A 144,179-nucleotide genomic window follows, 5' to 3' on the forward strand; every position below is an offset into this window, starting at 1 on the left:
TTTCCCCCTCTGGCGCAGAAAATTGCGCGGGAGCCCATGCTGTTTTTTTCCAGATCCTGCAAACATGCTCGCAGGATGCATTTTTTTACCCATAGACTTGTACTAGCAACAGATCGCGACGGATGGCCACACGTCATGTCCGTCGTGCAACGGATCCGTCGTGTTTTGGCGGACCATCGGCACGAAATAACGTTCTATTGAACGTTTTTTTGTCCATCGCGTCTGCCATTTTCTACCAGGCATGCGCGGACGAAACTCCGCCCCCTCCTCCCCGGACTTCAGAATGGGCAGCGGATGAGTTGAAAAACTGCATCCGCTGCCCACATCGTGCACAAATTTCACAACGTGCGTAGGTACGTCGGCCCGACGCATAGCGACGGACCCGTACCGACGCAAGTATGAAAGAGGCCTTAATGAGCATTGAATTAAAAAAAAAAAAAAAACGGCGTGGGTTCCCGCGCAATTTTCTGCACCAGAGGGGGAAAGCCGACGGCCGGGGCCAATATTTGTAGCCTGCTATGAATATCAGCCCGCAGCTGTCTGCGTAGCCTTTACTGGCTATTAAAATAGGGGGACCACCCCCAAAAAATGATGTGGGGTCCCCCTATATTTTATAGCCAGAAAGGCTACGCAGACAGCTGTGGGCTGATATTCATAGCCTAGGGAGGGGCCATGGATATTGGCCCCCCCAGCTACAAATACCAGTCCGCAGCTGCCCCAGAAATGGCGCATCTGTAAGATGCGCCAATTCCGGCACTTAGACCCTCTCTTCCCACTCCCGTGTAGCGGTGGGATATGGGGTAATAAGGGGTTAATGTCACCTTGCCATACTTACAATACTTCAGCGCCTGCAAAAAACGTAAAATAATAAACCATATACTACTTGTCCGCCGTAGTCAAATTAATAACGAGTGTCCCACAACGATCTCCCCTATAGAACAGTGACATCCGGTGATGTCACTGCTCTATAGGACCTTCAGTGACACACTGACAGGAGACAATGGCTCCTGCAGTGCATCACTGAACTATAGTAACCTCTGAGTCTCACTTTATGGCAATTGCTGCATGGGAAAATTTCTCACACAGCAATGCCAAAAGTGAGACTAGGGACTATTTTTTTTACAGCGGTGGAGGAATACAGTGTGGAAGGATACCTTCCTCCCGTCATTGTGTTCCTGGAGCCCCTGGAGAGCGGTTGCATCAGCTGATGCTGCCGCTCTCCACGGGAGATCGTCGTGGGACACTCGTGGATTTCTGCGGACAGGGAGTATATTGGTTGTTTGTTATTTTAATCTTTTTTACAGATGACACTGGCTTCGGGGAACAAAGTGACAAGTAATGGTGAGTATAAACTCTATGTTTAATGTACTATATGTCTATATGTATGTATTGTATGTAATGTATGAATGTATTGTATGTATGTATGTAGTATGTATGTAGTATGTAGTATGTATGTATGTATGTAGTATGTATGTATGTAGCATATATGTATGTAGTATGTATGTAGCATGTATGTATGTAGTATGTGTGTAGTATGTATGTAGTATGTATGTACTGTAGTATGTATGTATGTATGTATGTAGTATGTATGTAGCATGTAGTATGTATTTAGCATGTATTTAGCATGTATGTAGCATGTAGTATGTATGTAGTATGTAGCATGTATGTAGCATGTATGTAGCATGTAGTATGTATGTAGTATGTATGTAGTATGTAGCATGTATGTAACATGTATGTAGCATGTATGTAGCATGTAGTATGTATGTAGTATGTAGCATGTATGTAGCATGTATGTAGTATTTATGTAGCATGTATGTAGTATTTTTTTACATTCAACACATTAGCCGGATGATGGGACTACTACTGTCCCATCATTGGCTAATGTGTCAATCACTGTCATTGTAGCAGGCATCGTCCGATGGGACTTGTAGTCCCATCGGACGATGCCTGCACAGACACAAAGACCCCCCGGCAGCCCACACAGACCCCTGAGAGGCCCATACAGACCCCTGAGAGGCCTGCACAGACCCCCTGGCAGGCCGCATAGACCCCCGAGAGGCCGCATTAAACCCTGGCAGGCCGCACAGACCCCCTGGCAGGCCACAGAGACCCCCGAGAGGCTGCACAGACCACCGACAGGCCGCACAGACCCCCCCGGCAGACCGCACAGAGCCCCGGCAGGCAAGCACAGACCCCCCACGGTCCTGCACAGACCCCGCCCGCACAGACACGCAGTCTCCACCCACGCACCACCCACACTCCATTATAGTGCACTATGGGAACTTCCGATTCCGGTATCCGATATCGCAAAAATATCCGAACTCGGTATCGGAATTCCGATACAGCGAATATCGGTGATACCCGATATTTGCAGTATCGGAATGCTCAACACTATTCCTCAAGATTGCGGTGGTCATAAAGGGTGCAATTAGACATTTTGAGTTTAACGTTCTCCCCTTTGGTCTTGTCATTGCCCCTCGGGTCGTTACAAAGTTGGTGGCAGAGGTCATGGCACATCTACATGAAACCAACGCCTTGATTATTCCCTATCTGCAAGATTTTCTTATTGTGGGCAGGCGGCTGATCTTTGCTAAATGCAATTAAGAGAAATAATGGCCATCTTGGAATGCTTGGGGTGGCTATTGAACATAAACGTGCAGGAGTTCCTAGGGCTAATTCTATACTCAGAGATTCAGGAGTGTTGACTACCAGCTAGCAAATTAGATAACATCAAACATCAGGTGAGGAGAGCGTTAAACAGTCTATGTTCCTTAGAAAGGTGATGTCCCTTTTAGAGTCTCTACCCTCCTGCATTCCAGTAGTCCAGTGGGCATAATTTCCAGGGGTGGATTAAGGGTAGCCAGGGCCTCGGGCTGTTCAAACTCTGTGGGCCCCCCGGTCATGTGACGGGGTCATACGACGGGGTCATCATATGCATGAACCAGATTATTCCAGAAAAATGGTTGCTGAGTGAAACTCTACTTCTCACCTATCACACATTAACAGTTTCCATCACCAGATCACATTTATAGCCTGCAGCTTTTGTTTTGGCCAAAAGATTTTTTAAGCCGCCACCATAACACGGTAGACACTTTTGGCCGGGCCCTACTCTACTGTAACCTATTAAATATTTGTTAAAATATGCAATACAATTTTGTTATATTTTTATTCATTTTTCAATTTTTAAAATGACCAATAATATCACATACAAGGAACAAATACCACCACACCATGACCAGACCATATATTACCACCACAAAGTGACGAAATAGCACATACAAGGGACAAATACCGCAACACCATGTCCAGACCACATATTACCACCAGTGACCGAATAATATCACATACAAGGAAGAAATACCACCGCACCATGACCAGACCACATATTACCACCACAAAGTGACCAAATAGCACATGCAAGGGACAAATACTGCAACGCCATGTCCAGACCACATATTACCACCACATAGTGACTGAATACTACAATACTGATCAGTAATAAAAAACATACAATACTATCACGATACGTGCCATTATACACAGGAGATCTGTATTTAGTATGCAGTGTCTGTGTACAGGTAATACAGTGATCACTGGTGATATTATACACAGGAGCTCTATATATAATGTATAAGTAATACAGTGATCATCAGTGACATTATACACATGACCTCTGTATATAGTATGCAGTGTATAGTGTCAGTGTATAGGTAACACACTGACTCACCAGTGATGTCTCTAGGTGAAGTCCTTCATTTTTCATCTTTCATCCAACACAGATCGCCATCACTTCTTCCAGCCAGGGCTAATCTCTTCAGGAAATAACCCAGTTATCTCGAGCTCTGCTTGCAGAACGCATTACTTAATTTTTCCCAACTTCTACATTACACCACATGAAGAAAAAGAGGCGATGCATCACCATCATCATCATGTATCACTCTACACAGTAACAGGACTGCCCCCCCCATTTAAAACAGTATACTCAAAAAATAAAATAAATACATGACTGCAGTAATAATATATCGCTTAATTAGCCCCTATGGTAATAATATTCCCCATCCTAGCCCCGTGTGTCTCATTCCTGGCTTCAGCCATATGATCTCCTATCCTGCCCTCATGAGTATCCATTCTGCTCCATGTGATCTCTCCATACTGCCCCATCTGTCTCCATTGTATCCATCCTGCCCCAAGATCCTGCACGATCTCTCTCCAATCCTGTCCCCGTGTCTCCAATCATGCCCCGCATCTCCATTCTGCCCATGTCTCAAATCCTGCCCCATATGTCTTCAATCCTGCCCCATCTGTCTTTAATCCTGCCCCATCTGTCTTCAATCATGCCCCATCTGTCTCCATTCTGCCCCATCTGTCTTCAATCCTGCCCCATCTGTCTCCATTCCTGCCCCATCTGTCTCCAATCCTGCCCCATCTGTCTCCATTCTGCCCCATCTGTCTCTATTCTGCCCCATCTGTCTCCAATCCTGCCCTATCTCCATTCTGCCCCATCTGTCTCCATTCTGCCCCATCTGTCTCCAATCCTGCCCCATCTGTCTCCAATCCTGTCCCATCTGTCTCCAATCCTGCCCCATCTGTCTCTAATCCTGCCCCATTTGTCTCCAATCTGCCCCATCTGTCTCCAATCCTGCTCCATTTGTCTCCGATCTTGCCCCATCTGTCTCCATTTTGCCCCATCTGTATCCAGTCCTGCCCCACTTGTCTCCAGTACTGCCCCATCTGTCTCCATCATTTCTGCCCCCAGTGTGTCCATCATTTCTGCCCCCAGTGTGTCCAGCATTTCTGCCCCCAGTGTGTCCAGCATTTCTGCCCCCAGTGTGTCCAGCATTTCTTCCCCCAGAGTGTCCAGCATTTCTTCCCCCAGAGTGTCCAGCATTTCTGCCCCCGTGTCTGCTGCATTCTGCCCTGGGCACCCCCCCCCCCCCGGATCGCTGCTCTCAATAAATTTAAAAAAATGAAAACGAGTTCTTCTTACCTGGCCGCACTCCTGCGGCGAAGCTCCCTCCACTCAGCTGAAGGGCGCACTCGCTGGCGACTGACGTCAGACGCCTGCGATGTGCGCTCTGCAGCTGACGTCAGCTGCAAGCTTCCGATTGGCTGGCGGCTGTTAGCTATTGACGTGCGGGCCCGCACCCGCACGTCAGTAGCGTTAAACTGCCGCAGCGCCGGTAGGGGCCTGGTGAGCAGATGAGCTGGGGCCCGATGCGGGCCCCCTCTGTCCACTGGGCCCCATACGCCAGTCAAGGCAGTAATGCACTGATGGCGGCTGAGGTCAGTCTGAGCGGTAGCCCAGGGCTCCCCCACACCACTGGGCCCTGGGCTACCTCCCAGATTGACCTCATTATAATCTGCCACTGTGTATAGTGTGAATATACAGGTAATAGAGTGACTCACCAGTAACATTATACACAGGAGCTCTGTATATAGTGCTAGTGTACAGATAATACAGTGATCACAAGTGACATTACAGTATATACAGGGGTCCTCTGTATATAGCGAACAGGTAATACAGTGACCACCAGTGACATTATGCACAGAAGCTCCGTACATAGTATACAGTGTATAGTGTCATTATACAGGTAACACACTCATTCACCAGTGACCTCTGTAGTTGAATTAATTCATCTTTGCTTTTCTTCTTCATCCAGTTCAGACTGCTATAACTTCTTCCAGCCAGGACTCATCTCTGCAGAAAATAAGACACCATTATATACCTGATCGCTTCCAGAGCACATTCCCCGACTTCTACACTATGTCAGATGAAGAAAAAAAGCAACATAGTGCCACCGTGCACAGTAACAGGATCCCCTTTTGTCCCCCCATGGAAGACAGTATCCTCAAAAGTAAATTAAAGCAGTAATAATGTCCCCTGATTGGCCCCTACAGTAATTATGTCCCCACTTTTCACCATAAACCAATAATGTATGTTCCTCTTCCTGACCCCCAGATAGTAGTTATGTCACCCCATTATTTAACAAGGTCCCAGATCCTGGGTCCTTTTATTTAATGTTCCCATCCTATGCCCCTATGTTGACCCCATCCTGGACCCCTATCTCCACTTTAAAAAGGTCCCCATCCTGGACACCTTTATTTAATAATGTTTCCATCTTGGGCCCCTTCCAGTAATAATGTTCCCAGCCTGTGCCCCTTCTGGTAATAATGTTCCCATTCTGGGCTTCTTTATTTAATGCCCCCATCCTACGCCCCTATGTTGCCTCATATTGGGTCCCTATGTTAACCCCTGTCCAATCACAGCGGGGAAAAAAGGATTTTTTTCACTTTCATGCGCTCTCTGGGGTCCCGTTGTCGCTCCAAATTCAGCATAGACATTAAAATTGCCACTGACTACAGCTGTGTAAGGTCACCGATCTGTCAAAGGCTGGAGGTATCAACGTGCGAACTATGATATGCGGGCAGCCATTTAACTTCACAGCTATGTGACGTCGGCACACGGCCTTTCACAAAGCAGAGTTTCCTATCACAGCTGCAGCCGACGTTCATGTTGATGTGCATCATTGCCAGAGCCATCTCCAGGTTTTCATGGGCCCTGGGCGAAAGATTCTCAGTGGCCCCTTTAACAAATTCCACAATACATAATGCACAGATACGGCAGAGAAATCTAGGTATAGTACAATGCCAAAGATTTCACTTACTTCTTACATTACATGAGTGATATCTATTGTATATTCTACAATAAGAGTGACTGCAGACTTATCGTTTTAGACTGGACAGTATAGTCCTCCATACAGTATAATGGGCCCCTATATATTGCCCCATACATAATATAATGGGCCCCATATATTGCTCCATATAGTATATACAGTAATGGGCCCCCTATAATGCAGTACAATAGGCCCTATATAATGCTGCATACATAAAAAAAATCAAATACTGACCTCTCCCATTTCCTGCCTCCAGTCTGCTCAGCGTCTCTTGACTCTGCAATGCTCAGTGCAGATGAAGCGCTGTAGTGACATCATCACACCCTCTGCCCTGAGAGACACTGGAGTTGCGGGGAATGGGAGAGGTGAGTATTTGAGGAGTGGTAGGCACGGTTGCTGGCACCGCACTACCCCAACTCACGAGCGCTATAGCGTGTCGGTGTCCATGACTGTGAGTGGGCCACCAACCTGTTTGCCCAGGGCCCCAGCACTTGCCTGGGTGGTGACACCGGCCCTGGTTGTTGCAGCTCATCAGGTCAGCATGTGCACCTGCCCCTGTCTCTAGGGTTGAGCAAAACGGATCGGTCAAATTCAAAAATCGCCAACTTTTAGCAAAGTCGGGTTTCATGAAACCCGACCCGATCCCAGTGTGGGATCGGCCATGAGGTCGGCGATCTTCGCGCCAAAGTCGCGTTTCATATGACGCTTTCTGCACCATTTTTCAGCCACTTACATTGTATAGTGTAATACCCAGGGCCTGTTTTTTGCTGCAGTCTCCCCCCCAAAAAAGGGAGATTTAAATTGCCAACAAGTTTATATACGTCAGTTCTGTTTGCGTATATCTGCCAGCCACGTTCTGCCACTTACATTGTATAGTGTAATACCCAGGGCCTGTTTTTTTCTGCAGTCTCCCCCCCAAAAAAGGGAGATTTAAATTGCCAAGTTTATATACGTCAGTTCTGTTTGTCGTATATCTGCCAGCCATGTTCTGCCACTTACATTGTATAGTGTAATACCCAGGGCCTGTTTTTTGCTGCAGTCTCCCCCCTCAAAAAAGGGAGATTTAAATTCTCAACAAGTTTATACACACCTTCTACCTTGTTTTACAGTACCATATAATGGTTGTTAGTTTGGTTACATTTTCCCAAAAATGAGGAAGTCTTGGTGGAAGAGGCCGTGGGCGGTTGTTCCCAGCTGGTAATGATGGTGGTGGTGGTGGTGGAGCATCTGGTGGTAGTGGGAAAAGCAAAATAGCACCTAAGGCTCGAGTTATTAAGCCAGCGTCATCGTCTGGCTACACAAGGCTTCGAAGGCTCCCTTATCTGGGAGTAGGAAAACCGCTTTTAAAGCCGGAGCAGCAGGAAAAAGTTTTGGCTTTCATTGCTGACTCAGCCTCTAGCTCTTTCGCCTCCTCTTCAGAAAGTTCGAAATATAAAAGCAGCGAGTCGTCAGTGGATGCTTCCGGTCAGGAACAAGTCGCTTCCTTGTGTCCTTCACCCAAAGCAAAAGTGAAGGATGCGGCTGGGTACACTACAGTTTACTCCATGGAGCTCTTTACACATACCGTGCCAGGGTTAGAAAGGGAAATAGCTAACAGCCCATTACAAGATGAATCGGACATAGAGTGCACTGATGCACAGCCACAGCTAGATTATTATGCTGTTCCATTGACTCAGATCACTACATTGCCCTCGCAGTGTACTGAGCCTGAATCTGACCCTGATAAGACTATGGTGCCCCGTCCCGAACGCTATAGCACCTTACACGGTGACACAGAGGAAGGTGCACATGACATTGAAGAGGAGGTGATAGATGACCCAGTTGTTGACCCAGATTGGCAGCCATTGGGGGAAGAGGGTGCCACTGGCAGTAGCTCTGAAGCAGAAGAGGATGATCTGCAGCAGGCATCTACATCGCAACAGCTTTCATCTGGCAGGCCCGTATCTGGCCAAAAACATTTGACAAAACCAAAAACACTTTTAGAACAGCGTGGCCATCCAGTGAAAGTAACACAGCGTGCAATGCCTGAAAAGGTATTCGATAGTAGGAAGAGTGCAGTGTGGGAATTTTTTTAACCAAGATCTGAATGATCAGTGCAAAGTTATCTGTAAGAAATGCTCAAAGACCTTTAGCAGAGGGAAGAATGTCCAAAATTTAAATACGACGTGCATGCGTAGACATTTAACCAGCATGCACTTGCAAGCCTGGACTAACTACCAAACGTCCCATACCGTTGGTGCACCTGCTCAGAATGAAGGTAGTCAGCAACGCTACATTGCTTCCCTCACTGTAAGCCCACCGGTTAGGACACCACCAGCAGCAAATGTGGAGGTATCGTCGCAAGGCCAAAGCAGTCAGGGAATCACAAGGTTCTTGGTAGGAAACACTGTATGTAGGCCAACATCAAGAATACCATCACCAATCCTCTCTCAATCTGCCATGTCCACCACCACCCCCGCTAGTTCCACCATATGTAGAACCAGAACACATGAGCTGCGCGCACAGTGAACAAGCCAGTAAAGACATGTTCACACCACCAAGAGACTTGAAAACACAAAAAAGCACAGTAAAACCAAAACCACTCTGTTGCAAAAAAATCACAGTGGACAGCAAGTGCTAGTAAAAAGATGGAAAAAACAGGGTATTTGGTTGATACGTTTTTTGCAAAAAATGTATATTAAGCCGCTGTACCAATCGCCAAGGTATACCCATATCACAGCAGTCCTAACTAATGAATGTAATCCCTATCTGATGTATTTAAAACCTGGTCATATGTACAATACCTGTATGAGCAGGATTCAGAAAAGGAATGTCCATGTGGACACGTTGGACAGAACGGCTCCTGTGCGCACAGCTCAAAAAAAGAGGGGTGGAGGCCTCCCCAGTCTTGTAGAAACAAGAAAACAATTATGTAGAACCAGAACACATGAGCTGCGCGCACAGTGAACAAGCCAGTAAAGACATGTTCACACCACCAAGAGACTTGAAAACACAAAAAAGCACAGTAAAACCAAAACCACTCTGTTGCAAAAAAATCACAGTGGACAGCAAGTGCTAGTAAAAAGATGGAAAAAACAGGGTATTTGGTTGATACGTTTTTTGCAAAAAATGTATATTAAGCCGCTGTACCAATCGCCAAGGTATACCCATATCACAGCAGTCCTAACTAATGAATGTAATCCCTATCTGATGTATTTAAAACCTGGTCATATGTACAATACCTGTATGAGCAGGATTCAGAAAAGGAATGTCCATGTGGACACGTTGGACAGAACGGCTCCTGTGCGCACAGCTCAAAAAAAGAGGGGTGGAGGCCTCCCCAGTCTTGTAGAAACAAGAAAACAATTATGTAGAACCAGAACACATGAGCTGCGCGCACAGTGAACAAGCCAGTAAAGACATGTTCACACCACCAAGAGACTTGAAAACACAAAAAAGCACAGTAAAACCAAAACCACTCTGTTGCAAAAAAATCACAGTGGACAGCAAGTGCTAGTAAAAAGATGGAAAAAACAGGGTATTTGGTTGATACGTTTTTTGCAAAAAATGTATATTAAGCCGCTGTACCAATCGCCAAGGTAAACCCATATCACAGCAGTCCTAACTAATGAATGTAATCCCTATCTGATGTATTTAAAACCTGGTCATATGTACAATACCTGTATGAGCAGGATTCAGAAAAGGAATGTCCATGTGGACACGTTGGACAGAACGGCTCCTGTGCGCACAGCTCAAAAAAAGAGGGGTGGAGGCCTCCCCAGTCTTGTAGAAACAAGAAAACAATTATGTAGAACCAGAACACATGAGCTGCGCGCACAGTGAACAAGCCAGTAAAGACATGTTCACACCACCAAGAGACTTGAAAACACAAAAAAGCACAGTAAAACCAAAACCACTCTGTTGCAAAAAAATCACAGTGGACAGCAAGTGCTAGTAAAAAGATGGAAAAAACAGGGTATTTGGTTGATACGTTTTTTGCAAAAAATGTATATTAAGCCGCTGTACCAATCGCCAAGGTATACCCATATCACAGCAGTCCTAACTAATGAATGTAATCCCTATCTGATGTATTTAAAACCTGGTCATATGTACAATACCTGTATGAGCAGGATTCAGAAAAGGAATGTCCATGTGGACATGTTGGACAGAACGGCTCCTGTGCGCACAGCTCAAAAAAAGAGGGGTGGAGGCCTCCCCAGTCTTGTAGAAACAAGAAAACAATTATGTAGAACCAGAACACATGAGCTGCGCGCACAGTGAACAAGCCAGTAAAGACATGTTCACACCACCAAGAGACTTGAAAACACAAAAAAGCACAGTAAAACCAAAACCACTCTGTTGCAAAAAAATCACAGTGGACAGCAAGTGCTAGTAAAAAGATGGAAAAAACAGGGTATTTGGTTGATACGTTTTTTGCAAAAAATGTATATTAAGCCGCTGTACCAATCGCCAAGGTATACCCATATCACAGCAGTCCTAACTAATGAATGTAATCCCTATCTGATGTATTTAAAACCTGGTCATATGTACAATACCTGTATGAGCAGGATTCAGAAAAGGAATGTCCATGTGGACACGTTGGACAGAACGGCTCCTGTGCGCACAGCTCAAAAAAAGAGGGGTGGAGGCCTCCCCAGTCTTGTAGAAACAAGAAAACAATTATGTAGAACCAGAACACATGAGCTGCGCGCACAGTGAACAAGCCAGTAAAGACATGTTCACACCACCAAGAGACTTGAAAACACAAAAAAGCACAGTAAAACCAAAACCACTCTGTTGCAAAAAAATCACAGTGGACAGCAAGTGCTAGTAAAAAGATGGAAAAAACAGGGTATTTGGTTGATACGTTTTTTGCAAAAAATGTATATTAAGCCGCTGTACCAATCGCCAAGGTATACCCATATCACAGCAGTCCTAACTAATGAATGTAATCCCTATCTGATGTATTTAAAACCTGGTCATATGTACAATACCTGTATGAGCAGGATTCAGAAAAGGAATGTCCATGTGGACACGTTGGACAGAACGGCTCCTGTGCGCACAGCTCAAAAAAAGAGGGGTGGAGGCCTCCCCAGTCTTGTAGAAACAAGAAAACAATTAGGTAGAACCAGAACACATGAGCTGCGCGCACAGTGAACAAGCCAGTAAAGACATGTTCACACCACCAAGAGACTTGAAAACACAAAAAAGCACAGTAAAACCAAAACCACTCTGTTGCAAAAAAATCACAGTGGACAGCAAGTGCTAGTAAAAAGATGGAAAAAACAGGGTATTTGGTTGATACGTTTTTTGCAAAAAATGTATATTAAGCCGCTGTACCAATCGCCAAGGTATACCCATATCACAGCAGTCCTAACTAATGAATGTAATCCCTATCTGATGTATTTAAAACCTGGTCATATGTACAATACCTGTATGAGCAGGATTCAGAAAAGGAATGTCCATGTGGACACGTTGGACAGAACGGCTCCTGTGCGCACAGCTCAAAAAAAGAGGGGTGGAGGCCTCCCCAGTCTTGTAGAAACAAGAAAACAATTATGTAGAACCAGAACACATGAGCTGTGCGCACAGTGAACAAGCCAGTAAAGACATGTTCACACCACCAAGAGACTTGAAAACACAAAAAAGCACAGTAAAACCAAAACCACTCTGTTGCAAAAAAATCACAGTGGACAGCAAGTGCTAGTAAAAAGATGGAAAAAACAGGGTATTTGGTTGATACGTTTTTTGCAAAAAATGTATATTAAGCCGCTGTACCAATCGCCAAGGTATACCCATATCACAGCAGTCCTAACTAATGAATGTAATCCCTATCTGATGTATTTAAAACCTGGTCATATGTACAATACCTGTATGAGCAGGATTCAGAAAAGGAATGTCCATGTGGACACGTTGGACAGAACGGCTCCTGTGCGCACAGCTCAAAAAAAGAGGGGTGGAGGCCTCCCCAGTCTTGTAGAAACAAGAAAACAATTATGTAGAACCAGAACACATGAGCTGTGCGCACAGTGAACAAGCCAGTAAAGACATGTTCACACCACCAAGAGACTTGAAAACACAAAAAAGCACAGTAAAACCAAAACCACTCTGTTGCAAAAAAATCACAGTGGACAGCAAGTGCTAGTAAAAAGATGGAAAAAACAGGGTATTTGGTTGATACGTTTTTTGCAAAAAATGTATATTAAGCCGCTGTACCAATCGCCAAGGTATACTCATATCACAGCAGTCCTAACTAATGAATGTAATCCCTATCTGATGTATTTAAAACCTGGTCATATGTACAATACCTGTATGAGCAGGATTCAGAAAAGGAATGTCCATGTGGACACGTTGGACAGAACGGCTCCTGTGCGCACAGCTCAAAAAAAGAGGGGTGGAGGCCTCCCCAGTCTTGTAGAAACAAGAAAACAATTATGTAGAACCAGAACACATGAGCTGCGCGCACAGTGAACAAGCCAGTAAAGACATGTTCACACCACCAAGAGACTTGAAAACACAAAAAAGCACAGTAAAACCAAAACCACTCTGTTGCAAAAAAATCACAGTGGACAGCAAGTGCTAGTAAAAAGATGGAAAAAACAGGGTATTTGGTTGATACGTTTTTTGCAAAAAATGTATATTAAGCCGCTGTACCAATCGCCAAGGTATACCCATATCACAGCAGTCCTAACTAATGAATGTAATCCCTATCTGATGTATTTAAAACCTGGTCATATGTACAATACCTGTATGAGCAGGATTCAGAAAAGGAATGTCCATGTGGACACGTTGGACAGAACGGCTCCTGTGCGCACAGCTCAAAAAAAGAGGGGTGGAGGCCTCCCCAGTCTTGTAGAAACAAGAAAACAATTATGTAGAACCAGAACACATGAGCTGCGCGCACAGTGAACAAGCCAGTAAAGACATGTTCACACCACCAAGAGACTTGAAAACACAAAAAAGCACAGTAAAACCAAAACCACTCTGTTGCAAAAAAATCACAGTGGACAGCAAGTGCTAGTAAAAAGATGGAAAAAACAGGGTATTTGGTTGATACGTTTTTTGCAAAAAATGTATATTAAGCCGCTGTACCAATCGCCAAGGTATACCCATATCACAGCAGTCCTAACTAATGAATGTAATCCCTATCTGATGTATTTAAAACCTGGTCATATGTACAATACCTGTATGAGCAGGATTCAGAAAAGGAATGTCCATGTGGACACGTTGGACAGAACGGCTCCTGTGCGCACAGCTCAAAAAAAGAGGGGTGGAGGCCTCCCCAGTCTTGTAGAAACAAGAAAACAATTATGTAGAACCAGAACACATGAGCTGCGCGCACAGTGAACAAGCCAGTAAAGACATGTTCACACCACCAAGAGACTTGAAAACACAAAAAAGCACAGTAAAACCAAAACCACTCTGTTGCAAAAAAATCACAGTGGACAGCAAGTGCTAGTAAAAAGATGGAAAAAACAGGGTATTTGGTTGATACGTTTTTTGCAAAAAATGTATATTAAGCCGCTGTACCAATCGCCAAGGTATACCCATATCACAGCAGTCCTAACTAATGAATGTAATCCCTATCTGATGTATTTAAAACCTGGTCATATGTACAATACCTGTATGAGCAGGATTCAGAAAAGGAATGTCCATGTGGACACGTTGGACAGAACGGCTCCTGTGCGCACAGCTCAAAAAAAGAGGGGTGGAGGCCTCCCCAGTCTTGTAGAAACAAGAAAACAATTATGTAGAACCAGAACACATGAGCTGCGCGCACAGTGAACAAGCCAGTAAAGACATGTTCACACCACCAAGAGACTTGAAAACACAAAAAAGCACAGTAAAACCAAAACCACTCTGTTGCAAAAAAAATCACAGTGGACAGCAAGTGCTAGTAAAAAGATGGAAAAAACAGGGTATTTGGTTGATACGTTTTTTGCAAAAAATGTATATTAAGCCGCTGTACCAATCGCCAAGGTATACCCATATCACAGCAGTCCTAACTAATGAATGTAATCCCTATCTGATGTATTTAAAACCTGGTCATATGTACAATACCTGTATGAGCAGGATTCAGAAAAGGAATGTCCATGTGGACACGTTGGACAGAACGGCTCCTGTGCGCACAGCTCAAAAAAAGAGGGGTGGAGGCCTCCCCAGTCTTGTAGAAACAAGAAAACAATTATGTAGAACCAGAACACATGAGCTGCGCGCACAGTGAACAAGCCAGTAAAGACATGTTCACACCACCAAGAGACTTGAAAACACAAAAAAGCACAGTAAAACCAAAACTACTCTGTTGCAAAAAAATCACAGTGGACAGCAAGTGCTAGTAAAAAGATGGAAAAAACAGGGTATTTGGTTGATACGTTTTTTGCAAAAAATGTATATTAAGCCGCTGTACCAATCGCCAAGGTATACTCATATCACAGCAGTCCTAACTAATGAGCCATGTTCTGCCACTTACATTGTATAGTGTAATACCCAGGGCCTGTTTTTTGCTGCAGTCTCCCCCCTCAAAAAAGGGAGATTTAAATTCTCAACAAGTTCATATACACCTTCTACCTTGTTTTACAGTACCATATAATGGTTGTTAGTTTGGTTACATTTTCCCAAAAATGAGGAAGTCTTGGTGGAAGAGGCAGTGGGCGGTTGTTCCCAGCTGGTAATGATGGTGGTGGTGGTGGTGGTGGTGGTGGTGGAGCATCTGGTGGTAGTGGGAAAAGCAAAATAGCACCTAAGGCTCGAGTTATTAAGCCAGCGTCATCGTCTGGCTACACAAGGCTTCGAAGGCTCCCTTATCTGGGAGTAGGAAAACCGCTTTTAAAGCCGGAGCAGCAGGAAAAAGTTTTGGCTTTCATTGCTGACTCAGCCTCTAGCTCTTTCGCCTCCTCTTCAGAAAGTTCGAAATATAAAAGCAGCGAGTCGTCAGTGGATGCTTCCGGTCAGGAACAAGTCGCTTCCTTGTGTCCTTCACCCAAAGCAAAAGTGAAGGATGCGGCTGGGTACACTACAGTTTACTCCATGGAGCTCTTTACACATACCGTGCCAGGGTTAGAAAGGGAAATAGCTAACAGCCCATTACAAGATGAATCGGACATGGAGTGCACTGATGCACAGCCACAGCTAGATTATTATGCTGTTCCATTGACTCAGATCACTACATTGCCCTCGCAGTGTACTGAGCCAGAATCTGACCCTGATGAGACTATGGTGCCCCGTCCCGAACGCTATAGCACCTTACACGGTGACACAGAGGAAGGTGCACATGACATTGAAGAGGAGGTGATAGATGACCCAGTTGTTGACCCAGATTGGCAGCCATTGGGGGAAGAGGGTGCCACTGGCAGTAGCTCTGAAGCAGAGGAGGATGATCTGCAGCAGGCATCTACATCGCAACAGCTTTCATCTGGCAGGCCCGTATCTGGCCAAAAACGTTTGACAAAACCAAAAACGCTTTTAGAACAGCGTGGCCATCCAGTGAAAGTAACACAGCGTGCAATGCCTGAAAAGGTATTCGATAGTAGGAAGAGTGCAGTGTGGGAATTTTTTTAACCAAGATCTGAATGATCAGTGCAAAGTTATCTGTAAGAAATGCTCAAAGACCTTCAGCAGAGGGAAGAATGTCCAAAATTTAAATACGACGTGCATGCGTAGACATTTAACCAGCATGCACTTGCAAGCCTGGACTAACTACCAAACGTCCCATACCGTTGGTGCACCTGCTCAGAATGAAGGTAGTCAGCAACGCTACATTGCTTCCCTCACTGTAAGCCCACCGGTTAGGACACCACCAGCAGCAAATGTGGAGGTATCGTCGCAAGGCCAAAGCAGTCAGGGAATCACAAGGTTCTTGGTAGGAAACACTGTATGTAGGCCAACATCAAGAATACCATCACCAATCCTCTCTCAATCTGCCATGTCCACCACCACCCCCGCTAGTTCCACCATATGCAGCTCTCCAGTCCAGCTCACCCTACAAGAGACTCTCATTAGGAAAAGGAAGTACTCATCCTCTGATCCGCGTACACAGGGTTTGAACGCCCAAATTGCTATACTAATCTCGTTAGAGATGATGCCCTACCGGTTGGTTGAAAGCGAAGCTTTCAAAGCCCTGATGGCCTACGCAGTACCACGCTATGACCTACCCAGTCGACACTTCTTTGAGAGAAAAGCCATCTCAGCCCTCCACCAGCATGTCAAAGACCGCATTGTCCATGCACTCAGGCAATCAGTCAGTAGAAAGGTGCACCTCACAACAGTAGGCATGGCCAGGGACGTTACGTGTCCATCACGGCGCACTGGGTTAATGTGGTGGATGCAGGGTCCACAGGGGACAGCCATAGCGGGACAGTTCTGCCTAGCCCACGGTCTAGGAAACAGTTGGCAGTAGGTGTTTGACACCCCTCCTCCTCCCGAAGCGAAAGCTCGTCCACAGAGCGCAGTCGCCCTACCACTCCATCCGCAGCTGCCAGTGTTGCACACGAGGTGTCACATTATGGAACAGCTAGTGGTAAGCGTCAGCAGGTTGTGTTGGAAATGAAGTGTTTGGGCGACAACAGACACCGCGGAAGAACTGGCCGAGTACTTGCAGCAAGAAACTCAGTCATGGCTGGGCAGTGTACATCTTGAGGCAGGCAAGGTAGTCAGTGATAACGGAAGGAATTTTATGGCTGCCATAGCCATTTCAGAACTGAAACACATACCTTGCCTGGCTCACACCTTGAACCTGGTGGTGCAGTGCTTCCTGAAAAATTATCCGGGGTTACCAGCCCTGCTCCTGAAGGTGCGAAGACTTGGCTCGCACATCCGCCGGTCGCCCGTACACTCCAGCCATATGCTGAACCATCAGCGATCGCTGAAGCTTCCCCAGCACCGCCTAATAATCGACGTTGCAACAAGGTGGAACTCCACACTGCACATGCTTCAGAGGCTGTGCGAACAGAGGCGTGCTGTAATGTATTTGTGGGAGGATACACATACACGGGCAGGCAGTTGGATGGCAGACATGGGGTTGTCTGGTGTGCAGTGGTCGAAGCTACAAGACCTCTGTCAAGTCCTTCAGTGTTTTGAGGAATGCACACGGCTGGTAAGCGCAGACGACGCCATCATAAGCATGAGCATCCCACTTATGCGTCTGCTGATTCAAAGTTTGACGCACATTAAGGAGCAGGCGTCTGCGGCCGAGGAGGAGGGAAGCCTTGATGACAGTCAGCCATTGTCTGCTCAGGGATCTCTCCTGGACGAGGTGGCGGACGAACAGGAGGTGGAGGAGGATGATGGGGATGAATATTTATGGGAGGAGGATGCTTCTCAAGGGGCAATAGAAACTGGTGGCGTTGCAAGGTCAGGTACATGATTTTTGCGGGAGACAAGTGATGTTGATTTGCAAGAAAGTGCTCCTCAACCAAGCACAAGCAGTGAATTGACACCTGGAACATTGGCCCACATGGCTGATTATGCCTTGCGTATCCTAAAAAGGGACCCCCGCATTATAAAAATGATGACCGATGACAATTACTGGTTGGCCTGCATCCTGGATCCACAATATAAAGGAAAATTACTAAATATCATGCCACATGAGAACCTTGAGCAAATATTGGCTACCAAACAAGCAACTCTTGTAGACCGTTGGGTTCAGGCATTCCGAGCACGCAGCAGCGGTGATGGTTCTCACACGAGCTGTAGGGGGCAACATGGCAGAGGTGTTAGAGGTGCACAAATCAGAAGTGGCGTTGGACAGAGGGGTTTTATGACCAGGTTGTGGAGTGATTTCGCAATGACCGCAGACAGGACAGGTACTGCTGCATCGATTCAAAGTGACAGGAGACAGCATTTGTCCAGTATGGTTATGAACTATTTTTCCTCCCTTATCGATGTTCTGCCTCACACGTCATTCCCCTTTGATTACTGGGCATCTAAAATAGACACCTGGCCTGAATTGTCAGAATATGCATTACAGGAGCTCACTTGCCCTGCTGCTAGTGTGCTATCAGAAAGAGTCTTCAGTGCTGCTGGTTCAATACTGACCGAAAAAAGGACACATCTGGCTACCCAAAATGTTGATGATCTAACCTTCATTAAAATGAACCAATCATGGATTTCAAATTATTTTGCCCCACCTTCCCCTGCTGACACGTTGCTTGCCTAAAAAATGTCTTGCTTTTGGCCTCCTCTTACTGACTTCTCCAATTCCTCCATTTGCAGCTGCTGAATGCCCACCATAGGCCATTTTTATACCTCCCTAAATGGGCTGACTCCCCCCACAGGGCCGTGGTCACCACTTGGCGCAAGCACCCGTGCGAGTGCCGTTTGCCTGGACAGGTGGGTGTGCCCACTTTTGGGCGACAGCAGTGGCACAGGGTCCCTCATAGTACAATGAAGTGTCTCTGACGGTAGTGGTGCACAACCAACATCAGACACACCATCATAATATGAAGGGCCCTGTGCCAGTACCGCTGCCCATGAGAGAGTGTTCCCCCCAGCTCAAACAGTGCTCTACCACTTGCAAAACTTACCTCTCACTGCTCCACCACTGTTTAGTCTGTGCTGTTAAATCCTTCAATGGCACTGCCAATACAAATTTGTTGAAATGATAGATGATAGTAAAAATATACAGGAGCCCTGCCCTCCATTTAGACCAGTTGATACTGTGCGCGAGGAGCCCAGCCCTGTACCTAGCTATGCCACCTGTTTATTTAGGACCATTGTTTTGGCAGACATTTAGCCCACTTTACTATTTTGGCCTACTAACTGTGTCAGCCACTCCTTCCTGTTGTCCTCCACCGAACAAAGCAATGCCGCCTGTGTTCTCCAGTTACAAATTTTGAACTGCATTTAGCCTACTTTATCATTTGGGCCTACTACATGTGTCTGTCTGCGCCACTCCTTACAGTTGTCCTTCACTGCACAAAGCTATCCCACCTGTGTACTCCAGTTACCAATGTTGAACTGCATTTAGCCTCCTTTTTTTTTTTAGGCCTACTACATGTGCCTGTCTGCGCCACTCAATACAGCTGTCCTCCACTGCACAAGGCTATGCCGCCTGTGTACTCCAGTTACCAATTTTGAACTGCATTTAGCCTACTTTTTTATTTTAGGCCTACTACCTGTGTCTGTCTGTGCCACTCAATACAGTTGTCCTCCACTGAACAAAGCTGAGCCTCAATTTTCATCCTGTTTCGAATATTAAACTGCATTTGGCCTAGTTGTTTGGTTGGGCCTACTAACTGTGTCTGCCGCTCCTTGCTTTTCTCCTCCACTGAACAAAGCTGAGCTTCAATTTTCAGCCTATATCAAATATGAAACTGCATTTGGCCTACTTGTTTGGTTGGGCCTACTAACGGTGTCTGCCGCTGCTTGTTGTTCTCCTCCACTGAACAAAGCTGAGCTTCAATTTTCAACCTATATCAAATATTAAACTGCATTTGGCCTACTTGTTTGGTTGGGCCTACTAAAGGTGTCTGCCGCTAATTGCTTTTTTCCTCCACTGAACAAAGCTGAGCTTCAATTTTCAGCCTATATCAAATATTAAACTGTATTTGGCCTACTTGTTTGGTTGGGCCTACTAACGGTGTCTGCCACTGCTTGTTGTTCTCCTCCACTGAACAAAGCTGAGCTTCAATTTTCAGCCTATATCAAATATTAAACTGCATTTGGTCTACTTGTTTGGTTGGGCCTACTAAAGGTGTCTGCCGCTCCTTGCTTTTCTCCTCCACTGAACAAAGCTGAGCTTCAATTTTCAGCCTATATCAAATATTAAACTGCATTTGGCCTACTTGTTTGGTTGGGCCTACTAACGGTGTCTGCCGCTGCTTGTTGTTCTCCTCCATTGAACAAAGCTGAGCTTCAATTTTCAGCCTATATCAAATATTAAACTGCATTTGGCCTACTTGTTTGGTTGGGCCTACTAACGGTGTCTGCCGCTGCTTGTTGTTCTCCTCCACTGAGCAAAGCAGTGCCGCCTGTTTACTCCTGTTACCAATTTTGAACTTTATTTGGCCCACTTTATTATTTGGGCCTACTACCTGTGTCTGCCACTCATTACAGTTTTCCTCCACTGAACAAAGCCATGCCGCCTGTTTAGTCCTGTTACCAATTTTGAACTGCATTTAGCCTACTTTATTATTTGGGCCTATATCTGTGTTTCCTCCTCATCCTGCCCATTGCCCAGCCACTGCTAGATGTGTCTGCTGGTACATTGACCGAGACCACTACATTCCCCTTGCACTCTACACAGCCAGTATCTGACCCTGCTGAAAGTCTGGTTCTCCTTCCCGCATACTATACCACCTTACACGGGGACAAAGAGGAAGGTGCAGGTGAAAGTGCAGGTTCCTTCATCAGGTGGGGGGGCATACTCGTTGGCGACGTCACTGGCACAGGGCCCCTCATAGTACACAAAAGTGTCTCTGCCGGTGGGAGGCGCCCCCGCCGTCAAACACACCGCCGTACTTTGAGGGGCTCTGTGCCAGTGCCAATGCGAACGAGTGGGCCCCCCCTGCTTGCTCAGGATCACAGCACTTGCAAAGTTTAAATACTTACCTCTCCCTTCTCCACCGCCGTGACGTAGTCCGCTTTTCCTGGGCCCACGAAAAACTTGAGCCAGCCCTACCCCCCCCACAACTTTAGCCCAATGACCCCCAATTTTCAATGCCTAACTATTATTATAAGATAAATTAAGATTGACAAGCTTAAGTAACAGGAATTGATGTTTTTTGGCATTAAAATGGGCACTGTAGGTGTTTTCCTGTCCTCCACTCTCTGCCGACTTTGATTCCCCATTGACTTGCATTGGGTTTCGTGTTTCAGTCGGCCCCCGACTTTTCGCAATAATCGGCCAATTTCACCCGACCCGACTTTTGAGAATGTCGGGTTTCGCGAAACCCAACTCAAAATCCTAAAAAAGTAAAAGTCGCTCAACTCTACCTGTCTCCATTGCTTTTGAAGGGTCCCTAAAAGGTTTTCTTTTTTTTCCTTCCTCTCACTCGGGCGTCAGGCATAAGTGTATAGAGGCATAAGTGCAAATAGTAAATAGCCATGCTCACTCTAGCAGACTCTTTCCCTCTTGCAATTTACTTTGTTGGGACTTATCTGTTTATGAGCTGTTGACCTGCTGTGACCTCAGACCCTGTTCCCATAGCCCATCCTGATAGTAGTAACTGAACTGGAGACTCCAAAGACCAGGCCAATTTCTTCCATTGACCCATGGTGCAGATCTGATTGTCATGTGCCAATGGTGGGGACTTACAGGGGTCACATAATGACTGATTTGTGAATATACAGCAAGCTGCAATGTATTCTCACACTTTCTATCATATAGAACATGCAGAATATTTAGAAAAGTAAGAGCATTGTATTTAGAAAGCATGTCTTCTGTGAGACTGGATATATGCGACCAATTTACTGAGCAGGGCTCTGTGCCTCTCAAAACAGGATATTCTGGATTAAAATCTACTTCTCTCAGGCTAATGATATGTACAGCAGTGTTTTAGATGAAATGTCTCCATAGCGAAATAAAAACAGCAAGTTTTATTTCACTTCCTCTTGAATTGGAAACATGTGTTGTAGATCAAGTCGCGGTGGAGCAATAGTGCCCTCTACTGGCCCTAATGCTGGCAACATTATTTCACATTTACAATATACATAGAACAATTGGAGTCTAAAGCGCTTCAAGTATAATAAAATGTATTGATACAAATATAGAAAACATGACAAATGAACAATAGTAAAAGATGATCTTAGACAATGAGCAGAGCTGGCCTATACAGCTGGTGCACAAACAGTTAATTGTCTTAGCATAAAAGCTCAATAGCAATCACCTTGGACCATATATAGATAGATCAGACATAGATATAACAATAATGACAGTCCTACATAATAGCACTGTGTTGGGAGATGCAACAAATTAAAGTGCAATACTGTGCCTGAAATCAAATTAATATACAGCCGAACACACCAGAAAATAGCACCAGAAGTAGGCCAGCCCAGAAGCAGAGACTCCTTGGATCTCTTAAAGGCGTTTCACTTCTTTAAGTGTGCAGCGTCATCATGGGGGATTGCTATTGAGCTGATACATATATCCATGTGGGTCTCAAGCAATTAACTGTTTGTGCATCAGCTGTATCAGCCAGCTCTGTTAATCGTCTATGATCATCTTTTAGGGTACCGTCTCACAGTGGCACTTTTGTCGCTACGACAGTACGATCCGTGACGTTCCAGCGATATCCATACGATATCGCTGTGTCTGACACGCAGCAGCGATCAGGGACCCCGCTGAGAATCGTACGTCGTAGCAGATCGTTTGGAACTTTCTTTCGTCGCTGGATCTCCCGCTGTCATCGTTGAATCGGTGTGTGTGACACCGATCCAACGATGCATTCGCTTGTAACCAGGGTAAACATCGTGTTACTAAGCGTAGGGCCGCGCTTAGTAACCCGATGTTTACCCTGGTTACCATCGTAAAAGTAAAAAAAACCAAACAGTACATACTCCCATTCCGGTGTCCATCAGGTCTCTTGCCGTCTGCTTCCCGCTCTGACTGACTTTAGTTAATTTTGCTTTGTTAATTTTACCACGCGTGGATCGGTATAAACGCCCCCCCAAAAAAAAGACATTCATGAATTGCTGGTTTTTGTTCATTCTGCCTCACAAAAATCGTAATAAAAAGTGATAAAAAAAAATGTCATGTGACCGAAAATGGTGCCAATAAAAACGTCAACTTGTCCAGCAAAAAACAAGACCTCACATGACTCTGTGGGTCAAAATATGGAAAAATTATAGCTATCAAAATGTGGTGATGCAAAAACTATTTTTTGCGATAAAAAGCATCTTTTAGCATGTGACATCTGCCAAACATAAAACCCACTATAAATAGTAAATAAAAATAAATAAAATGTATCACTCCCTTAGTTAGGGAAAAAAAATAAAATAAAAAAATTATTTATTTCCATTTTCCCATTAGGGTTAGGGTTGGGGCTAAAGTTAGGGTTAGGGTTGGGGCTAAAGTTAGGGTTTGAATTAGGGTTAGGGTTGGAATTACATTTATGGTTGGGATTAGGGTTAGGGTTGGGATTACGGTTAGGTGTGTGTCAGGGTTAGTGGTGTGGTTAGGGTTATGGTTAGGGTTGGGATTAGGGTTAGGGTGTGTTGGGGATAGGGGTGTGTTGCTCTTAGGATTGTGGTTAGGGTTGGGTTTAGGGGTGTGTTCGGGTTGGAGTTAGAATTGGGGGGTTTCCACTGTTCAGGGTACATCAGGGGCTCTTCAAACGCGACATGGCATCCAATCTCAATTCCAGCCAATTCTGCGCTGAAAATAATCAAATCGCACTGGTTTAACTCCACATATGGGGTATCTGCTTACTCAGGACAAATTGGACAAGAACTTTTGCGGTCCAATTTCTCCTGCTACCCTTGTGAAAATAAAAATTTGGGGGCTAAAAAAAATCATTTTTGTGGGGAAAAATGATTTTACATTTTCACGGATCTGCATTCTAAATTTTAGTGAAACACTTGTGGGTTCAAAGTTCTCACAACACATCTAGATAAGTTCCTTGGGGGTCTAGTTTCCAATATGGGGTCACTTGTGGTGGGTTTCTACTGTTTAGGTACATCAGTGGCTTTGCAAATGCAACATGACTCCCGCAGACCATTCCATCAAAGTCCGCATTCCAAAACGTCACTACTTCCCTTCCGAGCCCCGACATGTGCCCAAACAGTGGTTCTCCCCCCACATATGAGTTATCAGCGTACTCAGGACAAATTGGACAACAACTTTTGGGGTCCAATTTCTCCTGTTACCCTTGTAAATCATTTTTGTGGAATAAAAAGTATTTTTTTATTTTCATGGCTCTGCGTTATAAACTGTAGTGAAACACTTGGGGGCTCGAAGTTCATACAACACATCTAGATAAGTTTCTTGGGGACTTGTTTCCAAAATGGGGTCACTTGTGGGGGTTTCTACTGTTTAAGTACATCAGGGGCTCTGCAAATGCAACATGACGCCTGCAGACCATTCCATCAAAGTCTGCATTCCAAAACTGTGCTTCTTCTCTTCCGACCTCTGCGCCCAAACGGTTGTTCCCCTGCACTATGGGGTACTGTATCAGCGTACTCAGGACAAATTGCACAACAACATTTGTGGTCCAATTTCTCCAGATAACTTTGGGAAAATAAAAAATTGCGAGCAAATAGATAATTTTTGAGGAAAAATGTATGATTTTTTCATTTTCACGGCTCTACATTATAAACGTTACAAACATCTTGATAAGTTCCTTTGATGGTCTAGTTTCCAAAGTGGGGTCACTTGTGGGGGGTATCCACTGTTTAGGCACATCAGGGGCTCTCCAAACGCGACATGGCATCTGATCTCAATTCCAGCCAATTCTGCGTTAAAAAAGTCAAACGGTGCTCCTTTCCTTCCTAGCTCTGCCATGCGCCCAAACAGTGGTTTACCCCCACATATGGGGTATCAGCTTACTCAGGACAAATTGTACAACAACGTTTGCACACCAATTTCTCCTGTAACCCTTGGGAAAATAAAAAATTGGGGCAAAAAAATAATTTTTGTGAAAAAAATATGATTTTTTAGTTTTACGGCTCTACATTATAAACTTCTGTGAAGCACTTGGGGGTTAAAAGTGCTCACCATACATCTAGATAAGTTTCTTAGTGGGTCTTTTTCTAAAATGGTGTCACTTGTAGGGGGTTTCCACAAACTAGGCACATCAGGGGTTCTCCAAACGCGACATGGCGTCTGATCTCAATTCCAGCCAATTTTGCATTAAAAAGTCAAACGGCACTTCTTCCCTTCCGAGCTCTGCCATGCGCCCAAACAGTGGTTTACCCCCACATATGGTATATCAGCTGTTATGATCCGGTGACCTTGGAGCCGCATGAGACTTTCTCTGGAGTAGGTGGTACCTGTACTGACCGCAAACCCTAAACTGACACCGCAACTAGAAGTAGCCGTGGGGTGTACCTAACACGTCCTAGACACCTTGACACAGCCGGAGGACTAAATACCCCTATAGATGGAAATGGCAATTCTATCTTGCCTCAGAGCAGAACCCCAAAGGATAGGTAGCGCCCCACAAATATTGACTGTGAGTATAAGAGGAAAGACACACGCAGGCAGAAAACAGGATTTAGCAAAAGAGGCACTTCTAGCTAAATAGAAAAGGATAGGACAGAATTCTAAGTGGTCAGTATTAAAACCCTAAAAATATCCAAAGCAGATAATACAAATATTCTTCATCTAACTAAAGACATAGAATGTATATCTGCATCTCCTGAGAATCCAGCATGACTGAAAAATCCAAACAAAGTCTAAGCTGGACAAAAACACAATGAATTGCACTGAATTGTAAAGCACACTGCAAGTGTGCTGCAGAGACAAAAAACCAGACACTTATCTTAGCTGAATTGACAGCAGGGCATGAGGAGCCAGACAGAGATGCAATCCCTCCAAGAACAATGGACAACTGGCAAGGACCTATGGATCCTACACACCTAAATACCTAGTAGAGCTGCAATCAGCAGAAACACCTGCCCTGGATTACAACCCAGAGGCAACTGCACTACCACCAACAACCACCGGAGGGAGCCCAAGAGCAGAATTCACAACAGTACCCCCCCTTGAAGAGGGGTCACCGAACCCTCACCAGAGCCCCCAGGCCGATCAGGATGAGCCAGATGAAAGGCATGGACCAAATCAGCAGCATGGACATCAGAGGCAAAAACCCAAGAATTATCCTCCTGACCACAACCCTTCCATTTGACAAAGTACTGAAGCCTCCGCCTCGAAAAGCGAGAATCCAAAATCTTCTCAACCACATACTCCAACTCCCCATCAACCAACACAGGGGCAAGAGGATCAACAGAGGGAACAATGGGCACCACATATTTCCGCAATAAAGATCTATGGAAAACATTATGGATGGCAAAAGAGGCCGGAAGGGCCAAACGAAAAGACACCGGATTGATAATCTCAGAAATCCTATAAGGACCAATAAACCGAGGCTTAAACTTAGGGGAAGAAACCTTCATAGGAACATGATGGGAAGACAACCAGACCAAATCCCCAACCCGAAGCCGGGAACCAACACACCGATGACGGTTAGCAAAACGCTGAGCCTCCTCCTGAGACAACACCAAATTGTCTACCACATGAGCCCAAATCTGCTGCAACCTGTCAACCACAGAATCCACACCAGGACAATCAGAAGGCTCAACCTGCCCCGAAGAAAAACGAGGATGAAAACCAAAATTACAAAAGAAGGGCGAAACCAAGGTAGCCGAACTAGCCCGATTATTAAGGGCAAACTCGGCCAATGGCAAGAAAGCCACCCAATCATCCTGATCAGCAGACACAAAGCATCTCAAATAAGTTTCCAAAGTCTGATTAGTTCGCTCGGTCTGGCCATTTGTCTGAGGATGAAATGCGGAAGAAAAAGACAAATCAATGCCCAGCCTAGCACAAAAGGCCCGCCAAAACCTAGAAACAAACTGGGAACCTCTGTCGGACACAATATTCTCCGGAATACCATGCAAACGAACCACATGCTGAAAAAACAACGGAACCAAATCAGAAGAGGAAGGCAATTTAGGCAAAGGCACCAAATGAACCATCTTAGAGAACCGGTCACAAACCACCCAGATAACTGACATCTTCTGGGAGACCGGAAGATCTGAAATAAAATCCATAGAAATATGCGTCCAGGGCCTCTCAGGGACCGGCAAAGGCAAAAGCAACCCACTAGCACGGGAACAACAAGGCTTGGCCCGTGCACAAGTCCCACAGGACTGCACAAAAGAACGCACATCACGCGACAAAGAAGGCCACCAAAAGGACCTACCAACCAAATCTCTGGTACCAAAAATACCAGGATGGCCAGCAAACACAGAACAATGAACCTCAGAAATCACTCTACTAGTCCATCTATCAGGAACAAACAGTTTCCCCACTGGACAGCGGTCAGGTTTGTCAGCCTGAAATTCCTGAAGAACCCGTCGTAAATCAGGGGAAATGGCAGAAAGGACCACCCCTTCCTTCAGAATGCCGACCGATTCAAGGACCTCAGGAGAATCAGGCAAAAAACTCCTAGAGAGGGCATCAGCCTTAATATTCTTAGAACTCGGACGATATGAGACCACGAATTCAAAACGGGAGAAAAACAGGGACCATCGAGCCTGTCTAGTATTCAGACGTTTGGCAGACTCGAGGTAAATCAGATTTTTATGATCAGTCAAGACCACAATACGGTGCTTGGCTCCCTCAAGCCAATGTCGCCACTCCTCAAACGCCCACTTCAAAGCCAACAACTCCCGATTGCCGACATCATAATTGCGTTCAGCAGGCGAAAACTTATGGGAAAAGAAGGCACACCGTTTCATCAAGGAACCAACAGGATCCCTCTGAGACAAAACGGCCCCTGCCCCAATCTCAGAAGCGTCAACCTCAACCTGAAACGGAAGAGAAACATCCGGCTGACGCAACACCGGGGCAGAAGTAAATCGGCGTTTAAGCTCCTGAAAGGCAGAGACAGCCGCAGAGGACCAATTCGTCACATCAGCGCCTTTCTTCGTCAAATCGGTCAGGGGTTTAACCACACTGTAGAAGTTAGCAATGAAACAGCGATAAAAATTATCAAAGCACAAAAATTTCTGAAGGCTCTTCACGGATGTGGGCTGAATCCAATCATGAATGGCCTGAACCTTAACCGGATCCATCTCTATAGATAAGGGAGAAAAAATGAAGCCCAAAAAAGAAACCTTCTGCACTCCAAAGAGACACTTAGACCCCTTCACAAACAAAGCATTATCACGAAGGATCTGAAATACCATCCTGACCTGTTTCACATGAGACTTCCAATCATCGGAAAAAATCAAAATGTCATCCAAATATACAATCATGAATTTACCAAGATAATTCCAGAAGATATCATGCATGAAGGACTGAAAAACAGATGGAGCATTAGAGAGCCCAAATGGCATCACAAGGTATTCAAAATGGCCTTCGGGCATATTAAACGCAGTTTTTCATTCATCACCCTGCTTAATACGAACAAGATTATATGCCCCCTGAAGGTCAATCTTAGTAAACCAACTAGCCCCCTTAATCCTAGCATACAAATCGGAAAGCAAAGGTAAAGTTTATTGAAACTTGACCGTGATCTTATTCAAGAGGCGATAATCAATACAGGGTCTCAAGGAGCCATCCTTCTTAGCAACAAAAAAAATCCCGCTTCCAACGGTGAAGAAGATGGCCGAATATGCCCTTTCTCCAAAGACTCCTTAACATAACTCCGCATGGCGGTATGTTCAGGCACAGACAGGTTGAAAAGTCGGCCCTTAGGAAACACAGCCTGGAATCAAGTCAATAGCACAATCACAGTCCCTATGCGGTGGAAGGGAACTGGACTTGGGCTCATCGAATACATCCTGAAAATCAGACAAAAACTCTGGAATTTCAGAAGAGGAGGAAGAAGAGATTGACATCAAAGGAACGTCATTATGAACCCCCTGACAACCCCAACTAGTCACAGACAAAGACTTCCAATCCAACACAGGATTATGTACCTGCAACCATGGAAAACCCAGCACAATAGCATCATGCAAATTATGCAACACCAGAAAACAACAATCTTCCTGATGGGCTGGCGCCATGCACATGGTCACCTGTGTCCAAAACTGGGGTTTATTTTTAGCCAAAGGTATAGCATCAATGCCCCTTAAAGGAATAGGGTTCTGCAAAGACTGCAAGGGGAAACCACAACGCCTGGCAAATTCAAAGTCCATTGAGTTCAAAGCGGCGCCTGAATCCACAAACGCCATGACAGAAAATGACGACAATGAGCAGATCAAGGTCACAGATAACAGAAATTTAGGTTGTACAGTACTGATGGTAACTGAACTAGTGATTCTCTTTGTACGCTTAGGGCAGACTGAAATGACATGAGAAGCATCGCCACAATAAAAACACAACCTATTCTGACGTCTGAATCCTTGTTGTTCCGTTCTAGACAGAATGCTATCACACTGCATAGGCTCAGGCATCTGCTCTGAGGACAACGCCACAGCGCGCACAGTTCTGCGCTCCCGCAAGCGCCGATCAATCTGAATGGCCAGAGACATAGAATCACTCAGACCAACAGGCGTGGGAAACCCCACCATAACATTTTTAACAGATTCAGAAAGACCCTTTCTGAAAATTGCCGCCAAAGCATCCTCATTCCATTTAGTCAGCACAGATCATTTTCTAAATTTCTGACAATACAATTCTGCCGCTTCTTGACCCTGAGACAGGGCCAACAAGGTCTTCTTCGCTTGATCCACAGAATTTGGTTCATCATATAATAATCCTAGAGCCTGAAAAAAGGTATCTACATTAAGCAAGGCCGGATTCCCAGATTCCAGGGAAAATGCCCAATCCTGAGGATCGCCACGCAGCAGGGAGATGACAATTTTAACCTGCTGAATGGGATCACCAGAGGAACGAGGTTTCAGAGCAAAAAACAGTTTACAGTTGTTTTTAAAACTCAAAAATTTGGACCTGTCCCCAAAAAACAAATCAGGAGTAGGAATCCTAGGCTCTAAAACCGGAGTCTGAACAATATAATCTGAAATACCCTGTACCCTAGAAGCAAGCTGGTCTACACGAGAAGCTAATCCCTGAACATCCATGCTAGCACAAGACTCCTCAGTCACCCAGAGGAAAAGAGGGAAGGAAAGACAAAACAGGCTACAGAAAAAAAAATGGCTCAACACCTTTCTTCCCTTCTTCTGAGATGTATTTAACTCATTGTTGGCCAGTTGTACTGTTATGATCCGGTGACCTTGGAGCCGCATGAGACTTTCTCTGGAGTAGGTGGTACCTGTACTGACTGCAAACCCTAAACTGACACCGCAACTAGAAGTAGCCGTGGGGTGTACCTAACACGTCCTAGACACCTCAACACAGCCGGAGGACTAAATACCCCTATAGATGGAAATGGGAATTCTATCTTGCCTCAGAGCAGAACCCCAAAGGATAGGCAGCCCCCCACAAATATTGACTGTGAGTATAAGAGGAAAGACACACGCAGGCAGAAAACAGGATTTAGCAAAAGAGGCACTTCTAGCTAAAAAGAAAAGGATAGGACAGAATTCTAAGTGGTCAGTATTAAAACTCTAAAAATATCCACAGCAGATAATACAAATATTCTACATCTAACTAAAGACAAGCAGGGGGAGGAAATGAATCCAAGAAGATAACCTTATGTCTTTTAATAAAATTGCTTTATTCAAAGTGCAAGGCAAGAAGGCAATGGTGACAACAAAGTCGCCCAACAAATATATAAAAACAACTAATACAAACAGAACACCAGGGAAACCACCTGCTGACCCATATCAGAAAATTATTAAAACAATCAGCGTATTGGGTCAAATTTACAAAACCACCAGGGGGACATAGCCTATATCACAGAGGCCCATCTAGAAAAACGCTAAGTCCCATAAAAGGTAGTTCCACAATTAACATACAATCTAGTATAGCATAGTACAGAAAGAGACTATAATGAGCGATAAAAATAATTAATACATCACCCCAAAAGTATGGTGCTTGGCAGATGCAGAGTCCCGGTGTCCGCCCCTATCTAACTAAAGACATAGAATGCATATCTGCATCTCCTGAGAATCCAGCATGACTGAAAAATCCAAACAAAGTCTAAGCTGGACAAAAACACAATGAATTGCACTGAATTGTAAAGCACACTGCAAGTGTGCTGCAGAGACAAAAAACCAGACACTTATCTTAGCTGAATTGACAGCAGGGCATGAGGAGCCAGACAGAGATGCAATCCCTCCAAGAACAATGGACAACTGGCAAGGACTAATGGATCCTACACACCTAAATACCTAGTAGAGCTGCAATCAGCAGAAACACCTGCCCTGGATTACAACCCAGAGGCAACTGCACTACCACCAACAACCACCGGAGGGAGCCCAAGAGCAGAATTCACAACAATCAGCGTACTAAGTACAAATTGCTCAACAATTTTTGGGGTCCAATTTCTCCTGTTACCCTTGGTAAAATAAAACAAATTGGATCTGAAAAAGTTAAATGTTCATTTTTGCTTTAAACATTCCAAAAATTCCTGTGAAGCACCTGAAGGGTTCATAAACTTCTTAAACGTGGTTTGGGGCATTTTGAGGGGTGAAGTTTTTTGAATGGTGTCACTTTTGGGTATTTTCTATCATGTAGACCCCTCGAAGTGACTTCAAATGTAATGTGGTCCCTAAAAAAAAATGGTGTTGTAAAAATGAGAAATCGCTGGTCAACTTTTAACCCTTATAACTCCCTAACAAAAAAACATTTTGGGTCCAAAATTGTGCTGATGTATAGTAGACATGTGGGAAATGTTACGTATTAAGTATTTTGTGTGACGTATCTGTGTGATTTAAGGGCATGAAAATTCAAATTGAAAAATTGCGACATTTTCAAAATTTTCAACAAATTTCCATTTTTTTTTTACAAATAAACGCAAGTCATATCAAAGAAATTTTAACATTATCATGAAGTAAAATATGTCTCAAGAAAACAATGTCAGAATCACCAGGATCTGTTGAAGCCTTCCAGAGTTATAACCTCATCAGGGCCGGACTGGCCATTGGGCACTTCTGGCAAATGCCAGAAGGGCCGTTGCCAGGAGTGAGCCGCTGCTGCTATCAGCGGCACCAGGGCCGACTCCTCCCATGAGTGCCAACTCACCCCCCCACTGTTCGCCTGCCCGCCCCGCATTCAACTATACCGGCGTCTATGACGCTGGTACAGTTGAATGCAATGATGGAGGAGAGAGCATCCGCTGTCGCTCCCTATCCCATCGTAGTGATGACATCATATCATCGTGCACATGCTGTGTTGTCGGGCAGACTGCAGCTGCTGAGACCGGAGCCTGGAGCAGCGCGGGGCACGAAGAGAGGTGAGGGGAGTGTTTTTTTGGGTTTTTTTAATATAGCAATGAGTGATAACTGGATTGTGGGGCTATTGGGGGGGGTGTTGCATTACATTTTATGGGGGCTGTGCTGCATTACATTTTATGGGGGTTGTGCTGCATTACATTCTATGGGGTCAGGCTGCATTACATTCTATGGGGGCTGTGCTGCATTACATTCTATGGGGTAAGGCTGCATTACATTCTATGGGGACTGTGCTGCATTACATTCTATGGGGTCAGGCTGCATTACATTCTATGGGGGCTGTGCTACATTACATTCTATGGGGTCATGCTGTATTACATTCTATGGGGGCTGGCTGCATTACATTCTATGGGGGCTGGCTGCATTACATTCTATGGGGTCAGGCTGCATTACATTATATGGGGCTGGCTGCATTATATTCTTCCAGAGTTATAACCACCTCATAAAGGGACAGTGGTCAGAATTGTAAAAATTGGCCTGGTCATTAACATGCAAACCACCGTCGGGTTAAAGGGGTTAATATCTTTCCTTATCTCCTCTGGCTATTATGTATTTGTTGAATCTTGTGATTTTTGTATGATGATTTCAAATTTCCAGCTTTTTAAATTTCTAGATTTTTTCGAACCGCTGAAAGAAAATGCCTGAAAAAAACCTTTAGCCCTATAGCATGCCATGCTTTGATAATGCCACCAGCCTAAAAAAAACATGTATATTTAGAAACATTTCCTTACTTTACTATACATATTTAACTACCAGCTGTTTACTTTGCACTGGAAAAAGTAAACTTTACAAATAATGAATAGGAAAATACTGCTAAACTGTGTGTGAAACCCGCGTTCAGGTTATTTAGTTAATTGGTGAAAAACCTTGCAAAGATCTGTGCCTGCGAACAAAATGTATATGCTGATGAGTGCACGTAAGGGATTTTCTGTCATTGTTACGTGCAAGATCGTATGACTGAGATCCCAGATACTGGGGCAAACACCAATCAATAGAAAATAGGGTCTGACTGGGCTTCCACCAAGCCTCTTCATTTAGCATTATTTACTACGTCATGCCATTAAAAGGGTTCTTCCCTCTTTGCAATTGTACCAATATAAAAAGAGTTTGTAAAAAAAAAAAAAAAAAAGCAAATTTGCAAATGACTTCTTATCTACCACAATCGGAACCTTCAGACAATACAGTGGGGGAAAAAAGTATTTGATTCCTTGCTGATTTTGTAAGTTTGCCCACTGACAAATACATGAACAGTCTATAATTTTAAAGGTAGGTTAATTTGAACATTGAGAGATAGAATATCAAAAATAAAATCCAGAAAATCACATTGTATAAATCATATAAATTTATTTGCATTTTGCAGTGAGAAATAAGTATTTTATCCCCTACCAACCAATAAGAGTTCTGGTTCCTACAGACGAGTTAGACGCTCCTAATCAACTCGTTATCTGCATTATAGACCGCTGTCTTACATAGTCACCTTTATAAAAGACTCCTGTCCACAGTCAGATTCTAACCTCTACAACATGGGCAAGACCAAAGACCTTTCTAAGGATTTCAGGGAAAAGATCATAGACCTGCACAAAGCTGGAATGGGCTTAAAAACCATACGTAAGATGCTGGGTGAGAAGGAGACAACTGTTGGTGCAATAGTAAGAAAATAGAAGAAATGCAAAATGACTGTCAATTGACATCGATCTGTGGCACCATGCAAAATCTCACCTCGTGGGTATCCTTAAACATAAGGAAGGAGAGAGATCAGCGTAAAACTACATGGGGGAACTTGTTAATGATCTCAAGGCAGCTGGGACAACAGTCACCAAGAAAACCATTGGTAATACATTACACCGTAAAGGTGTAAAATCATGCAGTGCCTGTAAGGTCCCCCTGCTCAAGGAGCCACATGTGCAGACTCATCTGAAGTTTGCCAGTGAACACCTGGATGATTCTGTGAGTGATTGGAAGAACGTTCTGTGGTCAGATGAGAAAAAATTTAGCTATTTGGCATTAACTCAGCTCGGCATGTTTGGAGGAAGAGAAATGCTGCCTATGTGGCGCCCCAGGGTCCTGGTTGTCACAGTATTATCGCTTTCCTCACGGGGAGAGTGATGTTACACTTGAAGGCAAGAAGGGATAACTGCAACTAGGTACCACAAACATGCAACACATTCACACTCCAGGCTGCCAGGGGGAGCTTTTGATCCTATTTGCTAGGTGACTACCCATATATACATATCTGGTAGTCTGTAGGGAGAGTGAGAACAGTCAGTACTTGGCACGGAACAGACTGGATCAGTCTGAGGCAAAGCAGAAGGTTTTACAGAGCTGCCTAGCCCCAGTGCAGCAGTTCCTGGAAAGAGACATTGAGAAAGCTGAATTGACTGCAGAGAGTGTGCAGGAGAGCAAAGCACAGGAGAGGAATATCAGAGGGAGACCAGCACCGAGCAGGCTGCCTCCTTCTGAGGCGCAGGAATCGGTAGCTGGAACACCAAGGATCATAAGGCACTCTATGACTTACATCAGAGACCGGCAGGACAGCTGACAGGGTGGCATCCCTCAGAGGCCGGGGCGTCCTAGAGTCCCTATAAACAGCCTCAAGCCACCAGTCATACGGGTTATGTCCTATCCTACCCGGGGGACAGAGAGAGAGACAACATCTGTGAGGACCTTATGTGAGCTTTAAGCAGTAAGGGACTACAATACCACGGTGCTAAAGGAAGGCTTCTTTTGATTTCCACCTGGGTAAGGGGACTCCTAACTTGCCTTCAAGCCAGCCGGAACCTTGCCTGCCCTGTGATCTGGTGCTCCGGACTGTGGATGCTGAAGCCTTCAGTAAACAAAGGTAAAGAGACTGCAAACTTGTGTCTTTGTTCTTTACTGTACTTCTCACCATCTTCCATCTACACCACCGGGAGTCCTGGGGATATACTTCACTTGTGGGAAGTTATACCATCTAGCTGCCATAACATCACCCCAGAGGACCCCCTAAAGCAGCGTTGGTCCCCACTGACCGAATACCAGGTGGCGTCACGAACATGAACTTTATCCCCTTTAAAGACCTTCCCCTTTAAACGTTGCCGCCTAGGGCCACGGACCGGGTCACCGCCGTGACATACCCCTGTGAAACTCAGGACCCAGTACCGAGTACCCCACGGCCCTGTGGGCACGTCACATATGACCCAAAGAACACTGTCCCCACTGTCAAGCATGGAGGTGGAAACATTATGTTTTAGGGTGTTTCTCTGCTAAGGGCACAGGACTACTTCACCACATCAATGGGAGAATGGATGGAGTCATATACCGTAAAATCCTGAGTGACAACCTCCTTCCCTCCGCCAGGACATTAAAAATGGGTCATGACTGGGTCTTCCAGCAAGACAATGACCCAAAACATGCAGCCAAGGCAACAAAGGAGTGGCTCAAAAAGAAGCACATTAAGGTCATGGAGTGGCCTAGCCAGTCTCCAGACCTTAATCCCATAGAAAACTTATGGAGGGAGTTGAAGCTCCGAGTTGCCAAGCAACAGTCTCAAAATCTTAATGATTTAGAGATGATCTGCAAAGAGGAGTTGACCAAAATTCCTCCTGACATGTGCGCAAACCTCATCATAAGCTACAAAAAACGTCTGACTGCTGTGCTTTCCAACAAGGGATTTGCCACCAAGTCCTGTTTCCCAGAGGGATCAAATACTTATTTCTCACTGCAAAAGGCAAATAAATTTATATAATTTATATAATGTGATTTTCTTGATTTTATTTTTGATATTCTATCACTCAATGTTAAAATTAACCTACCCTTAAAATTATAGACACTTCATGTCTTTGTCAGTGGGCAAACTTACAAAATCAGCAAGGGATCAAATATTTATTTCCCCCACTGTACTTATATAACCATCTATTCTAGAAAGTTTACAGTCTGCAATGACCCAGCTGTCACCTCACTACCAACAATCCCCTATCCTACTCTCTCCTTCCCTATTATCCTGTAGACTGTAGGCCGCAAGGACAGGGCTTTCTCCCCTCTACATCAGTCTGTCACTGTTATTTTGTACTCTGTAATTTATATTTGTATTTTGTATATACCCCTTCTCATGTACAGCACCATGGAATCCATTCTGCTCTAAAAATAAATACAAATAATAATATACTTGTGATTTAATATATTATACATGTTCGTTATTGGACTTTATTAGTTATGTTGACTATACCATATTTGAAGATTAATAGCACATTGCTTATCTTTTGCTTATATTTATATATAGACAAAATATATCTTTGTACCATGCTAGACAGTATATAGAAAACATATTACAATTTGATAGCCCTCAGTGGTCCTTAGTAGTCTAAAAAAGCTTGCTATTTGTTACCATCTTTTCAGTTAGCTAATACACATTATCAACCACTGAGGACTCTCAAATATTAATATGATTCTATATTTATATACACATTTGCACATTCTTAATCACTTCGTATATATTGAATCATGGGACAGGTCTTTAGGAAATATACGGTGGCACTTAAAAGTTTAGGCACCCCTGGTCAAAATTACTGTTATTTTTCAACAGTTAATCAAGTTGAAGATGTAATAATCTCTAAAACATCTAAAGTTAAAGATGAAACATTTCCTTTGTATTTTAGGCAAACAAATATATATAGTCATTTTGTACATTTTAGAAATTACAAAAAGGAAAATGCACAGATGCAAAACTTTGGGCACCCTGCATGGTTAGTAATTAGTAGCACCCCCTTTTTGCAAGTAACACAAATACATTTGTGGTATAGTGTGGTGGTGTGAAGCACTTGATTGGAGACTTCCAGTCAGGTACACACAGTTTCTGCGATGTGCACTGTGGAACTCATTTGTGGTCCAACAGGACCTTTTTAACACGTGATTGGCAGCATTCCTGGCTATTGTTTGTGTCTTTTGACATGCATATTGTCCCTACTTAAGAAATTTGTGTCTACTTACCTATATCTGAATCATTTTAACCCCTTTACCTCCGAAGGTGGTTTGCACGTTAACCCCTTTACCCCCGAGGGTGGTTTGCACGTTAATGACCAGGCCAATTTTTACAATTCTGACCACTATCCCTTTGTGAGGTTATAAGTCTGGAAGACTTCAATGGATCCTGGTGATTCTGAAATTGTTTTCTCGAGACATATTGTACTTCATGACAGTGGTAAAATTTATATGATATGACTTGCGTTTATTTGTAAAATAAAACTGAAATTTGTCGAAAATTTAGAAAATGTAGCAATTTTCCAACTTTGAATTTTCATGCCCTTAAATCACACAGATATGTCACACAAAATACATAATAAGTAACATTTTCCACATGTCTACTTTACATCAGCACAATTTTGGAACAAATTTTTTTTTTTTGTTAGGGAGTTATAAGGGTTAAAAGTTGACCAGCGATTTCTCATTTTTACAACACCATTTTTTTTAGGGACCACATTACATTTGAAGTCACTTTGAGGGGTCTACATGATGGAAAATACCCAAAAGTGACACCATTCTAAAAACTGCACCCCTCAGGGTGCTCAAAACCACAGTCAAGAAGTTTATTAACCCTTCAAGTGCTTCACAGGAATTTTTGAAATGTTTAAAAAAATGAACATTTAACTTTTTTCACAAAAAATGTACTTCAGATCCAATTTTTTTTATTTTACCAAGGGTAACAGGTGAAATTGAACCCCAAAAGTTTTTGTACAATTTGTTCTGAGTAATGCTGAGGCCCAATACATGGGGGTAAACCACTGTTTGGGCGCATGGCAGAGCTCGGAAGGGAAGGAGCGCCGTTTGACTTTTCAATGCAAAATTGGCTGGAATTGAGATCGAACGCCATGTCACGTTTGGAGAGCCCCTGATGTGCCTAAACAGTGGAAACCGCCACAAATGACATCATTTTGGAAAGCAGACCCCCTAAGGAACTTAGCTTTGTGGTGAGCACTTTGAGCAACCCCAAGTGCTTCACAGAAGTTATATAATGTAGAGCCGTAAAGATAAAAAAAAATCATATTTTTTTCACAAAAATTATCTTTTCACCCCAATTTTTTATTTTCCCAAGGGTAACAGGAGAAATTTGACCCGTAAATTTGTTGTGCAATTTGTCCTGAGTAGGCGGATACCCCATATTTGGGGGTAAACCACTGTTTGTGCACATGACAGAGCTCGGAAGGGAAGGAGCTCTGTTTGACTTTTCAATACAAAATTAGTTGGAATTGAGATCGGAAGCCATGTCATGTTTGGAGAGCCACTGATGTGCCTAAACAGTGGAAAGTGACACCATAAGTGACACCTTATGGCGCATCAGAGTCAATGTAAGGCGGTCATTTAGGAGCGCTGAGGAGGCAGCCCCAGGGATAAGGAAAGTGCGAGGAACCACACTCCAGCCGAAAACCTCCAAAGGAGGATGATAGACACAGGGTTACAGGTAGAAATCGGTCACAGGAGCGCTGAAAGGAGACACTGACACTGGATACAGTTTAGCCACAATGCGTTTCAAAGGACATGCCGTCTTCATCAGGTGGGAGTTTATTGATGGTAGTAAGGAGGCAGCATTTAAATGAAAGACAGACAATCATGTAAGAGTTGACATTGTCAGTTCAAATTTAAAGGAACAGTTACATATGATCGCGTATGATGTACTATCCCGTCGATGGTCATATGGGCCCAGGATACCTCGATGGGATAGTACGTCTGATGTCAGAAAGGGGTTAATGACCGGGCTAATTTTTACAATTTTCACCACTGTCACTTTATGAGGTTATAACTTTGTAACGCTTTAACGGATCCTGGTGATTCTGAGACTGTTTTTTGTGGCATATTGTACTTCATGATGGTTGCAACATTTCTTCAGTATGACTTGCGTTTATTTGTGAAAAAAACTGAAATTTAGTTTAATTATTTATTTACAACGCAGTAGCAGCTGATGAATACACCCATCAGCTGCTCCTGCTCTCGCTGTTATTAGCGGCAGCGGGTGTCAGATGATGGGAGCAGTTGTCCCATCAGCTGACATTAGTGACCGGAGGTAAACATTATAACTCCAATCAAAGCTGAGCGTTTGTGGTGTCTTTTGACAGCGTGGGAACCGCGGTTCTATAACCGGTGGTGATGATTTCACCACAAATCAGAGGCGGTATTTGCCGCGCTGTCATGCACAGGACAGCGCAACAAACACCCGGTGTTCAGGCAGCCATACCCAAACAGTAACACGGACTTCCTGGTGAATTCCATGTTCGGTGTTCGTGCCCGAACAGTAGGTGGTCGGTATGGATGCCAAACTTTACTGTTCGGGCTCACCCATCTCTAGTCATGTCCCATTTGGAAAGCCCCTGATGTGCCTAAACAGTGGAATCCCCCAAAAAGTGATCCAATTTTGGAAGCTAGACACCTCAAGGAATGTATTTACATGCGTGGTGAGCATCTTGAACCCCCAGGTGCTTCACAGAAGTTTATAACGTTGAGCCGTGAAAATAATAAAATCACATTTTCCTCTCAAAAATGTTATTTTAGTCCCAAATTTTTAATTTTTCTAAGGGCTAATAGGTCTTTTTTTTTTACAACAAACTGAGGTCCATTTTTTCCTGTGTGCACCAATACTCTACATATAATCGGGAAATATTTTCCAGGCACAGTGCAAAGCTCAGAAGGCAAGGAACGTCAGAGTTTACTGTTACTGTTTGCAGGTGCCATGACCCAATGGAAGAGCCCATGAGGTGCCAGAACAGCAGAACCCCTCCATAAGTGACCCCATTTTACAAACTGCACCTTTCAAAGAAATTCATCTAGGGGTGCAGTGATCATTTTGACACCATGGGTGTGTCACAGCATTTTATACCATTGAGCAGTGAAGAAAAAATAACTACATTTTTACCATCAAAATTTAGTTTTAGCCCCAGATTTTACATTTTCACACAAGAATTGGGTAAAAATGGCACCAAAATTAGTCCCACAGTTTCTACTGAATGTGGCAATACCCCATATGTGGCTGTACAGAACTACTTAGCCATATGGAGAGACAGGAGGAATGGAGCGCTATTTGCCTCCTAGAGTGAAGATTTTCCTAGAAGAGTTTGGATTCCATATACAGAGCCACTAATTGCTAGAAGAGCAGAATCCCCCCTCAAGTGACCCCATTTTGGAAATTATACCCCTTTGGTAATTTATCTACAGGTGTAGTGCTTATTTTGACTCCATGGGCATTTTCCAGGAACAAGCAGGAATGAATTTTGAAAATTGCAAACTGAAGCTGCAGTGACCAGTACGCTGTAGTGACCAGTATGTTGCAGTCACCAGCACGTTATGCCCAGCCCGTGCTTCTGGAGGCATGCACCTGTAAGTTAGGCAGGCTCTCATCACTTCAGAAATGCCAAAAGTGGACACTGTATGTGGTTTAGTTACACTATGGCGCTCAGAAGGGAGGGGTGTATTTTCGATTTGGGAGCACAGAATTTGCTGAATTGCTTTTGGAGGGTTATGGAGTAATTTCGCTTTACCAGAGCCTTTGTGCTACCAGTAATGTGAAAGCCCCCTGTTTCCATTAACAGATGACAGACCTGAGTGGGGACTTGCTTTTTCTGCCGATTGAGTTGAAGCTTTTATTGGGAACATTTTACATATCGTTTGAGATCACATTTATCCGGCGCTCTACGCTGAGCACTTATTTTGGGGTTTCCATCTAAATCTCTAAGTGACGTGATTCAGATGAAACCCCAGAGGCATCCATTCACTATAATGAGGCAGCAGAGTTACTCCGAACTCCATCTGGCCTCTGTTTAGAGGTATTCTTCTTTTCAGAAGTGCACAAAACTGTGGCTGACAGCACTTATATGCAATCCTAAAATAACGGACACCACCAGATCACTGCAGCAAAGTGAAGGATAGCATCCAATCCAGGTGAAGTATAAAAAATCCTTTATTGTGCCAAATGCATTTTTTATACTTCAACCTGGATTGGATGCTGTCCTTGACTTTGCTGCAGTATGTACTTTTCCATTTGGGTCCAGTGGAACTAGGACCGGCATCCCTATATCAGTTGTGCTGTCAGTTATTTTCTAATACCACCAGATCACAGGTCAGATGGCATCCAGAGTGCCTCGATCTGCCTCATTATAGGCAATCTTCCACCAGAGGTTCTGTCTGAATCACGTATTTCAGAGATTTACACAGAAATCCCGGTGTAAGCGCTCAACGCATAGCACAGGATAAATGTGCACTGAGCCTTACTGTGATCTTTGAGAGGCAGAATGAAAAAATTAACAGTAGGTGAAGATTTGGTTTTATTTATTTTTTACGCCGTTCCTCATGCGGTATAAGTGATTATTCTTTATTCTTCAGGTTGGTGCGATTACAGTGATGCCAGATTAATATTGGGTTTTTATGTTTGGCTGCTGTCACACACTAAAAGATGCTTTTTAATGCAAAATTGTAAAAAATTGTTTTCGCATCACCATATTTTGAGAGCTATAATTTTTCCATATTTTGGCCCACAGAGTCATGTGAGGTCTTGTTTTTTGCAAGATGAGTTAACATTTTTATTAGTACCATTTCAGGGCACGTGACATTTTTTGATCGCTTTCTATTCATATTTTTGGGAACCAGGATGAACAAAAACCAGCAATTCAGGATTTGAGGGGTTAAGACGTTCTGTGTCTGGTAAAATTGATAAGGCAGTTTTATTCTTTGGGTCAGTACGATAACAGCAATACCCCATTTATATCTTTTGTTTTTTTGTTGGCGCTTTTACACAATGAAAACTATTTTATAGAAAAAATAATTATTTTTGCATTGCTTTATTCTGAGAGCTATAACTTTTTTATTTTTCCAGTGATGGAGCTGTGTGGCAGCTTGCTTTTTTGCAGGACAAGATAACATTTTCAGCGGTACCATGTATATTATATCCATCTTTTTCATCACGTTTTGTTCCACTTTTTGTTCAGCATGTGATGGTTAAGCATTGTTTTTTGCCTTGTTTTTTATTTATTTTTTATGGTGTTCACTAAAGTTGTTAACTAGTGGGACAGTTTTATAGGTCGGGTCATTGTGGACACGACGATGCTAAATATGTCTACTTTTATAAGTTATATTTTGTTTTTCATTCAAATATTTTTTATAGATACAATATCTTTTGATGTTTTTATTATTATTTTTTATTTATTTTTTTAAATATTTTTACAATTATTTAAATATTTTTATTTTTTTTATTTTTTTGGAGCTTCTTATTTGTCCCTCTATGGGACAATCATTTTTTGCAGGCTGATCTCTTCTACAGCATCCCCATGTTGTAGAAACTGTTAGCTCTGCACTGCGCATGGTCAGCAAGTTTCCTAGCTGTGTCATCATGACGACATCCGGTCACCATGGCAACGATCGGGACCCCGCTTCACGCCATGGGGTCTCCGATGCAAATGCAGAGGGGCTATTATCACCCGGAATGCTGCAATAGTGTTCAGTTGCTGCATTTCGGGGGTTAAAGTGCCGTGAGTCGTGCTGTCAGAATCAACTGACACCCGGCGGCAATCACCCACAGACCACCCGTGCACATGGAGGAGGCTGGAAAATCCTACAATGGAGCCATAGATGACGGGAAAAGTCTCTGAACTGGTTCCGGAGAAAAGTGAAGCACTGTATCTTTTCGGTTGCGAAGTATCGTGGTCTTTCCATGCGTAATCTTGAGGTCCTGGAAGAAGGAACTGTTCGGGTGGCTGTCTGTGGTACCGCTAAGGATGGATGAAGTACCGGATAGGAGGCCGCCGTCACGCTACCACCCTCAGCATGCACCATTCGGGTAATGCTGTATCGTGCACTGGCAGCAGTCAGCGGCACAGTCCGTTTTGTACTACTAGTGTCAGAAGCATATATAAACATGAACGTCAGTAAATTACATACGCACGGCGACTCAATAACAGATAGCTAATATAGGAGAATCAAGAGTCAAAAAAATAGCCTAAAGAGTAACAATGAAACGTATTTATTAAAGATTCAATTTTGTCATAAAAACACATAGCATATATAGTAGAAAACCATGTTACAAATAGTAAATTGTGACTATATCTGTAAGTGCAACCAATACACCAGGTTCACAGAACAGGGCAGTAGTACAATAATAGTCTTACAATAAGAATGATGCGGCAGTAAGTACTTATAATCTCAGCATATGTGCAAATAAACGAATGTATAATGGCTAGAGTGAATACTGCCATAGCACAATGACGCTGACCATATCCCGCTTTATATACAAATATCCCGCAGCATATAAAAGTTTAGTAAGAAAGTAAAAGGGTTAATTACCCATAAATGTCCAAAAGAGCCCGTCTGGATCCTGGATATGTTTATTTGCACATATGCTGAGATTATAAGTACTTACAATTACTTTACTATTTGTAACATGGTTTTCTACTATATATGTGCAGTGCCCCAGAGTCCTGGTCGTTGCAGTACTGATGCTCCGCCGCTAAGGGGCGCTATGGTACGTCTGATGGCACTGAAGGAGTTCACCTGACCAGGTGTCACAGACACCAATACACTTCACAGTCTGGCCTCCAGGGGGAGCTAAGGACGCTATGTATTAGGCCACTCCTCACAGTCTGGTAAAACTGGGGGTTGGATAGGAAGTTCGAGAGAAAGCTGACTGGGTTGGAACCAGGCAACATCCTGTGGCAGAGGGTGTTGCAGGGGAAGATTCAGGGGGGTCCCTGTCAGGGGTGGGATCCTGACAGAGGCCTAGCGAACAGAGAGAATGTTACGGGACCGTGCCTGCACCTGATCGCGGTGGTACCCTAAGAAAGGACAAGAAGCGAGGTTTATTGTGCTGAGTGAGAAACGAGATCAACGCAACAAGGAGAAACACCAGTAGGAGTCGTGCTGTAAGACGAGGCAACATCCTACTGAGGCGCGCAGCTGGTGGGCGGAACGCCGAGGAAGTATAGAGCTCCAGGCCTAACTTCAAACCTATGGCAGGGCAGTCAGTTATAGGCGGGCTGTCTCACCCAAATCACCTAAGAAGACATAGGGGGCAACAACAGTAGAGGGGCGACACTAGGGTCCAGGAAGAGCTCCAAGCCTACCCGTCATATGGGTGCGTCCCAGCCACATCATCTGGGGGACAAAGAAGAACATCATAATCGAGTTGTGAGGGAACTTCAGGAACAGACACATCAGTTGTGGGGACTATCCCGTAAGCACAGCAGGGGAGGAGCACAACACACAAGCGCTAGAAGGTAGGCACAGATTAGCACCTGCAAAGGGAACTCTGGAGGTGCCATCGGACCGGCCGGACTTGCGCAGCCCGGTTAACCGTATTCCGGACTGAGGATCGTGAAGCCTTCAGTAAAGAGACTGCAACCTGGTGTCCTCGTTATTTACTGCGACCTGCACCGCACCATAACATCATCACCATCCACACCCTTTCATTGGGCGCCCCTCAGCAGGGTCACGGACCGGGTCTAGCCACCGTGACAACCCCAGGACAGAGACTCAGAGGCCCGGTACCGGGTACCCCTCGGCCCTGCGGCAGTGGGGGCGCTACAACTTGGCGTCATGAACAGGATCTACTTAAGCCTGAAGAATCAGGTCATGTGTGCCTTGGAACTGTGACTAATTGCAAGGACTGTGTATTGCCACTGCCGCCAAAAGTTCCCGCCAAAACCCGCAGCCATTGCAGCGCCACAGGGAGCGCAGAGGAAGAAGAGGGGCGTGCCATGGGAGGAGACTACCAAAGCGGCGCCAACAGTAGCGACCGCCCCCTCTGACTCCTGCTGCGAAATGACGACCTGCCCAGCAGCAGGGGAGAACCGCCCCCTGATTTGCGACGGCGGGAACGAGGTGAAGAGGGAGCTCGACCTTGGAGAAATGGCGGAGCTAGGTGCATGCGTTGCCGCCGAATGCCGGACAGCGATGATGATCAGCAAGTGCCCGAGCGACGGCGAAGTGATCCCAGCTTGCCCTCACCCACCAGAGGCGGACCCGCGTCCACCGCAGCGGAAGCATCTGAACTCCTTGGAGCCGCTGGCAGAGGAACTGAGCCTACCTATCCCAACCACGGGGTCATGGAGAGCGAAGCCATATCGGGAGGCTGCCTTTGAGGAGCCGCGGTCCGGGCTGCAGCCGATTCCAGTGTCCTTGTCAGCGGAACGGATCGACATCGGTGGAATCACATCAGGCGCAGGTATGGAAGGCGCCCCTACTCCCCCGGCCGGTTCTGCTCCCCTGACCGATCCTGCTCTCCTGACCGCTCCCGCTCCCGCGACCGCTCCTCACCCCAACAATAACCGTTCCTTCTCGGTGGAGTGGGTGATCCTCACCCCCGACACGATGGGGAAGTTGGTACCTCCACTACCGACCAAGGTGGGAGAACCCATAGACGTGAGCTCAGACGGGGTGATCCTCCAGTGGGACACCCCCTGGATCGGGCCGGATGGAGCTCGGGAGGAAGGCCTCACCCTTGCTGTGCTCACTTGGGAACAATATAAACAATGCCTGGTCTTACATTGGAAAAACCGAAAAGAGACAGAACAAACTGATGCGCCAAAGGTACGACGCCCAACGCCTGCGCGCGGCGGGAAAGACGTGGTAAAGCGGGGAACTGTGCTGGCCTTTCACCCAAAGCGGGGTTGGGGCTCCATACAGGAACCGGGACTACCGACTGACGTCTTCGTTACTAGTCACGATGTGAAGACTCCTTTCCGCAACCGATATGGTGACCCACTATTGCAGAGGGGGAATCAGGTGACCTACACCCGCCACCGGAGTGCACAAGGATGGTGCGCTCGGAACGTCCAATGATGTGGGCCTGAGGGGGTGTCACCTGTTGCCTCGACCATTATTGAGCCAGACTTGACAGATCTTGCTACTATCGCCATTGTACGCCTTGTTGCGGCTACTGAGCTTGCAGCAAGGGTTAGCCTCCGAATCCAGACACCGGGTGACCTGACTGCACCCGAGAGACCAACCATTGACACTGATGCCACACCAGCCGGGGACCAGGGGCCGAAGCCTGCACAGACAGGAGAGGTCCACCATCAGCTGATGTCTTGCAATTTACTATGAAGCCCTAATGTTCGACAAGGATGTAAAAAGTCAACTGTTCGTCTTTCTACGTGTCTTTCCTGCTGCTATAACCCGACCAGGGTTACTCTTAAAGGGATCCCTTTGTTTACCCGGGATCCCTTCTGCTGCTTTTGTTTTTGTTTCTCATTTTATCATTGTTGAAAGAACTGCTGGATCATGAACACTGCATGATTACAAACTCATTGTAAATAGTTTGCACCTTCTTAAAGGTGCCCTCTACTGGTTTTACAAAAGAAAGGACTCTTTGCGAAGAAACTGTTCCTGGAAACAGCACCGGAGTCCTTATTGCATACGGACTTGCAGCTTGAGAAGTTGCACTACCTCATAGAGACTTGGTCCCTTCTTAAAGGGGACGTTCATCGATAGCACTTAGAGAATGATGATACTTTAAAAGAAGAAGTAATAATGCTGACATGTAACAGTTATATGTAGTTAGCTAGTTAATTGTAAGGAATGTGTAATAATGTGTTAGAGAATGAGGACAGGAAGTGAACCCGTACGGGGTTAGTCGGTGAGTCCTCCTAGGAGCCATACAGAGATGGCTCGGTGATCCTGAACTGAGAGATGGATGATACGTTCTATACTGTGTATAGTAGCAGAAAGGCAGAAGGCTCGGGCGGAAAGGGGCGGTCCTGCAACAGAACGAGAGGCAGTAGGCCTGGGGCAGATAGACAGGTGGTCTTGCAGATGTAAGGATGGAAAATGAAGGAAAAGTTGATTAGCCTTATAGTGTTTTATAAGAAGGTCTTTAGTGGATTCAGTGTGTACGTCCTTGAAGGCAATGTTAAATTATTGTTCAGAACCTTGCACTTAGTAGAATACCCGGTTGGGAAAGAGAAGTTATTTATAGTATATTATTTAAAGTAATTAACCATGTTTGTAACGTTCAAGTGTCCTTACCTCCCATAAAGGGAAGCTCTGTTCAAATTTGCTTATTGTTACTGCATTTCAAAATTGTATGTCTTTTTGCTAACATGTATTGTTGTTTTCTTCCCAGTCCAGGAGTACTGGATTTAACCGGGGGGGAGTGCAGCGCCCCAGAGTCCTGGTCGTTGCAGTACTGATGCTTCGCCGCTAAGGGGGGCTATGGCACGTCTGATGGCACTGAAGGAGTTCATCTGACCAGGTATCACAGACACCAATACACTTCACAGTCTGGCCTCCAGGGGGAGCTAAGGGTGCTATGTATTAGGCCACTCCTCACAGTCTGGTAAAACTGGGGGTTGGATAGGAAGTTCGAGAGAAAGCTGACTGGGTTGGAACCAGGCAACATCCTGTGGCAGAGGGTGTTGCAGGGGAAGATTCAGGGGGGTCCCTGTCAGGGGTGGGATCCTGACAGAGGCCTAGCGAACAGAGAGAATGTTACGGGACCGTGCCTGCACCTGATCGCGGCGGTACACTAAGAAAGGACAAGAAGCGAGGTTTATTGTGCTGAGTGAGAAACGAGATCAACGCAACAAGGAGAAACACCAGTAGGAGTCGTGCTGTAAGACGAGGCAACATCCTACTGAGGCGCGCAGCCGGTGGCCGGAACGCTGAGGAAGTATAGAGCTCCAGGCCTAACTTCAAACCTATGGCAGGACAGTCAGTTATAGGCGGGCTGTCTCACCCAAATCACCTAAGAAGACATAGGGGGCAACAACAGTAGAGGGGCGACACTAGGGTCCAGGAAGAGCTCCGAGCCTACCCATCATACGGGTGCGTCCCAGCCACATCATCTGGGGGACGAAGAAGAACATCATAATCGAGTTGTGAGGGAACTTCAGAAACAGACACAACAGTTGTGGGGACTATCCCGTAAGCACAGCAGGGGAGGACCACAACACACAAGCGCTAGAAGGTAGGCACAGATTTCCACCTGCAAAGGGAACTCTGGAGGTGCCATCGGACCGGCCGGACTTGCGCAGCCCGGTTAACCGTATTCCGGACTGAGGATCCTGAAGCCTTCAGTAAAGAGGTAAAGAGACTGCAACCTGGTGTCCTCGTTATTTACTGCGACCTGCACCGCACCATAACATCATTACCATCCACACCCATTCATTGGGCACCCCTCAGCAGGGTCACGGACCGGGTCTAGCCACCGTGACAACCCCAGGACAGAGACTCAGAGGCCCGGTGCCGGGTACCCCTCGGCCCTGCGGCAGTGGGGGCGCTACATATGCTATGTGTTTTTATGACAAAATTGAATCTTTAAAAAATACGTTTCATTGTTACTCTTTAGGCTATTTTTTTGACTCTTGATTCTCCTATATTAGCTAGTGTCAGAAGCAGTAGGGGTATTGGTCTCTGGAGGTACACAGTCTCTGTGTGTAGGGAATGAGGGAGTGAAACACAGCCCTGCTTGTTGGTGTTGGACTGCGAAGAAGGAATCAACCTTCTCCTGTCTTTCCTGCTTTCATTCCACCAAATCCCATGTCCTGGCGCACACCATCCCTTTTATCTGAGACCCGCCCCCTACAGTCAGTTGCAAAGGTCTCTTCCAGTCAGAAAATGTTTTCCCCAGCCACAATGGTGACAGCCCCAACAGTTCCAGCCCTGACACGAAAGACATATCACTAGCCCAGTCTATCTCCCTACACCGGCATGAATGGCAGGCCAGGAGTGGGGCAGAGGGCACAAAGAAGCGGAAATATCTGTACTATAATTTCTTAAATTTTTTTTTGCTCCTGTTCTGGATCTTCGTCCGTAATTGCATGCATCACTAGACATTTGACACGTGACCTTACGGTACAATATTAATATTTTTTCTTGTCATATTTTGTGCTGAAGAACAGAACTGACTCAAACCTTACTGAGCAGGAGACTGCATCGGACTCCGAGGTCCACATCGCCACTGTTCGTGAAGGTGAAGAAGTGGCTGGACCATCTTCACAACCATAAACAAGCAACCAACCACCACAACCAGCATGGCCTTCCGCAGGACAGGATTCAAATCAAGAAGAGGACCATGGGCACAGTAGCAGTCCAACACTGCCGCTTGACACGTCACCCCAGCTGCAGTAATCCTATGTTGTGGCCGGCACACGAGGGAGCTTGCCACCACCGGTACAAAACGACAAGTGGATATTGGGGTACTGGACTACTGGTCATGCACCAGCAATGATGACCAGCAATGATGATGGTGAGGAGGCCTATGCATGGAGTCTGGCGCGTTATCTGCGAAAAATTCCCCATGAGGTGAGGCTGCGGGCCAGAGGTGCACTCCAAATTGTAATTGATGTATGCACACCACCCAATAACCAAACTCCAGTCTTGGCATACCTTGAAAGATGGCAACTGTCCAGACAAAACCAACTCCAAATGCCTGGCATACCAGAGGAGCAGTCAAGATCAGTCAGTGAACCCCCTCCCACACGGAGGAGTCCTTCACACATGAAGGCCCAATCCAACACTGGCCACAGCATGGACATTTTATGGCTACAGCTGCACCTCCCCAATATGGCCACTTGAACACACCCAGTGTAGGAGAGTGGTCGCTACATGGGTATGCTCGACATGGCCATTTTGGGGGGTATACACAAATGGGCCTTGCCAATATACAGGATTATGTCATACCCAAGTGCTCAGTACCACCATGTTACACAACAGGTTCCTTCCTTGCTCCATCATGCAGCCTCAGCCATCTCTCAGACTCATAATCAGTAAGCCACACAAAGTAGCCAAACTACTTGGGATAACCTCCCGCCATCCCCTCCATAAGCATACTATAATTTGTGACTAAGTGTAATGAGTTAAATTTTGGACTTGTTAAAAACTTGTTGGAGGCCCTGTAATAGTGGTTCAATATGCCATATGATGTTAATATGGTTGTTTTTTCAAACATTTTGTAAGTAAACTAAGTTAAATCAATGTGTGTGTTTTTTTGTTTTTACACTGTATAGATGATGTGTTTCATATCAGGTTTTTCACATTATTAGCACAACATATCACACACATCAAACATAAAAAATTTTTTACACACATAAAAAAATTATAACATAGAAACTGCATTGTGTCTATGGAGTATATCCCTCAAGTGAAACAAAATAATTAGTAAACACATCTCGCAGTTTAAGGCCAGAGGGCGCACGACCTGGATGATGTACATGTGTAGTAGCCATTATTATTATTATTTATTATTGTAGCGCCGTTTATTCCATGGCGCTTTACATGTGAGGAGGGGTATGTGACGACTCCCGGGTATTACTGCTGCGGGGATGAACCATGCCCTATGCCATGACAGTACCCCCCTCTTAATGGGGGGGCCACTGGACCCCCAGGCTTCTCAGGGTACCTGGCATGAAAGGCCTGCACCAGTCGATCAGCACACACAGAACTGGCCTGAACCCATGACCGAACCTCAAGGGAATATCCCTTCCAATGTACTAGGTACTGAAGCTTTCGGCGCACCCACCGTGAATCAATGATGTGCCCTACCTCGTACTCCATATGACCCTCTGGCGGAACATTGGATGAGGAATCTTCTCTAACCGTCCCCACAGGTTTTAATAGGGACCTGTAGAAGACATTAGATATTTTGAAGGAGGTGGGCAACTGTAATCTATAGGCCTCCGGGTTGATCACCTCCACAGTCTTGTATGGACCTATAAACCTGGGGCCCAGCTTCATAGAGGGTATCTTAAGCTTGATGCTACGGGTGGACAACAGCATCTTCTCTCCCACTGCAAACGCTGCAGCTGACCCTCTCCTCCTGTCCGCAAATCGTTTGTACCTTTTCTGGGCTTTAGAGATGTTCCCCTGGACATCCCTCCAAAGGGTTTTCAAATGTTGTACCATGGACTCAGCACCAGGACAACCTGAATCCATACAGGAAAATTCCCCAAACTGCGGGATAAACCCATAATTGACCTGAAAGGGAGACTTTCCATTTGAACGCAAATTCTGCCATGGGTAATACCTCACACCTGTCTTCCTGTCTGGACGAGGCCAGGCACCTCAGAATTTGCTCCAAAGACTGATTAGTGCGTTCAGTCTGTCCGTTAGATTCTGGGTGATAAGCAGAGGAGAATGATAATGTTGTTGCAGAGTGCGTCTTCTTACAGTCACCACTGTACTTACTAGAGCTTCAATCAGCAAGATATCTTGAGTAAACAGTATTTACTTCATACTGGATAAACATGAGATACAATTCAGTGTCACACAGTCCGTGCACTGAAGACATAACACATTCAAGAAGAAGAAGAAAAACAGGAAGTAAGAAAACAACCAACAATTGAGAGCTTCCCTCCCCACATTACAGCAAGTATATAACTTTACACACTATCGCGATCTGCTGTCTGGTTAGTATAAAGTCCTCCTTTCACTTATAATAAATTCTAATCTGTTGCATATGCCAACAAATGTGACCCCCAACTTCTTACAAAAAGCTCTCCAAAACCTGGCCACAAATTGCACACCCCTGTCCGACACCACATTCACCTGTACCCCATGCAACCTAACTATGTGCTGAATAAATAAGTGGGCTAAGGTTTCAGCAGCCGGTATCGCGGGTAACGGTACAAAATGGGCTTATTTAGAAAACGTATCAACCACCACCCATACCACTGAGTTGCCCTTGGAAGGAGGAAGATTAATGATAAAGTCCATGGACAGATGTGTCCATGGCTTATCCAAAATTGGCAAAGGCACCAATTCCCCAGCCGGCCGGACCTGAGAGCATTTAGAGTGAGCACGTATCCCACAAGTATTCACAAACTTTTTGATATCAGCAACCATAGAGGGCTACCAAAAACCCCTAGCGACTTCCCCCCGGGTAGCTGCAATCCCAGGGTGTGGACCTAACACAGCATCATGAAACTCCTGCAGGAGTGTGAGATGGAAATGTTCTGGTACAAACAATTAACCGGGGGGTTTATTCCTGGGAGCTCGTGCTTGTGCTTCCAGAATTTCTCTCTGTAGTTCAGTTGAGACTTCTGCCACAACCACTCCTGGTTTAAGAATGGAGGAAGGAGGTTCTGGAGGGGAAACAGAATCAAAACTTTGGGATAAGGCATCTTCCTTTACATTTTTAGACCCTGGTTGAAACGTAATGGTAAAATGAAATCGAGAAAAAAAAAGTGCCCACCAAGCCTGTCTGGGGATCAATCTCTTAGCGGACTCGATATAGGCCATATTTTTATGATGATGATGTCCGTGATGACCGTAATGAGATGCAAGGCCCCATCTAAAAAATGCCTCCATTCTTCGAAGGCCAATTTAACTGCCAACAATTCCCTGTTGCCGACGTCATAATTTCTCTCTTTCTCTCGGCTGAAGAGAAATTTTTAGAGAAAAAGGCACAGGGTTTGAGGTTAGTAAGGGTGGGAGGGAACTGGGATAACACTGCCCACACCCCCACCTCAGAAGCATCGACCTCTACAATAAAAGGTCTCGACGGATATGATTGCACCAACACAGGGGCTGAAGTAAAACATTTCTTCAACGTCAGGAAGGAATTTTTTGCTGCCACGGACCAATTTTTTACAACTGCCCCTTTGAGAGTGAGGTCCGTCAAGGGTTTCACCACCTGCTAAAACCTTTTAATGAACTTCCTATAGAAGATAGCGAAGCCCAGGAATTGCTTCAACCCCTTTAGGTCATGAGGCTGCATCCAATCCGTAATGGCCTGAACTTTCCCAGGATCCATTCGGAACCCCTCCCCTGATATAATTTATCCCAGAAAAGACAGTTCCTGCACAAAGAACGAGCATTTCTCCTATAAATTGCTCTCCCTGAGTCTCATAAGAACTATACGCAGATGGTGTAAATGAGACTGACTGTCCTCATTTATCAGAATGTCATCCAGGTAGAAGACTACATAATGCCCAATCAGGTCAGAAAAAATATCATTAATAAAGTTCTGGAAAACAGCAGGGGCAATAGTGAGACCGAAAGGCATTACCGGATGTTCAAACAGACCCTCGGTTGTCAGGAATGCTGTTTTCCATTCATCCCCCTCCCAGACCCTTATAAGGTTATAAGTAGTGTTGAGCATTCCGATACTGCAAGTATCGGGTATCGGCCGATACTTGCTGTATCGGAATTCCGATACCGAGATCCGATATTTTTGTGATATCGGGTATCGGTATCGAAACAACATTAATGTAAAAATGTGTAAAAGAGAGAATTAAAATAAAAAATATTGCTATACTCACCTCTCCGACGCAGCCTGCACCTTACCGAGGGAAGCGGCAGCGTTCTTTGTTTAAAATTCGCGCTTTTCTTTCCTTTACGTGAGTCCCGGCTTGTGATTGGTTGCGTGCCGCCCATGTGACCGGCACGCAACCAATCACAGCAAGCCGTGACGTAATTTCAGGTTCTTCAGGATTTTAAAATTACGTTCCGGCGTTGTGATTGGTTGCGTCGCAGTCACATGGGAGACGCAACCAATCACAGCAAGCCGTGACGTAATTTCAGGTCCTTAAGGATTTTAAAATTACGTCCCGGCTTTGTGATTGGTTGCGTCGCAGTCACATGGGAGACGCAACCAATCACAAGCCGTGACGTCACGGGAGGCTGGACACGCGCGCATTTTAAAATGGGCGCGTGTCCAGCCTCCCGTGACGTCCCGGCTTGTGATTGGTTGCGCCGCGATCAACCAATCACAAGCCGGGAGGCTGGACACGCGCCCATTTTAAAATTTTAAATCACATGCTGTGATTGGTCCGCGTCCCGGCAACATGGCCGCCCTGACCAATCACAAGCCGGGACTTCACGTAACCAAGTAAAAGCGCGAATTTTAAACAAACAACGCTGCCGGTTCCCTCGCTGAGGTCCAGGCTGCGTCGGAGGGTGAGTATAGCGATATTTTTTATTTTAATTCTTTCTTTTACACATTTATATGGATCCCAGGGCCTGAAGGAGAGTTTCCTCTCCTTCAGACCCTGGGAACCATCAGGAATACCATCCGATACTTGAGTCCCATTGACTTGTATTGGTATCGGGTATCGGTATCGGATTGGATCCGATACTTTGCCGGTATCGGCCGATACTTTCCGATACCGATACTTTCAAGTATCGGACGGTATCGCTCAACACTAGTTATAAGCCCCCCGTAAATCGAGCTTAGAGAACCATTTGGCTCCCGTGAGTTGGTTGTATAAATCGGGAATCAGAGGGAGAGGGTACATGTTCTTTACAGTAATTTTGTTCTGTTCCCGAAAGTCGAGGCACGGTCACAAACCACCATCCTTTTTCTTAACAAAGATAAACTCTGTTGCTATGGGTGAAACAGAAGGCTAAATATGCTCCTTGCGGAGGCTCTCTGAGATGTACTCTTTCATAGCTTGGCGCTCAGTCTCGGACAAATTTAACAGACACGCTGTTAGGAGTCGAGTTTCCTCTGCTGCACAGGGGGAATCTCGATCCGTCTCTGCTGCGGTCTCCCATTCTCCTTCGGCCGCAGTGGAGCCTGCTCAGCGGAGACGTCGGTCCCAGCGTCTCGCTGAGTCTGATTCAGTGCAAAGGATTTTTGCTGCCTCTCCAGGCTCTGCTATTGTACCCTGCACTGATCTACGGCGAACAGGCTTTTCTGGGACTAAGTCCTGCTTTGCACACACTGAGCATGCCCAGGGTAAGATCTCTCAGTGGAGATCAGGGGTCACATGTTCAGCTTCTGCAGCCAAGTCTATTGGTCTTTCCAGGAAGGTCCTGTAGGTACGCAGACTCAGTGGTAATCTCCCATTGGTCCTCTTCTTTAAGGTCTTGTACGTGCTGCTGCTATTTAAGGCTCGCATGGCCGCACGGCCATGCGCTAGTATCTTCAAAAGTTATATGCTTTGCTGTTATGATCTGGTGGCCTAGAAGCAGCATGGACGAGCTCTGGAGTAGGTGGCCTCTATACTGACCGCAGACCCTGAACTTAGCACCGCAACTAGAAGTAGCCGTGGGATGTTCCTGTCACTCCCTAGACACCTCGTCACAGCCGGAGGACTAATTACCCCTAAAGAAAGAAACAGGAAAACTATCTTGCCTCAGAGAAAATTCCCAAAGGAAAGACAGCCCCCCACAAATATTGACTGTGAGAGGAGAGGGAAATTACAAACGCAGACTGAAAACAGAATTTAGCAAAGGAGGCCACGCTACCTAGAAAGAAAAGACAGGACAGAGTACTGTGCGGTCAGTATTAAAATACTACAAAAATCCACCACAGAGAATACAAAAATCTCCACACCTAACTAAAGGCATTGGAGGGTAACTCTGCAACTCCAGAGCTTCCAGCTTGGCTGAATAAATCCTTACACAGACAAAGCTGGACAAGAAAAAACATAGCAATTCACTGAACTATAAAGTCCACCGCATGTGGACTGCAAAAACAAAGCCAGGACTTATCTTTGATGATTTGGACAATCCAGCAGGAGAAACCAAGCAGAGATGTGAATCCTCCAGAAAACAATGGGCAACTGGCACTCACCAAAGGGTGAGGCCAAACTAAATAGCCCCATCCAAAGTGGACGCACCTGATGACTGCTCTGAAGGACAAACAGCAGCACTACCACTTATAACCACAGGAGGGAGCCCAAGAGCAGAACCCACAACAGAATTCACAACACTTTGCGCCACTGTGGTCATATGCGTGAATGTGTTCAGGGACCCGGCTGAAATAAGCCCCTAGAATGCTGGCACCTCCGGCGAGGAGTTTGTGTATGAGAGTGTTCAGGGACCCGGCTGAAATAGGCCCTTAGAATGCTGGCACCTCCGGCGAGGAGTTTTGTGTGCATGTATGACCACTGACTACTCTCTTCAGGGTAGTTAGCCTGTGTCTCTGTGAGAGTTAACAGAGCTTTGCTTTCTCGGCCACTCTGTGAAGCTAACAGAGCTGGTTAATACTGCTATATTGTGCCGCCATCCACTTAGCGGCGGGATATTTCCTGCACGGTGGATCCCGGGCTGCGAACGCACCAATCACACCAATAAATATATTCGGTGCGTTCCGCAAACCCTAACACACGCCTTCGGTATTTTGGCTCCTGGGACTAAATCAATGGCACAGTTAGAAGTGCATTGAACAGCAGGGTGGATTGCTGGTGAAGGGGAAAAAAATCTCTTTAAATCTTCTGCTTAGTGAGTGTGAACGAGCTGAGTGTGACCGGAGCGTAAGTTCGAACAATGGTAAGTGTGTGACTTGTGATTCGGTGACTTTGGATTAAGGGAGTTTCCAAAGGAGGAATTACTGAATTGCTATCTGTATTTTATTAATACTTTGCATTTATTTTTATTTAACGTTTCTGTCTGGTGCAATCCCCATTAGAAAATGTGCTGCACTATTGATAATGCCATCCAGTGTACATCTTGCCACATGTATGCAATCCTTGATCAACCAGTCGAGAGTGCATACTGCTGTGTGAGATGTGAGCATGTTGTGCATTTGGAAGCCCAGTTACTGGATCTAAATGTGCAGCTGGCAACACTGAGATCCATTGACAATATAAAAAGGAGTCTTCTGTTCCCTGAGAAAAAGCTCAATGGGATAGATGAGGGGGGGGGGATGGTAGGATGGAGCTGCAGGACAGTGAGGCAGCAAGTTGGGTGACTGTTAGAAAGCGAGGTAGAGGGAAGAGTGCCAGGGAGGCTAGTCCTGATCTGGCACACCTCAATAAGTTTGCTAAGTTGGCAGATGAGGGGGGTGTCAGTGCAGGGGTAGCACTGCTGCAACAATGCTCCTCCGGCTTTCAGAGGACATTACTGGAGCTCCAGTAAGGGGGGAAATAGGTGAGCAGGGCAGGCCAGACAGGTGCTGATAGTGGGGGATTCAATTATTAGGGGAGCAGATAGGGCAATCTGTCACAAAGACAGGGATTGTTGAACGGTGTGCTGCCTACCTGGCGCTCAAGTCCGACACATCACTGATCGGGTGGACAGATTACTGGGAGGGGTTGGTGAGGACCCAGCGGTCATGATGCACATTGGCACAAATGACAAAGTTAGAGGTAGGTGGAAGGTCCTTAAAGATGATTTCAGGGAATTAGGCTGCAAGCTTAAAGCAAGGACCTCCAAGGTGGTATTTTCTGAAATACTGCCTGTACCACGTGCCACGCCAGAGAGGCAATGGGAAATTAGGGAGGTTAATAAGTGGCTCAAGAATTGGTGTAGGAAGGAGGGGTTTGGGTTCCTGGAGAACTGGGCCGACTTCTCAGTTGGCTACATGTTCTACGCAAGGGACAGGCTGCACCTAAATGGGGAAGCTGCAGCTGTGCTGGGGAGAAAATGGCTAGAAGGTTGGAGGAGTGTTTAAACTAGGGATTGGGGGAGGGTAATTGCAGCGCCCCAGAGTCCTGGTCGTTGCAGTATCATGGCTCAGCCACTAGGGGGGGCCATGGTGCGTTCGATGGCACTGAAGGAGTTCTCTGAGCAGGTATCACAGTCACCAATACATTTCACAGCTGGGCCTCCGGGGGGAGCTAAGGGTGCTATTCATTAGGCCACTCCCCACCATAGTGGGTAAACTGGGGGTCAGGCAGGAAGTTAGAGAGAACGCTGACGGGATTGAACGGAGCAACACCCTGTGGCAGGGGGTGTTGTGAAGAGAGAGACTGTAGGGTCTCTGCCAGGGGTGGGATCCTGGCAGAGGCTTGGCATTGAAAGAACGTAACGAGTCCGCGCAGGCTCCTGGAAGCGGCGGGACTCAAGAAAGGACTAGAAGCGAGATAGATTGTGCTGAGTGAGAAACGAAGTCAAGCGAAAGGAGATACCAGTGAGGGTTGTGCTGAAAGAGGCAGCACCTTACTGAGGCGCACTACCGGTGGCCGGAACGCCGAGGAGGTAAAGAGTTTCAAGCCATACCTCAGACCTACGGCAGGGCAGTTAGCTTGAGGCGGACTGTCTCACGCATCACCCAGGAAGGCAAAGGGGGGTACCAACAGGAGAGGGGCGCAGATAGAGTCCCGGAAGATCTCCGAGCCTCCCCGTCATACGGGTGCGTTCCTACCATAGTATCTGGAGGGACGAGGAAGATCATTGCGAATTAAGTTGTTGTGAGGGAACACGAGAAACAGACACAACAGTTGTGGGGTACTTTCCGTAAGCACAGCAGGGAAGGACTGCAACACATAGCGCTAGAAGGAAGGCACCGATTTCCACCTGCAAGGAGAGCTCTGGAAGTGCCATTGGACCGGCCGGACTTGCGCAGCCTGGTGAACCGTATTCTGGACTGAGGACCCAGAGAGCTTCAGTAAAGAGGTAAAGAGACTGCAACCTGGTGTCCTCGTTATTTACCGCGACCTGCACCCCACAACTGCACCGCTACACCGTTACTACACCACTTATTGCACCGGACGTCCCCCACTGACAGACAGGGCCACGGACCGGGTCTAGCCACCGTGACAACCCCAGGACTGAGACCTAGAGGCCCGGCTCCGGGTACCCCTCGGCCCTGCGGCGGTGTGGGGGCGCTCCAACTTGGCGTCACGAACAGGATCTACTTAAGCCTGAAGAATCAGGTCATGTGTGCCTAGAGACTGTGATCTACTGTGCTTTATTGTAAGATTGTGCTGCGCCATTAGCCGCCAAAAGTTCCCGCCAAAAGGCGCCGCCATTGCTACACCCCAGGAGAAGGAGGGTGTGTTATGGGCGGAGACTCCCAGTGTGGCGCGAGAAATGGCTACCGCCCCCTGCACTTCTGGCTGCAAAGAGATGACCTGCCCCAAAACAGAAGACAACCCCCTGAGATGCAACGGCGGGAAGCGGGTGATGGAGAAGCCCGACCTCAGAGAAATGGCGGAGTCAGGTGCATGCACTGTTACCGACTATCAGGCAGCGATGATGAACGGCGAGTGCCTGAGCGAGGAAGAAGTGGTTCAGGCCTGCCCTTCTTCACCGGAGATGGACCGGAAGCCTGCGGACCCGATAGCGGAGTTACGTTCACCAATCCCGACCTCGGAGTTAGAGGAGGAGGAACCACAGCCAGCGGAGCCGAATCCGAGCATCCCATTGGAGGAGCCCCGGTCCGGGCTGCAGCAGATTCCAGCGTCTTTGTTAACGGACCGGAGCGGCACCGATGGAACCACATCAGGCGCAGGTATGGGCGGCGCCCCTACTCCCCTGGACGGTTCTGCTCTCCCGACCGATCCTCCCCACAACAGTAACCCCGCGTTTACAATCGACCGAGCGGTTCTCACCCCCGGTGCGTTGGGGAAGTTGTTACCACCATTGCCAACCAGGTGGGGAGAGCCCATAGAAATGGACCCAGGAGGGGTGATGTTCCGATGGGATGTTCCCTGGGTCGAGCAGGATGGGATTCCAATGGAAGGTCTCACTATTGCGATACTTACCTGGGACCAATACAAACAATGCGTGCTCCAGCATTGGGGACAGCGCACCGAAGTTGAAAGACGGGAACTGCAGAGCAAAAAAATGATCTATGATGGGACGGATGCTGTCAGGCGAGGGACGGTGGCGGCATTCCACCCAAAGAAGGGGTGGGGTTCCATTTGGGAGTCGGGTCTACCTACTGGCATCTTCGTTGCCGGCTACGATGTGGAGACCCCCTGCTGTGATCGAGAAGGTGAACCACTCCGGGAGGGGGATCAGGTGACATATACCCGCCACTGGAACACACAAGGATGGCGTGCCCGGAAAGTTCAGCGATGCGAGTCTGAGAGAATGGCACCTGCGGCCCCAACTGTGGTCAATCCAGGGCTGCCAGATCTTGTTACTGTTTCTACTGTACGCTTTGTAGCAGCTCCTGAACTTGCCGACAGAGTTAGGCTTCAAATTCAGACAGCAGGCGACCAGGTGGTCCCTGCGGAGCTTGCCGCTGGTGTCCGTGCTACAGTGGCCGGGGTTCAGGAGCCCGAGCCACCAGAAAAAGAATAAACCTCGATACCATGAAAATGTAAATAGTTAACTGTTCATTCCTTTAACTGTTCCTGTTTGCTACTAAACCCGTCTAGGGTTAAAGGTGACCCCTTTGTTGACCCGGGGTCACTGTTGTTTCCTGAAGTTTATACAAATTTTAAAGTTACACAAACTGCAGAAATCATGGACTGTGCATGATTCGAACTTTCTTTTGTAAATAGTTGCACCTTCTTAAGGGTGCTCCCTACTGGTTTTAGCCAAAGACACTTTGCGACGATATTTGCCCTATTGGTTTGAGCCAAAAGACACTTTGCGAAGATTCCTTCTCTACTGGTTTTAGTTAAAGACACTTTGCGAAGAAACCTTTCCTACTAGTCCTAGTTAAAGACACTTTGTGAAGATCCCGGGCTGGAACTTTGCATAAGACTGGTAGGCTGAGAAGACGAGCTACCTCAGAAAGACTTGGTCCCCTCTTAAAGGGGATGTGACGAAGTAAATTTGAAAGAGATACTGTTACCGAACAGTAATGTGATAATGATGCCTTGAAAAAGAAAATGTAACTGTTTTACATGCCGAGTTATATGTGTTGAAGTTGTTGAAATGTGAAATCTGAATAATGTTTTGTAGAAAGGAAAGATGCAGAGAGCCCGTAGGGGTAGATGTAGAAGCCTGCATAGTTGAAAGTAAAAGAAGTAATAATGAAGGTGAGGATAGAAGGTAAACCCCGCGTCCTCATTGAAAAGTTACTTTGTTACTAAGGACAGAGAGTGAACCCGTAGGGGTTAGAGAGTGAGTCCTTAAAGGAGCCGAGTAGAGCGGGCTCAGAGTTCTTTAAATGAAAGGAATGTTATGTCTATACTGTGTATAGTAGCGAAAGGCAGTAGGCCCTGGCTGAACAGGGCGGTCCTGTAAAAGAAAGGAGAGGCAGTAGGTCTGGTGCCGTAGGGACAGGCGGTCCTGCAGGTTCACAAGAAGGAGAATGTAAAGTTGAAATGCCTTATAATGTGATTATAGGAAGGCCTTTGATAGACTAAGAGTGTGAGTTTCTTAAAGGCAATGTTAAGTTATTGTTCCAAAAATTGCACTAAGTAGAATACCCGGTTGGGTAACAGAAGTTATTTATGCTCTGTAATTTATAATGTTGATTATGTTTGTAACGTTAAAAGTGTCCTCACCTCCCATAAAGGGAAGCTTACTTAAGTATACTTACTGTTATTTGCACTCAACAAAATTGTATGTCTTTTTGCTAACCTGTATTGTTGTTTTTCTTCCCAGTCCCGGAGTACTGTGTTTAACCAGGGGGGAGTGCAGCGCCCCAGAGTCCTGGTCGTTGCAGTATCATGGCTCAGCCACTAGGGGGGGCCATGGTGCGTTCGATGGCACTGAAGGAGTTCTCTGAGCAGGTATCACAGTCACCAATACATTTCACAGCTGGGCCTCCGGGGGGAGCTAAGGGTGCTATTCATTAGGCCACTCCCCACCATAGTGGGTAAACTGGGGGTCAGGCAGGAAGTTAGAGAGAACGCTGACGGGATTGAACGGAGCAACACCCTGTGGCAGGGGGTGTTGTGAAGAGAGAGACTGTAGGGTCTCTGCCAGGGGTGGGATCCTGGCAGAGGCTTGGCATTGAAAGAACGTAACGAGTCCGCGCAGGCTCCTGGAAGCGGCGGGACTCAAGAAAGGACTAGAAGCGAGATAGATTGTGCTGAGTGAGAAACGAAGTCAAGCGAAAGGAGATACCAGTGAGGGTTGTGCTGAAAGAGGCAGCACCTTACTGAGGCGCACTACCGGTGGCCGGAACGCCGAGGAGGTAAAGAGTTTCAAGCCATACCTCAGACCTACGGCAGGGCAGTTAGCTTGAGGCGGACTGTCTCACGCATCACCCAGGAAGGCAAAGGGGGGTACCAACAGGAGAGGGGCGCAGATAGAGTCCCGGAAGATCTCCGAGCCTCCCCGTCATACGGGTGCGTTCCTACCATAGTATCTGGAGGGACGAGGAAGATCATTGCGAATTAAGTTGTTGTGAGGGAACACGAGAAACAGACACAACAGTTGTGGGGTACTTTCCGTAAGCACAGCAGGGAAGGACTGCAACACATAGCGCTAGAAGGAAGGCACCGATTTCCACCTGCAAGGAGAGCTCTGGAAGTGCCATTGGACCGGCCGGACTTGCGCAGCCTGGTGAACCGTATTCTGGACTGAGGACCCAGAGAGCTTCAGTAAAGAGGTAAAGAGACTGCAACCTGGTGTCCTCGTTATTTACCGCGACCTGCACCCCACAACTGCACCGCTACACCGTTACTACACCACTTATTGCACCGGACGTCCCCCACTGACAGACAGGGCCACGGACCGGGTCTAGCCACCGTGACAACCCCAGGACTGAGACCTAGAGGCCCGGCTCCGGGTACCCCTCGGCCCTGCGGCGGTGTGGGGGCGCTCCATAATCACTTAATAGGAGGGGAAGATAGTGCAGATAGAGACCTGGGCACAAATAAGGAAGTTGGGGGTGGCGGTGGCATGAGGGGTGAGGTTAGAACAGTTAATAATTGAAGAAAGAATAGAGGTACAGAGAGATACATAAAGTGTATGTATACTAATGCCAGAAGCCTCACCAACAAAATGGAGGAATTAGAATTAATTTTGTTGGAGCATAATTATGACATGGTGGAGATATCTGAGACATGGCTGGACAAGAGCCATGACTGGGCTGTTAACTTGCAGGGCTAATTTACAAATACAAAAAGATATGATGGTATAGTGATTTAGCAAGCTAACATGTTGACTAATACCTAAAATTAACTTTTATTAATAACCATTAAAATTTCATAGACAAAAAACCTACATGACCTGCAAACGGCAAAAAACAATAAAAGTATACGCATATACCCCTAGTAAACCCTACCAAACCCTGATAAACCCTACCAGCGGAGGTTGGCACCCTATCTTGTACGCAATGTGGCACCCCCGCTCACCGATGGCTCACCCTGGATGCACACTAGTAAACCCTAGATAAAGATAAATGCAACTAGTAAAGGCCCCGTCTCACATAGCGATTTACCAACGATCACGACCAGCGATACGACCTGGCCGTGATCGTTGGTAAGTCGTTGTGTGGTCGCTGGGGAGCTGTCACACAGACAGCTCTCTCCAGCGACCAACGATCAGGGGAACGACTTCGGCATTGTTGAAACTGTCTTCAACGATGCCGAAGTCCCCCTGCAGCACCCGGGTAACCAGGGTAAACATCGGGTTACTAAGTGCAGGGCCGCGCTTAGTAACCCGATGTTTACCCTGGTTACCAAAAAAAACAAACAGTACATACTCACCATCTGATGTCCGTCAGGTCCCTTGCCGTCTGCTTCCTGCTCTGACTGAGTGCCGCCGTACAGTGAGAGCAGAGCGCAGCGGTGATGTCACTGCTGTGCTCTCACTGTACGGCGGCACTCAGTCAGAGCAGGAAGCAGACGGCAAGGGACCTGACGGACATCAGATGGTGAGTATGTACTGTTTTTTTTTTTTTTACATTTACGCTGGTAACCAGGGTAAACATCGGGTTACTAAGCGCGGCCCTGCGCTTAGTGACCCGATGTTTACCCTTGTTACCAGTGAAGACATCGCTGGATCGGTGTCACACACACCGATTCAGCGATGTCAGCGGGACCTCAACGACCAAAAAAAGGTCCAGGCCATTCCGACACGACCAGCGATCTCACAGCAGGGGCCTGGTCGCTGGTACGTGTCACACATAGCGAGATCGCTACTGAGGTCGCTGTTGCGTCACAAAACTTGTGACTCAGCAGCGATCTCGCTAGCGATCTCGCTATGTGAGACGGGGCCTTAAGACACGCCACAATTTGCCAACTAAAGGTGCCGTATGAAGAAGTAAAAAGGAAAGGAGGTAGAAAATAATACAGAAGGTGAAATCTCCTCAATGCCAAGCACTGTTCATCCCTCTGAATACAGGAGCCAAATGCAAATAACGTGACACAAACAAAAAATGACTGACTATAACAACAAATTGGAAACCCAGATATAGATATTTACAAGGGCAAGGGTAGAAAATGGAAAGGCCTAAACTGCTGACCCTCCACTTACCCTAAATAGTTTGTCCCTGCCTTGCTGCGGAGGTTGACACCCTAAAACCAAATCGCAAATGGCGCCCCCACCCTCGTCGGCTCACCCTCGGTGACCCTTCACACTTACCCTCTCAACTCTCATAAAAAATAGATAGGAATTAATAACCCAAAAGAGAGTGAGGGAACCACGTGTGAGGAAATCCCTAAATCAAGGGTGTACAGGACAATAGATAAGCCCAGGTCTTGAGATGCTAAAGAGTGTGCTTAGGGGTGGTGACAGGGAGTCAATCGAGTGCCAGGACACAAAAATGACCAGCAAACAGTAATCACTTATAGTCAATATATATTCCAGTAATGGACTGTTTGCCATCAAACCAATACAAATGTAATCACAACATCCCTCTTTTTGTGTGTTACCCAACAACAACCAATACCAAACTATTGCACTATTGCAGCTTCCCTCATTGCAAAATCCCACAAAAAACACCTGCAACTAGGATGTCCTGACTGCCGTGTGCTGTGTATCAACTGGCATCGGCTGATCCATTAGCCTCCTGAGGGTTGGTAGGGTTTACTAGGGCTATATGCGTATACTTTATTGTTTTTTGCAGTTTGCAGGTCGTGTAGGTTTTTTTTAACTTGCAGGGCTATAGTCTGTTCAGAAATGACCATACAGATAAGCGAGGGGAAGGTGTGTGTCTATATGTAAAATCGACCTTAAAACCCATCCTGCGTGATAATATAGGTGAATCTAATGAAAATGTAGAGTGCCTGTCGGTGGCGGTAAGGGAAGGGGGAAAAATTCTAAATTACTGATAGGGGTTTGTTATAAGTCCCCAAAAATGATGGAAGCAATGGAGAATATCCTCGTAAAGCAAATAGATGAAGCTGCGACTCAAGGAAAAATCATTATTATGGGGGACTTCAATTACCCTGAAATAGATTGGGGAACGGAAACCTGCAGTTCCAGCAAAGGTAATAGGTAAAAGGTTTTGACAACTATGAGAGGCAATTACCTTTCACAACTGGTTCAGGACCCAACAAGAAGGGGGACACTGCTAGACCTAATATTAACCAACAGGCCAGACCGCATAGCAAATATAAGGGTTGGGGGTCACTTGGGTAATAGTGATCACAAAATAATATGTTTTCATGTATCCTTTAATAAGATGTGTAGTAGAGGGGTTACAAGGACACTAAACTTCAGGAAGGCAAATTTCCAACGGTTGAGAGATGATCTTGGTGCAATTAACTGGGACGACATCCTGAGACATAAAAATGCACAAGGAAAATGGGAGACGTTTATTAGCATCCTGGATAGGACCTGTGCACAGTATATACCGTATGGGAATAAACATGCTAGAAATAGGAGGAAACCAATATGGCTAAATAGAGCTGTAAGGGGAGCAATAAGTGACAAAAAGAAAGCATTTAGAGAATTAAAGGAAGTAGGAAGTGACAAGGCATTAAATAAATACAGAAAATTAAATAAATTCTGTAAAAAGCAAAGATTGAGACAGAGAGACTCATTGCCAGAGAGAATAAAAATAATCCCAAAATATTATGTACCTACATAAATAGTAATAAACTAAAAAATTATAGTGTTGGCCCCCTTAAAAATAGTCTGGGTGAAATGGTGGATGAGAATGAGGTAAAAGCCAACATGCTAAATGACTTATTTTCAACAGTGTTTACGCAAGAAAATCCCATGGCAGACAATATGATCAGTGATAAAAAAAAAGCCATTAACCCCTTAGTGACAGAGCTAATTTGGTACTTAGTGACCGAGCCTATTTTTACAATTCTGACCACTGTCCCTTTATGAGGTTATAACTCTGGAACGCTTTAAGGGGCCACTGTCACCCCCTCCAGCCGTTATAAACTAAAAGAGCCACCTTGTGCAGCAGTAATGCTGCAGTCTAACAAGGTGGCTCTTTTAGTTTTTGCTTCTGTTATTCCCTCAATAAAGCTTTTATAATTTTCCCCAAATACCTATCTTTGTACCTGGAGGCAGGTCTGAAGCCTCCTCTGTGAAGCGCCCAACTGCCGTCACTCATCTTCTGTGGCGATGGTCGCCGCCCCCTGCACGCTGTTCTTCTTAAATCCGGCGCCTGCGCTGTGTGTACCTGCCTGGGGCAGGCACAGTGATCATTGGCCGTCATAGCTCAGATGCCGGGTGCCTGACTGCGCCTGTGCGGGCAGTGCGGCCACCCTGTTAATGAATCCCCGCCCCGCACTGTGTTATGCATTATGCACAGTGCGGGGCTGGGATTCCTGGGCAGATTCCTGCACAGACCGATGCTGGAAGACGGGGAAACTGGGGGAGCGTCTGACAAGCGCAGTGCGCATGCCCAGGAATCCCAGCCCCGCACTGTGCATAACACAGTGCGGGGATTCAGTAACAGGGTGGCCGCACTGCCCGCACAGGCGCAGTCAGGCACCCGGCATCTGAGCTATGACGGCCAATGATCACTGCGCCTGCCCCAGGCAGGTACGCACAGCGCAGGCGCCGGATTTAAGAAGAACAGCGCGCAGGGGGCGGTGTTATGGACCTGGTGGTTAGGAGCACCTGAAATGACCTGATGGTTAAAACAGAAAACCTGGGACAAGCTCTGAGGAGGTGGTAACTCTACTGACCGCAATCCCTAATCCTATCACACACACTAGAAATAGCCGTGGAGCGTGCCTAACTCTCCCTAGACGCCTCTTCACAGCCTAAGAGCTAACTACCCCTAAAGATAGAAATAGCAGCCTACCTTGCCTCAGAGAAATTCCCCAAAGTAAAGGTAGCCCCCCACAAATATTGACTGTGAGCTAAGAGGGAAGTGACAAACACAGGAATGAAACAGATTTTAGCAAAGGAGGCCGAATCTTCTCTAGATAGACAGAGGATAGGAAAGGGAACTATGCGGTCAGTATTAAAAACTGCAAAAACCACGCAGAGTGTGCAAAAAGACCTCCACACCGACTCACGGTGTGGAGGTGCAGCTCTGCACCCCCAGAGCTTCCGGCTAGCAAGGAAATATCATAATAGCAGGCTGGACTAGAAACATAGCATGTACTGAGAAATATATTCAAAATCAATGAACAGCAAATGAACTAGCAGGGACTTAGCTTCTGCTGGAGTAGACAGGTCATCTGAGAAATCCAAGAGAGATCTGAACCAGTACTGAGACATTGACAGCTGGCATGAACTAACGACCTGAGCAGAGTTAAATAGGGAAGCCAGCAGAAGCAATAAGCAAGGGCAGCTGAGAAAGCCAACCTCAAAGATCAGCAATTCCACTCAAAGCCACCAGAGGGTGTCCAAGGACCGAACTCACCAAAATACCATTCGCGACCACAGGAGGGAGCCCGAGAACAGAATTCACAACAGTACCCCCCCTTGAGGAGGGGTCACCGAACCCTCACCAGAGCCCCCAGGCCGATCAGGACGAGCCAAATGAAAGGCACGAACCAAATCGGCAGCGTGGACATCGGAGGCAACAACCCAGGAATTATCCTCCTGACCATAACCCTTCCATTTAACCAGGTACTGAAGCTTCCGTCTCGAAATACGAGAATCCAAAATCTTCTCCACCACATACTCCAACTCCCCCTCAACCAACACCGGAGCAGGAGGATCAACGGAAGGAACCATAGGCGCCACATATCTCTGCAACAACGACCTATGGAAAACATTATGGATGGCAAAAGAAGCTGGAAGGGCCAAACGAAACGACACAGGATTGATAATTTCAGAAATCTTATAAGGACCAATGAATAGTGTTGAGTAGTGTGGAGCATTCCGATACCGCAAGTATCGGGTATCGGCCGATATTTGCGGTATCGGAATTCCGATACCGGGATTCCGATACTTGCCGCGTATCGGATACCGGAATCGGAAGTTCCCAGATTCAAAATTCCGAAATTCAGCCAATGAGAATGATTCCAAGTGTGGGCACATCCTGTTTAGCATGGAGGGCATGAAACTACTGGCAAGGCTGTGATTGGCTGCTGAAATGATGTCATGATGCAGTTTAAAAGTCGCTGGCGCCATTTTGCGATCACTCTGCTGTGAATTCAGTTAGTGACAGGACGCTGTTTGCTGACTGAGGGACAGTTTAGAGATAGCGATTTGCTTCTTTGTGCTTTCCAAAGGCTAATTTAGCAACCGCTGTGTTCACCTACTATTCACCTTGCTTTTGCCTTGTAGCGCTGTTTTCACAGCGATCTGCAAGGTCTGTGTGTGTGTGTGTGTGTGAGTGCAGCCCACTCTCTAGTCTGAGTGCAGCCACATAGGCCATCCATAGCTGGTTGTATTCAGTTCAGGGAGGGTGGTTCATTGCCTCATACTGTTCTTTTTTTTTTTTTTTTTCAAGTAGTGTAGTCTGCTGCTAATTAATTTAAAAAAATCCTATTAGTGTCTTTCCACCCGTCTCCAGCTAATTTGTGGAAAAACACTACATAGAATAAAGTAGAGGAGGGTTTTTGGGCCTTGCAGCGCCGTTTACGGCTGTCTGCACGGTCTCCGTGTGACTGCAGCTCGCCCTGTAGTCTGTGAGCAGCCGTAGCCTGGTTGTCTCCAGCTCAGGGTTGTTCACTGCGTCATACCGCCAAATCAATTTTAATTTTTTTTCAAGTAGTGTAGTCTGCTGCTAATTAATTTAAAAAAATCCTATTAGTGTCTTTCCACCCGTCTCCAGCTAATTTGTGGAAAAACACTACATAGGATAAAGTAGAGGAGGGTTTTTGGGCCTTGCAGCGCCGTTTACGGCTGTCTGCACGGTCTCCGTGTGACTGCAGCTCGCCCTGTAGTCTGTGAGCAGCCGTAGCCTGGTTGTCTCCAGCTCAGGGTTGTTCACTGCGTCATACCGCCAAATCAATTTTAATTTTTTTTCAAGTAGTGTAGTCTGCTGCTAATTAATTTAAAAAAAATCCTATTAGTGTCTTTCCACCCGTCTCCAGCTAATTTGTGGAAAAACACTACATAGGATAAAGTAGAGGAGGGTTTTTGGGCCTTGCAGCGCCGTTTACGGCTGTCTGCACGGTCTCCGTGTGACTGCAGCTCGCCCTGTAGTCTGTGAGCAGCCGTAGCCTGGTTGTCTCCAGCTCAGGGTTGTTCACTGCGTCATACCGCCAAATCAATTTTAATTTTTTTTCAAGTAGTGTAGTCTGCTGCTAATTAATTTAAAAAAATCCTATTAGTGTCTTTCCACCCGTCTCCAGCTAATTTGTGGAAAAACACTACATAGGATAAAGTAGAGGAGGGTTTTTGGGCCTTGCAGCGCCGTTTACGTCTGTCTGCACGGTCTCTGTGTGACTGCAGCTCTATCTGTTGTCAGTTCAGCCCCCAAAAAAAGAAATAAATAATAAAGTTCACCAAACACACCAGTTACACCACTTTACATTTCTGTAGGCCACATTAGCTCATATTAAAGTCTAGTCCACACTTTAGAAAATTAGTGTTTCTTATACCTGTTAGGAGGAGTTGCTCAGGAATAAGCACACAAATCCGTTAGTACTTTTCTGCTTATCTTTATCAGTCAACCAAGATGAAGAAGGCAGTGAGTAAGGCACGTGGGCGTGGGCGTGGGCGCGGAGCAGGGAGGGGACGTGGGGATTCTGGGCCTGCTGCGGGCACCGGTGACTCATCAGCACCCACTTTCACCAGGCAACAGTCGTTCATGCGCAGCTTTGTGTCAGAGCGCCGTACACCGCTGCTGCGTCAAGACCAAATTGAAGCTGTTGTCGGATGGATGGCAGCTAATGCATCAACTTCCATTAGTGCCACATCCTCTCAGACACAGAGCACTGGAGAGCAGCCATCTGTCTCTTCACCACCTGCCAAATTGCCCAGGCAGACAGAGAGCCCAGGACAGGAGCCGTCTCTACTTCTGTTCTCTGAATCTCTTGGCTTGGAAACAGGGGGCCAGCCAAGCAGCATTGGAGAAATGGAAGAAGAGGCAGGGTGCAGTGATGCCCAACAGCTTTTTCTGTCTTCCTCTGAAGAGGCGGGTGGGCCAGTGGCTCCGGTCACCACATCGCAGGCCGCATCAGCTGATGATGACACTCAGGTGCCACTTACTGGTGCGTGCTCTGCTGCTGAGACTACCCAGGAGGAGCAGTTGGGGGCAGAGGGTAGTGTAGATGATGAGGTCCTCGACCCATCTTGGCGTGAGGGACAGGAAGGTGGTGGGAGCAGCTCTGAGGAAGAGATTCCCCGTACGGCCCAAAGAGGGAGAGGGAGGGGGAAGACTGTGGATCCTGCAGCCTCCGCTTTGGCACCCGTTAGGAGCATGTCTCTTCCAAAAGCCAAAAAGGGCGCTCCCAAGACTTGCAGTGCCTGGTCCTTTTTTGACACAGTTGCAGATGACATTTGCTATGTCAGATGCAACGTGTGTCATCAAAAAGTCAAAAGAGGTCGAAATGTCAGCAACCTCAATACCTCCAACATGTGGAAACATGTGCGCAACAGGCACCCGGCGGAGTTAGAAAAACACACTGAAGAGGTAGGCCAACCAACAGCGGCAGCTACCACCTCTTCAGCTCGTGTTGCCTCTTCCTCTAGCTCACACGCAGCTGGTTCGGCTTCCTCCCAGGATCGCCGTGGAAGAACCTCTGGCCCTGTTGTCCAGAGACCCGCTGTAATTCCACCCGCAGCACCACTTTCCCAGTCATCCACACACTCCCAGCCCAGTCTACAGCCATCGGTAGTACAGGCATGGGAGAAAAGGCGGCCTTTCTCGTCAAACCACCCACGAGCACAGGCTCTGACTGCAGGCATTGCCAAACTGCTGTCACTGGAAATGCTGTCATTCAGGCTGGTGGAGACTGACAGCTTCCGTGACTTGATGTCATTGGCAGTCCCACAGTACAATGTGCCCAGCCGCTTTTACTTCAGCAGGCAAGCCGTCCCTGCCCTGCACAAGCATGTGGAGGGACACATAAAACACGCGCTTCTGAACGCCGTCAGTAGCAAGGTCCACCTCACCACCGATGCGTGGACCAGTCAACATGGACAGGGGCGATACCTTTCCCTCACTGCCCATTGGGTTAATGTCGTTGAGCCAGGTACAGACCGTGCGAGTGGCGCAGGACGTGTCCTGCCCACTCCAAGGATTGCAGGAATCCATTCTGTACGCATTGACTCCTCCTCTTACACCAGTTCCTCAGAATCATCGCTGCAGGAGCCGTCACAGTCCACCTCCACATGGACCCGTGATGAACGTGTACCTGTTACGACCGACATGAGCACAGCCGTGGCCAAACGTCAACAGGCCGTCTTGAAATTAATTTTTTTGGGGAATCGTAGCCACACAGCGCAGGAGCTCTGGAATGCCATCAAGCAGGAGAGCGATGTGTGGTTTGTGCCAGCGAATCTCCAGCCAGGCATGGTAGTGTGTGATAATGGCCGAAATCTGGTGGCAGCTCTGGGCCTCGGCAACCTCACTCACATCCCATGTCTGGCACATGTGCTCAATTTGGTCGTGCAGAGCTTTTTGAGGGACTATCCGGATCTTGATGCACTGCTGCACAAGGTCCGCCTAGAGTGTGCTCACTTGCGGCGTTCCAGCACGGCAAAAGCGCGCATTGCGGCTCTGCAGCGCCGACACCGCCTGCCGGAACATCGCATCATATGTGACCTACCTACCAGGTGGAATTCCACGTTACATATGTTGGAGCGGTTGTGTGAGCAGCAGCAAGCTGTAATGGAGTACCAGCTGCTTCAGGCGCAAAAAAGTCGCAGTCAGCGCCGTACAGACTTCACAACCACAGAGTGGGCCACTATGAATGACGTCTGCCAGGTTTTGCGTCCCTTTGATTATTCCACGCGGATGGCGAGTGCAGATGATGCACTAGTCAGCATGACTGTCCCCCTTATCTGCCTGCTTGAAAAATCACTGCAAGCGCTAAGGGATGATGTTGTGGAAGAGGTGGAGGATGAGGATTCACCATTTCCATCATCTTCTGGACAGTCAGCGCCACGTGGTTCCTCACAAACGCGTAGGCAGGGGACAGTTTGTGAGGAGGATGAGGAGGAGTCAATGGAGGAGGAAGACGTCCGTCCAGAGGAGGGAGTTACCGAATTGTCCAGTACTCAGTGTGTACAGCGAGGGTGGGGTGATGACGAGCAGGCAGAGATCACGCCTCCAGCAGGGGACAGCGTTTCTTGGGCAGTTGGCAGTCTGCAGCACATGGTGGATTACATGCTGCAGTGCCTGAGAAACGACCGCCGCATCGCCCACATTCTCAACATGTCTGATTATTGGGTGTTCACCCTCCTCGATCCTCGCTACCGGGACAACGTAGAAAGCCTCATCACACCGTTGAACCGGGAGCGAAAAATGCGGGAGTACCAAGACACACTGGTCAATTCCATCATCTTCTCCATTCCAACTGAGAGAAGTGCTGCTAGTGCATTACAAAGCAGCTCAGTGCGTCCAGGCAGTGGAGGAGGCTCTGCACAAAGAGGGAGCAGAAGCAGTGCCTCTGCCCAAGGCAAGACCAGTATGGCCCAACTGTGGCACAGTTTTCTGTGCCCCCCACAAAAGTCTACACCATCACAGACGGCTCCAGTCAGCAGGAGGCAACGGTTCCGTCAGATGGTGACAGACTACATGTCTTGCCCTCTTGCTGTACTCCCAGACGGCTCTTCCCCTTTCAAGTTTTGGGTCTCAAAGCTGGATACATGGCCAGAGCTAAGCCAGTATGCATTGGAGGTGCTGTCTTGCCCTGCGGCCAGTGTATTATCGGAACGTGTCTTTAGTGCTGCAGGTGGTGTACTAACTGACCGTCGCATGCGACTATCCTCCGATAACGTTGACCGGCTTACTTTCCTGAAAATGAACAAGGCCTGGATCTCGCAGGAATTTGCCACTCCTCCTCCTGATTAAATAATTAGGTCACTGTATACGTTATCCAGGTCTCCTGTTGTGTTCATCTTTCTACCACCTGAACTTAAATTCCTGTGCTCCAACACCGCCAGTTGAGGCTCAGAAGTGCCGTCTGCACAGTCAAAACATACGACCCAGTATTATTGGGTTTCAGTAACGTCAGCTGATCCCCAGCTGTGTAGCCGGCAATGTGTCATGCGACCGCCACGCTGACACAACAACTGAAATGTAAGGGAATCTGTCCCCCCCCCCCCAAGGCGTTTGTTACTGAAAGAGCCACCTTGTGCAGCAGTAATGCTGCACAAGGAAAAGGTAGCTATTTTTGTTTAGCTCCTTGCACACGCAGAACTTAACACTTATAAAATGTGTCCACTGATACCGTAAAACCGTCCCGGAGGTGGGACTTTCCTTCGTAATGTGACGCAGCACAGCCGTCATTCCTACCCCCACGGCGCCGCACACCGGCTCCTCAGCGTTGTTTTATTCCGTCCCGGAGCCTGCGCTGTTATGTTATCCCGTGGCCAGGCACACTTAGCGCTGCCCGTCTTCTGGCATCATTTGGTGTCAGGATGGCTGCGCCTGTGCGGCCGTGCTGGCAGAGAGCCCGCCTCGCAGTGTCTTCTGATTTAATCCCACTGGGGGCCTGGGATCCATGGACATGCGCAGTGCATATCTGAACCTCCACCTCTCACTCATTTCCCTATGGCTTCTTCAGACTGTTCGGTGTCAGCTGGTCCCTAATAGCATGCCACGGCCGTGACACCGCACAGTCTTAAGAAGCCGTAGGGAGGGGAGTGAGAGGCGAGGATATGCACTGCGCATGTCCATGGATCCCAGGCCCCCAGTGGGATTAAATCAGAAGACACTGCGAGGCGGGCTCTCTGCCAGCGCGGCCGCACAGGCGCAGCCATCCTGACACCAAATGATGCCAGAAGACAGGCAGCGCTAAGTGTGCCTGGCCACGGGATAACATAACAGCGCAGGCTCCGGGACGGAATAAAACAACGCTGAGGAGCCGGTGCGCGGCGCCGGGGGGGGTAGGAATGACGGCTGTGCTGCGTCACATTACGAAGGAAAGTCCCACCTCCGGGACGGTTTTACGGTTGCAGGGGACACATTTTATAAGTGTTTAGTTCTGTGTTTGCAAGGAGCATGATGAAAAGAGCCACCTTTTCCTTTTGCATCTTTTGTGCTGCACAAGCTGGCTCTTTCAGCTACAAACGCCTTGGGGGGGGGTTAAAGGTTCCCTTTCGACTTTCTCAGGCTTCGGCCTACATTGTGTTCCTCTGCTTTTCCACCTGTCCCTGGGCTCCAACACCGCCAGTTGCCGTCCAGAAGTGCTGTACGCACAGTCAACAGTCCCTCCTCTGTTATTGGGGTTCAGTAACGTCAGCTGTTCCCCTGCTGTGTGTGTGGCAATCCCTCCTACCTCCTCCAACCTCCTCCTCCTCCACCTGCCCCTGGGCTTCAACACCGCCAGTTGCCGTCCAGAAGTGCTGTACGCACAGTCAACAGTCCCTCCTCTGTTATTGGGGTTCAGTAACGTCAGCTGTTCCCCTGCTGTGTGTGTGGCAATCCCTCCTACCTCCTCCAACCTCCTCCTCCTCCACCTGCCCCTGGGCTTCAACACCGCCAGTTGCCGTCCAGAAGTGCTGTACGCACAGTCAACAGTCCCTCCTCTGTTATTGGGGTTCAGTAACGTCAGCTGTTCCCCTGCGGTGTGTGTGGCAATCCCTCCTACCTCCTCCAACCTCCTCCTCCTCCACCTGCCCCTGGGCTCCAACACCGCCAGTTGCCGTCCAGAAGTGCTGTACGCACAGTCAACAGTCCCTCCTCTGTTATTGGGGTTCAGTAACGTCAGCTGTTCCCCTGCTGTGTGTGTGGCAATCCCTCCTACCTCCTCCAACCTCCTCCTCCTCCACCTGCCCCTGGGCTTCAACACCGCCAGTTGCCGTCCAGAAGTGCTGTACGCACAGTCAACAGTCCCTCCTCTGTTATTGGGGTTCAGTAACGTCAGCTGTTCCCCTGCTGTGTGTGTGGCAATCCCTCCTACCTCCTCCAACCTCCTCCTCCTCCACCTGCCCCTGGGCTTCAACACCGCCAGTTGCCGTCCAGAAGTGCTGTACGCACAGTCAACAGTCCCTCCTCTGTTATTGGGGTTCAGTAACGTCAGCTGTTCCCCTGCTGTGTGTGTGGCAATCCCTCCTACCTCCTCCAACCTCCTCCTCCACCTGTCCCTGGGCTCCAACACCGCCAGTTGCCGTCCAGAAGTGCTGTACGCACAGTCAACAGTCCCTCCTCTGTTATTGGGGTTCAGTAACGTCAGCTGTTCCCCTGCTGTGTGTGTGGCAATCCCTCCTACCTCCTCCAACCTCCTCCTCCTCCACCTGTCCCTGGGCTCCAACACCGCCAGTTGCCGTCCAGAAGTGCTGTACGCACAGTCAACAGTCCCTCCTCTGTTATTGGGGTTCAGTAACGTCAGCTGTTCCCCTGCTGTGTGTGTGGCAATCCCTCCTACCTCCTCCAACCTCCTCCTCCTCCACCTGCCCCTGGGCTTCAACACCGCCAGTTGCCGTCCAGAAGTGCTGTACGCACAGTCAACAGTCCCTCCTCTGTTATTGGGGTTCAGTAACGTCAGCTGTTCCCCTGCTGTGTGTGTGGCAATCCCTCCTACCTCCTCCAACCTCCTCCTCCTCCACCTGCCCCTGGGCTCCAACACCGCCAGTTGCCGTCCAGAAGTGCTGTACGCACAGTCAACAGTCCCTCCTCTGTTATTGGGGTTCAGTAACGTCAGCTGTTCCCCTGCTGTGTGTGTGGCAATCCCTCCTACCTCCTCCAACCTCCTCCTCCTCCACCTGCCCCTGGGCTTCAACACCGCCAGTTGCCGTCCAGAAGTGCTGTACGCACAGTCAACAGTCCCTCCTCTGTTATTGGGGTTCAGTAACGTCAGCTGTTCCCCTGCTGTGTGTGTGGCAATCCCTCCTACCTCCTCCAACCTCCTCCTCCTCCACCTGCCCCTGGGCTCCAACACCGCCAGTTGCCGTCCAGAAGTGCTGTACGCACAGTCAACAGTCCCTCCTCTGTTATTGGGGTTCAGTAACGTCAGCTGTTCCCCTGCTGTGTGTGTGGCAATCCCTCCTACCTCCTCCAACCTCCTCCTCCTCCACCTGCCCCTGGGCTTCAACACCGCCAGTTGCCGTCCAGAAGTGCTGTACGCACAGTCAACAGTCCCTCCTCTGTTATTGGGGTTCAGTAACGTCAGCTGTTCCCCTGCTGTGTGTGTGGCAATCCCTCCTACCTCCTCCAACCTCCTCCTCCTCCACCTGCCCCTGGGCTTCAACACCGCCAGTTGCCGTCCAGAAGTGCTGTACGCACAGTCAACAGTCCCTCCTCTGTTATTGGGGTTCAGTAACGTCAGCTGTTCCCCTGCTGTGTGTGGGGCAATCCCTCCTACCTCCTCCAACCTCCTCCTCCTCCACCTGTCCCTGGGCTCCAACACCGCCAGTTGCCGTCCAGAAGTGCTGTACGCACAGTCAACAGTCCCTCCTCTGTTATTGGGGTTCAGTAATGTCAGCTGTTCCCCTGCTGTGTGTGTGGCAATCCCTCCTACCTCCTCCAACCTCCTCCTCCTCCACCTGCCCCTGGGCTTCAACACCGCCAGTTGCCATCCAGAAGTGCTGTACGCACAGTCAACAGTCCCTCCTCTGTTATTGGGGTTCAGTAACGTCAGCTGTTCCCCTGCTGTGTGTGTGGCAATCCCTCCTACCTCCTCCAACCTCCTCCTCCTCCACCTGCCCCTGGGCTCCAACACCGCCAGTTGCCGTCCAGAAGTGCTGTACGCACAGTCAACAGTCCCTCCTCTGTTATTGGGGTTCAGTAACGTCAGCTGTTCCCCTGCTGTGTGTGTGGCAATCCCTCCTACCTCCTCCAACCTCCTCCTCCTCCACCTGCCCCTGGGCTTCAACACCGCCAGTTGCCGTCCAGAAGTGCTGTACGCACAGTCAACAGTCCCTCCTCTGTTATTGGGGTTCAGTAACGTCAGCTGTTCCCCTGCTGTGTGTGTGGCAATCCCTCCTACCTCCTCCAACCTCCTCCTCCTCCACCTGCCCCTGGGCTTCAACACCGCCAGTTGCCGTCCAGAAGTGCTGTACGCACAGAGCCAAACACCTCGCCAATGTGTTAGTGGGGTTCAGCACCGCCAGCTGTTCCCCTGCTGTGTATACGGCAACGTGTACTGCGACCGCCACGCAGGCACAACAAGTTAAATTTAAGGGAACCTGTCCCCCCCCCCCCCCCAGGCGTTTGTTACTGAAGGAGCCACCTTGTGCAGCAGTAATGATGCAAAGGGAAAAAGTGCCTCTTTTCGTGGTGCTCCTTGCAGATGCTGAACCTAACACTTATGAAATGTGTCCCCTCACAGCGTTCAACCGTCCGGTAGGTGGAACTTTCCTTTGTCATGTGACGCAGCACAGCCGTCATTTTAACCCCCTTGTCGCCGTGCGCCGCCTCCTCAGCGTTGTTTGAATCTGTCCCGGAGCCTGCGCTGTTAGGTTACCCCTTGGCCATGCACACATTTTGCGCTGCCCGTCTTCTAACATCATTTGCTGTCAGGCTGGCTGCGCCTGTGCGGGTGCGCTGTCCGAGATTCAGCCTCGCGGTGTCGTCTAATGTAATCCCACCGCGGGCCTGGGATCCGTGTCCATGCGCAGTGCATATCCTCGCCTCTCACTCCCCTCCCTACGGCTTCTAAAGACTGTTCGGTGTCAGCTGATCCCTGATAGCATGCCACGGCCGTGACACCGCACAGTCTTAAGAAGCCGTAGGGAGGGGAGTGAGAGGCGAGGATATGCACTGCGCATGGACACGGATCCCAGGCCCGCGGTGGGATTACATTAGACGACACCGCGAGGCTGAATCTCGGACAGCGCGGCCGCACAGGCGCAGCCAGCCTGACACCAAATGATGTCAGAAGATGGGCAGCGCTAAGTGTGCCTGGTCAAGGGGTAACCTAACAGCGCAGGCTCCGGGACAGATTCAAACAACGCTGAGGAGGCGGCGCACGGCGACAAGGGGGTAAAAATGACGGCTGTGCTGCGTCACATGACAAAGGAAAGTTCCACCTACCGGACGGTTGAACGCTGTGAGGGGACACATTTCATAAGTGTTAGGTTCAGCATCTGCAAGGACCATAATTAAAAGAGCTAAGTTTACCTTTTCCAGCATTAGTGCTGTACACGATGGCTCTTCCAGCTACAAACGCCTGGGGGGGGGTTAAAGGTTTCCTTTCAACTTGCTCCAGTGCAGGCTTCGGCCTACACTCCGCTCCCCCTGCTCCTCCTGCTGACCCTGGGCTCTAACACCGCCAGTTGGGGCCCAGATGTGCTAGCTGCACAGAGAAAAACACCTCGCCAATGTGTCAGTGGGGTTCAGCACCGCCAGCTGTTCCCCTGCTGTGCAGCCGGCAACGTGTCCTGCAACAGCCACGCAGGCACAACAGACCCAAAGCTGCCGCCAGTGCAGGCTTCGGCCTACACTCTGCTCCCTCTCCTCCTCCTGCTGACCCCGGGCTCCAACACCGCCAGTTGGGGCCCGGTACTGCTAGCTGCACAGAGAAAAACACCTCGCCAATGTGTCAGTGGGGTTCAGCACCGCCAGCTGTTCCCCTGCTGTGCAGCCGGCATCGTGTCCTGCAAAAGCCACGCAGACACCAGAACTGAAATTGAAGGGAACCTGTCCCCCCTCCCCCAGGCGTTTGTACGTTTTTAAGGCCACCTTGTACAGCGGTAATGCTGCATGTGTGCAAGGTGGCTCATAAACGTATTCTCCTCGCACATGTGGAACGGAAAACACGTCTAAAATGTGTCCTCTGTGTGACCATTTAACCGTCCCGGTGGTGTGACTTTCCTTTGTAATGACACGCTGCAACCCCCTTGGTAGCGCTGCCCGTCTTCTGGCATCATTGTTTGGCTGCCTGCGCCTCTGCGGCCGCCCTGACCCACACAACGCCCCTCGGTGTCTTATTTCTTGGGACTGCGAGGGTGTGTTTGATGGGCATGAGCAGTGCATCAGTTCGCCTGTCCCTCATCTCCTTCCGCCTTCTTCAGACTGTGCGGCTTCATGGCCGTGGCATGCGATAAGGGATCAGCTGACGCCACATAGTCTGAAGCAGGTGTAAGAACCCAAGCGAGAGGCGAACATATGTACTGCGCCAGGCCATGAATCCCAGCCCCGCAGTGTTTTAACTATGTCAATACACTGCGGGGCTGTGATTCATGGGCATCGCGAACCGCACCAGCCAACATTAAATGAGGTCAGAAGATGGGCAGCGCTAACAGCGCTAGGCCAGGGGATAACACGACAGCGCAGACTCCTGTACAGCAAATAACAACGCTCAGGAGGCTGCACCCAGCACCAAGGTGGGATTCTTGACATCTGTGCTGCGTCTCATTACAAAGGGAACTCGCGCCTCCAACACAGTTTGACTGTATAAAGGGCTAAATGTTATACGTGTTCCATTCAGCGTGTGCAAGGAGCCAAATTAAAAGAGCAACCTTTGACTTGTGCACCACTACTGCTGCATAAGCTGTGGCTCTTCTACTTTGTAACCCCTGAGGGGGGGTTAAAGGTTACCTTTGAAATTGGTTCGATTAGGCTTCGGCCTACACTCTGCTCCCCCTGCAGAGCCCGGGCTCCAACACCGCCAGTTGGGGCCCGGTACTGCTAGCTGCACAGAGAAAAACACCTCGCCAATGTGTCAGTGGGGTTCAGCACCGCCAGCTGTTCCCCTGCTGTGCAGCCGGCAACGTGTCCTGCAACAGCCACGCAGGCACAACAGACCCAAAGCTGCCGCCAGTGCAGGCTTCGGCCTACACTCTGCTCCCTCTCCTCCTACTGCTGACCCCGGGCTCCAACACCGCCAGTTGGGGCCCGGTACTGCTAGCTGCACAGAGAAAAACACCTCGCCAATGTGTCAGTGGGGTTCAGCACCGCCAGCTGTTCCCCTGCTGTGCAGCCGGCATCGTGTCCTGCAAAAGCCACGCAGACACCAGAACTGAAATTGAAGGGAACCTGTCCCCCCTCCCCCAGGCGTTTGTACGTTTTTAAGGCCACCTTGTACAGCGGTAATGCTGCATGTGTGCAAGGTGGCTCATAAACGTATTCTCCTCGCACATGTGGAACGGAAAACACGTCTAAAATGTGTCCTCTGTGTGACCATTTAACCGTCCCGGTGGTGTGACTTTCCTTTGTAATGACACGCTGCAACCCCCTTGGTAGCGCTGCCCGTCTTCTGGCATCATTGTTTGGCTGCCTGCGCCTCTGCGGCCGCCCTGACCCACACAACGCCCCTCGGTGTCTTATTTCTTGGGACTGCGAGGGTGTGTTTGATGGGCATGAGCAGTGCATCAGTTCGCCTGTCCCTCATCTCCTTCCGCCTTCTTCAGACTGTGCGGCTTCATGGCCGTGGCATGCGATAAGGGATCAGCTGACGCCACATAGTCTGAAGCAGGTGTAAGAACCCAAGCGAGAGGCGAACATATGTACTGCGCCAGGCCATGAATCCCAGCCCCGCAGTGTTTTAACTATGTCAATACACTGCGGGGCTGTGATTCATGGGCATCGCGAACCGCACCAGCCAACATTAAATGAGGTCAGAAGATGGGCAGCGCTAACAGCGCTAGGCCAGGGGATAACACGACAGCGCAGACTCCTGTACAGCAAATAACAACGCTCAGGAGGCTGCACCCAGCACCAAGGTGGGATTCTTGACATCTGTGCTGCGTCTCATTACAAAGGGAACTCGCGCCTCCAACACAGTTTGACTGTATAAAGGGCTAAATGTTATACGTGTTCCATTCAGCGTGTGCAAGGAGCCAAATTAAAAGAGCAACCTTTGACTTGTGCACCACTACTGCTGCATAAGCTGTGGCTCTTCTACTTTGTAACCCCTGAGGGGGGGTTAAAGGTTACCTTTGAAATTGGTTCGATTAGGCTTCGGCCTACACTCTGCTCCCCCTGCAGAGCCCGGGCTCCAACACCGCCAGTTGGGGCCCGGTACTGCTAGCTGCACAGAGAAAAACACCTCGCCAATGTGTCAGTGGGGTTCAGCACCGCCAGCTGTTCCCCTGCTGTGCAGCCGGCAACGTGTCCTGCAACAGCCACGCAGGCACAACAGACCCAAAGCTGCCGCCAGTGCAGGCTTCGGCCTACACTCTGCTCCCTCTCCTCCTCCTGCTGACCCCGGGCTCCAACACCGCCAGTTGGGGCCCGGTACGGCTAGCTGCACAGAGAAAAACACCTCGCCAATGTGTCAGTGGGGTTCAGCACCGCCAGCTGTTCCCCTGCTGTGCAGCCGGCATCGTGTCCTGCAAAAGCCACGCAGACACTTGCTCTTGTACCTTCTGCTCCCCATCCTGGTTCCAGTACCGTCAGCTGGTTCCGGGCAGAGCCTTTGGCTTAGGTGCCTCCCTCTGGGTATCCGAGTTCCACCAACGTCAGGTGGTCCTTGGTAGTGCTTTCAGGCACGGGTACCTCCTGCTTAGTAACCGGGTTCCAGTAACGTCAGCTGGTCCTCGGTAGTTCCATTGGCTCTTGGACCTTCGGCTACCCATCCGGGTTCCAGCACCGTCAGCTGGTTCTCGGCACTGTCTTTTGCTCTTGTACCTTCTGCTCCCCATCCTGGTTCCAGTACCGTCAGCTGGTTCCGGGCAGAGCCTTTGGCTTAGGTGCCTCCCTCTGGGTATCCGAGTTCCACCAACGTCAGGTGGTCCTTGGTAGTGCTTTCAGGCACGGGTACCTCCTGCTTAGTAACCGGGTTCCAGTAACGTCAGCTGGTCCTCGGTAGTTCCATTGGCTCTTGGACCTTTGGGTAGCCATCCGAGTTCCAGTTCCATCAGCTGGTTCTCGGCATTTTCTCAGCCTTCTTGTACCTTCTGCTACATTTCCAAGTTCAAGAGACTAAACACGATGACCCGGAAGAACACCCCTAAGATGACGACGACACCAGAGACGACAACCACCGTGATGACGACGACCCTGGAGACGATGACCCTGAAGACCACCGTGATGACGACGACCCCGGAGACGACGACCCTGAAGACCACCCCGATAACGACGACCCGGGAGACGACGACCCTGGAGACGACGACCCTGGAGACGACGACGACCTGGAAGACCGAGAAGCAGAAGAACAAGAGGCTGCAGAACAAAGAGCAGAAGAACATTAAGCATAACACTAAATATCAGAGCAAAAAATATTATCTAAATTATAAGCAGAAGAAGACTAAGCAGTGTATGGGGGTGAGTCCGTTCCTCCTCGTGGTGCCCCTGGATAAAGCCTGATGCTGCAGGCCAAACTGAACGCGGACAAATGTAACTGTTTTGTGACAGGCAGAACGGAAGGTGTAATCTTCAAACTTTTATAGATAACAACTACAGGAATGCCTGTCACAAATAAGAATATGATGAAGAAGTAGAATATGATGAAGATAATAGTAAAATAAAAAGAATATGAACAATGTAACCCAAAAAATAATAGGTAGAAGATGAAGAAGAAGATGAATAAGGTGAAGAAGTTGATGTCAAAGAAGCTGATGATGAGGATAATGAAGAAGAAAGCGTGGGAGAAGAAAAAAAGAAGGTGAAGGGCGTTGAAGTAGTGAAACATCAATATGTGGCATAAAAAAAAAAAAAAAATTAACATAGTCAAATTCTTTCTAACGCCGAACGTCATCCAAAAAAAAAAAAATCCTGCTATTCTATTACATTGGGCTAAACCTCTGTGCCTTTAATGTCTCCGCCACGTCCCCCAATACATCCTACATTATTCTTAGTTGTTTTCCTTCATGTAGAATGAACCTACAAGTGTATAAAGGGTTTATTTTAATTCCGATATTTTCGTCCCATTGACTTGCATTGGGATCGGGTATCGGTATCGGATTGGATCCGATATTTTGACGGTATCGGCCGATACTTTCCGATACCGATACTTTCCGATATCGGAAAGTATCGCTCAACACTAGTGTTGAGCGATACTTTCCGATATCGGAAAGTATCGGCCGATACCGTCAAAATATCGGATCCAATCCGATACCGATACCCGATCCCAATGCAAGTCAATGGGACGAAAATATCGGAATTAAAATAAACCCTTTATACACTTGTAGGTTCATTCTACATGAAGGAAAACAACTAAGAATAATGTAGGATGTATTGGGGGACGTGGCGGAGACATTAAAGGCACAGAGGTTTAGCCCAATGTAATAGAATAGCAGGATTTTTTTTTTTTTGGATGACGTTCGGCGTTAGAAAGAATTTGACTATGTTAATTTTTTTTTTTTTTTTATGCCACATATTGATGTTTCACTACTTCAACGCCCTTCACCTTCTTTTTTTCTTCTCCCACACTTTCTTCTTCATTATCCTCATCATCAGCTTCTTTGACATCAACTTCTTCACCTTATTCATCTTCTTCTTCATCTTCTACCTATTATTTTTTGGGTTACATTGTTCATATTCTTTTTATTTTACTATTATCTTCATCATATTCTACTTCTTCATCATATTCTTATTTGTGACAGGCATTCCTGTAGTTGTTATCTATAAAAGTTTGAAGATTACACCTTCCGTTCTGCCTGTCACAAAACAGTTACATTTGTCCGCGTTCAGTTTGGCCTGCAGCATCAGGCTTTATCCAGGGGCACCACGAGGAGGAACGGACTCACCCCATACACTGCTTAGTCTTCTTCTGCTTATAATTTAGATTATATTTTTTGCTCTGATATTTAGTGTTATGCTTAATGTTCTTCTGCTCTTTGTTCTGCAGCCTCTTGTTCTTCTGCTTCTCGGTCTTCCAGGTCGTCGTCGTCTCCAGGGTCGTCGTCTCCAGGGTCGTCGTCTCCCGGGTCGTCGTCATCGGGGTGGTCTTCAGGGTCGTCGTCTCCGGGGTCGTCGTCATCACGGTGGTCTTCAGGGTCATCGTCTCCAGGGTCGTCGTCATCACGGTGGTTGTCGTCTCTGGTGTCGTCGTCATCTTAGGGGTGTTCTTCCGGGTCATCGTGTTTAGTCTCTTGAACTTGGAAATGTAGCAGAAGGTACAAGAAGGCTGAGAAAATGCCGAGAACCAGCTGATGGAACTGGAACTCGGATGGCTACCCAAAGGTCCAAGAGCCAATGGAACTACCGAGGACCAGCTGACGTTACTGGAACCCGGTTACTAAGCAGGAGGTACCCGTGCCTGAAAGCACTACCAAGGACCACCTGACGTTGGTGGAACTCGGATACCCAGAGGGAGGCACCTAAGCCAAAGGCTCTGCCCGGAACCAGCTGACGGTACTGGAACCAGGATGGGGAGCAGAAGGTACAAGAGCAAAAGACAGTGCCGAGAACCAGCTGACGGTGCTGGAACCCGGATGGGTAGCCGAAGGTCCAAGAGCCAATGGAACTACCGAGGACCAGCTGACGTTACTGGAACCCGGTTACTAAGCAGGAGGTACCCGTGCCTGAAAGCACTACCAAGGACCACCTGACGTTGGTGGAACTCGGATACCCAGAGGGAGGCACCTAAGCCAAAGGCTCTGCCCGGAACCAGCTGACGGTACTGGAACCAGGATGGGGAGCAGAAGGTACAAGAGCAAGTGTCTGCGTGGCTTTTGCAGGACACGATGCCGGCTGCACAGCAGGGGAACAGCTGGCGGTGCTGAACCCCACTGACACATTGGCGAGGTGTTTTTCTCTGTGCAGCTAGCCGTACCGGGCCCCAACTGGCGGTGTTGGAGCCCGGGGTCAGCAGGAGGAGGAGAGGGAGCAGAGTGTAGGCCGAAGCCTGCACTGGCGGCAGCTTTGGGTCTGTTGTGCCTGCGTGGCTGTTGCAGGACACGTTGCCGGCTGCACAGCAGGGGAACAGCTGGCGGTGCTGAACCCCACTGACACATTGGCGAGGTGTTTTTCTCTGTGCAGCTAGCAGTACCGGGCCCCAACTGGCGGTGTTGGAGCCCGGGCTCTGCAGGGGGAGCAGAGTGTAGGCCGAAGCCTAATCGAACCAATTTCAAAGGTAACCTTTAACCCCCCCTCAGGGGTTACAAAGTAGAAGAGCCACAGCTTATGCAGCAGTAGTGGTGCACAAGTCAAAGGTTGCTCTTTTAATTTGGCTCCTTGCACACGCTGAATGGAACACGTATAACATTTAGCCCTTTATACAGTCAAACTGTGTTGGAGGCGCGAGTTCCCTTTGTAATGAGACGCAGCACAGATGTCAAGAATCCCACCTTGGTGCTGGGTGCAGCCTCCTGAGCGTTGTTATTTGCTGTACAGGAGTCTGCGCTGTCGTGTTATCCCCTGGCCTAGCGCTGTTAGCGCTGCCCATCTTCTGACCTCATTTAATGTTGGCTGGTGCGGTTCGCGATGCCCATGAATCACAGCCCCGCAGTGTATTGACATAGTTAAAACACTGCGGGGCTGGGATTCATGGCCTGGCGCAGTACATATGTTCGCCTCTCGCTTGGGTTCTTACACCTGCTTCAGACTATGTGGCGTCAGCTGATCCCTTATCGCATGCCACGGCCATGAAGCCGCACAGTCTGAAGAAGGCGGAAGGAGATGAGGGACAGGCGAACTGATGCACTGCTCATGCCCATGAAACACACCCTCGCAGTCCCAAGAAATAAGACACCGAGGGGCGTTGTGTGGGTCAGGGCGGCCGCAGAGGCGCAGGCAGCCAAACAATGATGCCAGAAGACGGGCAGCGCTACCAAGGGGGTTGCAGCGTGTCATTACAAAGGAAAGTCACACCACCGGGACGGTTAAATGGTCACACAGAGGACACATTTTAGACGTGTTTTCTGTTCCACATGTGCGAGGAGAATACGTTTATGAGCCACCTTGCACACATGCAGCATTACCGCTGTACAAGGTGGCCTTAAAAACGTACAAACGCCTGGGGGAGGGGGGACAGGTTCCCTTCAATTTCAGTTCTGGTGTCTGCGTGGCTTTTGCAGGACACGATGCCGGCTGCACAGCAGGGGAACAGCTGGCGGTGCTGAACCCCACTGACACATTGGCGAGGTGTTTTTCTCTGTTCAGCTAGCAGTACCGGGCCCCAACTGGCGGTGTTGGAGCCCGGGGTCAGCAGGAGGAGGAGAGGGAGCAGAGTGTAGGCCGAAGCCTGCACTGGCGGCAGCTTTGGGTCTGTTGTGCCTGCGTGGCTGTTGCAGGACACGTTGCCGGCTGCACAGCAGGGGAACAGCTGGCGGTGCTGAACCCCACTGACACATTGGCGAGGTGTTTTTCTCTGTGCAGCTAGCACATCTGGGCCCCAACTGGCGGTGTTAGAGCCCAGGGTCAGCAGGAGGAGCAGGGGGAGCGGAGTGTAGGCCGAAGCCTGCACTGGAGCAAGTTGAAAGGAAACCTTTAACCCCCCCCCCAGGCGTTTGTAGCTGGAAGAGCCATCGTGTACAGCACTAATGCTGGAAAAGGTAAACTTAGCTCTTTTAATTATGGTCCTTGCAGATGCTGAACCTAACACTTATGAAATGTGTCCCCTCACAGCGTTCAACCGTCCGGTAGGTGGAACTTTCCTTTGTCATGTGACGCAGCACAGCCGTCATTTTTACCCCCTTGTCGCCGTGCGCCGCCTCCTCAGCGTTGTTTGAATCTGTCCCGGAGCCTGCGCTGTTAGGTTACCCCTTGACCATGCACACATTTTGCGCTGCCCGTCTTCTGACATCATTTGCTGTCAGGCTGGCTGCGCCTGTGCGGGTGCGCTGTCCGAGATTCAGCCTCGCGGTGTCGTCTAATGTAATCCCACCGCGGGCCTGGGATCCGTGTCCATGCGCAGTGCATATCCTCGCCTCTCACTCCCCTCCCTACGGCTTCTTAAGACTGTGCGGTGTCACGGCCGTGGCATGCTATTAGGGATCAGCTGACACCGAACAGTCTTTAGAAGCCGTAGGGAGGGGAGTGAGAGGCGAGGATATGCACTGCGCATGGACACGGATCCCAGGCCCGCGGTGGGATTACATTAGACGACACCGCGAGGCTGAATCTCGGACAGCGCACCCGCACAGGCGCAGCCAGCCTGACAGCAAATGATGTTAGAAGACGGGCAGCGCAAAATGTGTGCATGGCCAAGGGGTAACCTAACAGCGCAGGCTCCGGGACAGATTCAAACAACGCTGAGGAGGCGGCGCACGGCGACAAGGGGGTAAAAATGACGGCTGTGCTGCGTCACATGACAAAGGAAAGTTCCACCTACCGGACGGTTGAACGCTGTGAGGGGACACATTTCATAAGTGTTAGGTTCAGCATCTGCAAGGAGCACCACGAAAAGAGGCACTTTTTCCCTTTGCATCATTACTGCTGCACAAGGTGGCTCCTTCAGTAACAAACGCCTGGGGGGGGGGGGACAGGTTCCCTTAAATTTAACTTGTTGTGCCTGCGTGGCGGTCGCAGTACACATTGCCGTATACACAGCAGGGGAACAGCTGGCGGTGCTGAACCCCACTAACACATTGGCGAGGTGTTTGGCTCTGTGCGTACAGCACTTCTGGACGGCAACTGGCGGTGTTGAAGCCCAGGGGCAGGTGGAGGAGGAGGAGGTTGGAGGAGGTAGGAGGGATTGCCACACACACAGCAGGGGAACAGCTGACGTTACTGAACCCCAATAACAGAGGAGGGACTGTTGACTGTGCGTACAGCACTTCTGGACGGCAACTGGCGGTGTTGAAGCCCAGGGGCAGGTGGAGGAGGAGGAGGTTGGAGGAGGTAGGAGGGATTGCCACACACACAGCAGGGGAACAGCTGACGTTACTGAACCCCAATAACAGAGGAGGGACTGTTGACTGTGCGTACAGCACTTCTGGACGGCAACTGGCGGTGTTGGAGCCCAGGGGCAGGTGGAGGAGGAGGAGGTTGGAGGAGGTAGGAGGGATTGCCACACACACAGCAGGGGAACAGCTGATGTTACTGAACCCCAATAACAGAGGAGGGACTGTTGACTGTGCGTACAGCACTTCTGGACGGCAACTGGCGGTGTTGGAGCCCAGGGACAGGTGGAGGAGGAGGAGGTTGGAGGAGGTAGGAGGGATTGCCACACACACAGCAGGGGAACAGCTGACGTTACTGAACCCCAATAACAGAGGAGGGACTGTTGACTGTGCGTACAGCACTTCTGGACGGCAACTGGCGGTGTTGAAGCCCAGGGGCAGGTGGAGGAGGAGGAGGTTGGAGGAGGTAGGAGGGATTGCCACACACACAGCAGGGGAACAGCTGACGTTACTGAACCCCAATAACAGAGGAGGGACTGTTGACTGTGCGTACAGCACTTCTGGACGGCAACTGGCGGTGTTGGAGCCCAGGGACAGGTGGAGGAGGAGGAGGTTGGAGGAGGTAGGAGGGATTGCCACACACACAGCAGGGGAACAGCTGACGTTACTGAACCCCAATAACAGAGGAGGGACTGTTGACTGTGCGTACAGCACTTCTGGACGGCAACTGGCGGTGTTGAAGCCCAGGGGCAGGTGGAGGAGGAGGAGGTTGGAGGAGGTAGGAGGGATTGCCACACACACAGCAGGGGAACAGCTGACGTTACTGAACCCCAATAACAGAGGAGGGACTGTTGACTGTGCGTACAGCACTTCTGGACGGCAACTGGCGGTGTTGAAGCCCAGGGGCAGGTGGAGGAGGAGGAGGTTGGAGGAGGTAGGAGGGATTGCCACACACACAGCAGGGGAACAGCTGACGTTACTGAACCCCAATAACAGAGGAGGGACTGTTGACTGTGCGTACAGCACTTCTGGACGGCAACTGGCGGTGTTGGAGCCCAGGGACAGGTGGAGGAGGAGGAGGTTGGAGGAGGTAGGAGGGATTGCCACACACACAGCAGGGGAACAGCTGACGTTACTGAACCCCAATAACAGAGGAGGGACTGTTGACTGTGCGTACAGCACTTCTGGACGGCAACTGGCGGTGTTGAAGCCCAGGGGCAGGTGGAGGAGGAGGAGGTTGGAGGAGGTAGGAGGGATTGCCACACACACAGCAGGGGAACAGCTGACGTTACTGAACCCCAATAACAGAGGAGGGACTGTTGACTGTGCGTACAGCACTTCTGGACGGCAACTGGCGGTGTTGGAGCCCAGGGACAGGTGGAGGAGGAGGAGGTTGGAGGAGGTAGGAGGGATTGCCACACACACAGCAGGGGAACAGCTGACGTTACTGAACCCCAATAACAGAGGAGGGACTGTTGACTGTGCGTACAGCACTTCTGGACGGCAACTGGCGGTGTTGGAGCCCAGGGGCAGGTGGAGGAGGAGGAGGTTGGAGGAGGTAGGAGGGATTGCCACACACACAGCAGGGGAACAGCTGACGTTACTGAACCCCAATAACAGAGGAGGGACTGTTGACTGTGCGTACAGCACTTCTGGACGGCAACTGGCGGTGTTGAAGCCCAGGGGCAGGTGGAGGAGGAGGAGGTTGGAGGAGGTAGGAGGGATTGCCACACACACAGCAGGGGAACAGCTGACGTTACTGAACCCCAATAACAGAGGAGGGACTGTTGACTGTGCGTACAGCACTTCTGGACGGCAACTGGCGGTGTTGGAGCCCAGGGACAGGTGGAGGAGGAGGAGGTTGGAGGAGGTAGGAGGGATTGCCACACACACAGCAGGGGAACAGCTGACGTTACTGAACCCCAATAACAGAGGAGGGACTGTTGACTGTGCGTACAGCACTTCTGGACGGCAACTGGCGGTGTTGGAGCCCAGGGACAGGTGGAGGAGGAGGAGGTTGGAGGAGGTAGGAGGGATTGCCACACACACAGCAAGGGAACAGCTGACGTTACTGAACCCCAATAACAGAGGAGGGACTGTTGACTGTGCGTACAGCACTTCTGGATGGCAACTGGCGGTGTTGAAGCCCAGGGGCAGGTGGAGGAGGAGGAGGTTGGAGGAGGTAGGAGGGATTGCCACACACACAGCAGGGGAACAGCTGATGTTACTGAACCCCAATAACAGAGGAGGGACTGTTGACTGTGCGTACAGCACTTCTGGACGGCAACTGGCGGTGTTGAAGCCCAGGGGCAGGTGGAGGAGGAGGTGGTTGGAGGAGGTAGGAGGGATTGCCACACACACAGCAGGGGAACAGCTGACGTTACTGAACCCCAATAACAGAGGAGGGACTGTTGACTGTGCGTACAGCACTTCTGGACGGCAACTGGCGGTGTTGGAGCCCAGGGGCAGGTGGAGGAGGAGGAGGTTGGAGGAGGTAGGAGGGATTGCCACACACACAGCAGGGGAACAGCTGACGTTACTGAACCCCAATAACAGAGGAGGGACTGTTGACTGTGCGTACAGCACTTCTGGACGGCAACTGGCGGTGTTGGAGCCCAGGGGCAGGTGGAGGAGGAGGAGGTTGGAGGAGGTAGGAGGGATTGCCACACACACAGCAGGGGAACAGCTGACGTTACTGAACCCCAATAACAGAGGAGGGACTGTTGACTGTGCGTACAGCACTTCTGGACGGCAACTGGCGGTGTTGAAGCCCAGGGGCAGGTGGAGGAGGAGGAGGTTGGAGGAGGTAGGAGGGATTGCCACACACACAGCAGGGGAACAGCTGACATTACTGAACCCCAATAACAGAGGAGGGACTGTTGACTGTGCGTACAGCACTTCTGGACGGCAACTGGCGGTGTTGGAGCCCAGGGACAGGTGGAAAAGCAGAGGAACACAATGTAGGCTGAAGCCTGAGAAAGTCGAAAGGGAACCTTTAACCCCCCCCCAAGGCGTTTGTAGCTGAAAGAGCCAGCTTGTGCAGCACAAAAGATGCAAAAGGAAAAGGTGGCTCTTTTCATCATGCTCCTTGCAAACACAGAACTAAACACTTATAAAATGTGTCCCCTGCAACCGTAAAACCGTCCCGGAGGTGGGACTTTCCTTCGTAATGTGACGCAGCACAGCCGTCATTCCTACCCCCCGGCGCCGCGCACCGGCTCCTCAGCGTTGTTTTATTCCGTCCCGGAGCCTGCGCTGTTATGTTATCCCATGGCCAGGCACACTTAGCGCTGCCTGTCTTCTGGCATCATTTGGTGTCAGGATGGCTGCGCCTGTGCGGCCGCGCTGGCAGAGAGCCCGCCTCGCAGTGTCTTCTGATTTAATCCCACTGGGGGCCTGGGATCCATGGACATGCGCAGTGCATATCCTCGCCTCTCACTCCCCTCCCTACGGCTTCTTAAGACTGTGCGGTGTCACGGCCGTGGCATGCTATTAGGGACCAGCTGACACCGAACAGTCTGAAGAAGCCATAGGGAAATGAGTGAGAGGTGGAGGTTCAGATATGCACTGCGCATGTCCATGGATCCCAGGCCCCCAGTGGGATTAAATCAGAAGACACTGCGAGGCGGGCTCTCTGCCAGCACGGCCGCACAGGCGCAGCCATCCTGACACCAAATGATGCCAGAAGACGGGCAGCGCTAAGTGTGCCTGGCCACGGGATAACATAACAGCGCAGGCTCCGGGACGGAATAAAACAACGCTGAGGAGCCGGTGTGCGGCGCCGTGGGGGTAGGAATGACGGCTGTGCTGCGTCACATTACGAAGGAAAGTCCCACCTCCGGGACGGTTTTACGGTATCAGTGGACACATTTTATAAGTGTTAAGTTCTGCGTGTGCAAGGAGCTAAACAAAAATAGCTACCTTTTCCTTGTGCAGCATTACTGCTGCACAAGGTGGCTCTTTCAGTAACAAACGCCTTGGGGGGGGGGGGACAGATTCCCTTACATTTCAGTTGTTGTGTCAGCGTGGCGGTCGCATGACACATTGCCGGCTACACAGCTGGGGATCAGCTGACGTTACTGAAACCCAATAATACTGGGTCGTATGTTTTGACTGTGCAGACGGCACTTCTGAGCCTCAACTGGCGGTGTTGGAGCACAGGAATTTAAGTTCAGGTGGTAGAAAGATGAACACAACAGGAGACCTGGATAACGTATACAGTGACCTAATTATTTAATCAGGAGGAGGAGTGGCAAATTCCTGCGAGATCCAGGCCTTGTTCATTTTCAGGAAAGTAAGCCGGTCAACGTTATCGGAGGATAGTCGCATGCGACGGTCAGTTAGTACACCACCTGCAGCACTAAAGACACGTTCCGATAATACACTGGCCGCAGGGCAAGACAGCACCTCCAATGCATACTGGCTTAGCTCTGGCCATGTATCCAGCTTTGAGACCCAAAACTTGAAAGGGGAAGAGCCGTCTGGGAGTACAGCAAGAGGGCAAGACATGTAGTCTGTCACCATCTGACGGAACCGTTGCCTCCTGCTGACTGGAGCCGTCTGTGATGGTGTAGACTTTTGTGGGGGGCACAGAAAACTGTGCCACAGTTGGGCCATACTGGTCTTGCCTTGGGCAGAGGCACTGCTTCTGCTCCCTCTTTGTGCAGAGCCTCCTCCACTGCCTGGACGCACTGAGCTGCTTTGTAATGCACTAGCAGCACTTCTCTCAGTTGGAATGGAGAAGATGATGGAATTGACCAGTGTGTCTTGGTACTCCCGCATTTTTCGCTCCCGGTTCAACGGTGTGATGAGGCTTTCTACGTTGTCCCGGTAGCGAGGATCGAGGAGGGTGAACACCCAATAATCAGACATGTTGAGAATGTGGGCGATGCGGCGGTCGTTTCTCAGGCACTGCAGCATGTAATCCACCATGTGCTGCAGACTGCCAACTGCCCAAGAAACGCTGTCCCCTGCTGGAGGCGTGATCTCTGCCTGCTCGTCATCACCCCACCCTCGCTGTACACACTGAGTACTGGACAATTCGGTAACTCCCTCCTCTGGACGGACGTCTTCCTCCTCCATTGACTCCTCCTCATCCTCCTCACAAACTGTCCCCTGCCTACGCGTTTGTGAGGAACCACGTGGCGCTGACTGTCCAGAAGATGATGGAAATGGTGAATCCTCATCCTCCACCTCTTCCACAACATCATCCCTTAGCGCTTGCAGTGATTTTTCAAGCAGGCAGATAAGGGGGACAGTCATGCTGACTAGTGCATCATCTGCACTCGCCATCCGCGTGGAATAATCAAAGGGACGCAAAACCTGGCAGACGTCATTCATAGTGGCCCACTCTGTGGTTGTGAAGTCTGTACGGCGCTGACTGCGACTTTTTTGCGCCTGAAGCAGCTGGTACTCCATTACAGCTTGCTGCTGCTCACACAACCGCTCCAACATATGTAACGTGGAATTCCACCTGGTAGGTAGGTCACATATGATGCGATGTTCCGGCAGGCGGTGTCGGCGCTGCAGAGCCGCAATGCGCGCTTTTGCCGTGCTGGAACGCCGCAAGTGAGCACACTCTAGGCGGACCTTGTGCAGCAGTGCATCAAGATCCGGATAGTCCCTCAAAAAGCTCTGCACGACCAAATTGAGCACATGTGCCAGACATGGGATGTGAGTGAGGTTGCCGAGGCCCAGAGCTGCCACCAGATTTCGGCCATTATCACACACTACCATGCCTGGCTGGAGATTCGCTGGCACAAACCACACATCGCTCTCCTGCTTGATGGCATTCCAGAGCTCCTGCGCTGTGTGGCTACGATTCCCCAAAAAAATTAATTTCAAGACGGCCTGTTGACGTTTGGCCACGGCTGTGCTCATGTCGGTCGTAACAGGTACACGTTCATCACGGGTCCATGTGGAGGTGGACTGTGACGGCTCCTGCAGCGATGATTCTGAGGAACTGGTGTAAGAGGAGGAGTCAATGCGTACAGAATGGATTCCTGCAATCCTTGGAGTGGGCAGGACACGTCCTGCGCCACTCGCACGGTCTGTACCTGGCTCAACGACATTAACCCAATGGGCAGTGAGGGAAAGGTATCGCCCCTGTCCATGTTGACTGGTCCACGCATCGGTGGTGAGGTGGACCTTGCTACTGACGGCGTTCAGAAGCGCGTGTTTTATGTGTCCCTCCACATGCTTGTGCAGGGCAGGGACGGCTTGCCTGCTGAAGTAAAAGCGGCTGGGCACATTGTACTGTGGGACTGCCAATGACATCAAGTCACGGAAGCTGTCAGTCTCCACCAGCCTGAATGACAGCATTTCCAGTGACAGCAGTTTGGCAATGCCTGCAGTCAGAGCCTGTGCTCGTGGGTGGTTTGACGAGAAAGGCCGCCTTTTCTCCCATGCCTGTACTACCGATGGCTGTAGACTGGGCTGGGAGTGTGTGGATGACTGGGAAAGTGGTGCTGCGGGTGGAATTACAGCGGGTCTCTGGACAACAGGGCCAGAGGTTCTTCCACGGCGATCCTGGGAGGAAGCCGAACCAGCTGCGTGTGAGCTAGAGGAAGAGGCAACACGAGCTGAAGAGGTGGTAGCTGCCGCTGTTGGTTGGCCTACCTCTTCAGTGTGTTTTTCTAACTCCGCCGGGTGCCTGTTGCGCACATGTTTCCACATGTTGGAGGTATTGAGGTTGCTGACATTTCGACCTCTTTTGACTTTTTGATGACACACGTTGCATCTGACATAGCAAATGTCATCTGCAACTGTGTCAAAAAAGGACCAGGCACTGCAAGTCTTGGGAGCGCCCTTTTTGGCTTTTGGAAGAGACATGCTCCTAACGGGTGCCAAAGCGGAGGCTGCAGGATCCGCAGTCTTCCCCCTCCCTCTCCCTCTTTGGGCCGTACGGGGAATCTCTTCCTCAGAGCTGCTCCCACCACCTTCCTGTCCCTCACGCCAAGATGGGTCGAGGACCTCATCATCTACACTACCCTCTGCCCCCAACTGCTCCTCCTGGGTAGTCTCAGCAGCAGAGCACGCACCAGTAAGTGGCACCTGAGTGTCATCATCAGCTGATGCGGCCTGCGATGTGGTGACCGGAGCCACTGGCCCACCCGCCTCTTCAGAGGAAGACAGAAAAAGCTGTTGGGCATCACTGCACCCTGCCTCTTCTTCCATTTCTCCAATGCTGCTTGGCTGGCCCCCTGTTTCCAAGCCAAGAGATTCAGAGAACAGAAGTAGAGACGGCTCCTGTCCTGGGCTCTCTGTCTGCCTGGGCAATTTGGCAGGTGGTGAAGAGACAGATGGCTGCTCTCCAGTGCTCTGTGTCTGAGAGGATGTGGCACTAATGGAAGTTGATGCATTAGCTGCCATCCATCCGACAACAGCTTCAATTTGGTCTTGACGCAGCAGCGGTGTACGGCGCTCTGACACAAAGCTGCGCATGAACGACTGTTGCCTGGTGAAAGTGGGTGCTGATGAGTCACCGGTGCCCGCAGCAGGCACAGAATCCCCACGTCCCCTCCCTGCTCCGCACCCACGCCCACGCCCACGTGCCTTACTCACTGCCTTCTTCATCTTGGTTGACTGATAAAGATAAGCAGAAAAGTACTAACGGATTTGTGTGCTTATTCCTGAGCAACTCCTCCTAACAGGTATAAGAAACACTAATTTTCTAAAGTGTGGACTAGACTTTAATATGAGCTAATGTGGCCTACAGAAATGTAAAGTGGTGTAACTGGTGTGTTTGGTGAACTTTATTATTTATTTCTTTTTTGGGGGCTGAACTGACAACAGATAGAGCTGCAGTCACACAGAGACCGTGCAGACAGACGTAAACGGCGCTGCAAGGCCCAAAAACCCTCCTCTACTTTATCCTATGTAGTGTTTTTCCACAAATTAGCTGGAGACGGGTGGAAAGACACTAATAGGATTTTTTTAAATTAACCCCTTCATGACCCAGCCTATTTTGGCCTTAATGACCTTGCCGTTTTTTGCAATTCTGACCAGTGTCCCTTTATGAGGTAATAACTCCGGAACGCTTCAACGGATCCTAGCGATTCTGAGAATGTTTTTTCGTGACATATTGGGCTTAATGTTAATGGTAAATTTAGGTCGATAATTTCTGAGTTTATTTGTGAAAAAAATGGAAATTTGGCAAAAAATTTGAAAATTTTGCAATTTTCACATTTTGAATTTTTATTCTGTTAAACCAGAGAGTTATGTGACACAAAATAGTTAATAAATAACGTTTCCCACATGTCTACTTTACATCAGCACAATTTTGGAAACAATTTTTTTTTTTGCTAGGAAGTTATAAGGGTTACAATTTGACCAGTGATTTCTCATTTTTACAACAAAATTTACAAAACCAATTTTTTTAGGGACCACCTCACATTTGAAGTCATTTTGAGGGTTCTATATGGCTGAAAATACCCAAAAGTGACACCATTCTAAAAACTGCACCCCTCAAGGTGCTCAAAACCACATTCAAGAAGTTTATTAACCCTTCAGGTGTTTCACAGCAGCAGAAGCAACATGGAAGTAAAAAATGAACATTTAACTTTTTAGTCACAAAAATGATCTTTTAGCAACAATTTTTTTATTTTCCCAGCGGTAAAAGGAGAAACTGGACCACGGACGTTGTTGTCCAATTTGTCCTGAGTACGCTGATACCTCATATGTGGGGGTAAACCACTGTTTGGGCGCACGGCAGGGCTCGGAAGGGAAGGAGCGCCATTTTACTTTTTGAATGAAAAATTGGCTCCAATCTTTAGCGGACACCATGTCACGTTTGGAGAGCCCCCGTGTGCCTAAACATTGGAGCTCCCCCACAAGTGACCCCATTTTGGAAACTAGACCCCCCAAGGAACTTATCTAGAAGCATAGTGAGCACTTTAAACCCCCAGGTGCTTCACAAATTGATCCGTAAAAATGAAAAAGTACTTTTTTTTCACAAAAAAATTATTTTAGCCTCAATTTTTTCATTTTCACATGGGCAACAGGATAAAATGGATCCTAAATTTTGTTGGGCAATTTCTCCTGAGTATGCCAATACCTCATATGTGGGGGTAAACCACTGTTTGGGTGCACGGCAAGGCTCGGAAGGGGAGGCGTGCCATTTGACTTTTTGAATGGAAAATTAGCTCCAATCGTTAAGCGGACACCATGTCGCGTTTGGAGAGCCCCTGTGTGCCTAAACATTGGAGCTCCCCTACAAGTGACCCCATTTTGGAAACTAGACCCCCCAAGGAACTTATCTAGATGCATAGTGAGCACTTACAACCCCCAGGTGCTTCACAGAAGTTTATAACGCAGAGCCGTGAAAATAAAAAAATAATTTTTCTTTCCTCAAAAATTATTTTTAGCCCAGAATTTTTTATTTTCCCAAGGATAATAGGAGAAATTGGACCCCAAATGTTGTTGTCCGGTTTGTCCTGAGTACGATGATACCCCATATGTGGGGGTAAACCACTGTTTGGGCGCACGGCAGGGCTCCGGAGGGAAGGCATGCCATTTGGCTTTTTGAATGGAAAATTAGCTCCAATCATTAGCGGACACCATGTCGCGTTTGGAGAGCCCCTGTGTGCCTAAACATTGGAGCTTCAGCACAAGTGACCCCATTTTGGAAACTAGACCTCCCAAGGAACTAATCTAGATGTGTGGTGAGCACTTTGAACCCCCAAGTGCTTCACAGAAGTTTATAACGCAGAGCCATGAAAATAAAAAATAATTTTTCTTTTCTCAAAAATGATTTTTTAGCCCACAATTTTTTATTTTCCCAAGGGTAACAGGAGAAATTGGACCCCAAAAGTTGTTGTCCAGTTTCTCCTGAGTACGCTGATACCCCATATGTGGGGGTAAACCATTGTTTTGGCACACGTCGGGGTTCGGAAGGGAAGTAGTGACGTTTTGAAATGCAGACTTTGATGGAATGCTCTGCGGGCGTCAGGTTGCGTTTGCAGAGCCCCTGATGTGCCTAAACAGTAGGAACTCCCCACAAGTGACTCCATTTTGGAAACTAGACCCCCAAGGGAACTTATCTAGATGTGTGGTGAGCACTTTGAACCCCCAAGTGCTTCACAGAAGTTTATAACGCAGAGCCGTGAAAATAATAAACGTGTTTCCTTTCCTCAAAAATATTTTTTTAGCCCAGAATTTTTTATTTTTGCAAGAGTAACAGGAGAAATTGGACCAAAAAAGTTGTTGTCCAGTTTCTCCTGAGTACGCTGATACCCCATATGTGGGGGTAAACCACTGTTTGGGCACACGTCAGAGCTCGGAAGGGAAGTAGTGACGTTTTGGAATGCAGACTTTGATGGAATGGTCTGCGGGCATCATGTTACATTTGCAGAGCCCCTGATATGCCTAAACAGTAGAAACCCCCCACAAGTGACCCCATTTTGGAAACTAGACCCCACAAGGAACTAATCTAGATGTGTGGTGAGCACTTTCAATCCCCAAGTGCTTCACAGAAGTTTACAACGCAGAGCCGTGAAAATAAAAAATCATTTTTCTTTCCTCAAAAAAGAGGTTTTAGCAAGCAATTTTTTATTTTCACAAGGGTAACAGGAGAATTTGGACACCAATATTTGTTGCCCAGTTTGTTCTGAGTATGCTGATACCCCATATGTGGGGGTAAACCACTGTTTGGGCACACGTCAGGGCTCGGAAGGGAAGTAGTGACGTTTTGGAATGCAGACTTTGATGGAATGGTCTGCGGGCATCATGTTACGTTTGCAGAGCCCCTGATATGCCTAAACAGTAGAAACCCCCCACAAGTGACCCCATTTTGGAAACTAGACCCCCCAAGGAACTAATCTAGATGTGTGGTGAGCACTTTTAATCCCCAAGTGCTTCACAGAAGTTTACAACGCAGAGCCGTGAAAATAAAAAATCATTTTTCTTTCCTCAAAAAAGATGTTTTAGCAAGCAATTTTTTATTTTCACAAGGGTAACAGGAGAATTTGGACCCCAATATTTGTTGCCCAGTTTGTTGTGAGTACGCTGATACCCCATATGTGGGGGTAAACCACTGTTTGGGCACACGTCAGGGCTCGGAAGGGAAGTAGTGACATTTGAAATGCAGACTTTGATGGAATGGTCTGTGGGCGTCACATTGCATTTGCAGAGCCCCTGATGTGCCTAAACAGTAGAAACACCCCACAAGTGACCACATTTTGGAAACTAGACCCCCAAGGAACTAATCTAGATGTGTGGTGAGCACTTTGAACCCCCAAGTGCTTCACAGAAGTTTATAACGCAGAGCCATGAAAATAAAAAATAATTTTTCTTTTCTCAAAAATGATTTTTTAGCCCACAATTTTTTATTTTCCCAAGGGTAACAGGAGAAATTGGACCCCAAAAGTTGTTGTCCAGTTTCTCCTGAGTATGCTGATACCCCATATGTGGGGGTAAACCATTGTTTTGGCACACGTCGGGGTTCGGAAGGGAAGTAGTGACGTTTTGAAATGCAGACTTTGATGGAATGCTCTGCGGGCGTCAGGTTGCGTTTGCAGAGCCCCTGATGTGCCTAAACAGTAGGAACTCCCCACAAGTGACTCCATTTTGGAAACTAGACCCCCAAGGGAACTTATCTAGATGTGTGGTGAGCACTTTGAACCCCCAAGTGCTTCACAGAAGTTTATAACGCAGAGCCGTGAAAATAATAAACGTGTTTCCTTTCCTCAAATATTTTTTTAGCCCAGAATTTTTTATTTTTGCAAGGGTAACAGGAGAAATTGGACCCCAACAGTTGTTGCCCAGTTTGTCCTGAGTACGCTGGTACCCCAAATGTGGGGGTAAACCACTGTTTGGGCGCACGTCAGGGCTTGGAAGGGCGGGAGCACCATTTGACTTTTTGAACGCAAGATTGGCTGGAATCAATGGTGGCGCCATGTTGCGTTTGGAGACCCCTGATGTGCCTAAACAGTGGAAACCCCTCAATTCTAACTTCAACACTAACCCCAACACACCCCTAATCCTAATCCCAACTGTAGCCATAACCCTAATCACAACCCTAACCCCAACACACCCCTAACCACAACCCTAACCGCAACACACCCGTAACCCTAATTCCAACCCTAATCCTAACCCTAATCCCAACCATAACCCTAATCCCAACCCTAACCACAACTGTAACCCCAACACACCCCTAACCCTATCCGTAACCCTAACCACAAGCCTAATCTTAACCCTATTTCAAACCCTAGCCCTAATTCCAACCCTAACTCTAATTCCAACCCTAACCCTAAGGCTATGTGCCCACGTTGCGGATTCGTGTGAGATTTTTCCGCACGATTTTTGAAAAATCTGCAGGTAAAAGGCACTGCTTTACCTGCGGATTTACAGCAGATTTCCAGTGTTTTTTTGTGCGGATTTCACCTGCGGATTCCTATTGAGGAACAGGTGTAAAACGCTGCGGAATCCGCACAAAGAATTGACATGCTGCGGAAAATACAACGCAGCGTTTCTGCACGGAATTTTCCGCACCATGGGCACAGCGGATTTGGTTTTCCTTAGGTGTACATGGTACTGTAAACCTGATGGAAAACTGCTACGAATTCACAGCGGCCAATCCGCTGCGGATCCGTGGCCAATCCGCTGCGGATCCGCGGCCAATCCGCTGCGGATCCGCTGCGGATCCGCGGCCGATCCGCTGTGGATCCGCGGCCGATCCGCTGCCGATCCGCTGCGGATCCGCGGCCGATCCGCTGCCGATCCGCGGCCGATCCGCTGTGGATCCGCGGCCGATCCGCTGCCGATCCGCTGCGGATCCGCGGCCGATCCGCGGCCGATCCGCTGCCGATCCGCCGCCGATCCGCTGCGGATCCGCGGCCGATCCGCTGCCGATCCGCGGCCGATCCGCTGCCGATCCGCGGCCGATCCGCTGCGTATCCGCTGTGGATCCACTGCGGATCCGCGGCCGATCCGCTGCGGATCCGCGGCCGATCCGCTCTGTGTGCACATGCCATAACCCTACCCCTAACCCTACCCGTAACCCTAACCCTACCCCTAACCCTACCCCTAGTTCTAACCCTAGTTCTAACCCTAACCCTAGTGGAAAAAGAAAAAAAAAAATTTCTTTATTTTATTATTGTCCCTATGGGGGTGATAAAGGGGGGGGGTTATTTATTATTTTTTTTATTTTGATCGCTGTGATAGAACCTACCACAGCGATCAAAATGTACTTGTAAGGAATCTGCCGACTGGCAGATTCGGCGGGCGCACTGAGCATGCGCCCGCCATTTTCCAAGATGGCGGCGCCCAGCGAGGAGACGGCCGGACACCGGGAGGATCGGTAAGTATGAAGGGGTGGTGGGGGGGTGGATCGGAGCACAGGGGGGGGGGATCTGAGCAAGGAGGGAGCGGACAGGAGGACGGGGGAGCCGGCAGGCGGACGGAGGGGACCGGACCCCATAACGGAGGACTGGGGGGGCGATCGGTGGGTGTGGGGGGGGGGCACTTGAGTATTTCCAGCCATGGCCGATGATATTGCAGCATCGGCCATGGCTGGATTGTAATATTTCACCAGTTTTTTAGGTGAAATATTACAAATCGCTCTGATTGGCAGTTTCACTTTCAACAGCCAATCAGAGCGATCGTAGCCACGGGGGGGTGAAGCCACCCCCCCTGGGCTGAAGCACCACTCCCCCTGTCTCTGCAGATCGGGTAAAATCGGAGTTAACCCTTTCACCCGATCTGCAGGGACGCGATCATTCCATGATTCATACGCTGCGTCATAGGTCGCATTGGCACCGACTTTCATGACGCAGCGTATGCGTCAAAGGTCGTGAAGGGGTTAATTAGCAGCAGACTACACTACTTGAAAAAAAATTAAAATTGATTTGGCGGTATGACGCAGTGAACAACCCTGAGCTGGAGACAACCAGGCTACGGCTGCTCACAGACTACAGGGCGAGCTGCAGTCACACGGAGACCGTGCAGACAGCCGTAAACGGCGCTGCAAGGCCCAAAAACCCTCCTCTACTTTATCCTATGTAGTGTTTTCCCACAAATTAGCTGGAGACGGGTGGAAAGACACTAATAGGATTTTTTAAAATTAATTAGCAGCAGACTACACTACTTGAAAAAAAATTAAAATTGATTTGGCGGTATGACGCAGTGAACAACCCTGAGCTGGAGACAACCAGGCTACGGCTGCTCACAGACTACAGGGCGAGCTGCAGTCACACGGAGACCGTGCAGACAGCCGTAAACGGCGCTGCAAGGCCCAAAAACCCTCCTCTACTTTATCCTATGTAGTGTTTTTCCACAAATTAGCTGGAGACGGGTGGAAAGACACTAATAGGATTTTTTTAAATTAATTAGCAGCAGACTACACTACTTGAAAAAAAATTAAAATTGATTTGGCGGTATGACGCAGTGAACAACCCTGAGCTGGAGACAACCAGGCTACGGCTGCTCACAGACTACAGGGCGAGCTGCAGTCACACGGAGACCGTGCAGACAGCCGTAAACGGCGCTGCAAGGCCCAAAAACCCTCCTCTACTTTATCCTATGTAGTGTTTTTCCACAAATTAGCTGGAGACGGGTGGAAAGACACTAATAGGATTTTTTTGAATAAATTAGCAGCAGACTACACTACTTGAAAAAAAAAAAAAAAAGAACAGTATGAGGCAATGAACCACCCTCCCTGAACTGAATACAACCAGCTATGGATGGCCTATGTGGCTGCACTCAGACTAGAGAGTGGGCTGCACTCACACACACACACACACACAGACCTTGCAGATCGCTGTGAAAACAGCGCTACAAGGCAAAAGCAAGGTGAATAGTAGGTGAACACAGCGGTTGCTAAATTAGCCTTTGGAAAGCACAAAGAAGCAAATCGCTATCTCTAAACTGTCCCTCAGTCAGCAAACAGCGTCCTGTCACTAACTGAATTCACAGCAGAGTGATCGCAAAATGGCGCCAGCGACTTTTAAACTGCATCATGACATCATTTCAGCAGCCAATCACAGCCTTGCCAGTAGTTTCATGCCCTCCATGCTAAACAGGATGTGCCCACACTTGGAATCATTCTCATTGGCTGAATTTCGGAATTTTGAATCTGGGAACTTCCGATTCCGGTATCCGATACGCGGCAAGTATCGGAATCCCGGTATCGGAATTCCGATACCGCAAGTATCGGCCGATACCCAATACTTGCGGTATCGGAATGCTCAACACTACCAATGAAACGAGGCTTAAACTTAGGAGAAGAAACCTTCATAGGGACATAACGAGAAGACAACCAAACTAAATCCCCAACACGAAGTCGGGGACCAACACAGCGACGGCGGTTAGCAAAACGTTGTGCCTTCTCCTGAGACAACGTCAAATTGTCCACCACGTGGGTCCACATTTGCTGTAACCTGTCCACCACAGAATCCACACCAAAACAGTCAGAAGGCTCAACCTGCCCTGAAGAAAAACGAGGATGAAAACCAGAATTACAAAAAAAAAGACGAAACCAAAGTGGCCGAACTAGCCCGATTATTAAGAGCGAACTCGGCCAATGGCAAGAAGTTCACCCAATCATCCTGATCAGCAGAAACAAAGCATCTCAGATAGGTTTCCAAGGTCTGATTGGTTCGTTCGGTTTGGCCATTTGTCTGAGGATGGAACGCTGAAGAAAAAGACAAATCAATGCCCATCCTAGCACAAAAGGACCGCATAAACCTAGAAACAAACTGGGAACCTCTGTCAGACACAATGTTCTCCGGAATGCCATGCAAACGAACCACATGCTGAAAAAATAATGGAACCAAATCAGAGGAGGAAGGCAATTTAGGCAAGGGTACCAAATGGACCATCTTAGAAAACCGATCACAAATCACCCAGATGACGGACATCCTTTGAGAGACAGGAAGATCAGAAATAAAATCCATGGAAATATGCGTCCAGGGCCTCTTCGGGACAGGCAAAGGCAAAAGCAACCTACTGGCACGAGAACAGCAAGGCTTGGCCCGAGCACAAGTCCCACAGGACTGCACAAAAGAACGCACATACCGTGACAAGGAAGGCCACCAAAAGGACCTAGCAACCAAATCTCTGGTACCAAAAATCCCAGGATGACCAGCCAATACTGAACAATGAACCTCAGAAATAACTTTACTAGTCCATCTATCAGGGACAAACAGTTTGTCCACTGGACAGCGGTCAGGTCTATCAGCCTGAAACTCCTGCAGCACCCACCGCAAATCAGGGGAAATGGCAGACAGAATCACCCCCTCTTTGAGAATACCAGCCGGCTCAGGGACTCCCGGAGAATCAGGTAAAAAACTCCTAGAAAGGGCATCAGCCTTCACATTCTTAGATCCCGGAAGGTATGAGACCACAAAATCGAACCGGGAGAAAAACAGCGACCATCGAGCCTGTCTAGGATTCAACCGCTTGGCAGACTCGAGGTAAGTCAGATTCTTGTGATCAGTCAAGACCACCACGTGGTGTTTGGCTCCCTCAAGCCAATGTCGCCACTCCTCGAATGCCCACTTCATAGCCAACAACTCCCGATTGCCGACATCATAATTACGCTCAGCAGGCGAAAACTTTCTAGAAAAGAAAGCACATGGCTTCATCAAAGAGCCATCAGAACTTCTCTGAGACAAAACAGCCCCTGCCCCAATCTCAGAAGCATCAACCTCGACCTGAAAAGGGAGCGAAACATCTGGCTGACGCAACACAGGGGCCGAAGTAAAGCGACGTTTAAGCTCCTGAAAAGCCTCAATGGCTGCAGGGGACCAATTCACCACATTAGCGCCTTTCTTCGTCAAATCAGTCAAAGGCTTAACCACACTAGAAAAATTAGCGATGAAGCGACGGTAAAAATTAGCAAAGCCCAGAAACTTCTGAAAACTCTTCACAGATGTAGGTTGAGTCCAATCATAAATGGCCTGAACTTTAACAGGGTCCATCTCGATAGTAGAAGGGGAAAAAATGAAGCCCAAAAAGGAAACCTTCTGAACTCCAAAGAGGCATTTAGACCCCTTCACAAACAACGCATTAGCACGAAGGACCTGGAATACCATCCTGACCTGCCTCACATGAGACTCCCAATCATCCGAAAAGACCAAAATATCATCCAAATATACAATCATGAACCTATCCAGATACTTCCGGAAGATGTCGTGCATAAAGGACTGAAACAGATGGAGCATTAGAAAGCCCGAATGGCATCACCAGGTACTCAAAATGGCCCTCGGGCGTATTAAATGCTGTTTTCCATTCATCGCCGTGTTTAATACGCAGAAGATTATACGCCCCTCGAAGGTCAATCTTGGTAAACCAACTAGCCCCCTTAATCCGAGCAAACAAATCAGACAGCAGAGGCAAAGGGTACTGAAATTTGACCGTGATTTTATTGAGAAGGCGGTAATCTATACAGGGTCTCAGAGAGCCATCCTTCTTGGCCACAAAAAAGAACCCTGCTCCCAACGGTCACAAAGACGGGCGAATATGCCCCTTCTCCAAGGACTCCTTTACATAACTCCGCATAGCAGCATGTTCTGGCACAGATAAATTGAACAGTCGGCCCTTAGGGAACTTACTACCAGGAATCAGATTAATAGCGCAATCACAGTCCCTATGAGGAGGTAGGGCACTGGACTTGGGCTCATCAAATACATCCTGGTAATCCGACAAAAACTCAGGGACTTCAGAAGGAGTGGAAGAAGAAATTGACATCAAAGGAACCATGTACATGGTCAGCTGAGTCCAGTACTGAGGTTTATTCTTGGCCAATGGCGTAGCATCAATCCCCCTTAAGGGAATAGGATTCTGCAAAGGCTCCAAGGAAAAACCACAGCGCCTGGCAAACTCCAAGTCCATCAAGTTCAGGGCAGCGCCCGAATCCACAAATGCCATAACAGAGTAGGATGACAATGAGCAAATCAGAGTAACAGATAAGAGAAATCTAGGCTGCACAGTACTAATGGTGACAGACCTAGCGAACCTCTTAGTGCGCTTAGGATGCAGCGCCCCAGAGTCCTGGTCGTTGCAGTACTGTGACTCCGCCGCTAAGGGGGGCTATGGTACGTCTGATGGCACTGAAGGAGTTCATCTGACCAGGTATCACAGACACCAACACATTTCACAGTCTGGCCTCCAGGGGGAGCTAAGGGTACTATTCATTAGGCCACTCCTCACAGTCTGGTAAAACTGGGGGTTAGGCAGGAAGTTAGAGAGAAAGCTGACTGGGTTGGAACCAGGCAACACCTTGTGGCAGAGGGTGTTGTGGGGGAAGATTCGGTAGGGTCCCTGTCAGGGGTGGGATCCTGACAGAGGCCTGGCAACGAGAAAGAACGTCACGGGACCGTGCCTGCTCAGTATAGCGGCAGTGCCCCAAGAAAGGATAAGAAGCGAGATTTATTGTGCTGAGTGAGAAACGAGATCAAAGCAAGAAGGAGAATACCAGTAGGAGTCGTGCTGTAAGATCGAAGCAACATCCTACTGAGGAGCAAACAACCGGCGGCCGGAACGCCGAGGAAGTACAGAGCTCTAAGCCATACTTCAAACCATCGGCAGGACAGTCAGTCACAGGCGGGCTGTCTCACCTAAATCACCTACGCAGACATAGGGGGCAACCTGTGGAGAGGGGCGACTCTAGGGTCCCGGAAGAGCTCCGAGCCTACCCGTCATACGGGTGCGTCCCAACCGTAACATCAGGGAGGGACGGAGGATTAGCAGAACATCATCTAATCGAGTTGTGAGGGAACACGAGAAACAGACACAACAGTTGTGGGGACTATCCCGTAAGCACAGCAGGGGAGGACCACAACACATAGCGCTAGCAGGAAGGCACAGATTTCCACCTGCAAAGAGAACTCTGAAGGTGCCATTGGGCCGGCCGGACTTGCGCAGCCTGGTGAACCGTATTCCGGACTGAGGACCCAGAGACCTTCAGTAAAGAGGTAAAGAGACTGCACCCCTGTGTCCTTGTGATTGATTGCGTCCTGCACTACACACCGAACTGTCATTCCTTTATTGGGCGCCCCTCAGCAGGGTCATGGACCGGGTCTAGCCACCGTGACAACCCCAGAGCAGAGACTCAGAGGCCCGGTACCAGGTACCCCTCAGCCCTGCGGCAGTGGGGGCGCTACAAGGACAATCAGAGATAGCATGAGAGGAGTCACCACAGTAAAAACACAGCCCATTCTGACGTCTGTGTTCTTGTCGTTCAGCTCTGGTCAAAGTCCTATCGCATTGCATAGGCTCAGGCCTCCGCTCAGAGGACACCGCCAAATGGTGCACAACTTTGCGCTCACGCAAACGTCGATCAATCTGAATGGCCAAAGACATTGACTCATTCAGACCAGCAGGCGTGGGGAACCCCACCATAACATCTTTAAGGGCTTCAGAAAGACCCTTTCTGAAAATTGCTGCCAGGGCACACTCATTCCATTGTGTAAGCACAGACCACTTTCTAAACTTCTGGCAATATACTTCTGCTTCATCCTGACCCTGACAGAGTCAGCAAGATCTTTTCTGCCTGATCCACTGAATTTGGTTCGTCATAAAGCAATCCAAGCGCCAGAAAAAATGCATCTACATTTAGCAATGCAGGATTTCCTGGCTCAAGGGAGAATGCCCAGTCTTGCGTGTCACAACGCAACAAAGAAATAATAATCTTTACTTGCTGAATGGGGTCACCAGAGGAGCATGGTTTCAGAGCAAGAAACAGTCTGCAATTATTTTTGAAATTCAAAAATTTAGATCTATCCCCAGAAAACAAATCAGGAATTAGAATTCTAGGCTCTAACATCGGATTCTGAACTACATAATCTTGAATACTTTGTACCCTTGCAGTGAGTTGATCCACACAAGAGGACAGACCTTGAATATCCATATCTACACCTGAGTCCTGAACCACCCAGAGGTTAAGGGGAAAAGAAAGACAAAACAAGCTGCAAAGAAAAAAAAAATTGACTCAGAACTTCTCTTTTCCCTCTTTTGAGATGCATTAACACTTTGAAGGCCAGCTGTACTGTTATGGACCTGGTGGTTAGGAGCACCTGAAATGACCTGATGGTTAAAACAGAAAACCTGGGACAAGCTCTGAGGAGGTGGTAACTCTACTGACCGCAATCCCTAATCCTATCACACACACTAGAAATAGCCGTGGAGCGTGCCTAACTCTCCCTAGACGCCTCTTCACAGCCTAAGAGCTAACTACCCCTAAAGATAGAAATAGCAGCCTACCTTGCCTCAGAGAAATTCCCCAAAGTAAAGGTAGCCCCCCACAAATATTGACTGTGAGCTAAGAGGGAAGTGACAAACACAGGAATGAAACAGATTTTAGCAAAGGAGGCCGAATCTTCTCTAGATAGACAGAGGATAGGAAAGGGAACTATGCGGTCAGTATTAAAAACTGCAAAAACCACGCAGAGTGTGCAAAAAGACCTCCACACCGACTCACGGTGTGGAGGTGCAGCTCTGCACCCCCAGAGCTTCCGGCTAGCAAGGAAATATCATAATAGCAGGCTGGACTAGAAACATAGCATGTACTGAGAAATATATTCAAAATCAATGAACAGCAAATGAACTAGCAGGGACTTAGCTTCTGCTGGAGTAGACAGGTCATCTGAGAAATCCAAGAGAGATCTGAACCAGTACTGAGACATTGACAGCTGGCATGAACTAACGACCTGAGCAGAGTTAAATAGGGAAGCCAGCAGAAGCAATAAGCAAGGGCAGCTGAGAAAGCCAACCTCAAAGATCAGCAATTCCACTCAAAGCCACCAGAGGGTGTCCAAGGACCGAACTCACCAAAGTACCATTCGCGACCACAGGAGGGAGCCCGAGAATGGAATTCACAACAGGGCGGCGACCATCGCCCCAGAAGAGATGAGTGATGGCAGTTGGGCGCTTCACAGAGGAGGCTTCAGACCTGCCTCCAGGTACAAAGACAGGTATTTGGGGAAAATTATAAAACGCTTTATTGAGGGAATAACAGAAGCAAAAACTAAAAGAGCCACCTTGTTAGACTGCAGCATTACTGCTGCACAAGGTGGCTCTTTTAGTTTATAACGGCTGGAGGGGGTGACAGTGGCCCTTTAACGGATGCCACTGATTCTGAGATTGTTTTTTCGAGACATATTGTATTTCATGGTCGTGGTAACATTTCTTTGATATTACTTGCGATTATTTATGAAAAAAATGGAAATATGGCAAACATTTTTAAAATTTAGTAATTTTCAAAATTTGAATTTTTATGCCCTTAAATCGGAGAGATATGTCACACAAAATAGTTAATAATTAACATTTCCCACTTGTTTACTTTACATCAGCACAAAATTTACAAAACAATTTTTTTAGGGACCATCTCACATTTAAAATCACTTTGAGGGGTGTACGTGACAGAAAATACCCAAACTTGACACAATTCTAAAAACTACACCCCTCAAGGTGCTCAAAACCACATTCAAGAAGTATATTAACCCTTTACGTGCTTCACAGGAACTGAAACAATGTGGAAGGAAAAAATGAACATTTAACTTTTTTTTTTAAACATTTTACTTCAGAACCAATTTTTTCTATTTTCACAAGTGTAAAAAGAGAAAATGAACCACAATATTTGTGTAATTTCTCCTGAATATGCCGATACCCCGTAAACCACTGTTTGGGCGCACTGCAGAGCTTGAAAGGGAAGGAGCGCCGTTTGACTTTTTCAATGCAGAATTGGCTGGAGTTGAGATCGGATGCCATGTCGCGTTTGGAGAGCCCCTGATGTGCCTAAACAGTAGAAACCCCCCACAAGTGATACCATTTTGGAAACTAGACCCTTTAAGGAACCTTTCTAGATTTGTAGTGAGCACTTTAAACCCCCAGGTGCTTCACAGAAATTTATAACGTAGAGCCATGAAAATAAAAAATCACATTTCTTCTACAAAAATGATCTTTTCGCCCCCAAATTTTTATTTTTACAAGGTTAATAGGAGAAATTAGACCACGACAGTTATTGAGCAATTTGTCCTGAGTATGCTGATACCCCATATGTGGGGGTAAACCACTGTTTGGGCACATGGCAGAACTTGGAAGAGAAGGAGATCCTTTTGACTTTTTCAATGCAGAATTGGCTGGAATTGAGATTGGATGCTATGTCGCCTTTGGAGAGCCCTGATGTGCCTAAACAGAGGAAACCCCCCACAAGTGACCCCATTTTGGAAACTAGACCTATTATGGAACTTATCTGGATGTGTGGTGAGCACTTTGAACCCCCAAGTGCTTCACAGAAATTTATAACGTAGAGCCGTGAAAATAAACAATCCTTTTTTTTACTCAAAAATGATTTTTTAGCTCGCAATTTTTTATTTTCTCAAGGGTAACAGGAGAAATTGGACCCCAAAATTTATTGGGCAATTTATCCTGTGTAGGCTGATACCCCATATGTGGGGGGACCACTGTATGGGAGCATGGCAGAGCTCGGAAGGGAAGGAGTGCCGTTTTGGAATGCAGACTTTGATAGAATGGTCTGCGGTTGTTATGTTGTGTTTGCAGAGCCCCTGATGTACCTAAAATGTAGAAACCCCCCTCTAGTGACCCCATTCCTGGACAGGCCAATTCCTGGACAGTCTGTGGTGTGGTGTCCAACTCCTGGACAGTCTGAGTCAGGTCTGGGGAACAGGCGGACCAGTCCATAGCTTCAATGCCTTCATCTTGCAGGAACTGCTGACAAACTCCAGCCACATGAGGTCTGGCATTTTCCTGCATTAGGAGGAACCCAGGGCCAACAGCACCAGCATATGGTCTCACAATGGGTCTGAGGATCTTATCTCGGTAACTAATGGCAGTCAGGCTACCTCTTGGGAGCACATGGAGGGCTATACGGCCCTCTAAACAAAAAATGTCACCCCATACCATTACTGACCCACTGCCAAACTGGTCATGCTGAAGGATGTTGCAGGCAGCAGATCGCTCTACACGGCGTCTCCAGACTCTGCCACATCTGTCACATTTACTCAGTGTGAATCTGCTTTCATCTGTGAAGAGCACAGGGCGCCAGTGGCGAATTTGCTAATCCTGGTGTTCTGTGGCAAATGCCAAGTGTCCTGCACGGTGTTGGGCTGTGAGCACCACCCCCATCTGTGGACGTTGGGCAATCAGACCATCCTCATGGAGTCGGTTTCTAACTGTTTGTGCATACACATGCACATTTGTGGCCTGCTGGAGGTCATTTTGCAGGGCTCTGGCAGTGCTCCTTCTGTTCCTCCTTGCACAAAGGCTGAGGTAGCGGTCCTGCTGCTGGGTTGTTGCCCTCCTATGGCCCCCTCCATGTCTCCTGGTGTAATGGCCTGTCTCCTGGTAGTGCTTCCAGCCTCTGGACACTACGCTGACAGACACAGCAAACCTTTTTGCCTCAGCACACATTGATGTGCCATCCTGGATGAGCGGCACTACCTGAGCCACTTATGTGGGTTGTAGAGTCCGTCTCATGCTACCACGAGTGTGAAAGCACAACTAACACTCAAAAGTGACCAAAACATCAGCCAGAAAGCATTGGTACTGAAATGTGATCTGTGGTCCCCACCTGCAGAACCACTCCTTTATTGAGTGTCTCTTGATAATTGCCAATAATTTCCATCTGTTCTGTCTGTCTATTCCATTTGCACAGCAGCATGTGAAATTGATTGTCAAGCAGTATTGCTTCTAATGTGGACAGTTTGATTTCACAGAAGTTTGATTTACTTGGAGTTATATTCTGTTGTTTAAGTGTTCCCTTTATTTTTTTGAGCAGTGTATAATATTGATCTGTAGTATGTCAGTGTTGTAGATATTTTGGATTTTAATTGTTTTTGACCTTTAAGTCTTCAATTGTAGTTTTAAACAAAATATACTTTGTATATTGGTGTGCACGTTGTTACAGTATTGTTTTTTTTTTCACTCCTTTTTTTGTTTAAAAATATTCTACTGATGTAGCACCCTTACAATATATCTTTGGCTACGCATCGTAAATATAAGTAAACTGACTGAACAGCAATCTAGTCTGAACTGGTGCATAACTAAAAAAGTCTTACATAGCAAACAGATCAATGGCTGCACTCAACTGTACTAAAGCAAGGAAATGTGCGATACATGAAATGTGAATAGCTTAATGGCTTGTGAAATCTATGAAAAAACACATGAGATGCTTAGCACAAGATTTGGCCAAAAAATGTGCTAAGCATCTCATGTGTTTTTTCATAGATTTCACAAGCCATTAAGCTATCCAAATTTCATGTATCACACATTTCCTTGCTTTAGTACAGTTGAGTGCAGCCATTGATCTATTTGGCTATGCATCTTCATGGTTTATATTTTCTTGTTTGATGGAGTGGTTACAGAGCAAAGCTACAAAATGATCCTGAACCCTCCTGCTCATCCTATGGTATAAATGGTGGTTTTATTCCCAACACGTTTCAAAGTCACTAGGACCTCTTCTTGAGAGTAGATACAGGTATTGTATAGTTCCCTGAAGAAGAGGTCCTAGTCGCTTTGAAATGTGTTGGGAATAAAACCACCATTTATATTTCAAATATGCCTGGACATTCCTTTATGCAGCAGTGTGAGTAATATCCACGAATCTCTCCATTTCAAAATTCTGAAGTGGTCATAGTGCAGCGCCCCAGAGTCCTGGTCGTTGCAGTAATGTCGCTCTGCCACTAAGGGGAGTGATGTTATGTCTGATTGCACTAAAGGAGTTCACCTGACCAGGTATCACAGTCACACACTACACTTCACACTCCGGCCATCAGGGGGAGCAAAGGGTTCTATGTATTAGGCCACTCCTCACACTCTGGTGAAACTGGGGGTTGGATAGGAAGTTAGAGAGAAGCTGACTGGGTTTTGCCCAGGTAACATCTAGTGAGAGGAGAGCGTTACTTGGGAAGATTCAGGGGGGTCCCTGTCAAGGGTGGGATCCTGACAGTGGCCTAGCAAAAGGACAGATCGTTACGGAGCCGTGCCTGCACCTCATTGCGGCGGCATCTTAAGAAAGGACACGAAGCAAGGTATATTGTGGAGAAGTGAGAAACGAGATCACAGCACAAAGGCGAAAGAACCAGAAGGAGTCGTGCCCCAAGATCAGCAACATCCTTCTGAGGTGCGTAGCCGGTGGCCGGAACGCCAAGGAAGTAATAGACTCTACGCATTACTTGAAGTACGGCTGGGCAGTTAACTTTAGGTTGGCTGTCTCACCTTTTACACCTAATGAAGACAACGGAGGCAATTGTGGGAGAGGGGCATCTCTAGGGTCCCTATAAAATAACTCCAGGCCTACCCCGTCATACGGGTGCGTCCTATCCATATCATCTGGGGGACGGAGAGAAAGAACAGAAACATACACGACAGTTGTGAGGACTATCCCTGTGATACAAATGAGACAAGAATGTCTGAATGTATGTGTAGATAGTGATTTCATGTATCTATTGCCATAAACTGAGTAAAACAAAGACAAAATGGAAGAGGGGAAGTGCCCTCTGAGTGACCTATTCGTATTGCATGAGGAGATGTGGCATAAACAACTATGTACGCACGCGCAGCATGCTTGTAGTATGAGGAAAATATTCTCAGAGCGAATAACAAGATAAGCATGGAATTTGCACAATAACAACTCGTGACCTGTACAATAACAAATTATATAAGAAAAAATGCCAGTACGCATGATCAAACTAGATCCAGTTTTAAGTGTATAAAACAGGACGGCACCTCGGTGGGGGTAGGGACTTTTCCAGACTCCTCAAGTGGACGCACTTTGGTCTGTGATGCACGCCGGAATTTTTCCTCCCCCTGCCGAGGTCCCCCGGTCAGGAGAAGTGATGCTACAATATCCGGTAATGTATTGATGCTTACTATCTCTCTATATATATAGTTGTATAATAAAGATGTTGATCATTGCATGTCAGAACTTTTGAACTAATCCTGTGCCAAAGGTCAATATAAATCTTTTTAATCACAATTAATACATTTTATAATCTTGTTTTACCGAAAAAGACTCTTGTCTGTGCCTAATTAGTATATTAGTGAGCGCTCCGTAAGTAAGGCGTAACGCCTCTTCATTTGTGACTCGGTAAGACATAAATTGGCGTAGTCGGCAGGATTTTATGAAAGTAAGGGGTTTTTTTTGCTAAAAATAATTTTGTGATAGATAATAGATGGATTTTTGTAAGTTTGATTGTCTACACAAAGGAAATTGTTAAGTTGCTAGAAGAGTGTTTCTTTTTGGCACAAAGCCAAGTTTTAGAAATCCTTATAACTTTTTGTCTGAACATAATTTTGAAATTCTGTTTTTATCAAAGTGATATATTTTGATTGATAATTCTTCGTGCAAAAAATTAGAATTTGGCATTTTGCCAAAAAAATGTTTAAAAAGCGTAAGGAAAAAGCTGAAGAAGTTGTCGAGGTTCCCGGCTGGACCGCAGCCCCGTACGACATTTTGGCACAGGAATTGGTAAATTCGGGTCTGGCGGAGCAATGGTCAAGTAAGCTCAAGGGCTCAGAGCCCCATGATGTTGTTAAGGTACTCATGGGGATCCCTGCAAAGGCAGGTGATGCAGTTAACCCCTCGATGTTGTTAAGTTACTCAAGGGGGTCCCTGCCAAGGCAGGTGATGCAGTGTCTCTATTGGGTGTTGGCCACCGCCTATAGAGCAGTTCACAAGAAGAACTCTCTGTTGAAAAAAAAAATAATAATTATCTCAAGCTGAACAGAGATTAACTGAATCTGAAGGAAGATGGGTAATGCTGGAATGCAGTAAAAAAAAAATTACTAAAAGATAAATTGGAGCACTACCAGAATGTAGCTGAATTAGCTGCAGTAAAAGTTGCTCAGTATAAATAAACGAAACAGGAAAAATCAATAAGGAAAAAGTATATAAAAGTATAGCCGCTGCATCTGTAAATTGGGACCCAGATAAATGGGACGGGGATGTGTGGGATACCTCATCATCAGACGATTGGGAGGACCCACCAGCTCCTGTTATTGATCCTCCAAAAGGTTCATCAAAATTAAAAGCTAATCCTATTCAAAGGCGTATGGAACGTACGGAAAATGAAATAATCCGGGAGCAAGCCCGTGATGCAGCTGGTCACCTTCAATTTGGAGATGACGGACAGCCCATTATGGTGGAACGAGGTGTTCCCCATACTCGAACCAGGATCTCAACTGAGGATTATACTCAAAGTGAAGTAGATAGCATCTTAACCCAGTTTAAACAAAAACCCGGAGAAACAGAAATTGCATGGTTGGTTAGGATGCATGATTATGGAGGAACAGGAATAAGATTGGATTCTCAAGATGTCTCTAAATTTGTTACTTTATCTCAAGATCCTGTGATTCAAAGATATTTTAAAAATTATTTTAGAGAAAATGAACACGACCAATTACAAAATATTGTAATGATTGTAGCACGGGCTGTACTGGATAAGTATCCTACGGAGGCTGATATTCCAGTTAATGATAAACCATGGTATACTCTCCGTGATGGCATTGAAAGGTTACAAGACGAAGCTATGCGGAGTGCACTTTCAGTGCTTGCTGTGGAAGAAGAATATACTGACTATCCAATGACGGCTAGTATGAGGAGTAGGTTGGTGAAGACCGCCCCTCCCGCATACAAGGCTGTGATATTAACCCTAACAGTAGCTATGACAGAAGAGCCAGTGAGTAGAGTAATTTCTCGAATGAGGGAATTGCAGGATATGGGTGACTGGAAAGCTGCAACCCAGACATCCTCTCCTCAAAATACCTCCCAAAAGCATCCCGGTAACAGCAAACCTTATAATCCGGAATGGAAAAAAGAAGGGACTCCGTCAAATTCAATGGAGCAGGTGTCCCGAAGAGAAATGTTTCAAGCATTGTTGAAAGCAGGAGTGAGTAAGGAATCTATTGATGGTAAGCAGACAGGTGAACTATGGAAGCTGTACAAACAAAAGGTGTTGTCAGCTAAGAAAGTAAGCACTGCCCCAACAGCCCCGGCAGTAGAAACAGAGAAGAAGGAGGAGAAGACTAAGAGGTCGGAACCTCCAAAGAAAGTATCATGGGAAGATTTTCAAAATATCTACCCATGGGAAGAACTGGCGGCAGCAGTCGCCACCAGAATAAATAAGGATGACAGTCCCAGAGATTTCCATGGCAGAAGGAGTTACTCGGATGAGGAAGATTCAGCATAGGTAGCCAGTCAAACCTCCGTATGGGCCCGAAGGGACGCACGTCCCTATGTAAATTTGAGTATTCATTGGAAAGGGGGAAATGTGCAAAGAGTCCCCGCTCTAATAGATACGGGGGCAGAGGCTACCTTAATATATGGAAATCCCAACAAATTCAAGGGCCCTAAAATAAAAATAGCTGGATTAGGAGGTCAAGTTATTACAGGGGTACAGACACATGTAGCTCTAAAAATAGGTAATTTGCCTATTAGAAAATATAGGTTGCTGGTGGTACCCATTCCAGAATATATCTTGGGGATTGATATCCTTAAAGGTATGACATTGAACTTGCACGAAGGAAAATTCTCCTTCGGAATAAAATCAAATGCAATACAGATGAGGCCGGTAGTAGTAGGAAAAGTCAAAATGCCGCCAGTACATGTGCCTCCGGCTACCAAAATGGTGGCGATGAAACAATATCGTATACAAGGAGGACACAAAGAAATAACTGAAACAATTAAAGAATTGGTGGATGTAGGGGTAATGCGTCCCACTACCACTACATGGAATAATCCCGTGTGGCCAGTGAAAAAGAGCGATGGCTCCTGGCGTATGACAGTGGATTATCGAGAATTAAATAAGAATACTCCACCTTTGACTGCTGTAGTACCAGATACTATTACTATAGTAGAGAATATTCAAAGTCATAATGGCACATGGTATGCCGTTATCGATCTAGCAAATGCGTTCTTCGCAATCCCCATCGAAGAAAAGGCGCAGGACCAATTTGCCTTCACCTGGTTGGGAAGGCAGTACACATTTACCAGGTTACCACAAGGATGGTTGCATAGTCCAACTATCTGTCATCGGACGGTGGCAGAGCATTTGGATCAGTTCCAATTACCATCCGATATGCAAATTTCACATTATATCGATGATATAATGATACAAGGACAAGATGAAAAATCTGTCAAAGCGCAATTACATCAATTATTATCTCATATGAGAGCTCGAGGATGGGAGATTAATGAAGCAAAGGTCCAAGGACCGGCCCAAGTGGTGACATTTTTAGGAATTCAATGGAACAAAGGACATAAGGAAATCTTGCCTAAAGCTAGACAGAAAATAATCAATTTCCCAGTTCCTAAATCTAAACAGGAAACTCAATCATACATTGGGTTATTTGGGTTCTGGAGGCAGCACATTCCCCATTTGGGACAAATGTTGTCCCCATTGTACAAGATAACTCGGAAAAAAATATGAGTTCCATTGGGGAGAGGAGCAACAAGTTGCTTTTGAGATGGTAAAAGAAGCTATTCAACAGGCCGTAGACTTATGGCCAATGACACCCAGAGGGGTGGAATTACACGTGTCAGTACAAAATATGTATGCAAATTGGTCTCTGTGGCAGAAGCAACAAGGGAAGAGAGTCCCTTTGGGATTCTGGAATCGCAAGCTACCTGATGCAGGGGAGAAATACACTCCCTTTGAACAACAATTGCTAGCCTGCTACTGGGCACTAGTGGAAACAGAACAGCTAACACTAGGCCATGAGGTGTTACTAAGACCGGCAATACCTATAATGCAATGGGTTTTGTCCAACCCAAAAACCAACAGAGTAGGACATGCTCAAGAACAAAGTATCATTAAGTGGAAATGGTACATTTCAGAGAGAGCTAAGAAAGGAGAAAGCGGGATCGCTGTTCTCCATGAGAAAATAGCTGATGTGGGGGAAAATGAATCGTCTCCCATAAAACCCACTGTTCTGGAGGAATCCCCAGGGAAATGTGGAAAATCATATGAAGATCTTACTGCTGAATAACAACAGCATGCCTGGTTTACGGATGGTTCTGCCAGATATGTCAATGGCAAAAGACAATGGAAAAGTGTGACATATAATCCCAAATTGGAAAAACATATAAAAATGGAAGGTCATGGTAAGAGCAGTCAATATGCGGAATTATATGCAATTTTCTTAGCTCTGAGTTTTGAGCAAGGACGTGAATGTCACTTGTATACAGACTCTTGGTCAGTAGCAAATGGACTAGCCACCTGGATGATGGGGTGGAAAAAATATGGGTGGCTTATCCATGGAAAAGAAGTTTGGGGGAAAGAGGTGTGGGAGAGTATTGAAGAAATAATACAAACCACGCCTACCACTGTTTTTCATGTTGATGCACATGTACCTGATGATTCACTTGAACGTTTGCTTAATTCCGAAGCAGATAGAGCAGCTGCCATTCGACAAACAACAGCGGAAACTGATACAGCAAAAGAAACATGGCTTCACGGTACGGCCGTTTGGGCACATCAGAAAAGTGGACACCTGGGAGAAAAAGCCACTTACAGGTGGGCCCAGGAAAGAGGAGTTCCCCTCACCATGGACATAATAAAACAAATTATTGCACAGTGTCCTGTTTGTCAACATTCCCAAAGGAGAGAGGTACCACACACAGTAATGGGGCACATAGGGAGGGGTCAATTACCTGCACAAATTTGGCAAATGGATTTTATAGGGCCACTATCAGAAAGCAGAGGGTGCAAATATGTTTGTACCGCAGTAGATACATACTCAGGCCTGATGGTAGGTTTCCCATGTAAGGCAGCCACACAATGGAGTACACTGAGAACTTTAGAAATCATACCACAGTATTATGGGGTCCCACTGCAAGTACAGACAGATAAAGGGTCACATTTTACCGGACAACAAGTCAAAGACCATGCTATGGAACACAACATTCAATGGGTATATAACATGCCTTATTACCCTCAAGCAGCAGGGTTAGTAGAGAGAATGAATGGGTTACTAAAGGTCACCCTAAAAAAGTTGAACCAATCTGATACTTCATTTGGGCAATGGAGGGATAATCTAAGTGATGCCCTCCAGATAATAAACAATAGGCCCATAACTGATTCCATGACTCCTCTGATGAGGATGCTGACACCCAATCTCACAATACATGAAGCACATGTAGTAGAGACTATTATCTACTGGAAAATACATGAAGAGGCCAGGTTGTCTGAAAGGGCAACACCTGTTATGACCTGGTGGTAACGGTGCAGCACTGATATGACCTGATGGGTACGGAACAGCACTGATATGACCTGGTGGGTAAAATAGATCATGGACAAGCTCTGAGGAGGTGGTAGCTTTACTGACCGCAAACCCTAATCCTAACACAAACACTAGAAATAGCCGTGGGACGTTCCTGTCTCTCCCTAGATGCCTCTTCACAGCCTAAGAGCTAACTACCCCTAAAGATGGAAACAGAAAACTATCTCGCCTCAGAGAAATTCCCAAAAGGAAAGATAGCCCCCCACATATATTGACTGTGAGTGGAGAGGGAAATTACAAACGCAGGGATGAAAACAGATTTTAGCAAAGGAGGCCAACTCTGACTAGATAGACAAAAATAGGAAAGGGCACTGTGCGGTCAGTATTAAAAATCCTAAAAATCCACGCAGAGATTACAAAATAACCTCCACACCGACTCACGGTGTGGAGGGGCAACTCTGCTTCCCCAGAGCTTCCAGCTAGCCTGAATATTTCATAATGACAAGCTGGACAAAAAGAGACATAACTTTAAACTGAAAGTAAGTACAAGATCTAGCAAGAACTTATGCTGACATGGACAACCATCAGAGAAATCCAAGGAGAGGACTGAGTCTAACCTAGAGAAACATTGACAGCTGGCATGAATTACAGACCACAGCCCTGTTAAATAGAAAGGCCAAGGGAGCCGATTAGTAAAGTCAGCTGCCAGGCCAAACTCCAGGAGCAGCAGTTCCACTCGAAACCACCAGAGGGAGCCCAAGGGCAGAACTCCCAAAAGTACCATTCATAACCACAGGAGGGAGCCCAAGAACGGAATTCACAACAGTACCCCCCCCTTGAGGAGGGGTCACCGAACCCTCACCACAGCCCCCAGGCCGATCAGGACGAGCCAGATGAAAAGCACGAACCAAATCGGGAGCATGGACATCGGAGGCAAAAACCCAAGAATTATCCTCCTGTCCATAACCCTTCCACTTGACCAGATACTGAAGTTTCCGCCTCGAAAGACGAGAATCCAAAATCTTCTCCACCACATACTCCAACTCCCCGTCAACCAACACAGGAGCAGGAGGGTCAACGGAGGGAACCATGGGCACCACATATCTCCGCAACAAAGATCTATGGAACACATTATGAATAGAAAAAGAAGCAGGAAGGGCCAAACGAAAAGACACTGGATTAATAATTTCAGAAATCTTATAAGGACCAATAAAACGAGGCTTGAACTTAGGGGAAGAAACCTTCATAGGAACATGACGAGAGGACAACCAGACCAAATTCCCAACACGAAGCCGGGGACCAACGCACCGACGGCGGTTAGCAAAATGTTGAGCCCTTTCCTGAGACAACGTTAAATTGTCCACCACTTGAGTCCAAATCCGCTGCAACCTGTCCACCACAGAATCCACACCAGGACAGTCCGAAGGCTCAACCTGCCCCGAAGAAAAACGAGGATGAAAACCGAAGTTGCAAAAAAAAGGCGAAACCAAGGTAGCCGAACTGGCCCGATTATTAAGGGCAAACTCGGCCAACGGCAAGAAGGCCACCCAATCATCCTGATCCGCAGACACAAAGCATCTCAAATAGGTTTCCAAGGTCTGATTGGTTCGCTCAGTTCGGCCATTTGTCTGAGGATGAAATGCCGAAGAAAAAGACAACTCAATGCCCATTCTAGCACAAAAAGACCGCCAAAACCTAGACACAAACTGGGAACCTCTATCAGACACAATATTCTCCGGAATGCCATGCAAACGAACCACATGCTGAAAAAATAATGGAACCAAATCAGAGGAGGAAGGCAACTTAGGCAAAGGTACCAAATGGACCATCTTAGAAAACCGGTCACAAACCACCCAGATGACAGACATCTTCTGAGAGACAGGAAGATCAGAAATAAAATCCATGGAAATATGCGTCCAGGGCCTCTCAGGAACCGGCAAAGGCAAAAGCAACCCACTAGCACGGGAACAGCAGGGCTTGGCCCGGGCACAGGTCCCACAGGACTGCACAAAAGAACGCACATCCCGTGACAAGGAAGGCCACCAAAAGGACCTGGCAACCAAATCTCTGGTACCAAAAATCCCCAGATGACCAGCCAATACAGAACAATGAATCTCAGAAATTACCTTACTAGTCCATCTATCAGGAACAAACAATTTCCCCACAGGACAGCGGTCAGGTCTATCAGCCTGAAACTCCTGAAGCACCCGCCGCAAATCAGGGGAGATGGCAGAAAGAATCACCCCTTCTCTGAGAATACCAGCCGGCTCAAGGACTCCCGGAGAATCAGGCAGAAAACTCCTAGAAAGGGCATCCGCCTTCACATTCTTAGATCCTGGAAGATACGAGACCACAAAATCAAAATGAGAGAAAAACAAAGACCATCGAGCCTGTCTAGGATTCAATCGCTTAGCAGACTCGAGGTAAATCAGATTTTTATGATCAGTCAAGACCACAACGCGATGCTTAGCTCCCTCAAGCCAATGACGCCACTCCTCAAATGCCCACTTCATAGCCAACAACTCTCGATTGCCGACATCATAATTACGCTCAGCAGGCGAAAACTTTCTAGAGAAGAAAGCACACGGTTTCATCAACGAGCCATCAGAACTTCTCTAAGACAAAACGGCTCCTGCCCCAATCTCAGAAGCATCAACCTCAACCTGAAAAGGGAGAGAAACATCTGGCTGACGCAACACAGGGGCAGAAGTAAAACGACGCTTAAGCTCCTGAAAGGCCTCCACAGCCGCAGAGGACCAATTCACCACATCAGCACCTTTCTTTGTCAAATCGGTCAGAGGGTTAACCACAGTAGAAAAATTAGCAATGAAGCGGCGATAAAAATTAGCAAAGCCCAAAAATTTCTGAAGGCTCTTCACAGATATAGGTTGAGTCCAATCATGAATGGCCTGGACCTTAACAGGGTCCATTTCAATAGCCGAGGGTGAAAAAATGAAACCCAAAAAAGAAACCTTCTGAACTCCATAAAGGCACTTAGACCCCTTCACAAACAGTGCATTAGCACGAAGGATCTGAAATACCATCCTGACCTGCTTCACATGAGACTCCCAATCATCAGAGAAAACCAAGATATCATCCAAATATACAATTATAAATTTATCCAGATACTCCCGGAAAATATCATGCATAAAGGACTGAAACACAGATGGAGCATTAGAGAGCCCGAAAGGCATCACCAGATATTCAAAATGGCCTTCGGGCGTATTAAATGCTGTTTTCCATTCATCACCCTGTTTAATATGAACAAGATTATACGCCCCTCGAAGGTCGATCTTGGTAAACCAGCTAGCCCCTTTAATCCGAGCAAACAAATCAGAAAGTAAAGGCAAAGGGTACTGGAATTTGACCGTGATCTTATTGAGAAGGCGATAATCTATACAGGGCCTCAAGGAGCCATCCTTCTTGGCAACATAAAAGAACCCCGCTCCCAACGGTGACGAAGACGGGCGAATATGCCCCTTCTCTAAGGACTCCTTTACATAACTCCGCATAGCGGCATGCTCTGGCACAGACAGATTGAAAAGTCGACTCTTAGGGAACTTACAGCCAGGAATCAAATTAATAGCACAATCACAGTCCCTATGAGGAGGCAGGGAACTAGACTTAGGCTCATCAAATATATCCTGGAAATCCGACAAAAACTCAGGAACTTCAGAAGAAGGGGAAGAGGAAATTGACATCATAGGAATATCACTATGTATCCCTTGGAAACCCCAACTAGTCACAGACATAGATTTCCAATCCAGCACCAGATTATGTACCTGTAACCATGGAAAACCCAGCACAACAACATCATGCAAATTATGCAACACCAAAAAATGAATATCTTCCTGATGTGCTGGAGCCATGTACATGGTCAAATGTGTCCAGTACTGAGGTTTATTCTTGGCCAATGGCATAGCATCAATCCCCCTCAAGGGAATAGGGCTCTGCAAAGGCTCCAAGGAAAAACCACAGCGCCTGGCAAAGTCTAAGTCCATTAAGTTCAGGGCAGCACCAGAATCCACAAATGCCATTACAGAAAAGGACGACAATGAGCAAATCAGAGTAACAGACAAGAGAAATTTAGGCTGTATAGTACTAATGGCAACAGACCTAGCGACCTTCTTAGTACGCCTAGGACAATCAGAAATAGCATGAGCAGAATCACCACAGTAAAAACACAGCCCATTCTGACGTCTGAATTCCTGCCGTTCTGCTCTAGTCAAAGTCCTATCACATTGCATAGGCTCAGGACTCTGCCCAGAGGACACCACCATATGGTGCACCACCTTACGCTCACGCAAGCGCCGATCAATCTGAATGGCCAGAGACATTGATTCGTTCAAACCAGCAGGTGTGGGGAACCCCACCATAACATCCTTAAGGGCTTCAGAAAGACCCTTTCTGAAAATAGCTGCCAGGGCATCCTTATTCCATTTTGTAAGCACAGACCACTTTCTAAATTTCTGGCAGTAAATCTCTGCTGCTTCCTGACCCTATGACAGAGCCAGCAAGATTTTTTCTGCCTGATCCACAGAATTAGGTTCATCATAAAGCAGTCCGAGTGCTTGAAAAAATGCATCTACATTGAGCAATGCAGGATTCCCTGGCTCAAGGGAGAATGCCCAGTCTTGCGGGTCTCCACAGAGCAGAGAAATAACAATCTTCACCTGCTGAACGGAGTCACCAGAGGAACGGGGTCTCAGAGCAAAAAACAATCTGCAATTATTTTTGAAGTTCAAAAATTTAGATCTATCCCCAGAAAACAAATCAGGAATAGGAATTCTAGGCTCAGAAACCGGAGTCTGGACAACATAATCTTGGATACTCTGTACCCTTGCCGTGAGATGATCAACACGCGAGGACAGACCCTGAATCTCCATATCAGTACCCAAATCCTGAACCACCCAAAGATTAAGGGGAAAAAAAAAAAGACAAAACAAGCTACAAAAAAAAAAAAATGACTCAGAACTTTCTTTTCCCTCTTTAGAGATGTATTTAACACATTGTGGGCCAGCTGTACTGTTTTGACCTGGTGGTAACAGAGCAGCACTGATATGACCTGATGGGTACGGAACAGCACTGATATGACCTGGTGGGTAAAATAGATCATGGACAAGCTCTGAGGAGGTGGTAGCTTTACTGACCGCAAACCCTAATCCTAACACAAACACTAGAAATAGCCGTGGGACGTTCCTGTCTCTCCCTAGACGCCTCTTCACAGCCTAAGAACTAACTACCCCTAAAGATGGAAATAGAAAACTATCTCGCCTCAGAGAAATTCCCAAAAGGAAAGATAGCCCCCCACATATATTGACTGTGAGTGGAGAGGGAAATGACAAACGCAGGGATGAAAACAGATTTTAGCAAAGGAGGCCAACTCTGACTAGATAGACAAAAATAGGAAAGGGCACTGTGCGGTCAGTATTAAAAATCCTAAAAATCCACGCAGAGATTACAAAATAACCTCCACACCCACTCACGGTGTGGAGGGGCAACTCTGCTTCCCCAGAGCTTCCAGCTAGCCTGAATATTTCATAATGACAAGCTGGACAAAAAGAGACATAACTTTAAACTGAAAGTAAGTACAAGAACTAGCAAGAACTTATCTTATGCTGACATGGATGGCCATCAGAGAAATCCAAGGAGAGGACTGAGTCTAACCTAGAGAAACATTGACAGCTGGCATGAATTACAGACCAGAGCCCTGTTAAATAGAAAGGCCAAGGGAGCCGATTAATAAAGTCAGCTGCCAGGCCAAACTCCAGGAGCAGCAGTTCCACTCGAAACCACCAGAGGGAGCCCAAGGGCAGAACTCCCAGAAGTACCATTCATAACCACAGGAGGGAGCCCAAGAACAGAATTCACAACAAACACCCCTGTCAGCTGGACTGGATTTGAGTGCACTAGATGTAACAGTCATTCCTTCAGGTAAGGTGGTTCCAATTTCCACTGGATTGGGTTGTCAGATCCCTAAAGGTCACTATGGTCAGATTGCTACTCGTTCCAGTTTTGCATTAAAAGGGGCCATAGTGGTGGGAGGAATTATTGATGCAGATTATCAAGGAGAGATTAAAGTATTGATGTTAAATTTGGGAACAGAGCCATTGATCATTGAGAAGAAACAGAAAATGGCTCAGATGTTATTAATACCCGTAAACTTATCTCTGGGGGAAGAAGGTCATGCCCCTACTGAATTAACTGTAAGAGGAGATAAAGGTTTTGGCTCCTCTGAAGTAACTAATGTTGGAGCTAAAATTTGGGTACAAAATGCTCAAGGATCGCCTTCAGAAGCTGAGGTAATTGCAGTAGGCAGGGACCGCACCTTGCTGATCATGAGGCCAGGTGTAGAAAAATGGGAGTATATCCCACAGGAAAAATGTTATTTGCGGGAATAAAAGTGTTATGTTCTGATTTCTGCAGATTTCCTTCCTAATCGTATGTGCAATCCTTGGAGGCATATTTTTGGACATCGTTGAAGCATGGACTCCCGGTGTCCAATTAACAAGTGAGCGAGTGCCACCTTTGAGGTCACCTGGTGATTGGAATGTCTATAATTACACAAAGGATGGAAAAGAGAAAAACTTTAGTGATATACTGGCTACTGTAAATATAACTTTATCTAACACCAGTTCTGTATGGATGTATGGACCTGTAATTGAAGAACCGGCTCCATACAATTATCCAGGAAGGAAGTATTGGCCAAGTACGGTTTTGACCAACGGAACTGGAACTGTAAAGATAACACATGAAGAAAATATAGCATGTTGGGAAGCTGAAATGACGGAATTAAATTTAACGACTGGATTAATCGAACCTCGAGTATACGCTAATTATACTTCTAGAAGGTTGAATGATACCAGCTTTATATTTTGTTTAAATCGAACAAAATTGATAGTGTGTTCTAATATGACAGATAAAGTATATTCCACTGATCTTAAGAGGTATTATCCAAATTGGAGAGATTATCTTAAAATAATACAGGTTAATGCATCAAAAATTGATCCTGGACATATCAAAAGATTACCATCATCATGTGTCAAAGTAGGCAGTCAGGCTCAAAAGACTATAATTATTGCCAATATTCGGTTTCCTCCCACTCCTGTTTGTCCTTCAAGAAAAAGAAGAGCATGGTATGACACTCTATTGGGCGGTTATGGAGCAGTAACAGGAACATTAAATGGTTTTGACATAGAGACATTAGCTATTAGAATGCATAACGCTGGTAAAAATATACAAGATGCTTTAACTATCCAGGGGCAATGGATGCCTACTATATGGCACCCTTGGAAGCAACAACTGAAAGCTGATAAATTTTTGTTAAATATGCAAAATAAATCAAATAATTTTGCTTGGGAAGATAACAATAACAAAACTCATGATTTATCTATCTGTGAAGATACTCTGGAAGGCAAAATTGTAGATTACACTCAGCAGTTTATGAACCATGTCTGCTACAAAATAGTATAAATGTATGTGAATTCACTATTTTGCCCATATCTTATAAAATGTTAGTAGAAATAGCTCCTCAAGAAGTATGTGTAGTTACAAATGAAGCTATAACTCCTAAAATGACAGTTCCTTTTGTAGGATGTTTGCAAAATGTAACCACCCTCATCTGGGACAATGACACATTTCTACTGACTCCAAATCAACAAACAAGTAGTAATGTTATATGGAAACCAAAAAGTTTAGAAATACAGACTTGGGATTTGAATTTAACTAGGCTAAAGCAAATAATTGAACAATCTGCAGAGGGAAAAGAAATAATTAAGCAATTAAATCAAAGTTTGCAAAATCATATAATCACTACTACGATTATAAGTAATAAAATGGTTAAAATGGGTTCAGTAATAGCAGATGCCACTTCTCATCATTGGTATGATATTTTTCCTGGGTACTCGCCATCCGCTAAGAAAATGTTGGACTGGGTAATCCACCCACTCCTAGTGGTCATGGTAATAGTTATCATATTGTCAATATGGAACTGTTATATGGCTTACAAAGTGTTCTGTAGGAGACCTAAGGTCCTAATGGTCACCTATGGTAATGTCAAATAGTTACATGATATCAAGGACCGTTTGTGATACAAATGAGACAAGAATGTCTGAATGTATGTGTAGATAGTGATTTCATGTATCTATTGCCATAAACTGAGTAAAACAGAGACAAAATGGAAGCGGGGAAGTGCCCTCTGAGTGACCTATTCGTATTGCATGAGGAGATGTGGCATAAACAACTATGTACGCATGCGCACCATGCTTGTAGTATGAGGAAAATATTCTCAAAGCGAATAACAAGATAAGCATGGAATTTGCACAATAACAACTCGTGACCTGTACAATAACAAATTATATAAGAAAAAATGCCAGTACGCATGATCAAACTAGATCCAGTTTTAAGTGTATAAAACAGGACGGCACCTCGGTGGGGGTAGGGACTTTTCCAGACTCTTCAAGTGGACGCACTTTGGTCTGTGATGCACGCCGGAATTTTTCCTCCCCCTGCCGAGGTCCCCCGGTCAGGAGAAGTGATGCTACAATATCCGGTAATGTATTGATGCTTACTATCTCTCTATATATATAGTTGTATAATAAAGATGTTGATCATTGCATGTCAGAACTTTTGAACTAATCCTGTGCCAAAGGTCAATATAAATCTTTTTAATCACAATTAATAAATTTTATAATCTTGTTTTACCGAAAAAGACTCTTGTCTGTGCCTAATTAGTATATTAGTGAGCGCTCCGTAAGTAAGGCGTAACGCCTCTTCATTTGTGACTCGGTAAGACAATCCCGTGGTGCTCAGCAGGGAAGTACTACAACACCCAGGCGCTAGTAGGTAGGCTACTGATTTCCACCTGCAAAGGGAACTCTGGATGTGCCTTCGGACCGGCCGGTCTCAGCCAGCCCTGTTAGCAGTGCTCTGGATTGTGGATGCCGAAGCCTTCAGTAAAGAGGTAAAGAGACTGCAACCCTGTGTCCTCGTCATTTACTGCAACCTACACCTTTTATTGGGCACCCCTTAGCAGGGCCACAGACCGGGTCGGGCCACCCTGACATCCCCAGAACGGAGAGACCCGGTACCGGGTACCCCGCTGCCCTGCGTTTGGGGGCCGCTCCAATTGTCTGACCCATGGATCTGCGGCAGCTGCTAAACTCAGATGAGTTTCTTTTATGCAATAGCTCCAATAAATATCAGGTGAGTGCAAACTCATTTATACTCTGTGATTTCTATCAGATATGACCCTATTGGCGCTTTTCTCTCCTACAGTATCCCCTATTGCATCCTATGGTATAATCAGTTGCAAGACAATTAAGAACTGCTGGAGACTCTTCCCCCTCCCTTTCATCTCTAGTATAATACTTTTTGTGTTGGTCCGCTACCATCCTCATATTCGATAGCTATTCTGTGTGTAATGGCTTCTAAGGTTGAACATTGATTTGCAGGCATAACATTAACTGCTTGGTAAATATATCCTTCCATGGAAATCAAGACCAGATCTGCTTTTTAGGCCTCTTTGACCTGACACAATTGGGCAACACTTTGTAGCTGTTCAACCCAGTCTGTTAATCGCATATGTTTGCCATTAAACTTTAGTACATTGGCTATTGCTGCCCCCGAGAATTATACATTTTTGTTGACTGTAAGCTATGGTACTGCTCTGCATGTCCATATTTGAGTCATTGCCAACAAATGTAACCGGGGCCTATGATTAACAGGACATGGGCACACAATATGACTTCATTTTATTACTTCTGCCCTCTTGCTGGCAGATGGATAAGTAGTATACAGCAAAACTCAGGGAACATGCAGAAAGCTCATCTGAATTTACTGTGTGTATGCTGCTTTCTTTTTCTAGTTGTCAGAGTCTTGCTAAGGCCAGACGTACTTCACCAGCAGCTCCTCATCATGGTAAAAATGGCTACTCACCCATTGTCACTAACTCCTCTACTACCACACGAGTAGCACATACAGAACAGTCATTGACAGACAGTGGAAAGACAAGGCAAAAACCACTATCACCAGCAACAGCAGGTACACAAGGGGCATGATAACTGGCATAGGGAATACTCTCTTACATAATAGCCTGAGATAGGCCAAAAGAACACACTTTTGGCACCAGTGTGCGATGTTAATGAATAGACTTACAGTATTGGACTTCACAAGAGGTCACTGTTGCTTCTTGGATAAACTTTATTGCAGACCTCATGATGTTTTTTAGTAGAAGAGCACTGACTGGAAGAGGACGAGAGCGAGAAATCAAGTGCCATCCTGGGACCTTGGAGTTTGTAGTGTTCTTGAAATTGACCAGAGTACTGAAGAAACTTGTAACTCTTTCAATGACACCTGTTAGAGGGAAAGAATTACTTTGAAAGACAATTACACAGGTCTGCGACTAAAAAGCTGTTTGATTATTTTCATCTAATTTCCATGTATTTTGGTGTGCTGAAAACAAAAAAATATTGAAAAAAATCCTGGACGTCAGGATTTGCCACAAAATGCAAAATTCTCTTCAAATTTAGTATATTTTTTCTCAATTTTTGGTATTTTTTTTATCTTAGGGTTTTAAAAGTCAAAACTACTATTAATTAATTCACATCAATGCATAGAAGATATACAATGCCAAAAAAATATAACTTTCAAAGAAAAGAACTTTCAGAGTGAGCTAATGAAACCAGCATCAACATGTTGCAAGCTGAACGAGCAGGCTCTGACATGATTCAATTGTTTTATCTTGGTTCTCGCCTGTTCACACTTTTTCATCTCAGTTCGTGTTAGCTCGTCATATTCAACCGTGTTTCCCAAAATTAGCATTATGGCTCAGCGGAAGTGTATTAATTCGCCTGACAGTGTCACCGGAAGCCTAGGTAGGCATGAGCTAATAACCCAGGCCCCTGCGATTTCCCTCAGACTAGGGAAATCCTGACTGACCCTCTCCCAGAGTTTACACTGATGGTGTGCATGTCTGGGCCTCCATCCTCACCCTGTCTCCTGTTTCAACCCTAGGCTGAAACCACAACCCACCACCCAGTGACGAGACCACACACCAATACCCACAGTAAGCACAGACAAGGATAACGGAAAATATGAACCATGCCGCAGTCACACAGGAATACACTATAAATGCAAAGGGCAAAACAAATACAAATATAGGAGGGAGAAAATATGACAAAGGGAAATACACCACCAGACACAATACTCCTTCTCCTAGATCACCACTACAGACCGAGATAACCAAGCACAAGACAGAAGCTATAATCGGCGACGCCCAATGTTCAGAAGAACTATTTAAAGGCAGTGGGCGTGACCCAACTACCAATCCAAGCACCAGCTAAATTAACCCCGGACCAGCTAGATAAAATCTAGCCGACGCCACTGAGCACATAGTGGACAAAAGCGGAATTACCGCTGTCTGTCGAACGCCCTAGTATGAACAGCGTCCGACATGACAGACAGTTTCTGTTACATTTGTGGTGAATATACAGTGTTGAATCAACAGCTGAATATTACAAACTTTGAGAAAAAAGTATACTTCGCTTATTTCGGACTAAAGCTTGGAGATCAAGATAAAGCTTGGACGCCTCATAAAGTGTGCAAACGGTGTGTTGAGGACCTCTGAAATTGGATCAAGGGTAAGAAAAAAGCTTTCCGTTATGGGATTCCTATAGTATGGCGAGAGCAAAAGAACCATAGTGACGATTGTTACCTGAACCAGATGATGAATCAAGTTCTGACTTTGAAGATGATTGTGGAGAAACGGGGTCAGTGGGTGCTCTCATCCGCTGGCCCGGCTGTATTTAGCAAGACTGCATGGACCACGACTCATACCACTGAATGCCCGCTCTATCTCCCCGTGGGCAATACACTACACAGACAACACAGGGTTAAGGTAAAACAGTGTGGCAATACTTTATTGAACCACAACACACAATAGCAAACAGAACAATCCCCGCCCTAGTATGAACAGCATCCGATATGACAGTACCCCGCCTTCTATGAGGGACCCCAGGGCCCTCACGACTTATAGGACTCGGCTTGTCCGGATGGTGGCGGTGAAACATGCTGACCAGCCGATCCACATGAATGTCCAAGGCTGGTACCCAGGACCTCTCCTCAGGCCCATAACCACGCCAGTGTACCAAGTAATGTAAAGTGCGGCGTACCACACGAGAGTCAACCACCTTGGAGACTTCAAATTCCAAATTACCATCCACCAAGACTGGAGAAGGCATCGGTGTCGTGTCCACAGGACCTACCATCTTTTTTAGCAATGATCTGTGGAACACGTTGTGTATCTTATACACCGTAGGAAGCTCCAAACGGTACGCTACTGGGTTAATGATGGCGGCGACCCTAAATGGACCAATAAACCTTGGCCCCAATTTAAGGGATGGTATTTTGAGTCTTATGTTTTTTGTGGATAGCCACACCCAGTCATCCACACTCAGGTCCGGACCTGGCACACGCCTACTGTCAGCCACACGTTTGTACCTAGCACCCACGCTCAACAGGCGCTATTTAACTTTCCTCCAGACATGACAATTGTGCTCCTAACTGGTCTTCCTCCGGGACACCGGAAGAGCCCCCCTGACTCAAAGTACAAAATTGAGGATGTAGCCCGTAAAAACACAAAAAAACGGAGACTCTCCAGAAGACTCCTGGAGGTGATTATTGATGGCAAACTCAGCCAAAGGAAGGAAAATCGACCACTCCTCCTGGTTATCAGAAACAAAGCAGCGAAAGTACTGTTCCAAATTTTGGTTCATACGCTCGGTCTGACCATTTGACTGAGGATGAAACGCCGAAGAATGAGACAACTTGATCCCCAGCCGTGAGCAAAATTCTTTCCAAAATTTTGCCACAAACTGAGACCCCCTATCAGAAACGATGTCAGACAGAACCCCATGAAATCTGACCACCTCCTGCACAAATACCTGAGCCAGAGTCTTAGCGTTAGGCAACGAAGGCAACGACACAAAATACAACATTTTTGAGAACCGATCAACAATCACCAAGATGACCGTGTTCCCAGCTGAAGAGGGCAAGTCAGTGATAAAATCCATGGAGATCTCCGTCCATGGCTTAGTAGGTACCTCGAGAGGAAGTAGTGTGCCAACAGGACGGGAGCGGGGCGTCTTAGCCCTAGCGCACGTGGTGCAAGCTGACACGTATGAGACCACGTCCTGTCAGATTTTGGGCCACCAAAACCGACGTCACACCAATTCCAAGGTACCCGTAACCCCTGGGTGGCCAGCCAGGACAGCATCATGATGCTCCGCCAAAACCTTTAAGCGGAGATGAAGCGGTACAAATGATTTGTTGATGGGAAGTTCAGATGGTACCTCCTCCTGGGCCTCGGCAATCTCAGCCTCAACCTCGGTAGTGAGAGCCGAAACCACAACACCCTTCTGGAGGATGGGTACCGGATCTTCCCGAGGTTCTCCCCCCGGAAAACACCTGGACAGAGCATCCGCCTTAGTGTTTTTAGATCCAGGTCTGTAAGTAACAACAAAGTTGAACCGCGTGAAAAACAATGCCCAGCGAGCCTGCCTGGGAGATAGACGCTTGGCAGACTCCAAATAAAGCAAATTCTTATGGTTGGTAATAGCAGTAACCTGATGAACCGACCCCTCCAGGAAGTGTCGCCATTCCTCAAAGGCCAACTTGATTGCCAACAACTCCCTGTTGCCGATATCGTAGTTACGTTCGGCGGACGACAGTTTCTTGGAGAAATAGGTGCAGGGACGCAAATCGCTCAAGGATGAGCCTTGTGACAGCACCGCCCCTACACCAACCTCAGACGCATCGACTTCCATGACAAAAGGTTTCGATACGTCTGGCTGCACAAGAATGGGGGCCAAAACAAAACTGTTCTTAAGAAATTCAAATGCTCGCACAGCAGCCTCAGGCCACACGGAGAAATTGGTACTCTTTTTAGTCATGTCAGTTAGCGGTTTAGCAATGATAGAAAAATCCTTGATAAACTTCCTATAGTAGTTAGAAAACCCAAGGAACCGCTGAAGTGCTTTCAGGTTATCAGGCCGTTCCCAACGCAACACCGCTTGCACCTTAGCGGCGTCCATTTTAAAACCAGAAGCAGACACAATATAACCCAAGAAAGGCAACTCATGAACCGAAAATACACATTTCTCAAGTTTTGCATATAGCTTATTCTCTCTGAGAAGCTGTAACACCTGCCTGACATGATCCAAATGAGTATCACGGTCGCAAGAATATATGAGAATGTCATCTAGGTACACAATAACGAATTTTCCCAAAACATGTGAGAACACTTCATTTATGAAATGTTGAAGCACTGCAGGCGCGTTTGTCAACCCAAAAGGCATCACCAAATTTTCAAAATGACCCTCAGGAGTATTAAAAGCCGTCTTCCACTCATCACCTTGACGGACTCTTATGAGGTTGTTCGCCCCCCTGAGGTCAAGCTTGGTAAACCACTTAGCACCTGCCACCTGGTTGAACAAATCCGGTATCAATGGCATAGGGTATGGATCACGAACCGTAATCTGGTTTAACTCCCTGAAAACCAGACACGGGCGTAGTCCGCCATCTTTCTTCTTTACGAAGAAGAACCCCACTGCCACAGGCGAGGATGAAGGCCTGATGTGCCCTTTGCTCAAACTTTCAGCAATGTAATCCTTTAACGCTTGTCTCTCCTGACCGGAGATGTTAACCATCCTTGCTTTAGGCAATTTGGCCCCTGGTTTAAACCTGATAGTACAGTCATAGGGGCGATGTGGTGGCAACTCTGAGCAACCCTTCTCAGAGAAAACATCTGCAAAATCCAGAAGTGACTCAGAAACGCTTGAAGTCACAGCAGACACACATGTGGCCAGGCAATTCTCCTGACAGAATTCGCTCCACTGAATTATGTCCTGAGTTTTCCAGTCAATAACCGGGTTGTGCATAGACAACCATGGAAAACCCAAGACCACCTATGCAGGAAGATTCTTGAGCACCTTACATGTAACCTGCTCGAAATGTAGAACTCCAATGTGGAGTTTCACCTGAGCCACAAACTCAGTAATCTCCCCCTGTGAGAGAGGAGCAGCATTGATGGTGACCACGCGGATAGGATGAGGCAGTTTTTTGATGCTAAAACCGGCAGTGCGCGCAAACTCCTCATCAATGAGATTTGTGGCAGAACCACTATCCACAAAAACAGTGATTGGCAGCTCTCTGCCAGTGACAATAACTTTAGCAGGGAGCATGCATTGAGAAACCACCATGGAGGATATACATAAGCTCAGATAGGCATCCTCCACACCCTCTGAGCTTAGAAGTTTTCTGCCGTTGCGTTTTTCTTAGACAGCAGAGGACAAATGTTAACAAAATGACCAGTTTTACCGCAGTAAAAACAGGCTCCCTGCTTCCTGAACACAGGGGCGTGACGCTTAACCTGTGACACCCCTGCAATTTGCATAGGCTCCGTGGGCTCACCTGCAGCAACCTCACGTGAACCTAAACCCTCTCCCATAGGCGGCGTCTCATGCTCCCCCTGACGCAAACGGTGATCAATGCAGACAACCAGACTCATATCGGAATCTAGAGAAGCAGGGGTCTCGTACATCAGGAGGGCTTTTTTAACCCTTCCAGAAACCCCATGAATAAACTGACTCCACAGCGCGGGATCATTCCACTATGTGTCGACCGCCCAGCGGCGAAATTCAGAACAGTATTCCTCTGCAACACGCTCCCCCTGGCGAATAGTGCGTATCTTAGATTCTGCTAAAGCCATTCTTTCAGGATCAGAGTCAAATGCAGCAGAATCAGATGGCAAAGAAAACGACCATGCTTGGGGGTCCCCGTTTAATAATGACAACACCAGGCCCACATGCTGAGCCTCATTACCCAAGGAGATCAGGCGCATACGGAAATATAGTTTGCAAGCTTCACGAAAAGAAACAAATTTACTGCGTTCCCCAGCAAACTTTTCAGGCAAAGGAAACTTAGGCTCAGCAACTCTACCTGTAGCTCCAGCTTGCACATTAGATACTGCTAGTCCCTGTTGCTGCACTGCCCCCCTCAATTCAGTGACCTGTAGGGACAGCGCCTCCAACTGGCGGGTTATGGAAGTCATGGGATCCATGACATAAAAAAAACCTACTTTTTTTTTTTCTTTTTAGGCCGATTATAATGTTACGGGAAGCCTAGGTAGGCAAGAGCTAATAACCCGGGCCCCTGCGATTTCCCTCAGACTAGGGAAATCCTGACTGACCCTGTCCCAGAGTTTGCACTGATGGTGTGCATGTCTGGGCCTCCATCCTCACCCTGTCTCCTGTTTCAACCCTAGGCTGAAACCACAACCCACCACCCAGTGAAGAGACCACATACCAATACCCACAGTAAGCACAGACAAGGATAACGGAAAATATGAACCACGCCGCAGTCACACAGGAATACACTATAAATGCACAGGGCAAAACAAATACGAATATAGGAGGGAGAAAATATGACAAAGGGAAATACACCACCAGACATGATACTCCTTCTCCTAGATCACCACTCCAGACCGAGATAACCAAGCACAAGATAGAAGCTATAATCGACGACGCCCAATGTTCAGAAGAACTATTTAAAGGCAGTGGGCGTGACCCAACTACCAATCCAAGCACCAGCTAAATTAACCCCGGACCAGCTAGATAAAATCTAGCCGACGCCACTGAGCACATAGTGGACAAAAGCGGAATTACCGCTGTCTGTCGAACGCCCTAGTATGAACAGCGTCCGACATGACAGACAGTTTCTGTTACATTTGTGGTGAATATACAATGTTGAAGCAACAGCTGAATATTACAAACTGTGAAAAAAGTATACTTCGCTTATTTCGGACTAAAGCTTGGAGATCAAGATAAAGCTTGGACGCCTCATAAAGTGTGCAAACGGTGTGTTGAGGACCTCTGAAATTGGATCAAGGGTAAGAAAAAAGCTTTCCGTTATGGGATTCCTATAGTATGGCGAGAGCAAAAGAACCATAGTGACGATTGTTACTTTCGTTCATGCAATGTGAAAGGGTATAATTTAAAATGGAAGCATTCCATTTCATACCCCAGTATTCACTCAGCAATTCGTCCCATCCCCCATGGCACAAATATACCAGTACCCAAGGCCCCTGTTACCTTGGAAGAGATAACTAGCTCCGATGAAGGTGGAGTCATACCTGAACCAGATGATGAATCAAGTTCTGACTTTGAAGATGATTGTGGAGAAACGGGGTCAGTGGGTGCTCTCATCCGCTGGCCCGGCTGTCTTTAGCAAGACTGCATGGACCACGATTCATACCACACTGAACGCCCGCTCTATCTCCCTGTGGGCAATACACTACACAGACAACACAGGGTTAAGGTAAAACAGTGTGGCAATACTTTATTGAACCACAACACACAATAGCAAACAGAACAATCCCCCCATGGCTGGAATTATTTGGTTACATGGGCGCATATAAAATATCACTGCGTCTCCACGTCTTTCTAGTATGACATGATGTCAGGGCTCCCAGGGTCACATGAGCACATATAAAAGATCACTGCATCTCCATGAATTTCCAGTATGACATGATGTCAGAGCTCCCAGGGTCGCTACTCCATCTGTGGATGAACGCACAGAGAAGGGGTAACGACAAGCATAGGGAGATGACCAAGAACTGTCCATAGAGTCCATACAAGGTCCAAAGCCAGTTGACATGATGTCAGAGCTCCCAGGGTCACTACTCCATCTGTGGATGAACGCACAGAGAAGGGGTAACGACAAGCATAGGGAGATGACCAAGAACTGTCCATAGAGTCCGTACAAGGTCCAAAGCCAGTAGACACGAGATTCACCACCTGGCTTATCTGACCATCTCCATGGAACCAGGCGACCAGCGGGTCCCAACCCTGGCTTTCTCCAAACATATCCATGGTGCAGAGATGGTCACTGGATCAGATCTGTGTCCTTCCAACCGGAGCCGAAACCCCCTAGGTTGTATCCTATAGAATCCTAGATCAGTGTCCCTCGTGATGGTGCCATGATAAATTGGCTGCAGTCTTTTCTCTTGTCTGTTGGGTGGTTTTCAGAATGTCTGGCTGGTAGCTCTGTATTACTTCAGACTCTCAGGATGTGAACTCTGTGTCATTTTATACCCAAGGCATGTAAGCTAATTTTAGAATTACCCAGGGTCTTTCAGTCCAACATCAAGATAAGGTAAACAATGGTGATGGGATTAAGTAGCCCTATTAGCATATAAGCACACATCAATAAACAAAGCTTAACCCACTCAATGTACAGTCACTATTACAGACTAAGGGTACCGTCACACAGTGCCATTTTCATCGCTACGACGGCACGATTCGTGACGTTCTAGCGATATCATTACGATATCGTTGTGTCTGACACGCTACTGCGATCAGACATCACGCTGAGAATCGTACGTCGTAGCAGATCGTTTGGAACTTTCTTTCGTCGCTTGATCACCCGCTGACATCGCTGGATCGTTGTGTGTGACACCGATCCAGCGATGTGTTCGCTTGTAACCAGGGTAAACATCGGGTAACTAAGCGCAGGGCCGCTTTACCCTGGTTACCAGCGTAAACGTAAAAAAAACAAACAGTACATACTTACATTCCGGTGTCTGTCCTCCGGCGTCTCAGCTTCTCTGCACTGTGAGCGCCTGCCGGCCAGAAAGCGAGCACATCGGTGACGTCACCGCTCTGCTTTCCGGCTATGGTGCTTAAACAGTGCAGAGAAGCAGAACGCCGGGGGACAGACACCGGAATGTGAGTATGTACTGTTTGTTTTTTTTACGTTTACGCTGGTAACCAGGGTAAACATCGGGTTACTAAGCGCGGCCCTGCGCTTAGTAACCCGATGTTTATCCTGGTTACCCGGGGACTTCGGCATCGCTCCATGATTGCAAAGTGTGACCGCAGTCTACGACGCTGGAGCGATAATCATACGACGCTGCGACGTCACGGATCGTGCCATCGTAGCGATGAAAATGGCACTGTGTGACGGTACCCTTACACAGTATGTTAGATAGTATATCAGTGGGCAAGTCTGTCTTCTTGACCCACCAGACATAAACACTTAAATTCACAAGCCAATATACAGATAAAAAGCCAGTTCTTTTGTTTTTGCAAAACATGGTTGTCTGGGAAATTAAGATACAATCTGGTTTCTTCACAATGATACAAGCCCAAAATTGTTTTCCCAGGAGGAGATGAATGATTTGGTAAGAGACTTGAATCTTCCCAAAGATGCCGCTGAGTTACTCAGATCAAGGCTCAAAAGCAAGAATTTATTGTTGCCAGGAGTGTCTCTTTCATGGTTTAGACACCGTGAAAATGAGTTCGTTCCTTACTTTGCCCAGGAAGATAAGTTGGTTTATTGCATCGACGTCGAAGGTTTGATGAGTCAATTCAAAATCCAATAAGATTCAGCGCAATGGCATCTTTATATAGATTCTTCAAAAAGAAGTCTCAAAGCAGTTTTACTCCACAACGGTGGTTTTTATGCTTCCATCCCTGTAGGTCATTCTGTACACCTCAAGGAAACCTACGAGAACTTGGAATTGGTTCTTCGTAAACTTAAATATGAAGACCACGGTTGGCAAGTGTGCGGGGATTTGAAAGTCTTGTGCATGCTGCTCGGGCAACAACCTGGGTATGCCAAATACCCTTGTTTTCTGTGTCTATGGAACAGTCGAGACCGACAAAATCACTGGACCAAGAAGAATTGGCAGCCGAGGGTGCTCACAGTTGGTAAAAAAATGTCCTCTGAGAAACTTTGGTTCCTCCCCATAAAGTTCTTCTACAACCTCTCCACATAAAATTGGGATTGATGAAGCAATTCGTAAAATAATTTCCAAAAGATGGAGAATGCTTCAAATACTTGGTCACCAAGTTTCTAGGCCTCTCGGAGGCAAAATTGAAGGAAGGTGTGTTCGTCGGACCAGACGTTAGAAGGCTTATAGCTGATCAATATTATCAATAACATGACGCATCCTCAAAAAGAAGGGTGGCTTGCATTTAAAGAGGTCGTAGATAAATTTTTAGGCAATAACAAAGACCCTAACTACAAAAAAATCATCAGACGAATGCTGAAAGCATTTCAAGCTTTAGGTTGCCTGATGAGTTTGAAAGTGCATTTCCTCCATTCCCACCTTGACAACTTTCCTGAAAATTTGGGAGCTGTGAGTGAAGAGCAAGGTGAACGATTCCACCAGGATATTAAGGAGATGGAAAGAAGATACCAGGGAAGATGGAGCATTACAATGATGGCAGACTACTGTTGGACGCTTCAGAGAGACATTCCAGATGCTACTCACAAGCGTAAATGTACCAAGAGAAGCCTCACAGAGAAGAAGAATCGATTTTAGTGTGTGTTAGTGAGCTCATTGCAGTTAAAAAATGATTATCATGAAACATTTGTAATAAAAAATTAATTTTATGAGTCTGTTTTAATTTATTTTGAGGTATTGTCTTATTTAACAGTTACTTAAATTGGCAGAAAACGTGATGTCCTATGACAAAACGGAGGTCATTTTTTGATTCAGCGCACTTAAAAACATAAAGATTACGTGGAATAGCCAAAACAGCTCTGGAAAAAATTTTTTTTTGCAGACCTGTGTTATGTTTGGATGCAGAGTTGGATTCCCCCCAAGGCATCTGCTGTGAAGTGGAAGAAATTGCTGTTGGTGGAGAGCAGCCAGTCTAAAGGTACCTTCGCACTAAGCGACTTTGCAACGATAACAATAGCGATCCGTGACGTTGCAGCATCCAGGATAGCGATATCGTTGTGTTTGACACGCAGCAGCGATCTGGATCCCGCTGTGATATCGCTGGTCGTTGCTGAAAGTCCAGAACTTTATTTGGTCGTCAGATCGGCGTGTATCGTCGTTAGTGTTGAGCGATACCGTCTGATACTTGAAAGTATCGGTATCGGAAAGTATCGGCCGATACCGGCAAAGTATCGGATCTCATCCGATACCGATACCCGATACCAATACAAGTCAATGGGACTCAAGTATCGGACGGTATTCCTGATGGTTCCCAGGGTCTGAAGGAGAGGAAACTCTCCTTCAGGCCCTGGGATCCATATTAATGTGTAAAATAAAGAATTAAAATAAAAAATATTGCTATACTCACCTCTCCGACGCAGCCTGGACCTCACCGAGGGAACCGGCAGCGTTGTTTGCTTAAAATGCGCGCTTTTACTTCCTTCCGTGACGTCACGGCTTGTGATTGGTCGCGTGCCGCCCATGTGGCCGCGACGCGACCAATCACAGCAAGCCGTGACGTAATTTTCAGGTCCTCAATGCCTAATTCTAGGCATTCATGATTTTAAAATTACGTCACGGCTTGTGATTGGTTGCGTGCCGCCCATGTGACCGCGACGCGACCAATCACAGCAAGCCGTGACGTAATTTCAGGTCCTGAATGCAGAAATAGGCATCAGGACCTGAAATTACGTCACGGCTTGCTGTGATTGGTCGCGTCGCGGTCACATGGGCGGCATGCAACCAATCACAAGCCGTGACGTAATTTTAAAAATGCGCGCGTCTCCTGCCTCCCGTGACGTCACGGCTTGTGATTGGTCGCGTCGCCCATGTGACCGCGACGTGACCAATCACAAGCCGGAACGTAATTTTAAAATCATGAATGCCTACAATTAGGCATTGAGGACCTGAAAATTACGTCACGGCTTGCTGTGATTGGTCGCGTCGCGGCCACATGGGCGGCACGCGACCAATCACAAGCCGTGACATAACGGAAGGAAGTAAAAGCGCGCATTTTAAGCAAACAACGCTGCCGGTTCCCTCGGTGAGGTCCAGGCTGCGTCGAAGAGGTGAGTATAGCAATATTTTTTATTTTAATTCTTTATTTTACACATTAATGTTGTTTCGATACCGATACCCGATACCACAAAAGTATCGGATCTCGGTATCGGAATTCCGATACCCGCAAGTATCGGCCGATACCCGATACTTGCGGTATCGGAATGCTCAACACTAATCATCGTGTTTGACAGCAAAAGCAACGATGCCAGCAATGTTTTACAATGGTAACCAGGGTAAATATCGGGTTACTAAGCGCAGGGCCGCGCTTAGTAACCCGATGTTTACCCTGGTTACCATTGTAAATGTAAAAAAAAAACAAACAGTACATACTCACATTCCGGTGTCTGTCACACGTCCCCCGCCGTCCGCTTCCCGCACTGACTGTCAGTGCTGGCCGTAAAGTAAAAGCAGAGCACAGCGGAGACGTCACCGCTGTGCTGTGCCTTACGGCCGGCACTCACAGTCAGTGCAGGAAGCAGACGCCGGGGGACGTTACGGACACCGGAATGTAAGTATGTACTGTTTTTTTTTTTACTTTTACACTGGTAACCAGGGTAAACATCGGGTTACTAAGCGCGGCCCTGCGGTTAGTAACCCGATGTTTACCCTGGTTACCCGGGGACTTCGGCATAGTTGGTCGCTGCAGCCACGCTGCAGCGATCGGCATCGTTGTCGATATCGCTGCAGCGTCGCTTAATGTGAAGGTACCTTTACTTTGGGGTAATTGGCCTGGTAGTGATAAGGCTAATCATAGACATTAGATAGCTATGGGAGTTTCTCCTCACATCTAATGTGTACACTCCCTGACAGAAGTAATGTCGCTTATCCATGTTATGTAAATAAAAGCTTATAACCTGACGTTAAATTCATCTATTAGTTGTATAAATTATTCTTTTGAAAGCTGAAACCCTCCAAAAAGTGGTTTAGGTTAAGAAAATAAATTGGCATCAATGCAGAAATATTGATCAGTTAATGGACACAGAATGGTCAAATTTTGGCAAGACAAAAGTTTGTCGCCTGGAAATATAATGCACCCAATCCTAGTTTACATCCTCACCTGTGCTCAGTAAATGATCGGTTAATTAGTGTGTGTGTATAAAAAGAAACCCAGTACCCCAGACCTTCACTTGACCTGCAACTTGAGCTCTGACAACATGCCAAAAAGCCACCCTGTGACCAAAGACTGGATTATCAAGAGGCTAAAGACCAGATCCACTGCAGAGGTGACTGGTACCTTTAATGTGTCTCAGCGTCAAGTACAAAGAATTAAAAAAAGATTTGAAGAGACTAGAGATTGTTTGACAAGCCCAGGTCTGGCAGACCCCGCAAGACAACTGCTCAGGAGGAACGTTTGTTGGTTAGAAAATCCAAAGCAAGCCCCTCTTCCACTGCAGCAGAGCTCCAACAGGCCTGGTCACCTCAAGTCCCTGTGTCAACTAGAACAGTTTGTAGGATTCTGTCTCAAAATGGTCTCCATGGTCGAATCAGTGCCCAGAAGCCAGCACTAAACAAAAGGCAAATAAAAAAAACGTGTGGCATTTGCAAAGTCCCACAGCCTGCTAAACAAATGGACACTGGAAAAGTGGCAGAAGGTGGATTTCTCTGATGAATCTTCAGTAGAATTACACCACAGCCACCGCAAATACTGCAAGAGACCTACTGAATCCCGTATGGATCCAAAATACACCCAGAAAACAGTTACATTTGGTGGTGAAAAGATCATGGTCTGGGGTTACATTCAGTATGGGGGTGTGGAAACATTTGCAAGGTGGAAGGCAATATCAATAGCCTAAACTATCAAGAAGTATTGGCTACCTCCTATATACCAAATCATAAAAGGGGTCAAATTCTGCAGCAAGCTGGTGCTCCATCTCATACATCCATCTCTACAACAAAGTTCCTCCAGGCAAAAAAGATCAAGGTGCTCAAGGACTGGCCAGCCCAGTCACCAGACATGAACATCATTGAGCATGTTTGGGGTAGGATGAAAGAGGAAGCTTGGAAGACAAAACCAAAGAATCTAGATGAACTCTGGGAGGCATGTAAGACTGCATTCTTTGCTGTTCCTGATGACTTCATTAATAAATTGTATGAATCATTGTTTAACCGCATGGATGCAGTCCTTCACGCTCATGGAAGTCACACAAAATATTAAATATGACTCTAAGAGCACCACAATTCCATTCACCAATGTTATGCAACATATATTTGCATTTTAAGTTAATTATTTGTTTGAATATCACAATACTTTCTGTGGGCGACAAAACTTTTGTCTTGCCAAAATCTGACCATTCTTTGTCCATTAACTGATCAATATTTCTGCATTGATGCCAATTTATTTTCTTAACCTAAACCACACTTCGGAGGGTTTCAGCTTTCAAAAGAATAATTTATATAACCAATGGATGAATTTAATGTCAGGTTATAAGTAGTGTTGAGCATTCCGATACCGCAAGTATCGGGTATCGGCCGATACTTGCGGTATCGGAATTCCGATACCGAGTTCCGATATTTCTGCGATATCGGAAATCGGAATCGGAAGTCCCCACAGTGCAAAAATCACTATAATGGAAAGTGGGCGGTGCGTGGGCGGAGACTGCGTGTCTCTGTGCGGGCGGGGTCTGTGCGAGTGTGCGTGCCTGCCGGGGGGTCTGTGCGGCCTCTCCGGGGTCTGTACGACCTGACAAGGGGGTCTGTGCGGCCTCTCCGGGGTCTGTACAACCTGCTGGGGGGTCTGTGCGGCCTCTCCGGGTTCTGTACGACCTGCCGGGGGGTCTGTGCGGCCTCTCCGGGGTCTGTACGACCTGCCGGGGGGGTCTGTGCGCACTGCCGGGGGTCTTTGTGTCTGTGCAGGCATCGTCCGATGGGACTACAAGTCCCATCGGACGATGCCTGCTACACTGACAGTGATTGACACATTAGCCAATGATGGGACAGTAGTAATCCCATCATCCGTCTAATGTGTTGAATGTAAAAAAAAAAAAAAA

This window comes from Ranitomeya variabilis, chromosome 8 (assembly GCF_051348905.1).
Source record: "Ranitomeya variabilis isolate aRanVar5 chromosome 8, aRanVar5.hap1, whole genome shotgun sequence".
Lineage (NCBI taxonomy): Eukaryota > Metazoa > Chordata > Amphibia > Anura > Dendrobatidae > Ranitomeya > Ranitomeya variabilis.